This window comes from Heterodontus francisci, chromosome 36 (genome assembly GCF_036365525.1).
Source record: "Heterodontus francisci isolate sHetFra1 chromosome 36, sHetFra1.hap1, whole genome shotgun sequence".
Classification (NCBI taxonomy): Eukaryota; Metazoa; Chordata; class Chondrichthyes; order Heterodontiformes; family Heterodontidae; genus Heterodontus; species Heterodontus francisci.
In genome coordinates, this window is record NC_090406.1 from 10863177 (window position 1) to 11007355 (window position 144179).

At 43.7% G+C, this 144179-nt stretch overlaps 3 protein-coding genes across 7 annotated transcripts; 1 reads left to right on the forward strand and 2 right to left on the reverse strand.

Annotated features, from left to right (window-relative positions):
• Positions 1-2327: 2327 nt before the first annotated feature.
• Positions 2328-23906, reverse strand: hsd11b1la (hydroxysteroid (11-beta) dehydrogenase 1-like a). 2 transcript variants are annotated; one of them, XM_068016160.1, is made up of 8 exons: positions 23812-23906; positions 21391-21796; positions 18486-18616; positions 15523-15634; positions 14827-14918; positions 12541-12634; positions 11114-11279; positions 2328-2982 (listed from the first exon to the last, which is right to left on the reverse strand). In XM_068016160.1, exons 3-8 carry the CDS (start codon positions 18555-18557, stop codon positions 2778-2780), a joined length of 741 nt encoding a protein of 246 aa, XP_067872261.1. In that variant the 5' UTR covers positions 18558-18616; positions 21391-21796; positions 23812-23906; the 3' UTR covers positions 2328-2777. The 2 variants fall into 2 exon arrangements, with proteins under 2 accessions (XP_067872261.1, XP_067872259.1); XM_068016158.1 differs by lacking the exons at positions 21391-21796; positions 23812-23906 and adding an exon at positions 20912-21380.
• Positions 23295-33784, forward strand: micos13 (mitochondrial contact site and cristae organizing system subunit 13). 2 transcript variants are annotated; one of them, XM_068016164.1, is made up of 4 exons: positions 23295-23359; positions 27008-27164; positions 28242-28293; positions 33582-33784. In XM_068016164.1, exons 1-4 carry the CDS (start codon positions 23307-23309, stop codon positions 33686-33688), a joined length of 369 nt encoding a protein of 122 aa, XP_067872265.1. In that variant the 5' UTR covers positions 23295-23306; the 3' UTR covers positions 33689-33784. The 2 variants fall into 2 exon arrangements, with proteins under 2 accessions (XP_067872265.1, XP_067872266.1); XM_068016165.1 differs by lacking the exon at positions 23295-23359 and adding an exon at positions 23487-23590.
• A 15418-nt stretch (positions 33785-49202) lies between these two features.
• On the reverse strand, positions 49203-112474 carry LOC137351585 (spindlin-1-like). 3 transcript variants are annotated; one of them, XM_068016161.1, is made up of 5 exons: positions 112408-112474; positions 74344-74391; positions 59472-59722; positions 56564-56797; positions 49203-51919 (listed from the first exon to the last, which is right to left on the reverse strand). In XM_068016161.1, the coding sequence occupies exons 2-5, from the start codon at positions 74367-74369 to the stop codon at positions 51720-51722; spliced, it is 711 nt and encodes a 236-aa protein (XP_067872262.1). In that variant the 5' UTR covers positions 74370-74391; positions 112408-112474; the 3' UTR covers positions 49203-51719. The 3 variants fall into 3 exon arrangements, with proteins under 3 accessions (XP_067872262.1, XP_067872263.1, XP_067872264.1); XM_068016162.1 differs by lacking the exon at positions 112408-112474 and adding an exon at positions 90728-90788; XM_068016163.1 differs by lacking the exon at positions 112408-112474 and adding an exon at positions 90713-90736.
• Positions 112475-144179: the final 31705 nt, after the last annotated feature.

A 144179-nucleotide genomic window follows, 5' to 3' on the forward strand; every position in this document is an offset into this window, starting at 1 on the left:
TCTGCAGACACTCTTCTGTGTGGGATGTTCATGCAGCATCGTCAGCAAAGTGGAGTTCCCTGTTGAGGACCTTCCATACTTTGGTCTTCGCTCTAAGACAGGCAAGGTTGAACAATCTGCCATCTGATCTTGTGTGGAGGAAAATTCCTTCTTCTGAAGACTTGAACGCATGTGAGAGCAGCAGTGAGAAGAAGATCCCAAACAGTGTAGGTACGAGAACACAGCCCTGTTTCACGTCACTCAGGATAGGAAAGGGGTCTGATGAGGCACTGATATGCTGAATTGTGCCTTTCATATTGTCATGGAATGAGGTGATGATGCTTAGTAGCTTTGGTGGACATCCGATCATTGCTAGTAGTCTGAAGAGACCACGTCTGCTGACAAGGTCAATGGCTTTGGTGAGATCTATGAAAGCAACGTAGAGGGGCATCTGTTGTTCACGGCATTTCTCCTGTAGCTGGCGAAGGGAGAACAGCATGTCAATGGTGAGTCTCTCTGCTCGAAAGCCACACTGTGCCTCAGGATAGACATGCTCAGCCAGCTTCTGGAGTCTGTTTAAAATGACTCGAGCGAAGACTTTCCCCACTATGCTGAGCAGGGAGATTCCACGGTAGTTGTTGCAGTCACCGCGGTCACACTTGTTCTTATAGAGAGTGATGATATTGGCATCGCGCATGTCCTGTGGTTCTGCTCCCTCATCCCAGCACAGACAAAGCAGTTGATGGAGTGCTGAGAGTATAGCAGGCTTGGCACTCTTGATTATTTCAGGATTAACGCTTGAGTATATCCTCGGCAGGAACCTCGGAACAACTCTCAAAGGCAGCATCCTGAGTCCGGAGGCTCAGTGATCAACCGTGACAAGAGATTGAACACCTCTGTGTTGATGGGTAGTATCTTGTACAAGAAGTGAGACTTGTACTTATTTGGTGTCTAAATAAAACTGTTGTACTATGTTTGTATTCTGGTGTCTGGTGTCTGGGAGTTTGACATAATTGGAAAAGGGGCCAATCTTCGCATCCCGAGTTAAATTAAGCACAACAAAATTATCTACGTCTGTCATAATTTTGTACACCTCTATTAAATCTCATCCTCTTCTCAACCAACATCATGTTCTCAGACCCAGTGGGCACTGAGGCCAGAGTTAGCACCATTGAATTCTCTACCTTGCTCTCTTGTTGGCCTCTCTGTCCTCGGCCTCCTACAGTGTTTTGTTTCAACATAAGCTCAAGGAACAGCACCTCATCTTTCAATTTGGCATTTTATAGCCTTCCTGACTCAACAATGAGTCCAATAATTTCAGACCATAACCCATTTTTGTTTCTAGTTTCTTTGGAGGTTTTGCTTTTAACTCATTTTTCTCTTGTTTCGGCTTTCAGACGGCAGCTGTTCATCAATCTGCCATTCACTCCTCCTCTAGACACATCTTTTGTTTCTTTACTTGTCCCATTGCCACTCCCAACCCTTTGGTCATTTAATCTCTCTTGCTCTTCACCCTGTCACAGACCTTCCCTTTTGTCCTTCCCACCCTCCTCCCTTTCACTTGTTTAAAACCTATTACATTTCTAACTATTCCCAGTTCTGATGAAAGGTCACTGACCTGAAATGTTAACTCTGTTTTTCTCTCTCCACAGATGCTGCCAGACCTGCTGAGCATTTCCAGCACTTTCAGTAATTATTAGCAACCCTAATGCCACCCAAGCTTAGATTAGCTAATGCAGAAGAGAATGGGAATTAATATTGGGATCCTCCTGATTTGTATGACTCAGCTATTCACTGCCTTAACCAGCTAAACTACCAAGGGAGTCAGCTACATCTTGTGTTTAAATGAATATTTCTTTAGTTTATGAGGACCAGGGCTGATTTATTATAGAACAGAACCACAGAATTTTGCATAAAATAGGGTGAAACTTCACCTTTTTGTTGGGCAGGTGCAGGTATCGAGATTTCCAAAAGCCTGTGAAAATTAGACTGGATGATTACCAGGAACAATAAGAGGTAATAAACTACAAGTCAATGATGTTTTTGGTGAAATCACACTTTTAGTCTGTGTGAAAGGTCTGTATGAATAATAATGACCAACTTCAGCTTCATTTGCAGTCCAACCCTGGCATTAATCCATCATTACAGCTGGTATTTCAACCAAGTGACATTCAGGAGTCCTCTTGGGTTCCTCCATTTGTTGCTGCCTGCAGTGATTTAACAATCACACAGCAAGCACACCGAGGCACACAGTGGGACCACAGGAGTCCATCAGGAGCACGTAGCGCAAGATAACTTGTATCCCCATCCCCAGGCAGATAGGTGCAGTAAACAGTAGGCAAAAGAGATCAGACGTAAAGTTAATTTTATAGAATTTTTCAACACAGGAGACAACATTCGACCCTGTGTACGTGTATTGGCTCTAGAGAAGACCGACCGACCCACTTAGGCGCTTTCCCCCACACGCCTGTCTCTTAAAGTGTATCTTTTTTTTCCAGATATTTTCCCATTTCTCCTTAAGGACTAATTTGGATTCTGCTTCAGTCTCTGGTGGGACATTCCAAGTCCTAACAACCACTCTGCATTTAAAAAAATCTACAAATCATCCCCTTTGTGATTCAAACAATGGGAAAAGTAATTCAAACTACTGAAAAGATGATTCGAACTTATTTGCTCACATGGCGAGTAATTGCCAATGTGGACTGGTTGGGTAAGAAGACCTGTTTCTGTGTTGTGACTCCTGTCTAATTCTATGTAGTAGATTTTGCATCATCCCAGAAACATGCAACTGCTAGAGATTAGTCTTTGAGTTCTTTGCTTTTCTCCTGGAAGGAACTGCGAATCATCTTGTCCCTCGTTTCAGCAAACCAGTCCCGGGTGCTCACAAGTATAGCTGTCCACCATGGGTAATAGATTTCTTGGGCTCTCACAGCTCCTCCTTTGATGATGGCCAGTGCAGATTCAGAGGCTGGGTAAGCGGCAATTGTTCCAATATCCACTGCTCTAAATGCACACGTAGAAGGAAATAACCAATGCAAAATGAATTATGTTAAAATTATTAGGCAAATAAATATTTAGTAACATTAAGGCAATTGGCATCAGGTTCTCTTGCTGGATTATTAACCTGTGCAAAATTGTCTTTTAAATAATGAAAGAACTAGATTATTTTCTCATTGACAAATTATTTCAATTAGATAGTTTGGGCAGGTCCAGCGTCATGTTTATAAGCTAAGTAAGGGTCGAGTAAGCTGAAAATGCTGGAAATATGCAACAGGTCAGGCAGCATTGGGAGACAGAAACAGGTTTAATGTTTCAGGTCAATGAAACACCACCAACGCACAGTGACAGCAGTGTGTACCATCTACAAGATGCACTGCAGCAACACACCAAGGCTCCTTCGACAGCATCTTCCAAACCCACGACCTCTACCAACTAGAAGGACAAGGGCAGCAAATGCATGGGAACACCACCACCTGCAAGTTCCCCTCCAAGTCACACACCATCCTGACTTGGAACTATATCGCCGTTCCTTCACTGTTGCTGGGTCAAATCCTGGAACTCCCTTCCTAATCTACACCCACATGGATTGCAGCGGTTCAAGAAGGCAGCTGACCACCACCTTCTCAAGGGCAATTAGGGATGGGCAATAAATGCTGGCCTGGCCAGCTGCTGGGATCTGCTGAGTGTTCCCTCTCTCTGCAACTGTCAGAGAGAGACAGAAAGGGGAACACAGAGAGAGGGGGGACAGAGAGGGAGTGACCAAGATCACTCCTGACAGAATGACATCTATCCAGAATACTCCGCATTACTACAAGTGTGCAGGCAAACATTGACTATTTGTGCAAGCAAAAAAATGCCAGGTATCTCACTAAATCAGTGTCCAACATAGTGACCAGAAAGTAAATTAGTCTTCGCGAAAATGCACCTTTGTTGTTGTTTTGATTAATAGCAAGATATATTTTTAATGCCTTTATCTTTCTGAAATTATCTCACCGGCCCCCCCATAAGACCAAAATTGTAATATGGCCCCCCCACCACACGAAAAGGTTGGACAACCCTGGTCTATCTCATGATGCTTGAGGTAACACAACTCTATAGGACAGGCTAGATGGACCAGTTCCTCTTTTCCTGTCCGATATTTTCATATGTTTGTACATATAAATCCACTATGGCTGCAAAGGCAAAAAAATCATTTATAATCGTGCAAATAATGTGAGAACAAAGATTCTGGGGAGGGAGGAATATTAAAACAAAGAAATAAAAAAAATGACTCATGGGCTGGAATTTTAAAACAGTTCAGGGTCCGCACTGGAGGTGGGTGAGCGCGTAATTTGGTGCCATCGGCCTCTGTGGCGGGAAATCCGCCCCCGAGCCTTTTTTAATGAGGACGGCTTGGGGGTGGATCGGTTCCCCGCTGGGAGGCGGTGGGCAGCCAATGGAGACCAATTATCATTAATTACGGGGCCTATTAAGTCCCCTTTCCCACGCTGACTGAAATTTCTGGAATTGCCAGTCAGTGATGCAGGCAGCCCATGTTGTTCAGGCCAATATGGTGGACTCAGGGCAGGGGGTTGCCAACAAGGGACCCAACTCCCCCAGACCTATAATGGCCGCTGGGCCACATCCCCGGGGAGGGCTGTTCTTCCAGGATCCTGGCCAGGCAGCTGTGTCTTTTTAAAACATCAAAATAAACTTACCTTCGCTTATCCCTCACGGTCTCGTCTTCAGAACGACAGCTCCTACTTCGGCTGGTTGGGCTGCCAATCACTGAGTGCTGGAGGGCCTCCCATTGGCCCTCCAGTGTTGGGAGCCCACCCACCATCCCTGATTGGACAGCGAGCTCGCTCCCTGGCTGTAGGTTTGAAAATCTTCGTGGGCATGCCTAAAGCACGGCCTCCAGTGCACCAGCGCAGCCTTTGGTCGTCTGAGGAAAAGAGTGTTTGACGACAAAAACCTCAAACCTGGCACCAAGCTCATGGTCTACAGGGCCGCAGTGTTACCTGCCCTCCTGTATGCATCGGAAACATGGAGACTGTACAGCAGACATCTCAAAGCCCTGGTGAGATATCACCAGTGGTGCCTCCATTAGATCCTGCAAATTCAGTGGCAGGACAGACGCTCCAATATCAGTGTCCTCTGTCAGGCCAACACCCCCAGTATCGAGACACTGGTCATGGCTAGTCAGTTATGCTGGGCAGGCCACATCGTCCGCAGGCCTGACACAAGACTCCCAAAACAAGCTTTTTACTCCAAGCTCCGTCACGGTAAGAGGCGACCAGGAGGGCAGAGGAAACACTACAAGGATGTCCTTAAAGCCTCCCTGAAAAAATGTGACATCTCCACTGATTCGTGGGAACCTCTTACCCGAGACCACCCAAAATGGAGAAGAAGCATCTGCAAAGGTGCCAGCCAGTGTGAACAACGTCGACCTGCCCAGGCAGCGACCAAGTGCAAACAGCAGAAAGAGCAATCGGAAATTCGAGCATCACATTCACTTGCCTCACCAAACACCTCCTGCCCCAGCTGTGGAAGAGTGTGTGGATCCAGAATTGGACTATTCAGTCACCTAAGGACTCACAACCCTGGAGTGGAAGAAAGTCATCCTCGTTCCCGAGGGACTGCCTAAGAAGAAGAATGTGGTGTCGGGACCCGGAACATAGAACAGTACAGCACAGTACAGGCCCTTCGGCTCACGATCTTGTGCCGAACCTTTAACCTACTCTAAGATCAAACTAACTACCTACCCTTCATTCTACTATCATCCATGGACCTATCCAAGAATCACTTAAATGCCCCTAATTTATCTGCTTCTACTACCACCGCTGGCAGCGCATTCCACGCACCCACCACTCTCTGTGTAAAGAACCTACCTCTGACATCTCCCCGAAACCTTCCTCCAATCACCTTAAAATTATGCCCCCTGGTGATAGCCCTTTCCACCTTGGGAAAAAGTCTCTGACTATCCACTCTATCTATGCCTCTCATCATCTTGTACCCCTCTATCAAGTCACCTCTCATCCTTCTTCGCTCCAATGAGAAAAGCCCTAGCTCCCTCAATCTTTCTTCGTAGGACATGCCCTCCAGTCCATGCAGCATCCTGGTAAATCTCCTCTGCACCCTCTCTAAAGCTTCCACATCCTTCCTATAATGAGACGACCAGAACTGAACACAATATTCCAAGTGTGGTCGAACCAGGGCCTTATAGAGCTGCAGCATAACCTCGCGGCTCTTAAACTCAATCCCCCTGTTAATGAAAGCCAACACACCAAACACCTTCTTAACAACCCTATCAACTTGGGTGGCAACTTTGAGCGATCTATGGACATGGACTCCAAGATCCCTCTGTTCCTCCACACTACCAAGAATCCTGTCTTTAAGCCTGTATTCCGCATTCAAATTCGACCTTCCAAAATGAATCACTTCACACTTTTCCAGGTTGAACTCCATCTGCCACTTCTCAGCCCAGCTCTGCATCCTGTCAATGTCCCGTTGCAACCTACAACAGCCTTCCACAGTATCCACAACTCCAGCAACCTTCGTGTCATCAGCAAACTTGCTAACCCAGCCTTCCACTTCCTCATCCAAGTCATTTATAAAAATCACAAAGAGCAGAGGTCCCAGAACAGATCCTTGTGGAACACCACTGGTCACCGAGCTCCATGCTGAATACTTTCCATCTACTACCACCCTCTGACTTCTATGGGCCAGATAATTTTGTATCCAGACGGCCAACTTTCCCTGAATCCCATGCCTCCTTACTTTCTGAATGAGCCTACCATGGGGAACCTTATCAAACGCCTTGCTAAAATCCATATACACCACATCCACTGCTCTTCCTTCATCAATGTGTTTTGTCACATCTTCAAAGAATTCAATAAGGCTTGTGAGGCATGACCTGCCCCTCACAAAGCCATGCTGACTGTCTCTAATCAAACCATGCTTTTCCAAATAATCATAAATCCTGTCTCTCAGAATCCTCTCCAATAATTTGCCCACTACCGACATAAGACTGACTGGTCTATAATTCCCAGGGTTATCCCTACTCCCTTTCTTGAACAAGGGAACAACATTTGCCACCCTCCAATCATCCAGTACTACAGTGGACAGTGAAGACGCAAAGATCATCGCCAAAGGCGCAGCAATCTCTTCCCTCGCTTCCCGTAATATCCTTGGGTATATCCCATCTGGCCCCGGGGACTTATCTGTCCTCATATCATTCAAAATTTCCAGCACATCCTCCCTCTTAACCTCAACCTGTTCGAGCATATCAGCCTGTTCCACGCTGTCCTCACAAACGACCAGGTCCCTCTCACTAGTGAATACTGAAGCAAAGTATTCATTTAGGACCTCCCCTACCTCCTCCGACTCCAGGCACAAGTTCCCTCCACTATCCCTGATCGGCCCTACCCTCACTCTGGCCATCCTCTTGTTCCTCACATAAGTGTAGAACGCCTTGGGATTTTCCTTAATCCTACCCGCCAAAACTTTTTCATGTCCCCTTCTAGCTCTCCTAAGTCCATTCTTCAGTTCCTTCCTGGCTACCTTGTAACCCTCTAGAGCCCTGTCTGATCCTTGCTTCCTCAACCTTAAGTAAGCTTCCTTCTTCCTCTTGACTAGCTGTTCCACATCTCTTGTCATCCAAGGTTCCTTCACCCTACCATCCCTTCCCTGCCTCATCGGGACAAACCTATCCAGCAGTCGCAGCAAGTGCTCCCTAAACAACCTCCACATATCTGTCGTGCATTTCCCTGAGAACATCTGTTCCCAATTTATGCTCCCCAGTTCCTGCCTAATAGCTTTGTAATTCCCCCTCCCCCAATTAAATATTTTCCCATCCCGTCTGCTCCTGTCCCTCTCCATGACTACAGTAAAGGTCAGGGAGTTGTGATCACTATCACCGAAATGCTCTCCCACCGAGAGATCTGCCACCTGGCCTGGTTCGTTGCCAAGCACCAAATCCAACATAGCCTCCCCTCTAGTCGGCCTATCTACATATTGAGTCAGGAAACCTTCCTGGACACACCTGACAAAATCTGCTCCATCCAAACTATTTGCACTAAGGAGGTTCCAATCGATATTAGGGAAGTTGAAGTCACCCATGACAACAATCCTGTTACTTCTGCACCTTTCCAAAATCTGCCTCCCAATCTGTTCCTCCATGTCTCTGTTGCTATTGGGGGGTCTATAGAAAACTCCCAAGAAAGTGACTGCTCCTTTCCTGTTTCTGACTTCCACCCATAATGACTCAGTAGACAAACCCTCCTTGACGACCTCCCTTTCTGCAGCTGTGATACTATCCCTGATTAACAATGCCACTCCCCCACCTCTTTTACCTCCCTCCCTATTCCTTTTGAAACATCTAAACCCCGGAACATCCAACATCCATCCCTGCCCCTGTGATATCCAAGTCTCCGTAATGGCCACAACATGGTAGCTCCAAGTACTGATCCATGCCCTAAGTTCATCACCCTTATGCCTGACACTTCTTGCGTTAAAATAGACACACTTCAACCCATCATACTGGCTGCAACTTTGCCTTGTCAACTGTCTAACCTTCCTCACAGACTCTCTGCACTCGGTATCTGCCTGTTCAACAGCTACCCCATCCACTGATCCGTAGCTCCGGTTCCCATCCCCCTGCCAAACTAGTTTAAACCCTCCCGAACCAGCCCTCTTTACTGGTTCCCGACCCTTGATTGAAAATCCAGCCCCTTATCTTAAGCAAATACCACAAACTCATTGTGGAGGCAGGACAGTAAAAAAAAAATCAAATAACAAGGCATTTCAGGAGGAATTAAAAAAAGATTAATTGCATCTTCAGCACATTCATTCAGTGGCAGGAAAACAGTTGTGCAAATATTAGGATCAATTCTACAAGGTAAAATCTTTGAAGTGAAACTTTGTTGGAGGGGAGTGTGTGTTGGATCACAGTGTTGAGTGACATTATCTGTGACCTGCACTTCCGGCAGCAAATCTTCACCAGGAAGCTCTATGGGGTATAAATAACATGTGCGATATTGTCACTTCATGTAATTCATGTGGAAGGGAAGTGGTTTTACAGTTAACACTTGGTTCATGTCATCTCTTGCCTGGTTTCGATTGCCTGTGTGAGTTGCAGAGGAATTTTCCAGAGTATTTTTTTCCTTATTGATCCTGTGTTTTTTGTCTCTCCCAGGTGATTACATGGCTGTAGAGTAGAAAGTGTCTAGTTATGATGATCCAACCATCATCAATGTGGGGCAGGCTTGATGGACCAACTGCTCTGTCATTTTCACATGTACTATTAATATTCCTGCTTGTCAACTCAACATTGACAATGGGGGCCAGTTTCTCCAGGTCTTGCATTCACCAAGTGTTTGACCATTACTCCTAGATTGCTCTCACTAGGTTTAGCATGCCAATCAAGGCAACTTGGAGCCACTGGTGAAAGCTGCGTGAGTCGTCAGGTCCAACTGCTACTAAAACCACCTCTTTAGGACAAAGATAAGGGAGAATTTCTTCACTCAGAGGGTGGTGAATCGTTGTAATTCTCTAGCCCAGAGGGCCGTGGAGGCTCAGTCATTGAGTATATTCAAGACAGAGATCGATAGATTTCTAGATATTAAATGGCGTTGAGGTAGAAGATCAGCATTTATTTAGAGATACAGCGCTGAAACAGGCCCTTCGGCCCACCGAGTCTGTGCCGACCATCAACCACCCATTTTATACTAATCCTACATTAACCCCATATTCCCTACCACCTCCCCACAATTCTCCAACCACCTACCTACACTAGGGGCAATTTACAAGTCAACCTGCAAGTCTTTGGCTGTGGGAGGAAACCAGAGCACACAGCGGAAACCCACGCGGTCACAGGGAGAACTTGCAAACTCCACGCAGGCAGTACCCAGAATCGAACCTGGGTCACTGGAGCTGTGAGGCTGCAGTGCTCGTCACTGCGCCACTGCGCCACATGATCTAGTTGAATGACGGAGCAGGCTCAAGGGGTCGAATGGCCTACTCCCGCTCCTGCTCCTATTTCCTATGTTCCGGGTTACTTATTACTGTAAGGAGCGGTTGAGGCAAATGGCATAGATACATTCAAGGGGAAGCTAAATAAACACATGAGGGAGAAAGGAATAGAAGGTTAAGCTGATGGGGTTAGATGAAGAGGGATGGGAGTAGCTTGTGTGCAGCATGGTGTTTATTGTGCAGAAGAAGTGCTGATTTTCGGGATTACCCCGTACAATACATTGCTTCAGTATCATTGATATATTGTAGCATTAGGAAAGTCATCAACACATTGAGACTGCTCCAGAACTGTGCTAAACACTGAAAATTAACTCCAGGTCTTAGACTACCTATAGGCAATGGGCTACGTTGAAAGGGTTTCTCACTTTGGGGTATAACCCAAATAATTACCACTCCTGAAAGGTAAAGTTCAAAATGAGGATTAGATGGACGAAAACCCAGAAATTACAATATTAGTGTTAGTAATTTGCGGTTCAACGCCACATTGTGTGAACAATTCTGGTCTGGAAATTATAAGAAGTATATCAAAGCAATGGAGAAAAAGATTTATGAAAATGATACCAGACTGAGAGGTTATGCCTATCAGGAAGGATTGAACAGGATAGGGCTTTTTTCTCTAGAAAAGAAAAGACTAAGGAGTGACCTGAGAGAAGTCTTGAAGATTCTGAAAGTTTTTGTTAGGGTAGATATAAAGAAGATATTTCCTCTTACAGGCGACACCAGAACTAGGAGGCATAAATATAAGATATAAAATGTATTAAATACAATAGGTAATTCAGGAGAAACTCCTTTGCCCAGAAAGTGGTTAGAATATGTCATAGAGTTATACAGCACAGAAACAGGCCCTTTGGCCAATGTGGAACTCGCTACCACAGGGAGCAGTTGAGGCAAAAAATATAGATGCATTGAGGGGAAATAGATAAATACATGAGGGAGAAAGGATATGTTGATAGGACTAGATGAAGAGGGGTGGGAGGATGGTTGAGTAGAGCATAAACACTAGCAGGGACAAGTTGGGCCGAGTGGCCTATTTCTGTGCTGTAAAACTTTGTAATTTGTGATACATTCTGTACCGAATTGAGCAACTTTGCTTTGTGTGCCTTTTCACACCCAATAGACCTACTTGATTTTCTCCATGGTTGATTCGGTGTCAATCATTCCAATAATGCACAGTGTGACTGATACATCCCTCCCCTGCATTGTGAGCTCATGACGCAGAGAGCTGAAGAACCCATCCAGAGCAAACTTTGAAGCTGAGTATGAAGCTGCATATGGGATGGCAATCTTACCTGTTAGGTGAAAATAAAATGTTAATTTGGTTACATATTCCAATTTTCAGTCACCCTGTGGGGTCATGGCAACTTGGCTGCCTGCTGTCCTCCAGCCAAGCTGCCATGTTTTACATGTTAATCTAGATTTTTTTTATTTGTTCATGGGAGTTGCTGGCTAGGCCATCATTTATTGCCCTTGAACTGAGTGGCTTGCTAGGCCATTTCAGAGTCAACCATATTGCTGTGGATCTGGAGTCACATTTTAGGCCAGACCAGCAGATTTCCTTCTCTAAAGGACATTAGTGAACCAGATGAGTTTTTACAACAATTGACGATGGCTTCACCATTAGACTAGCTTTTTAATTCCCAGATTAATTGAATTCAAATTTCACCATGTGCTATGGTGGGATTTGAACCCATGACCCCAGAGCAGTAGCCTAGGTCTCTGGATTACTAGTTCAGTGACATTACCACTGCACCACTGCCTCCCCCATTACATAGGATAGCTAGCACAGAAACATGCCATTCTCCTCCCATCTTTCCTCATCTAAACCTATCATCATAACCCTCTATTCCCTTCTCCCTCATATGCTTGTCTAGCTTCCCTTTAAATGCATCAATACCATTTGTTTCAAACACTCCCTGTGGTAGCCAGTTCCACATTCTCACCACGCTTTGGGTAAAGAAGTTTCTTCTGAATTCCCTATTGGATTTCTTGGTGACCTCTTATATTGATGGTTTCTAGTTATGCCCTTCCCCACAAGTGGAAACATTATCTCTGTACCCATGCTGTCAAAACCTTTCATAATTTTAAAGACCTCTATTAGATCACCCCTCAGCCTTCTACTTTTCAAGAAAAAAAGGAGACCCAGCTTGTATTATATTATATTATGATATTCGATGATGTACTGGCTAGTTATTTGGCCATGGAATGAGGGTGGGGTGGCAGTAGGCATCAAAGCTGTGCTTGATCCTTGCCATATAGCCACTCACATGCACTTTCCACCAACAGCGATCAAGAGTAGGAACCCTGGTCAATGGCTTCCCTTCTCCCTAGTACAATGGCAGTGAGGTCTATTGTCGCCCTTCACCGTTACTGAGATTAACTAACTCAGTGCACTGTGGGAATAAACCCAAGAGCTTTCTGACTTCATTCAACACCCCACTAGGAATTGGCAGGCCGGATAAGCAAGAGAGCTTCAGGTGAAGAGGGAACAAGCACTGGGAAGATAAAGCAATGCAGGCAGCCATGGGAACAGAATTCCAGCCAAAATCTTACCACAAAGGGAGGAGACGACAACAATTGATCCATTGCTTTTGATTAAAGCGGGGAGTGCAGCAGCTGTCAGCTGGACATAGCTGAGGAAGTTCACCTGAAATGTTTTAGAAAGAATAATGTGTTCAGAAGAAAGATTTATGCAATATAATAAAAGCAAAATACTGCGGATGCTGGAAATCTGAAACAAAAACAAGAAATGCTGGAATCACTCAGCAGGTCTGGCAGCATCTGTGGAAAGAGAAGCAGAGTTAACGTTTCGGGTCAGTGACCCTTCTTCAAGATTTATGCAATACAGATCAGAAAACATAAATTCTTGCGACACTGTAAAAATGTGCCATTAACCAATTGATCTTTTTTAGGTGGCACACAGTGCTTCAAAAATTAAAATGCACTTTTTTTATGATGGAACTCATAGTTCAGGACAATGATAATGGTGTCAGCTCTAGCTCTAGCTCAGTAGGTAGCCCTGTTGCCTTTTTCCATCAGAAATCTTTGGGTTCAAGTCTCACTCCAGGGATTTGAGCACATAATTCATGCTGACACTCCAGCCTGTAATACTGAGGGAGTGCTGCACTGTTGGAGATGCTGTCTTTCATATGAGACATTAAATTGAGGTCCCTCCCTGCCCTCCCAGGTGGATGTAAAGAATTCCATGGCACTATTCGAAGAGTTCTCCCCAGTGTGCTGGCCAATATTTGTCCCTCAACCAACACCTAAGAAACAGATTCTCTGGTCATTACCATATTGCTGTTAGTGGGATCTTGCTGTGCACTCTGCACCCTCCCTGTGCTGAATTCAGAACTCATTACAACGTCTTTTCTTGATTTGGCTGCCGTGTTTCCTACATTACAACAGTGACTATGCTACAAAAGTACTTCATTAGCTGTAAAGTGCTTTGGGACAACCTGAGGTCATGAATGGTGCTATATAAATGCAAGTTCTTTCTTTCTCTGTACCACTCAAGCAAGGTAGCACCCAATTTACTTTCAAAACTCCCTAAATGTCATAAAGGAGTCATTGCCAATCACAGTGGTATTGATAATACTGCTCTGAGGACACCTGAGGCCCACCATTTATTAACTGGTGGCCTTTGGAAAACCTGCTGCATCGTGTATCACCAAGTTTCCATTCATGACCTACCCAACCTTAGGATGCTGTCAGAATTGGACTGCACGCTTTCATCTCCTTTCCTGGCTTTCAGTGACAGAAGATAAGGGAATATTGCTAGAAACTTGGGCTACTTCAGAATCCATTGCACAAAGGCTGTATAAAAGTGATAGGACCAGATTCCATCAAGGTGTAAGCTCCTGCAGTTTTCCTGAATTTTTATTTATTATTCGTTCGTGGGATGTGGGCGTCGCTGGCTAAGTCAGCATTTATTGCCCATCCCTAATTGCCCTTGAGAAGGTGGTGGTGAACTTCTTTCTTGAACTGCTGTAGTCCTTGGGGTATAGGTACACCCACAGTGCTGTTAGGAAGGGAGATCCAGGATTTTGACTCAGCGACAGTGAAGGAACGGCGATATAGTTCCAAGTCAGGATGGTGTGTGACTTGGAGGGGAACTTGTAGGTGGTGGTATTCCAATGGATCTGCTGCCCTTGTCCTTCTAGATGGTAGATGTTGTGGGTTTGGAAGGTTCTGTCGAAGGAGCCTTGGTGAGTTGCTGCAGTGCATCTTGTAGATGGTACACACTGCTGCCACTGTGTGTCGGTGGTGGAGGGAGTGAATGTTGAACGTGGTGTATGGGGTGCCAATCAAGCAGGCTGCTTTGTCCTGGATGCTGTTGAGCTTCTTGAGTGTTGTTGGAGCTGCACCCATCCAGACAAGTGGGGAGTATTCCATTACACTTCTGACTTGCGCCTTGTAGATGGTGGACAAGCAGGTGAGTTACTCGCTGCAGAATTCCCAGCCTCTGACCTGTTCTTGTAGGCACAGTATTTATGTGGCTGGTCCAGTTCAGTTTCTGGTCAATGGTCACCCCCAGGATGTTGATAGTGGGCGATTCAGGATGGTAATGCCATTGAACATCAAGGGGAGATGGTTAGATTCTATCTTGTTTGAGATGGTCATTGCCCAGCACCTGTGTGGCGCGAATGTTACTCAGTTGGTACTCAAGCAAGGCACTGCTTGGGGTTGCAGTACTTGAGGAAATGTAATTGAGGAATACTGGTCTATCAGATGCTGTATCTTTGCCACGCTCAATTTTGCATGATGTTGCTTTTTGCATTTCAGCCAAAACACATTTACAGAAAAAAAAAGTTATTTTTAACTGAACTTAAAGCTTACTTGCATCAGCCAACTGGTGTACTCAGCATTTCTACTCCACATCTGGAAAGGATCGTATCCAATGTGATTCAAAACTAAATAGTCCAAAGAACCTGGGAGAAACATAGAACGAGTAAAAAAACACAGCCCATTCTGCCATGGTCATTGTCCCACTGAACTATCTCCTCCTAAGCCCCAAACACATTTACACACACTTACTCGCCCCTTGCTGAATTCAAAGCTCATTGTAACATATTCCAGTGTAAGTCACGCTGATAATAAATTCTACCCTCAAATATTAACTGTAGCCCTGGACGTGATTTTACAGTTTGCATGGCCATTACACATTACTGGAAATCCTAGTGACAATGCTAGAAATGTATTTTAAAATCAAGATATCAAGAAATGTTTTACCAGCAGTGTAAGGAATTTAGACACGAAGAAACATAGAATGATACAGCACAGAAGGAGGCCATTTGGTCCATCGTACCTATGCTAGCTCTTTGAAAGAACTATCCAATTAGTCTCCCCTTGCTCTTTCTCAGTAGCCCTGCGATTTTTTTTTAACTTTCAAGTTTTTATCCAATTCCTTTTGAAAGTTACTAATGAGTCTGCCTCCGCCACCCTTTCTGGCAGTGCCTATCCAGATTGTAACAATGTCTCCTCATCTGCTCCTCCCCCCCAGCCCTTTTTCTGATTGAAGTGTAAATCATTTACCCAGCTTCTCCAGGGCAAACTGCACAACCAGCTCTGGATTCTTTGGAACTGCCATGTCCGCAGGAAATGAAAAGACTTTCTTTGCACCCAGTTCCACACACTTCTCCTCAACCTTTCAAAATAAAAGTGTAATATGGTTAATATTTAAAACAATGAAGAGCTGGCAAGCAACGGAGCCAAAACAAACCATGAAAGTCCCAGACTTTACTGAATGAGCTAGTCCCAATCACAGCCACAGGTAGAGGACCACTATTGACCTCAGCACTACGGGGCTAGGTAAGGAGCAGGGTGGGTGTGGGGGGAAATCAGCTATAGTTCCTGCTCTTAATCACAGTCAAGAGAGTAGTTCTAGAAGATAAGTGGGTGTGGGTTTCGAGTGAAGACATGATCAAGGTTTACTGTGATGCCCCACATGGTTCAATTATTCCATGCTCATAGTCTCGGATTAGACATGAAGCTTGCACAAAATACCAGGGGCATGGTGGGGGTTGGGGGGGTGGTGCAACCAGTCTCTATGGAACTTCCAGAATAATTCAGGGCCTGCAGAAGAGATTATATAAAAAATTGGAGGGGGAGAAAAGAGAAACAAATAGGATAGAATTCAATATATTGTGAGACCCTGTTCAACTCTAAGGAGTAGATTTGTACTCTGTGGGATAGTGTAGATTGGGTGATAGTAAGTCGGAAGCCAATTTTACATTTCTGCTTAATTCTATTTTCTTTGACGTCAACGGAAAGAAAATTGGGGAGGGATGTAAATATTTGGTAAGGACATTAAGGGTTATGAAACCTAGGTGGGTAAATAGAGTTAAGGTGCAGATCAGCCCTGATCTAATTGATTGATAGAACTGACTCGAGGGGCTGAATGGCCTACTCCTGTTCTTATGTACTTAGTTGTGTGAATGATAAGTGATACGGATGTAGTTTCTCTACACAGTTTACTGTCACCTTTCAATGCTCAAAAGCCCAAGATATGCCCACCCACCCACCCCTACAACTGTCTTGACACAGAGATAGCACGGTAATGTTATCAGGAGGAGAGGCTAATCCAGCATTCCAGAGAACAATTGATCGGGAATATGGTATTATATATATATTATATGGGATTAATATAGGATTGGTATAAATGGGTGGTTGATGGTCAGCACAGACTCGGTGGGCCGAAGGGCCTGTTTTAGTGCTGTATCTCTCTATGACTCTATGACTATCCGATTCCAAGATGAGCTTCTGATCACATACCTGCTATATCACCAAGACCCCCCACTTCCACCTTCATAATATCACCTGACTCCGCCCCTGCCTCAACTCAACTGCTGCCGAAACCCTCAACCATACCTTTATTACCTCTAGACTCGATTATTCCAATGCTCTCCTGACTGGCCTCCCATATTCCACTCTCCACAAACTTGAACTCTTCCAAAACTCTGCTTCCCACGTCCTAACTTGCACCAATTCCCATTCACTCGTGCTCATTGACTACATAAATTCCCGGTCTGGCAGTGCCTCAATATTAAAATTCTCTTCCTTGTTTTCAAATCCCTCCAAGGCTCTGCACTATTTAAATTCTGGCCCCTAGTGTATCCCCAATTTTAATAGATCCACCATTGGTGACCTTGCCTTCAGCTGTCTAGGCCCTGAACTTTGGAGTTTCCTCCCTAAACCTATCCCCCTTCACCTCCCTCTCCTGCTTTAAGGCACCCCTTAAAAACTAGGTCGTTGACCAAGTTTTTGGTCAGCTCTCCTAATGTTTCCTTATAAGGCTTTGTGCCAAACTTTCTTTGATAACACTCATGTGAAATGCCTTGGGACGTTTTACTATGTTAAAGGTGCTATATAAATGTAAGCTGCTTTTGTTATTTCCTGGGTGTAAGAATAGATCTTTTATCTCATTGTTGTTCATGGGTCCTTGTTGTGCACAAATTGGTTGCTTTCTATATTTCCCTACTTCATAACAAAGTATTTCTATGGCTATGAAGTGCTCTGAGCTGTCCTGAGATCGTGAAATGCGCTACATAATTTTTAAAATTTATATTGCATCTTTCACGATCACTGGACGTCTCAAAGCGCTTTATAGCCAATGAAGTACTTTTTGAAGTGTAGTCACTGTGGTAATGTAGGAAATGCAGCAGCCTGTATGTGCACAGCAAGCTCCCACAACAGCAATGCGATAATGGCCAGATAATCTGTTTTTGTGGGATGTTGATTGAGGGACAAATATTGGCCAGGACACCAGGGATAACTCCCCTGTTCCATTTCAAAATAGTGTCGGGGATTTTTTGCATCCACCTGAGCAAGGAGGTGGGGCTTGAGTTCAACATCTCATCCAAAAGAATGCACCTCTGCCAGTGCAGCACTCGCTCAGTACTGCACTGAAGTGTCAGGCTTGTTTGCTTAATTGCAAATTTTGGTCTCTTTACCCAAGGAAGGATAGATGTGCCTCAAAGGGGCTGCGACAAGGTTTCACTGGATTGATTCCTGGGATGAGAGGATGGTCCTAGGAGAAGACATTGAGTTGAATGTGTCTATATTCTCTGGAGTTTAGAAGGATGAGACATGATCACATTGAAACGTATAAAATTCTTAGAGGGATTGACAAGGTAGATGCTGAAAGGCTGTTTCCCCCTGGCTGGAGAGTCTGGAACTCGGGGTCATAGCCTCAGGATAAGGGGTCAGCCATTGAGGACTGAGTGGAGGAGAAATTTCTTCACTCAGAGGGTTGAGAGTCTTTGAAATTCTCTACCCCAGGGAGCTGTGGATGCTCAGTCGTTGAGTATATTCAAGACAGAGATCAATAGATTTTTGGTCTCTCAGGGAATCAAGGGATATGGGGAGTGGACAGGAAATGGAGTTGAGGCAGGGATCAGCCATGATCTTATTGAATGGTGGAGCAGGCTGGAGGGATTGTATGGCTGCTCTGCTCTGATTTCTTATGTTCTTATTCACTTTAGTCTTATCTTTCTTACTTGTTTCAGCTGAGCTTCATTCCGTGCAGTTATTACAAGTTCAGCACCGAACCTGGCATAGTGATACGCCATCTGCTCACCTATTCCTTTACTAGCACCAGTCAGTAGGACATGGGAACCAGACAGTAACTCTGTTCAAAAATAAAATAGTTCACAAAACATGTAGGGTTATTTTTATTTTCGACTTCAGTTGAGGAAACAACAAAGTTGCACGTTCTGCTCTCAGCGTATAGGATTACAACTCAGGGAGCGTTTACAAGGTTAGGGACAAAAGTGTATGCACAATCAGTATGAGATCATTGAGCCAAAAGCTGTATTCTAACTGAGTGATTAGATAATGAAGATAGCAAGGCTTGTTTTGAACAATAGCTCCAAATGCCCCTTGCCCACTGACACGTACGCACAGACATTCGCTGTGTATAAACTCCACTGACAAGTGACCGTTTCTTTCCCTCCTGCCCATTTCCTCCCCCCTTGTCATTTGCATATAATTACTGAGAAGGTACAGTATGGAAAGAGGCCAGTAGGCCTAACTAGCTCATGCTAGAAATTATGCTCCACTCAAGCCTCTCCCATCCTTCCTCTTCTAACCCTACTAGCATACTCCCTTCTCCCTCCTCTGCTTCTCTAGCCTCCACTTAAATGCATCTATACTATTTACCTCGACCACTCCCTGTGGTAGCGAGTTCCATATTCTTACTACTCTCTGGGTAAATAAGTTTCTTTGCCATTTGTGGGATCATGCTGTGCACCAATTGGTTGCCGTGTTTCCTACATTACAACAGTAAGTTGCATTAATATAGTGCCTTTAATGTGGTAAAATGCCCCAAGGCACTTCAGAGGAGCAATAATGAAACAAAAATTGATACTGAGCCACACAAAGAGATATTAAGACAGATGACCAAAACTTAGGTTTTAACAACAAGGGTGGCACAGTGGCGCAGTGGTTAGCACCGCAGCCTCATAGCTCCAGGGACCCGGGTTTGATTCTGGGTACTGCCTGTGCGGAGTTTGCAAGTTCTCCCTGTGACCGTGTGGGTTTCTGCCGGGTGCTCCGGTTTCCTCCCACTGCCAAAGACTTGCAGGTTGTTAGGTAAATTGGCCATTGTAAATTGCCCCTAGTGTAGGTAGGTGGTAGGGAATATGGGGCCCCTGTAGGGTTAGTATAAATGGGTGGTTGTTGGTCGGCACAGACTCAGTGGGCTGATGGACTTGTTTCAGTGCTGTATCTCTAAATAAAATAAGCAGTGACTCCAATTTAAAAGTAATTCATTGGCTTTAAAGTGCTTTGGGGCATCCTAAGGTTATGCACGGTGCTATATAAATGCAAGTCTTCCCTGACTAGATAAGCGAATTGGAGGCATGTTAGTGATGGTTGAAGGACATGGTGAATGTTGTAGTGGAAAACTTCTTTTTACATTAGTAAGTCATAAGGTCAGTGCAGAAGAATACAGAATCAAAGAAAGCTTGTGGTTCTCAGATTCACACGATGGAACAGCAATTAAATGTGACAGGAAAAGAATGTTGGATAAAATTAACAAAAATAAGGGAGGTACATGCCTCTCACTAGCTCAATGGAAAAGGAGCTTTTTAAACAGGGGGCTGAATTATCCCAGCCCTTTGGAGACAGGTTGGGAGGCAGGAGGGCTGGTAATATGACGGGGAAGGCATTGGAAGGGGAGCCAGATGTCTTCCCGTTGCCATGACATATTGCCAGCGGCTGGAACCTCAGCGGCACATCCGCCCACCAGGCAGCCAATTGAGGCAATAAATTTCCCAATTAAGGGCCACCTCCCAACCCTGCTGGCATTTTACCAGCGTCGGGAGGAGCCGCTGCCACGTGGGGACCATCAGGTAAACCCCGGTGGCCTCCCAGTGGATTCCTGGAGGGTGTCCTCCTTGATTGGTGCTTCATGGGCCACAGAGGGGTCCCCTGGTGGCATTGGCTGCCCCTTCGCCCAAGATCTTTTTTATTAATTAAAGGATTTTATTTATTTGTTGAATTTAAATTCCACCAGCTGCCATGGTGGGGTTTGAATCCGTGTCCCCAGGGCAGAGCCTGGGCCTCTGGATTACTATCTCAGTGATATTACCACTTTGCCACCATTTCCAAAAACAAAATATGACACCGAGCCAAATGCGGAGATATTGGGGCAGATGATCAAAAGCTTGGTCAAAGAGCTAGGTTTTATGATGTGTCTTAAAGGAGGAAAGTGAGGTAGAGAGTAGGAGAGGTTTAGGCAGGGAATTCCACAGCTTAGGGCCTTGGCAGCTAAAGCACAGCCAGCAATGGCAGAGCAATTAAAATCAGGGAAGCTCAAAGCAACCAGATAGAAGTAAATCTCATTATGGACTTCAAAATAATTTTCCTAAAGAGAAGCTCAAATTGTAAAATAAGTTGCATGAAGAATCTTAAAAGCCCTTACCAGAATCAAAAGTATCTCTCCAGAATATTGCCAAAAGTCCAGCAGAAATTGTTAAAATAAGAATGAAAGACTTTAGGAACCCTGCCATTTCTGCGTCATCAAATTCTACTTAAAAATTCTGAACAAGAGACTTTTATTTTGTACTCATTCATAGGATGTGGCCGTACTTGATAATGTCAGCATTCATTGGCTATGCCTAATTGCCCTTGAGAAGACTGTAAAGATTAACTGTCTACTTTGATATCGGAATTGCAGCATTCCAAGACTAAAGGTAGATGTGTCTGTGGGTCATGTCTGTGAAAACGAGCATTTCCGCAGGTCCAAGAGTTGAGTTAAAATAGCTTTTTGATGAGCGTGGGATGCATTGTGCAAGCAGGCCTAAGGCAAGGGTGTTGATTGTATATCAATTGTTTTTCAAAATATGCAGGTGAAGGGCATTAATTGGGGTTTCACTGCAGCACATATAAAGAGACACTTACTGAAACTGTGGGGTGGTTGAGTTAGGAAGTGTATGCTTGTAATGTTTCACTCTGTAAATAAGTATTGGACTGAGTAAAGATTGGCTCCAGTACTATCCTTCACCAACTGGCTTTCTGGAATATCACAAAGGATGTCTTCTCAGATAAAGGAACTGATGTAACTCATCAATGTCTTCGATGGTCTGGAAGATCTTAATCAGGACACTTGTATTCATAGTAATAAAATGAGCCAAAAAATTTGTGAGGGCAATATAACTATAGAGCTTAAGAGGACCATCTAACCATGGTAACAGAATGATTAAGAAGATTAAGAAGAGTTAAGTGAGTTTGACTGGCTTCATTTTGTTATTCTGTCACTTTTACGCCTCTTTGATGCACGGTGATTTAGTGGTAGTATGCATGGAATCTGTTGATCAAAAGTAGAATTAGTTTAAGATTTGTGAGTGAAACACTGTATGATGTACTCTTACTGAATTGTGGCATGTGGTGTACTGGCACTCATACTGGAATTGATGCCCAGTGCCAACACTTCCCCAAGTTCAGGCAACATACTGCGCCAACACTTCCCTGAGTTCAACAACACACCAACACTTCCCTGAGTTCAACACACAGTGCCAACACTCCACAGAGTGGCCTTGATGATTCTGCTGGTGCCAAGGTCAGCACTGAAAATTGACCAGATTGTAGATGCAGCTGAACCTGTCAGCCAATCACATATTTTGAGGGGATCCAGACATGCTGGTGTAAGAAGGCCAATGCTGCGTGGGAATTATTTGTTGTCTCACCAAACACTGCAAGATTTTGATTATGCATGGAATCTGTTCCACTCTTCAACATCAGAGTGTTGTCCTGCACCTCATCGAGAGCTGGTTACTGCCATTGTAAAGGCTTTATGATGATTCTCACAGGATTTTGTAACTTGCATATTCAGAGTATATTGTACTCTTTGAAATGTCAAGCAATTGTCAAGAAACTAAAAGTGAACTTAGCAACAGTCTTGTGCCTATCTGCATGCGAAGGACCAACACAGCACCTACTGCCCTGGTTTATAGCAGCAGCTGAATGAAGCAGCTATGAGAAATGGCCAGTCTATCATGCTAGGCCCCACTCCATTGAAGACTGCATGGCAATAATCTGGAGCAGCCGTTGTAAAGCTGGAATGATACAATGCACACTATCAGCAGCATCTCTGAAAACCTCCATGAAACGGATAAACAGGACAGCACTGCCACCCTCCATACAAGCCCACCCCCCCCCAATGCATGCTGGGGGAGTGAGGACTTCACATACAGTGACCTCTCATCTCATACTCACTGTGAAAATCCTCTACTCCTGGCCAACCCAGCAATTGATTTGTGGGTCTCATCAAATGGGGAACATAGAAACAATAGGAGGTCATTTAGCCCCTCAAGCATGTACACCATTCAATGAGGTCTTGGCTGATCTGCGACCTGACTCCATATACCCGACTTTGCCTCATATCTCTTAACGCCTTTGGTTAACAAAAATCTATCAATCTCAGAATTAAAATGAACAATTGGCCTAGCATCAAATGCCGATTGTGGAAGAGACTTCCAAATTTCTACCACTCTTTGCGCACGTGGTGGGGATGCCATATTTATATGAAAACGAGACCGGTAGTGCCAAAATGATGGGTGCTCCAAAACCCAATTTTGCAACCAGACAATATGGATTGTGGGCTTGTTCATTGATTGGCGGATATGATAAGTGGCAGACCCCAAGGATACGTAATGGGGCTCATCTTTTCACCATATTTATTAACAACCCGGATGAAAGATGGAAATTGAAGAGAGGCGTGCTTTTATATAACGCCTGGCACAAACCTCTCTGTTGGTCAAAGGAGGGGGGGTGGGAGAGAGACAGACTGGCGCATGCGCACATGACCCGTGCGACAAATGGTTGCCAGTATTAAAGATGGCGGCGTCCGCAGCAAGCTGAAGGACGGAAGGTTCGACCTTTACCGCGGTTTGGGTTCAGGGGAATAGATATTATAGGTGTTAATCTGGCGCGGTGGGTGCTGATGAAATGAAACAGATCCTCCTTTTTTTCGTTTTGAAATGAAATGCGATCGCGTCGCTTTTTGAGTGACGTAGGCGCGGGAGGTGAAAGGTCGTGGGGGTGAAGGGTCGCCGGTGCTGCAGCTGTCGCTCATGGCGTTCCGGTTGTTTGCGGTGGTGAAGTAAGTGGCGGAGCCGGAGCGGGAGGGCAGGCCAGGTGGCGGGGGCCTGGGTGCCGGGTGTTTTAGCTCCAGCCTCTCTCCCCAGGTCAGCGCTACCTTGGGCCTCAGGCTGTCCATAGCAACAAGTGCGGGGCCTAGTAGAGCCTTTCCCTCTTCCCCCGTGTTAAACATCATCGACACCGGGGGCGATTTTTCAACCACAATCTGCTTATTATTTTCACCTCTGTCAGAAGGTTGTGGGTTCGAGTCTCGCTGCAGAGACTTGAGCACAAAAAGAAAAGCAAGGCTGACCCTCCCAATGCAGGGCTAAGGGAGTGCTGCACTGTCAGAGGTGCCGTCTTTCAGATCAGGTGTTAGACCAAGACCCTGTCTGCGCCCTCAAGTGGATGTAAAAGATCCCACGGTCACTATTTCATAGAGAGCAGGGGAGTTATCCCCAGTGTCCTGGCCAATATTTATCTCTCAATCAACATAGTTTAAAAACAGATTATTTGGTTATCACTTTTCTGTTTGCAGGAGCTTGCTGTGTGCAAATTGGCTGCTGCTTTTTCTACTTTACAACACCTCAAAAATTACATGGTGGCTGTGAAGTGCTTTGGGATGCTCTGAGGCTGTGAAAGGTGTTGTATAAGTGCAAGTTGTTTTCTCTCTATGTACATTTCATGTTCTCAGGCAGTGAGCATTGATATTCCTATGTAAACATATTTAGAATGGATGTATCCTGTGCCTTGTGAAGTCCTGTGTGCCCATTATACCTGTTATGACTGACCTTCATTAGCTCCTCCCACAAGGTGTCATATTTAAATTTCTTATCCATGACCTTAAGTCTGCTTCTGGCCTTGTCCATTTTTAATCTAACTTAGAGCTATACTACCATCTGGGACTTTCTCTGTCTCCAATTCTGACCTTGCATATCTCTCCTCCTTCCTATCTCCAACTTTCACTCTACCCTTGGTGGCCATGCCTTTAGTTATGTAAGTGCTACTCTAAGATTCTTTCCCTTTCATCTCCATCAACCTCTCCTACGAAAAACTTGTCACGTCTGATCTCTCCCGCATTAGTTCAGTGCCTGTTTTCCTTGCACCCCTCTGAAGCGCCTTGGGATGTTTTTTTTTATGTTGAAGATCCTATATAAATGCAAGTTGTTGTAGATTATGTTGTGGTTCTTGCTGGATATGTGAGATTTGTGCATTGGGAGCTGGGAGGGTGCAAGCATCCCTCTAGTAGAGCCTGACTCCCCGACCTGGACCCGACGACATGTCAGATTTGGGTCAGGTCGCTCTTCCGGGTCCGGCATTCGAGCTTGGGTCAGGTCGGACACGCTCTATCACCGCCTCCGGTACATGGCTCCAATGTTAATGTACTTTTTGGACTTGAAAGATTGGTTCGTTACAGTTTTTTTAAGCTTGTGCATATAAGTGAAAAACGGAAGCTAGGTTAACTGATGGTTGGGTTGGGCGCGGGAAAAAATGAAAGGATTTGGGTTGGGCTCGGGTCGGATGTGGTTTGGTCTGGCTCGGGTCGGGTTTCATTTGCAGACCCGAGCTGGCCTTTACCCTCTAGTACTAGCGTGGAAGTATCGGGACTGGAATTTAAGATTGAACAGCAGGACAGGTGACGATCTCCATTTAGAGACAAAAAAGAAATACGCAGCAGGCCAGTTAATATCTGAGAAAGACAGGTTAATATTTTGGATAGAGACCTGAATCTGCTGAAGGGTTAAAACAACCTCCGGAGGAGTCAGCTTGATTTGACTGGCATTGCTAAGTCAGAAGACTGGGTTCAAATCTCATTCTGTAACTTGAGCTGATGATCTGAGATCTCCATTCTATGCAGTGTCAAGGGTGTTCAACGTTGTTATCCCTCAGCTGAGGCATTAAACTGAGGCTCTTTAACAGCCTTGTCAGGTGGATGTAAAATATCGCACCAACAGTGTTCACATGAGAGCAGGGGAGTTCTCTCAGTAGCCTGGCCATCCAACACCAGGACAAAAAGACATTAACTGGTTAATTTATTCCTCTGTTTGTAGGATTCTGTATTCATCTTGGCTGCGGTACCTGCCTATGTTGACAGCAAGTGCACTTCAAAAGTTATTGAGTTAAGGCAGACACCAGAACATAAGTTGACAGCATCACACTGCTTGTTAATGGGTGGCAAGCCTGCAAGCTTGATTAAACAGTAATACAAGCTAGCTATCTGTCTTTGTACAGGAAGGTGCTGACAAGTGCACTCCATGTAATGTAAGCTGTGGCTCAGTGGTTAGTGCTTTTGCCTCTGAGTCTCTCAATTTTGGTACGAGTCCCACTCCAGAGACTTGAGTACATAAATCTAGGCTGACTCTCTATGGGAGTGCTGCACTGTCGCGAGTGCTTTTTTTTGAATGGGATGATAAACCAAGCCCCGTCTGCTCTTTCAGGTGGATGTAAAAGATTCCTAAGTCGAGCTGGGGAGTTCTTCCCTGTGTCCTGTCCAATATTTATCCCTTAGCCAACATCTAAAACATCATCTTTGCGATGTCCTGAGGTCATGAAAAGCGCTATACAAATGCAAGTTCTTTCTTAAAGCCTCATACAGGTCAGGCCTGGGGCTCCAAGGCCTTTCAAATTAGCTTCTCCAAGGTTAGGGAGTTTTCAGATAGTATAAATCGAAGTGTTTGTCAGCTTTCAGCAGGCTTGTCAAGTGTTCATTGGGATGGAACGTTCCCCTCAATACGTCTGTAATTTGGACATTCGTATAATTTAATGGCTGCGACTTTCCTGTGGGGCAAAAAAAAAGGGTTCTGAAATGAATTCAACCTTATTTTGTGCTTAACCATCTAACCTGGTGTACAAGTAATGTTATTTCAGATGTGTTGCATCAATATTAATGTTGCCATATACCAGTTGTCAATGTTAATTTCTGTCAAGTTTAAGAAAGGAAAAAAAGTTGCGTTTATATAACGAGTCTCTCAGAAACAACCTGGAGAATGTATTACAATGTGCGGTCACTGTTATGTGATTGCTATTAGGTACACAGCAAGATCGCACCAGCAATGCTGAGCTCAGTGACCAGTTAATCTGCTTTTTGGACATGCTGGTTGGGGCTGGAATGTTGCCTCAATGATTGTCTGCTGGTTAAATGGGAGTTTTGTTCATGTGAAGCAGAACAGGTCCCTGGAATCTGAATTAGAGGAAGACTGATCTAAAAGTAGCACAAGAATGATGTTTTTTGTTCATGTTGCTTATTATACCAGTACACTAAGCCTGTGACAACACTCCAAATACAAGTCCTACACTTGTACTTGGGAGTACAAGAATGTCCATGATTGCTGGACTTGGACACAGCATTTTATGTTCTGACTGTTCTTAGATTTTTCTTGAAAAACCCTTCACTGTCATTTCATCATTTTTTCTCTTTCGTAATGGTTTTGTTTTCAAGGTTCTTTACAAGGTTCGGGATAGTTGGAGGCACTATGTACATCGTTTATGACCAGGACTTATTGGGAAATGGTAAACAAAGTTGTGAGATATTGAAGAAGGTATCAACCGTTGTGCCAGTTGCTGTGGAGCAGTGGTCAAAGTATATAGGAGTGGAGGTACAGTACATAATTGGAGCAAATTAATTTCTGCTTTATTCCTCATCTTCTCCTTTCCTGAAGACACTGGCTCCAGCTGGGGTGGGGCTCAATTGACATCAGCAGCCCTCTGTTCCATTGGAAAAGAAGCCTTTCTTCTTGTGTGAAATTGGAATGAAGGTAGTGGGGACATTGGAGGGCAGTTTAGCTGAGTGGGAAGTCTTTACCTTAACTCCGCATGTGTACGTGCTTTTTCAGCAAGAGTCACTGGATCGTATTTGGGAGTGATTGGGGGGGGGGGAAGAATTCAGGCTAGTTTTGTTTTCGCTCTGCCATCTCTTCCTAGTTTTGGTGGTGGGGGGCAGGGGATGTGCGGAGACATGGAGGCCATGGTTCTTAGTCCAGCTGTTATATCTGACAGCTGCCCTGGCTGAGATCAGATCGTGTAGCGTAAACCAGGGATTGAATTTGGGACTTTCTAGTGTACCTGAATCTGTGCTGCACTTGGTAGAGAGAGGGGACAATGGTGGAACTGCTTTGTGTGTGCGTGCGTGTACTCAGCCTGTGACCAATGTTTCCTAAGCACTAGTATTAACTGGAGAATGAGTTATTCAAAGCAAGTATCTGCAGTCTAAAGCCACAATTAAGTTGAGGTCTTGGTTCTGTGAAAGGGAAGAAAACCTGCTGTTCTTACCTAGTATGGCCTATATATGACTCCAGTCCCATGTCACTATGGTCAACACTGAACAGCCATATGATATGACCTAGCAAGCCAACCAGTCGTATCACCACCACCTTGAGAGCAATTAGGGATAGGCAATAAATGTCGACCTTGCCAGTGACGCTCACACATCCCTAGACTTTTTTTTTAAATGTCCAATACAATGCTGAACATATCTATTTTTTTACATACAGAAATTTGAGGTGTTAGCATCTATATCGATATACACTCCTTCATCGCTCGCTGTTTAATGTGAGTTAGATTAAGCTGACTGAGGGCACTGTATAGCAAGTACTGGGCACTTTGAAAGGATTTTCTGCAAAAAAAAAACTGTAAATTGAACACTGGTGTCTAACAGTTTTATGTTCCCTTTACAGCTACCAGATATTCCCAAGCTGGATGTGCCCTTAACGGAATTCTGGAATACAGGTAAAGAAGTGACATGTCCATAAATAAACTTAATTAAAGGTTTGTACAGCTTCACTAGTGACAGCCTTTATGTATCATCTCATTGAACTGGTTATTCAGGTGTGAACCTAGAGTTTGAGTGACAGAAGGTAATTGGACTGTAAAGAGGCAATGGGCCTCTGATCCTGTATGCACTCGAGAGTTGCTGGATATTGAGCAGTAGCTGGAATCGTGGTTCTTTTTCCCTCTTAATTGTTAACACTGCAAATTGTGAAGGGAGCTAATTGGTCTCCTGGTACTTGCTAATGACTCAGCTAAGAACAGGAACTTGTAATATTGTTCTTCATAGGTAGAACCTCACAATCTGCCACTTGACATTACGTTGCATTGCTTGTAAGTGCACTGTGATATAGAGCAGCAGTCAATTTAATTTTGTATTTAAAGCTGTGGCATTAGGAAAATTGACACAAAATTTCTTTTTTTCTTTTGGGCCTCCTTATCTCGAGAGACAATGGATACGCGCCTGGAGGTGGTCAGTGGTTTGTGAAGCAGCACCTGGAGTGGCTATAAAGGCCAATTCTAGAGTGACAGGCTCTTCCACAGGTGCTGCAGAGAAATTTGTTTGTCGGGGCTGTTACACAGTTGGCTCTCCCCTTGCGCCTCTGTCTTTTTTCCTGCCAACTACTAAGTCTCTTTGACTTGCCACATTTTAGCCCTGTCTTTATGGCTGCCCGCCAGCTCTGGCGAACGCTGGCAACTGACTCCCATGACTTGTGATCAATGTCACAGGATTTCATGTCGCGTTTGCAGACGTCTTTAAAGCGGAGACATGGACGGCCGGTGGGTCTGATACCAGTGGCGAGCTTGCTGTACAATGTGTCTTTGGGGATCCTGCCATCTTCCATGCGGCTCACCTGGCCAAGCCATCTCAAGCGCCGCTGACTCAGTAGTGTGTATAAGCTGGGGATGTTTGCCGCCTCGAGGACTTCTGTGTTGGAGATACGGTCCTGCCACCTGATGCCAAGTATTCTCCGGAGGCAGCGAAGATGGAATGAATTGAGACGTCGCTCTTGGCTGACATATGTTGTCCAGGCCTCACTGCCATAGAGCAAGGTACTGAGGACACAGGCCTGATACACTCGGACTTTTGTGTTCCGTGTCAGTGCGCCATTTTCCCACACTCTCTTGGCCAGTCTGGACATAGCAGTGGAAGCCTTTCCCACGCGCTTGTTGATTTCTGCATCTAGAGACAGGTTACTGGTGATAGTTGAGCCTAGGTAGGTGAACTCTTGAACCACTTCCAGAGCGTGGTCGCCAATATTGATGGATGGAGCATTTCTGACGTCCTGCCCCATGATGTTCGTTTTCTTGAGGCTGATGGTTAGGTCAAATTCATTGCAGGCAGCCGCAAACCTGTCGATGAGACTCTGCAGGCACTCTTCAGTGTGAGATGTTAAAGCAGCATAGTCAGCAAAGAGGAGTTCCCTGATGAGGACTTTCCGTACTTTGGACTTCGCTCTTAGACGGGCAAGGTTGAACAACCTGCCCCCTGATCTCGTGTGGAGGAAAATTCCTTCTTCAGAGGACATGAACGCATGTGAAAGCAGCAGGGAGAAGAAAATCCCAAAAAGTGTGGGTGCGAGAACACAACCCTGTTTCACGCCACTCAGGATAGGAAAGGGCTCTGATGAGGAGCCACCATGTTGAATTGTGCCTTTCATATTGTCATGGAATGAGGTGATGATACTTAGTAGCTTTGGTGGGCATCCAATCTTTTCTAGTAGTCTGAAGAGACCACATCTGCTGACTAGGTCAAAGGCTTTGGTGAGATCAATGAAAGCAATGTAGAGGGGCATCTGTTGTTCACGGCATTTCTCCTGTATCTGACGAAGGGAGAACAGCATGTCAACGGTTGATCTCTCTGCACGAAAGCCACACTGTGCCTCAGGGTAGACGCGCTCGGCCAGCTTCTGGAGCCTGTTCAGAGCGACTCGAGTAAAGACTTTCCCCACTATGCTGAGCAGGGAGATTCCACGGTAGTTGTTGCAGTCACCGCGGTCACCTTTGTTTTTATGGAGGGTGATGATATTGGCATCGCGCATGTCCTGAGGTACTGCTCCCTCGTCCCAGCACAGGAATAGCAGTTCATGTAGTGCTGAGAGTATAGCAGGCTTGGCACTCTTGATTATTTCAGGGGTAACGCTGTCCTTCGCTTTTGATAGCTCTTAATAATGCAGTTTTTAAACAACACAGCTTGAAGATATTTTTGCACACAAATTTATTTTTAAGATTTTCTGTTTGGATGTAAAAGCATCGGCAGATACACTGTTTTAAGGGTAAGTTGAGAAAGTCCCAGCTTTCATCCATCGCCTATGTTGAGATAGAAGGGGAGTGAGCATTGACCTCAGCAACTCTGGTTAGGAAGGGGGAAAATCAAACTGGTTTCTCACCTTTTGTCTGCCATTCAGCAACTCCTCCTGGAAAGCTTCTGGGAGGACATCATGGGTATGAAGTGCTTCGCATTTGAATAGCCTGTTGATAAAGTAAGGCTTACACATGAACAGTGGATTCTCGGGTGCGATACTGCAGAGCTGCCACTCCCTGCAAACCTTCGCCTCAGCAACATCCAGTGTCAAAAGAGGAATTCAAATATTGTGTGGAAATGTAAGCAGAATTTCTTTTTTGAGATTTTCCACTAAAACTTAGTAAACTGATTTACAGCTTAGAAACAGGCCATTTGGTCCAACTCATTCATGCTGGTGTTTATGCTCCACAGGAGCCTCCTCCAGTTCTACTTGGTCTCATTCTATCATCATAATCCTTCAATTCCTTTCTCCCTCGTGTTTATCTAGCTTTCCCTTAAATGCATCTGTTTGTCACAATAACGACTTGCATTAATATAGTACCTTCAACATTATAAAACATCCCAAACAAAAACAAGAAATGCTGGATTCACTCAGCAGGTCTGGCAGCATCTGTGGAAAGAGAAGCAGAGTTAACGTTTCGGGTCAGTGACCCTTCTTCGGAACCCAAAACATCCCAAGCTGATTCACAGGAGCGTCATCAGTCAAATTTTGACACAGGAGACACTAGGAGAGTTGGGCAAAAGCTTGGTCTAAGAGGCAGGCCACAAGGAACATCCCAAAGAAGGACATAGAGATGAAGAGGTCAAGGAGGCAATTTCAGGGCCCAGACAGCAAGAGACACACTTGCCAGTGGTGGAGCGATTGAAAAAATTTGGGATGCACAAGAGGCTGAAATTGGAGTAGCGCAGAGATCTTGCAAGGCTGGAGGGGGCCTTCGGGATGGGGAGGGTAGATGACACAACAGATCAATTGAAATGGTGCTACATAAACTGACAATGTTACTGGAACATGAAGTGACTATTGATACAGATTCTATTCTGTCATTTAAAACAGAATTGGATAGTTGCTTGAAAAAGGAAGACTACAACCATATACAGGGAGAGGCCAGGTATGTGTAATTAGAATAAATGGCTCCAGTTGAAGAGCCAGCACAAACACTGGGCTGAATAGTCTCTTATGAATGCTGGACTTTGTAACATGATTATGTTTTTAAAAGTTTAAGATGGAGTCTGGAAGGTCAGATGACCTCACAGCCACTCTGCTAAAGGACAAGACAGAAGTCTTGGTTACCAGGACAACAGAGAATGCAGATCAAATACTTTTTTTGAAAAAACACTGCAGGGGTAACACCTGAAGAATAATGGGTTTCGCTCTCCAGACTTTTGAATTGTAAACGAGGAGTCAGTGATTCTGAAGATGCAAATGTACCAAACAGCTGTTAACACCTGGGAACAATGGAAGGCCCAGGTGGCTCTGTGAAACCAGACTTCTGGACTTTGCGTATTGGGAAAGGGGCAACAACCTATTGATTTGAGTCCAGATAAATTGAACAGATGTTCTGAAGGCAGACAGGCTGTAAGAAGGGAATCCAGTGGTTGCCTTGGAGTAGGCTGCAAAGAAGATGACCAGTGGTGGCAGCCTTGAGAGGGGACACCTGCTCTCGGAAACCTGAGACAGTGAAAGGCTGCAAAGACTTGAACATGTTTTGAAAGTTGAAGCTTGCAGAGAAGTAAAAGACGAGCAAGATCACCAGGAATTGCCTTATTCACGGATGTCCAGGTCGCAAGTGCTCAGAGAAGTGAGCGAAGTGGACATTTGATTTTTGAAAAGGTCTGGAAGATCCAACCCATTGCAACTGGGAGGAGTTTGGGACTTTTAACTGCAACGATTTCACTATCAAAGAGGACTGTGTAACATGTAACATGAGGTTTCCAAGTATTTTAATAAAGAAAACACCTTTTTTCTTTATAATTTGGGGTAATAGGTACTTAAAGATCTATTTTGTTAATTTAACAGGGATTTCTTTTAGTTTAGTGACAATAAAAGTCTTAAAATGTGAAACCTTCTCGTGCAATTTTTTAATAAAGTAAACCTTAAATTAAAATTAAACCTTGTCGTGCAGTTCTTTAAATTGGTCTGGGGATTCGCACCTCGTGTCTCACTGAGGTGGTAACAGTCTCTTGTGCTGTAAATTCTACGATTTTTGTGTGACTGGAGAACGAGTCTCAGTTTGAAATACTGATCCAGGGAATGGAATTCATACACATTCTCAATTTGCTACATGGCTATAATGAATCATTTAGCCACTGTGAGGTTAAAGATCTTGCAGGGGGTGAAAGAGAGTTCTGAAGATTTGCATCATGCTTAATTTGTAAAAAGAACTGCAAATATAAATATGAAATACAAACAAGATGCTAGAAATGTGCAGCAGGTCTGTATATATCTGAAAGAGGAAGGACTCTTTAACATCTTGGCTACAGATACTTCATCAGAATTCCTGACATTCTCGCCCTAGACGTGAAGATTGGCCAACTTGGTTAGGTGCTGGAGTAGTACTTGCCATGGAACTCTATGTTGGCAGAAACCAGTTCCGTACTGAGACAAAGGCCTTATGAATGTGTGTGTAATGCTGTTCCTGTCTTAGGATGTCTGCACATGTTCAGGTATGGCAGCATCTGTGGAGAGAGAGACAGTTAACATTTCAGGTCATTAGAAAGGTCACAGACCTGAAATGTTAACTCTTTTTCTCTCTCCACAGCTGCTGCCGGACCTGCTGAGTATTTCCAATAAATTCTGTTTTAATTTGATTTCCAGCATCTACAGTATTTTGCTTTTGTGTCTCTACATGTTGGTAACAAGTGTGCAGAAGTGGGTAGACTGAACACTTCACTGAGAGAATATCCAAAAAGACTTGACCCAGCTTTTGTTTAAATTGTTTTGCAGGAGTTGAAGCAACCACAGGTTTCTTGTCGGCTGCACCTACAAAATACAATGAATACACTCAGAAGGGCTGGCAGTACATCAAGAGTATGGCTAACAGAGCAGAGTGAAAAGCTCCATCTTATCATAAAACTTTTTGTTCATGACCACAGACTGTAACAAAATGTAAATACTTATATGATGGTAATAAAGTTTATGTGAACTTGCACGTGACCAATTTTTGGTTCTCTGTTGAGCACCACACAGTCACAAAAGGATTTGAGTTGATGTCAAATTAGTGAAAGTTATTTAATGCTTATTTCTAAACCCTGGTTAGTGTGATTTCTGCAGTTGATAATTTGGAAGAAAATAGTGCCCCAGTCTATCTGGTAGCGTCATGGATCTCACTACTGCCAGTTCTGGCTCCCAAATATTAAAGGACGAACCTCCCAACTGTACTGCCCCAGAAGTGGATAAGAGATGTGGCTGGAGACTGCATATGTGGTCCTCCATGGAAAGGTGGTGTGGGATAAAGTCACATTTTAACTAATGTAGACTCTCAAGTAAGTGGAAGTGACTAGAGTTTCTATGGTGGTTTCTATCAGTTCCAATACATCTATGAATACTTTGAAATGTGCTTCATAGCTCAGTGGGTAAATAGTATGGCTCTAATGGTGCCCACCATACAATATTGATGGGCCCAGGCTATGCTGAGTTAGCTGTTACTGGTGTCAGTGCCTCTGAAATTGTAATGCTTTGGTGGGGAGTGGGCAGGGTGGGAAATCAGAGTTTCTGAGAGTGGGGCGGGGATTCAGAGTTGCTGCAGGGACAGGGGTGATCAGCAGTTGCTGATCATTAGCCAGAGACCCTCACTGAGAAGTGTTTGTGTGAATATGGGCCCAGGATAGGATTAAGGGTGACTGAGGCTCTTGCTCCACTGGTTGAATAACCTATTGACGCTCTCCATTGGGGGTCACAGTAACAACCGCACAGTACTGGGGTGGGTGGGTGTTGGCGGTGGTGGCTATCCTATGCTGTAGCATAGCACTCCACGCAGAGTGAATTCCTTCAGGAAAAGGAGAAAGAAACAGGATGAGCATGATTTTGGGGGTGGCTGGGTATCAATGAAACTAGCTGTGATGGTAAGTGCTTTCAATTTTTGGTTTTTATGCCAAAAACCGGGAGAAAATTAGAAGCAAAGAATCCAAAAAGTCACTAAATTGATGAAAATCCAATTTAATTTTGAACATTTCTGAACCCACGCAAACAAGCCAGAGCTGAACAAGATACAGTTAAGCTAAACAATGGCCAATTTCTTAAAATAGGTCAAACACAGCACTTTTCTGGGTATCATTGTTAGTTCCAAAACTAATATACAAGTTTGGATGATCATGAGACATAATGTCGAGCTATTTCAGCACTAAAATAGATTGACTAAAATAGATTGACTTTATTTGGGTGGACTGTATTGACTGCTAAACAACATTTAAAATAGCACATTACCACCATGAAGCACAAGTAAAGTCTTCCACTGAAATAGCTGATGCTAAAATAAACATTTTTAGTATATTTTATGAACATATTGCAATCACTGCATGCAGTATATCCATTTCATAAATAAATCAAGGCATTTTGATGTTGCAGCTGCATCTCAACTTGCGACTTTGGTTAAGAAAGCAAAAGGAGATTACATTTTACTGATTCAGGACCCTCCAAAAATACTGGGAATTTATGTGAAAATCGTCTTTTCCAAAAGTAATTTTTAAGTTTTTTTTTGTCAGCTGTGGCTCAGTGGGTAGCACTCTCACCTGTGCCTCAGAAGGATGTGATTTCAAGTCCCATTCCAGGATTTGAGCACAAAAATCGAGGCTGAGACTCCAGTGGAGTATTTAGGAAATGCTGCACTGTTGGAAGTGACATCTTTCAGATTAGATGTTAAACCGAAGCCTGTCTGCTCTTTCAGGTGGACGTAAAAGATCCCAAGGCACTATTTTGAAGAGCAGGGGAGTTATCCCTCAATCAACATCACGAAAACAAATTATCTGGTCATTATCACGTTGTTCGTGGGAGCTTGCTGTGTGCAAATTGGCTGTCGCATTTCCGACATTACAGCAGTGACTATTCTTTAAAAGTACTTCATTGGTGGTAAAGTGCTTTAGGATATTGGGCGCCTGTGAATTATGCAATATAATTACAAATCTTCTTTAAAAAATTTAATGGTCCCTATTGAGTTATAGTTTAACGTCAAATTTTGGAATGATTGTTGTATTTAGAAACTTATAGTAGCCTCTGCTTTGATGCAGTGGTAGCTTTAATGCCTCTTGAATCAGAATGTTGTGGGTACAAGCTCCATTCTAGGGCTTGAGCACATAATCAGCACTGACTTCGAACAAAGCGATTGTATATGTGCAGCTTTAAAATACAAGTTATTTTAAGCATCATGTGACATGACTGCAGGTTATGTGCAGGGAAACTGCAGGAAGGTGGCAGATTTGGCTTTTCTACATGTGGCCCCCCCGATTTACAGGTGTTCTATGCAGTATAAATGTGATAGTTTCAGAAGCCTTTAGTTGCTTTTTTAGAATGTATTAACCACATTCTAACCTGGTCTGAACAGAAACAGACATCAAAGCAGCCAGTTATTGCTGTGATGGGATCATTAGGAGCTCTGTTATCAGGTCATAGATAAACATACATTCACACAAAAGTATTTTTACCATTGACTGAAATTACACAGAAACAGTGTCCCAAAGCATTTTACATCAAGTGGTTTACTTTTGAAGTGTAGCCATTTGGAATCTGCAGCAGCCAATGTTCATACACCAGGGTCGCACAGTGAATCTGTTTAAGAGTCAGAGTCATTATGGTACAGAGGAGGCCATTTAGCCCATCGAGCTCAGGTCAGCTTTCTGTAGTGCAATCCAGCCAGTCCCATTCCCTGCTCTATCCCCGTTGCCCTGCAAGTTTATTTCCCTTAATTGTCCATCCAATTTCCTTTTGAAATCATTGATCGTCTCCGCTTCCACCACTTTCATAGGCAGCGAGTTCCAGGTCATTACCACTTGCTGATTTAAAAAAGTTCTTCCTTACATCCCCCTTCATTTCTTGCACAAAATCTGTGTCCCCTACTCCTACCATCGGTTAATGGGAACAGCTTTCCTTTGTCTACTTTATCTAAATCTGTCATAATCTTGCACATCTCTATCAGATCTCCCCTCAACCTCCTTTACTCCAAGGAGAACACCCCCAGCTTCTCCATCCTAATCTTGTAGCTAAGTTCCCTCATCCCTGAAACCATTCTCATAAATCTCCTCTGGACCCTCTCAAGAACCTTCAAATCCTTCCAGGATAACCAGGACTGGACACAATACTCTAGTGGTGGCCTAACCAGAGCTTTGTAAAGGTTCAGCATAACTTCCCTGCTTTTGTACTCAATACCTATAATTACAAAGCCCAAGATCCCATATGCTTTGCTAATTATTCTCTCAATAAGTCCTGCCACCTTTCAAGATCTATATATATAAACCCCAGGTTCCTCTGTGCCAGCACACCCTTTAGAACTATGCCGTTAAGCATACATTGCCTCTCTCTATCCCTTCTGCCAAAATGCATCACCTCTCACTTCTGTGTATTAAATTTCATCTGCCACTTGTCTGCCCATTCTGCTAGCCTATCCATGTGCTGTTGCAGTCGATTGGTATCATCCTCACTGTTTGCCACACCTCCAAGTTTGGTATCATGGGCAAATTTTGACATTTTACTCCGCATTCCAATACCCAAGTCATTTATATTTATATATATCAACAATAGAAAAAGTGGTCCTAGCACTGACCCTTGGGGAACACCACTGTCTACCATCCTCCAGTCTGAAAAATAACCATTTACCACAACTCAGTGTTTTCTGTCCTTAAACCAGTTTTTTAAAATCCAAACTGTCACTGACCCACCGATTCCATGAGCTTCAATTTTGTTAACCAGCCTTTATTTGGTACTTTGTCAAATGCTTTCTTAAAATCCATATAGACAGCACCCATTGCATTCCTTTCATCAACCTTCTCTGTTACTTTATCAAAAAATTAGATTAGCCAAACATGATCTGCCTTTTACAAATTTGTGCAGCCTCTCAATCAAACCTCTCCAAGTGCTTGTTAATTTTTTCCTTGATTATTGTTTTGAAAACTTTACCCACCACTAATGTTAAACTGACTGACCTGTAGTTACTAGGAATATACTTACACCCTTTCTCAAACAAGGGTGTCGCATTTGGTACTCTCCAATCCTCTGGCACCTCCCTCGGATCTAGGGAAGATTGGAAGATTATGGCAAGCCCTTCCGCTATCTCCGTCCCCTTTTCCCTTAGCAACCTGGGATGCAAGCCATCCAGACCAGGTGACTTATCCACGCTAAGCATAGCCAGCCTCTCCAGTATATCCTACCTATCAATTTTCACCCCATCCATTACCTCTACCATCTCCTTCCACTGTTATTTTGTCAGCATCCCCTTCCGTAGTAAACACTGATACAAAGTATTCATTAAGTATTCTAGCCTCTTCCTGTGACTCAGCATGTTATCACCCTCTTTGTCTCTAATAGGATCCACCCCACCTCTTAGCACCCACTTACTATTTACATGCCAGTGGAAGATGTTTGGGTTCCCTTTTGTCATTTACTGCCATTCTATTTTCATTTTCTCGCTTTGCCAGTCTTATTTCCCCCTTCACTTCCTGTCCCAACTTATTGTACTTGGCTTGGTTCTCGCTTGAAGAATTCACCTGACATGCATCTCTGCACCCTCTTTTTTGGTCCATTATATTTGCTATCTCCCTCGTCATCCAAAGAGCCCTGGATCTGGTTCCCCTGCCTTTCCCTCTTGTTGGAATGTACGTGGCCTATACCTGAAACATCTCTTCCTTAAAGATCACCCAAGTTCCATTACAGTTTTTCCTGTCAATCTGGTTCCATTTTACGCTGGCTAGATCCCCTCTCCATCCCATTGAAGTTAGCCTTCTTCCAATTTAAAAGTTGCACTTTAGATTGTTCCTTGCTCTTTTCCATTACTAATGTAAATCTTATGATACGATGATCACACTTACCCAAGTTTTCTCCCACAGATGCTGGGCCCAGCGCCAGATCCAGCAATGCTTCCTTTGCAGCATTTTCTGTATGGATTTCAGATTTCCAGCATCCACAGTATCTTGCTTTTCTCTTTGTTGAGGAAAGAATATTGACCAACAACTACAACTTGCATTTATATAGCACCTTTAAAGTAGCAAAACATCCCAAGTCACTGCTGAGAGCATTAATGAACAAAATTTGACCAAGACCGAGAGAGCACTCCATGCTCTCCTTCATACAGCGCTATGGAATCTTGGGACCCGAGTGGGCAGATAAGGCCATATTCCATATTTTGTTTTATAATGCCCCTGTGAAGTGCCTTGGAATGTTAAAGGCATGGTAGAAACACAGTTGTTGTTGAACATCTCATCTGAAAGATAGCCCCTCTGATGTAGTGAAGGCCTATGAATGCACTGGGTGGGGTGGGGTAAGAAAATAAGTTTTATGCATTTTTCCTATCAGCAATTGTTTTATTTGTGAAAAAAATCCCTTTCCTTTCTTGAAATAATTTCTGTCCCCTTCTTTCAGTTGTGGTTTAGTTCCATGGGTGCTGGCTGATCCCTGATAGCTCGTGCAGGTGACCATTCTTCTAGCATGAATCTAAACGGAGAGAAGCTTCAATCTTTTAAAGCATTGACCGGGCCGGGTGAGGTAGGATCACAGCCCAGCCTCTCTCTCTTTTAACTTGATGTCCACACTTACCAGCATGGGGGGGTCACCAGATAGCAAGCAATGATCTGCCCCATAATACCTCTACCTGTCAGGGCTGCTACCCAGGGAAAACCAACAGCTCTATCAGGCTCTGTTCCAGAATTGGCACTGCATTTACCAACTAACAACGTGCATTTATGTAGCACCTTCAACATAGTAAAATGTCCCAAGGCGCTTCATAGGACTGTAATCAGACACAAAATGACATCAGAAGTGACTGAATGCTTGGTCAAAGTTGTAGGTTTTGAAGAGCATCGAATGTTGGTTTTTATCTAAAGGTGTCCTGAATACAAAGGAGAGAGGGGTCGGGGAAAGTTATGTTACAATTACATAAAGTGATGATTAAACTCCACCTGGAATATCACATTAGTTCTGGACACCACACCTCAGGAAGGAAATACTGGTCTTGGAGGGGGTGCAGTACGGATTCACCAGAAGGATACGAGGCTAAAAGGGATAAATTATGCGGACAAACTCCATAGACTAAACTTGCATTCCTTGGTGTACAGAAGATCAAGGGATGATCTAATGGAAAACAAAAACAAAATACTGTAGATGCTGGAAATCTGAAATAACAGAAAACACTGGAAATACTCAGCAGGTCTGACAGCATCTGTGCAGAGACACAGAGTGTTAACGTTTCAGGTTGATGACCCTTCATCAGATCGAATGGAGGCGTTTAAGATGAGAGAGAGCAACTATTTTATCTGCTGGGGGGTGGGGGGGGCAGTCCAGAACAAGGGGGGAATCACCTTCAAATTAGAGCCATTCACAGGTGATGGTAGGAAATACTTATTTGCAGAAAGGGAAGTGGGAATCTGCAGCCCTTTCTGTCAAGAAGCCATTGTTGCAGGGGAATCAACTAAAAATTTCAAAACTGAGTGATAGATTTTTGTTAGGCAAGGGTATGAAGGGATAGGGAGCCTAGGTGGGTAAATGGAGTGAAGATAGAGATGAGCCATGATCTAATTTGTAGAATAGGCTTGAGGAACAGACTGGTCTCCCTATCACGGCAAGCATTGCAGCTGAATCTCGTACGTTCTTCACCCAGCATTCACACCCAGTATATGCATACTTTGCACCAAGAACCACTGGATTGTGTGCAGGAATGGGAACTTAGGGGAAGACAGTGGCATAATGGTAATGTCGCTTAACTAGTAATCCAGAGGCCCATGCAAATGCCCTGAGGACACTGGTTCAAATCCCACCATGGCAGCTGGTGGAATTTAAATTCAATAAATACAGTCAATGAATAAAAAAAAAATATCTGGAATTGAAAGCTAGTCTCAGTTTCACGGCACTATTACTATCATCGATTGTCGTAAAAACCCATCTGGTTCACTAATGCCCTTTAGGGAAGGAACTCTGCCGTCCTTACCCGGTCTGGCCTACACGTGGATCCAGACCCACGAGGTTGACTCTTAACTGCCCTTTGAAATGCACTCGCAAACCACTCAGTTGTCAAGAGAAATTAACGATGGGAAACAAATGCTGGCCTTGCAAACGATACCCACATCCCATGAAAGAATGAAAATAACTTACCCTCCTCCCTCACTCTGAAGCACTGATGCCAAGTGTCATGTCCCTAACACTGCCCTAAAATCAGCAAACTCAGCATAGACTGCAAGCAAAACTTGGCATCTTCCTCGTAAGTCCAGCACTGGTTATTGGGTTTATCCACTTGATGTGTCAGAGAAACCAAACACGAGTATTTTTAGAAAGAGCCAGACAAATTTATATAGCACCTTTCACGACCACAGCATGTGTCAAAGTGCTTTACAGCCAATGAACTACTATTTTGAAGTGTAGTCACTGTTGTTGGAAATGCAGGAGCCTATTTGCACCCAGTAAGGTCTCACAAACAGCAATGCATTAATAACCAGATAATCAGTTTTTTGTGATGTTGATTGAGGGATAAATATTGGACACCAGGGAGAAATACCCTGGTCTTCTTCAAAATAGTGCCGTGGGATCTTTTACGTCCCCCTGGCAGGGCAAACAGGGCCTTGGTTTAATGCCTCCTCTGAAAGATGGCACCTCTGACAGTGTAGCACTCCCTCAGTACCACGCTGGGAGTGTCAGCTTCGATTTTTGTGAAGTCCTGGCATGGAACAACCTTGCGGCTCAGAGGTTGGAGCGCTACTGACTGAGCCACAGCTGACACATTTAGTTTTAAATCCACCAATTGGACAAAGTCACGGAGATTTCCAAATGAACCCCTACATCATAGCTTCCCTAGAAGTCCTGATGGTGAAGTGCTTGCAGCAGGAAGAAGCACCACTGGTGAGAACTAGGGAGAGAAATGGAGTACATCACAATTTTAAGAATAAATTTCAGTCCACAACCTCAATAATACGGACTTTTATTTTTTTTTGTGTTTCTCCATGGAAATGACTGCAGCACATCACAACTGGAAAAAAATAACCAGACATTTGTTTTTGTTTAAAATGCGGCTATTTTTTCCCCCCGGTTTTAAAATGCTGCCACTTCAAAGCGGCATTTGTGCAGGTATTGACGTAGTTGCTCTGAAAGCTGTCGAGATTCCTCCTGCTGAGAAACAAATCAGTTCTAACACTGAATAGTTAAATGTTAAACATAGCAATTATTTACAGAATGGGTTTCCTGCCACAGAGGCAACAGGTGCAGGCAGAGAGAGGAGTGAAATGTTCTCCTGTTCTGATGTAGTTGAAGGTTGAAACTTCCCTCACCCTCCCAACCTTTTAATGATGCATTTAGTCTTTTAATGAACCCCACCCCTTCCCAAAGATATTGATTTTTGCTGGGGTACAATTCCATTGGCATTCCGAGCCAAAACAGCCATTTTTTCAATTGTGAACCCAGGCAGTGGTGTATGACAAGTTGCTTGACATCCAACTCAATCCTGTCCTCACCTGACATCCACATTTTCCAACGATTCTTTTTTTCCCCCTCCCCTCTCCCTAACCTGGAGGGTGCATCTGAACTGCCACCCCATTTAACACTCAACCAGGAATCGAACCTGGAACCTTTTGCTCAGTGCACTGCACACCATCTTGAATTCTAAGCAGTGGAATATCTCCTCTGTGGTGTTGCTCACAGTGAGATAGTGACACTGAACAGAGTGGAACTACAAAGTTACCTTGAGGCCAGAGCTTGCACTGCAGTGTCACCAAGACCTGTTTACTAAAGGAAATCCCAGTATAATTAATTAGAAAGACATGTTCAATGTTAAGTGTTGACCAAAAGTGTGACTAAAAATCATGGCAACAGGTAAATTAATCTTACTGACAACAGCAAAGGTCATGGGGCCACTAAGTTCATGGCTAATGAATAAATCATGATTACATTTTTATTACATGTGGTTCAGGGATAATTACTGGTGTTTTGGAGATGATACTCTGCAATTCCATTCATTTTCTGTGAAAACCTTATGTAGAACTGAAAATATCAGAATGTTATTTAAAATTGTAATGGCCGGATCTACTTCCCATACCCAAAGCAAAATGATGAAAACCAATTATATATAAACAATTTGAGGTGGAATTTTGACAGACATTGGGCGGGTGGGGGAAACCAACAGAACCAGAGTTTGTTCAACAGTTCCAGATAGAATTAACTAAACCACTCTGGAACGAGCTCAAGCCTTCCACAACACTGAGAATAAAGGAGAACATCCTTAACAATGAGAACAAATACAATACAAATAATATTCAGAGTAATAAATCTGTAACATTTACAATGCTTTTAGTAAATCTGCCTTCACAGTCAGCCAATAACTCGTTAACTATTGCAACATTTACACTTGTTCCCAGAAACTTGCCTGTAAATATCTCAATGATGACCTATCCTTTTAATTGGGAATGCACAGCCAGAGGCCAGTTAGCTCCAGACATACACTCCTTTTCCCCATTCACATGGGAGAGAAGTGGTGGCAGTCCAATACTTTTAGCAAGGACACAACTGTACTGTTAATCCTGCAAATAGACCATGCCTAATGCTCACTGTGACCATAAAGCACACTGCCATTTTAAGCTGAAGAGTGGTAAAACTGTCCTTCCTCTCCAACATGCAGGGCAAGAGCTAAATATGGTTTTAATTTTTCTTTTTAAAACTCTTCAAAATTGACAGGGGTGGGAAGAAAATGGTTAAACACACAGGCTTCCTGCTGCTACAGTGTGTGGGGTGAGGAGGAAATTGCCTTTCAACAGTGGCGAGGGCTCTATAAAAGGGAAACCCGAGGAGGCCACAACTTCGAATCATGATCTAAAATCTGGTAACAGAAACTTCTTCAAAGCGTGGCTTGTCTGAGCTTTGAGCTGAGACTTTTAATGCAGCAGCACCATGTAACCATAGCAATGATCAATTTTGTTTGGGATCGATTTAGTTTTTTAAAAAAAATGTCAAACAAACTCTCTTGCACTCAAAACTAAAAATATTTATCACACAATTTACTGAAGATGACCACAGGCAGACCTTTTTACCTTCCTGATTTGGTTATTTTTCTAAGGTTTCTGGTGCCGCTTGCTCCATCTAAGAGGATGCCTCACGCTGTCCTGGTCTGCAGCAGGCCCAGGGTTCATGTGAATTTGAATCTTCCTACCCTGTTTCCCCACCATGGATGAGCACAAGATTCACCTCACTACCTCCAACAGGATGAGATCAGGAACCCATGTCTTTGCACTTCATGGCAGTACACTGTATTAATCAGCCTCAGTGCATTGCTTAAAAATCATCCCAACATCCCTTTCTCTGCTTATTACTCATTAAAGAGAAGGCAGTGGGGAAGTGAAATACAGTCTTTTGTTCCTCTTTCACTCTGTAAATCTTCCCACCCACCAGTTCAATGGATTTGCAATAATTTTGGGTTTGCATTCTTTCAGAAAGTCTGATTTCTTTTCCAGGTTGGCAAAATATTTATCTGCCTTTTATATATTTACCTCGTTCCCTCGCCCAGGACACAGACAATTCCAACCAGATAGTGCATTTCCAACTGTCGGGAGGTGGGAGGCGGGGGTGGGAGAGCAAAACTAGAGACCATTAGTATAAGAGGGTTAACCAGGAAATCAAACAGGGAATTTAGAAGAGACTTTTCTATCCACCAAGTGGTGAGAATGTGGAACTCACTACCACAGTGGTTCAAGCAAATAGTATAGATGCAATTAAGGAGAGGCGAGATAAGTACATCAGGGAGAAGGGAATAGAGAATTATGGTGACAGTTAGATGAGGAAAGAAGGGAGGAGGCTCGAATGAAGCATAAATGGCAACATGAACAGGTTGGGCTGAATGGCCTGTTTCTGTGCTGTGTATCCTGTATAATCTGATGTAAACTTGATGGGCCAATTGAGAACAGAGCACGACGTTTAAGGACTTGAGCTTGCGACCTTGACCTGCAGATGTAACAGGTTAACTTGGCAGCAGATTTGAAACATCGAATCAATATAAGCGACTACTGGATTTTGATTACATATCGTATCAGATAACCAACTGCTGCATGATTTTTGCATTCCAAACAGTTTGTGTAAATGATTTCACTATCAACTGATTAGTTGAAGGAAGGCCAGGTATATTTTTCCCATTGCAGTGAAAAAGCCGAGCAGACAGTGACGCAAACCCCTCTGTAGTTACTGGCTACAGAATTAGACACATAGGCAGTTTTCAACTTAATTGATTGTCATGGTTATACAAAGCTCCCCTGTGTTCACTTTGAGTACTGGGAAACAAAGCAGCTATATTGGATAACCCCTAGTCACAAGAAATCTCTGTAACCTCTAAAATCCTTTGACTCTCCAAGATCTCCGCACTCCTAAAATTTTGGTCCCTTGTGCATCCCCCAATTTCCTTTGCTCCACCATCAATGGCCATGCCTACAGCTGCAAAAGTCCTAAGCATGGAAAAAAACTGCAACCAATTAAGATCATCTCAAATGATCTCCACTAATGCAAGAAGCTTCAGGAATTCAACTAGTACCAACGTCAGACCTTCTGGTTTCAGGACAAAGGTTTTGAAGATGTAGAGTCAAGCAAAACCCAAAGGCATGCAGTATTTTTACATTGTGAGATATGAACAAGACATGCCATGTTCCTGAAGCAAGGGTCTTGTGTAACTAAATATAAATCTGCCAATATGTGCTACAGTAAGTAGACTGTGTTTTGATCTTTGCAAGAACTGGGCTTCAGGAACCCAACTGTATAATGGATTATAAAGGCAGCCAGACTGGCTGGTGGTTTGGGATCTGTTTCAGTGACTCAGAAGCTTCAGGCCATGACAAACCCTGTATTTATTACAAGTCGAAGAGACTTAGCAGTTGGCAGGAAAAAAGACAGAAGCGCAAGGGGAGAGCCAACTGTGTAACAGCCCCGACAAACAATTTTTTTTTCTGCAGCACCTGTGGAAGAGTCTGTCACTCTAGAATTGGCCTTGATAGCACTCCAGGCGCTGCTCCACAAACCACCTCCAGGCCTCTCGAGACAAGGAGGCCAAAGAGAGATGCAGGAAATGCCAGTAAACAAAAAATGAGTAAAGTGATGGTCTATTAGAAATGGTGATGATTGTTCGGGAACTAAGGTGTTGTCCTTGAAAGATCAAATTGGAAGGTCTCCAATGTCCAACCTTGAGATGCTTAAACCTGCCTCAATGGTTCACCATTCTCAAAACTATCCTGCCTTTTCTCATATTGATGGATCTGCTGTGCCTTTACAACACTTCTTAATCAAATAAGAAAGTTTGGATCAAATGTTTTCCTTTCCCCTGCACCACAATCATCACTGTGCAAACAATTTGAAGCCTATTCCATCACTTTCCTAAACCTCTCTGCCCTCCAAGTGATACTGATGAGATGATCTTCGTGATGATGATGTTCGTTGAGGGATAGATATTGGCTCAGGCCACTGGGGAGAACTCCCCTGCTCTTCTTGAAATAGTACCATGGGATCTTTTGCGCCCATCTAAGAGGGTAGACGGGCCCTTGGTTTAATTTCAAATCGTTGAGAGCTCCTCCAACAGTGCAGCACTCCCTCAGTACTGCACTGGGAGTGTCAGCCTAGATTTTTGTGCTCAAGCCCCTGTAGTGGGACCTGAACCCACAACCTTCTGCCTCAGAGGCAAGAGTGTTACCCACTGAGCCACAGCTGACACATCAATCGCATAGTGTGGGGCTGGATTCACATGTAGGCCAAATCAAGTAAATGTAACAGATTCACCACACTTCAATGACCTGGGTACACTTTGATCTGTCTCCCATCCTCTACAACCCACGGTTACTCAGTAAATTAATATAAGACTAAGAGTTAATTTTTAAAAATTCCACTTCAAAATTTCTATAAAGGAACCAGACAGCTTGGATTCCCAGGAGCCTTTTGATAGCTCCCTGAATTCCCATTATAGGGCTGTCCAGGACCATATTTTAACTAAGCTGACAGATGGTCTGACCGATCAATTAATCTATTTGGAAAAGAAACTAGCGTTGTCAATGTTAGCATGCAGCTGCTTAAACAGGCAGAAAAAAAGTTTCTGAACTCGTTTCACATCTATTGTGAAGGTCCAGTGTAGTTTTCATGAAAGTTAATTTTGCATGCCAAAATAAGCCAGTTTTACAAACCATTTGAAAATGGCATTCAAGCTACATGGTAGGACCATCAGAACTCAAGGTAACATGGAGTTTAGTGACATTTTAGAAGGGCACACACAGCAAGCTAACCTGTTGCAGTAGCAGCGTGGAAGATTGACAGCCATAGCAGAGTGTTGACTTAATGGTTAGGCACATGATCAGCAGTGCTATAACCATATAACAATAAAAAGCTTTCATTATTATAAAATCTGGCCTACAAGTTCCTCGGACATATTTATTGTTTTGTTTAAAACCATTTACACACTTACCGTGTGACTTATGCATTTAAGTGATTTATTTTCAGATTTTTTAAAAACCAAGTATCTAACATACTAGTGTAAATGGGATGTAATTAAGTGGATGGTTATCGTCTTGGGTGCTAAGTGTCAAGTATCATTTGAGCCACACAAGTGTCAAACACTGACCATCTCTAAACAAAATCTAGCTACCGCACCTTGATACTCAATGGAATTGCCATTGCAGAGTTCCCTGCCATCAACATACTCGGCATCACCATTGATCAGAAACTCAACTAGGGCAAGTATATAAATGCCAAGGCTACTGCAGCAGATCAGAAGCTGGTATTCTGCAGTAAGTAGCTCATCTCCCAATTCCTGAAAGCTTCTTCCATCACCTACCAAGATGCAAGCCAAGAATGTGATTGAATGCTCTTTTCTCTGGATGGTTGCAACTGTAACAGATTAAGCTCGACACCATGCAGGACAAAACAGTTCTATTTGATTGGCAGCTCATCCACTAGCCTAAAGATGCACCACCAGTGTCCTGTGGCTGCAGTGACACTATACATGATGCACTGCAGGAACTAGCCAAGGCTTCTTCAGCAGCATCCAGCAAATCCATTACTTCCAACACCCAGAAGGTCAGGGCAGCAAAGGAACACCATCACCTCCAAATCACACACCATCCTGACTTAGAAATATATCACCGTTTCTTCATCGTCACTGGGTCAAAATTCTGGAACTCCCTATCAGCATTGAGGAAGCACCTTCACCAATCCAACTACAGTGGTTCAAGGGAAACCAGGGAATGGACAATAAATGCATGCTTGCCAGCGACACCCAAATCCTGAGTATGAAATTTAAAAAGAGATTCTTCACTCGTGACCTTTTAGGGTTCAGATGGAAAAAAAATTGACAAATATATATTTCCCAATTTTATCATTTGGGGCCACGTATGCCACAGAGAAAGCGTTCAACACTCACAAGCTACTTCAAACTTTCGTGTATGCATTTGACTACAATGAAATGGGCAAACGTGGTGGCTCCAATCCTGACCACTCCTCCGACGTCTTTCCGAAAGGAAAACCCTTTCAATAACAGACTCAATGACTCACAGATGCGGGAAATATGTTCTGATGCATGGTCACAGACCTGAAACGCTAACTCTCCACAGTTGCTGCCTGACCTGCTGAGCATTTTATGGTTTTTATTCAGGTTTCCAGCATCTGCACTATTTTGCTTTTGTTTTGAAGTTAAAGCAGATTGAAAGAGCAAGCTTGGAGAAAATGAATGCACGCTTGAGATCTCCAATGCTGTAATCCCCAAAATCAAGCCAAATAATCTCGTGGCCCAAAACAAGGTTTTATAATAGCTACTGTATGTGTAATAAACAGGTCAACATAGGTTGAATTGTATCTGCCATTCTGGCTGCCACACCCTTAACTAGAATGTAAGTATAATGAACAGAATAACTCTCTCCCCTCAAGATTTAGGGTGGCACAGTGGTTAGCACCACAGCCTCACAGCTCCAGGGATCGGGTTCAATTCTGGGCACTGCCTGTGCGGAGTTTGCAAGTTCTCCCTGTGACTGCGTGGGTTTTCGCCGGGTGCTTCGGTTTCCTCCCACAGCCAAAGACTTGCAGGTGATAGGTAAATTGGCCATTGTAAATTGCCCTAGTGTAGGTAGGTGGTAGGGAATATGGGATTACTGTAGGGTTAGTATAAATGGGTGGTTGTTGGTCGGCATAGACTGGGTGGGCCGAAGGGCCTGTTTCAGCGCTGTTTCTCTAAATAAAATAAAATAATCAGCAAAAATAGTTAATACGGAGTAGTGTAGAATTAGTTGAACTCTGTTCAAAAGCATGCAGAGGCTTTTTAAGTTACTCATTTAGACAGCAATCATTATGTAGTGATGAATACAGCACCATAAAATAACGCCCCTTCCCAGCTCTAGCAGCAAAGTAAAGAGCAAAATAAACCTCAGTTTACATACATAAATCAATAATGAAGTATATTTATTTTGTACGTGATGCATATTTTATAACTATGTACACATATCTTGAAAGCATTTTGGCATCTATGCCATTAGCACACAGCTCAACAAAGCCGCCAAGTTTAAAGAGTAGCCCAAAAAACTATGCTTGACGTCACCAATACAGTGCACTAGTACTGTTTAACTATCAACTCGCCACTGTACCCCAAGTGCTAGTTAATGACCGACAGTGCAAAAAAAAAATGGAAGGGATGGGGAAACCTGGGGTTGGGGAGGAAACAACGATCTGACAGCAGAGAAGTGACTTTCCCCCAACCTTTTAGAGGGAGATCTCACACTGGTGCACATAATAGATTTCCATCTTTTCTTCACTCAAGTGTCGAAACCCTATTCTAGATTTTCTCATGTATTATTTTAAGGCTGGCGTAAGCCATTTAAAATGCTGATCAGAGAAGTATGGGCCTTGATGCCCCAAATTACTTGCACCATCAAGATGTTGCAGATTCTTTTTTCTCCTACGGGCTCTAACATTTGCTCTTCTCTGTCAGGTGATTTAATCTGACTGGAGTAAGCTAAAGGCCATGCCATCTCTTCCAAGTCTATAGATGACAAACACCATTGCATTTCCTTCTCAACTGCTAACCCTAAGCTGATATCATACTGTACAACTAACAAAACCAGCTATCTTCCAAAACTGCAGCAGGAATTAGAAATATCTACGAGTTTCCTGTCTCTATGCGCTCTTAGCATTGTGTAATCTGGGTGGCATTCCTAGAGTGGTAGAAACTACTACGGTGATGCGCTTTAAAAAAAAGGTTATAAATCAACAGGGAAGTGAAAAATAATTCTTGTAAAAATGAACATATAACAAACTATTTTCCACAGCAGTGTGGAGATTTTGCCCACACCAAGCAGTTATTACCAGGCTTCTACAATATACTGGTAGCAACATGAAAAATCACACCTAAAATCAATATCCTTTAATAACCCTCCTTGTGCAATGTTCTTAATTCATTACCTCAAATTCTTTTCAGCATTAGCCCTGCCATTGACAGAATCTGTAAGCATCAGCACTTTCCCCTCAGTTCAGATAAACACAAGGGCAAAAAGAACTTCACTGTTTGGTTGTTCTTTATAGTTCAAGAGGACATGGTATGAACATTTCAAAGCATCTGCCATTATGCTTCACTAAAATCTGAATGAGTCCACCATAGAAATATAAGTGGGGGAGGGGTGGGGGTGGTGAAATGTGGGGGTTGTATCTGGGTTGATGCCAGTACCAGTAGTTATTACAGGTCCTGATGGGCTAGGACATGGAGAGGTCCCTCTCAGTTCTCCATGAGAACCCTTATGCTGGGCCTTCCTCCCTCTCTGTATTATTAGTTACACTCAAGACATAAATGATAAAACATGGGAGAGCTCACCTCCCACAACTAAGCACACAACTGGGACAGAAAAATGGACCAGTTTTGCTTTGAAAGGAATAAGGCCATCAAGTTCAAAATTCTACTTAGTTATTTGCCTTTACTCTTGTAAAACAAAGCAGAAGACACAAAATAAAGACAGATTAATATCTGACGAGTTTTGCAGAAGTTGCACAACAAAAGAAACAATATTCTTTCTGTTAGCCTGAGTATGGTAGCTATGACACAAATGTATACACACACACAGTAGACTTTCTCTATATGTGGTCTATGGGAGCCATAGAAAAAGTGCGTCATAACAAATGGATGCTTTACACGTTATCTCTATCATTAGGGAGCCACTGATGGTGTGCATCATGCTAGAGGTCATGGCAAATCAGAAAATATTGTCATAAAACAGTTACCATATAATTTGTTTTTTTTTTAAAAAAAGGATATCTTACACAATTCCTTTCCCAAGAGTTTTGCCTTATGGCTTCTTTAAATTTGCTAATTTGCCATAATTTTGATCTTGGGTAAAACCAAACGTAAATCCTTTCAATAATTCAGGATCTTTTCTACCAACTTTTAAAATAGGATTCTGCTGTCTAATTGGTCAATCTTTTCCATGTACCAACCCCCCAACAAGTTTGCACTACTTTCAACAAGAAGGGGCCTTCCCATACTCAGCCACTGGGAGTCTGCTTGCCACAGCCCAAAGTGACCGTAGTCACACTTACCCACTTTTGAGGTAAGGCTCTCCATGATTGGGAGGCTTTCCAGCTAAAAGGTATCACTGGAAACCGACAAACCACACAGGTCAATTCAGGTGTCTTATAGTGCTCGGAGCACAGAACTCCGCAGCAAAGGACCTTTCCTTTGGTCTCACAGTCAGCGTTATAACCATGAAAGCTGTAATGATCGCTATGGTAGGCACGACGAACACCATGCTGTGCCAACTGCCAGGGGATATCAAAAGGGAGACACATAAATTTCACCTTTCAAAATCTCAAACACATGGAGGGCTAACATAAAGAACAGAAGTCTCTTCAGTGGTCTGCTCACAGTTCACAGTAAAATCTCTTAGTGAAGGCAAGGACAAGCGTTGCATGCAGCTAGGAAGTTTTGACCAAGTCATACACATAAATGTGAAAATCGTCATCAAACTTGATGAAATAGACGGATGGTTTAGCCTGCACTTGGTGGATCACCAATCCCGTTCTCTTTGTGCTGTCCTCTGTGACATACTCCACCTGTTTTCCCACAAGACTTTCAATCACTTCACCAGGCTCAGTTGGCAAAACTTGCTTGTTCTCTGTCACAAGAAAATGTACAATTAGAATTTCATCCAATGAAATGTAATGAGTTATGTTTTTATAGAGTCATAAAGCATAGAAACAGGCCCTTCGGCCCACCGCGTCCATGCCGACCATAATGCCTATCTATACTAATCCCACCTGCCTGCATTAATTCCATATCCCTCTATGCCTTGCTCATTCAAGTACCTGTCCAGATGCCTCTTAAATGTTGCTACTGTTCCTGCCTCCACAACCTCCTCAGGCAGCTCATTCCATATACCCACTATCCTTTGTGTGAAAAATTTACCCCTTTGATCCCCTTTAAAACTCCTCCCTCTTACCTTAAATCTATGCCCTCTAGTTTTAGTCACCCCTACCATGGGAAACAGGCTCTGGCTATCTACCCTATCTATGCCTCTCATAATTTTATATACCTCTATCATGTCTCCTCTCAGCCTTCTTCGCTCCAGGGAAAACAGACCCAGCCTATCCAATCTCTCTTTATAACTCAAGCCCTCCAAACCAGGCAACATCCTTGTGAATCTTTTCTGCACCCTCTCTAGCTTAATCACATCTTTCCTGTAGTGCGGCGACCAGAACTGCACACAGTACTCCAAATGCAGCCTAACCAACATTATGTACAACTGTAACATGACATCCCAACTCTCATACTCAATGCCTCGGCCGATGAAAGCAAGCATGCCATACGCCTTCTTCACCACCCTGTCTACCTGTGTTGCCACTTTCAGGGAACTATGTACTTGCACCCCAAGGTCACTCTGCTCAACAACACTCCCCAGGACCCTGCCATTCACTGTGTATGTCCTGCCCTGGTTTAACTTCCAAAAATGCATCACTTCGCACTTGTCTGCGTTAAATTCCATTTGCCAATCCCTTGCCCACTTTCCCAGTTAATCTATTATCCTGTTGTAACCTTAGACAACCTTCTTCACTGTCCACTATACCACCAATTTTGGTGTCATCTGCAAACTTACTAATCATGCCCCCTACATTCACATCCAAGTCATTAATAATTTTAAAAAGGGTGTCAACAGAAATATTAACAGTTCTTGTAATTATTGGTTAGTTACCATCTTTAGTTACAGTACGTTCAAGTTAACGACATAATTAAAACATAAGAAAAGGCCTGTTTTCTGAGTTCGTCCCTCTAGTGCTCACCCAGCCTTCCATCTGAATGTATTCTGTAAGTATTGTGACTCTAGTACCCTAAATGGTTGATTGTTCCAAACATTTGTCATCCTTTACTCAAATTATTTTGTTTTTCTACATGGTTTTAAATTAACTTTTCTTAATTCATATCTCTAGCATCTTGCCCTATTTGCTTGATGATCCATTTAATACTGAGTTCATCATCTCTGTACCATTTAATAATGTGTATAGCTGTATGTAGTTTCTCCTTAACCAATGAATGCAAACATTCCAAGTAAAAAAAAATGAAATCTTCCTGAGTAAATGGTCCATGTCATAGAGTCAGAGTTATACAGCACAGAAACAGGCCCTTCGGCCCACTGTGTCCGCGCTGGCCATCAAGCCTATTTATTCTAATCCCATTTTCCAGCACTTGGCCCGTAGTCTTGTATGCTATGGCATTTCAAGCGTTCATCTAAATACTTCCTAAATGTTGTGAAGGTTCCTGCCTCTATCACCCCTTCAGGCAGTGTGTTCCAGATTCCAATCATTCTCTGGGTAGCATCTTTTTTCCTCAAATCCCCTCTAAACCTCCTGCCACTTACCTTAAATCTATGCCCCCTGATTATTGACACCGCCGCTAAGGGAAAAAGTTTCTTCCTATCAACATTATCAATGCCCCTCATAATTTTGTATACCTCAATCAGGTCCCCCCGCAGCCTTCTCTGCTCTAAGGAAAACATCCCTAGGTTTACAGGTGAGTAAATACAGACTATTACGTCTGGCAACATTTACTGGAATAAAAAGCTGATAGCATCACAGTTCAAACCACTGCATACAAAAGTGCAAGATTCAGTCTTGGTTCAGAGGTGCCATGGTGTCCATGATGTCTACTAGAGGTTAAAAAAAATAGAAAAACAACTTGCTAAACATACAATTAAACCAGGTTCCACAAATGGAGTATAGCAATACCATGGTTGATATAAGGTATTAATGTTGTATGCATTGTTCTAAATGATGAAATGTACTACAAACATATTTGCGCCTTCACCAAGAGCTTCGTAACATCACCCGTCTCTGCTCCAGCTCAAAGGCTGCTGAAACCCTCATCCTTGCCTCTGTCTATTCCAATGCTCTCCTGGACGGCCTTTCATTCTCCACCTTCAATAAAACTTCAGCTCATCCAAAGCGCTGTTACCTGTTTCTTAAGCCACATCAAGTCCTGCTCACCCAGCTAAACTACCTCAGTTCACGGTCCCCTGAATGCTTCAAATTTAGAATTATCTGCGTGTTTAAATCCCTTGGTGGTTTCACACCTCCCCATCTCTGTAACCTCTTCTGGTCATACAACCTTCTGTGTTCCACCAACTCTAGCCTCTTGTGCATCCAGCTTTAATAGATTAAATTTACTTTCTCCTCCAGTGGTTTAAGGTCATCCACCATCACTTTCGCAGAGCATCTAAGGACGAACAATAATGGTGGCCTTGACAATGTTTCTCACATGTGGATAATTTTAAGAAAAGACTGTCATGTAAATTTTGTGGGAATTTCTTCAATTAATTATTTCCTCACTGCGGTGCTGCTCAAGGAAGGTCACCTGATATCATGCACCAGGCTGTTTGATGACCGAAGGGATTATAACCGAGTTTGACTCTGACTGCTACTCCAAGACGCTTGCAGTCGTGGATTACTAGATCACAATACAGAGTAGAATCGCTGGCTGCCTTTTTCTTCTCTAACCAAGGGGTGCAGTGACCAGTTGAGATCAGCTAATGCAACACAGACTGTGGATGCAGCTTGGAATTGTTTGGGTCTCTGTGGTTTAGAGGCATAGAACTCATCGCTGAACCATCAACGGACCGATTTTAACATGCCTTCCACCTTAAAACTATTTCAATTTGTAGATTTTTTTTTTTTAAAAAGGAAGACCCATTAATGTGAAGGATTCTTCTCAGGGAGAATTCCCCAGGAGAGATCCTGGATGTGGTGACAAGTCATGAGTTGAAGATGATGCTTCCAGAAGCTCTGCAGAACATTTTTATGGCAGTAGAGGGCGCTGTGGATGGTGACATCGCACCCTAGCAAGGATGAGGCCTACAGGCTCCTTGTCAACACGATGATCAGGTCGGCTGCAAAGCTAACCTTCTCCATCAGCTGTGCTTGCCCAAACTGGCACAGTATACACCATTATGGCTCTCCATTATCAAAGGCCGCACTAGTGGCGTCAACAGCTTCCTCCTCCGTCGTGGAATGTCACGGGTTAAACACGCATGTCCGCACAGAGGCAGGCACATCTACATTTGGCGGCACGCTTTCTGGCCTGCCATGAGCCCCCCATGGGAGATCCTGTGCCTCAGGAGTAAGGTCTGCCAGCAGCTTAACAGCACAGTCTGCAGGGCCCAGTTCTTCAGTGGCTGTGCTGTGCTCGCAGCTGGTGTGATCATTATCACCATTTGCCTTCTTGGATATGCCGATTCAGCTGCAGGGTAACTGGCACAACCAGAATCATCTGTGGAAAACAAAAAAAAAAAGAGATATTGGAATTTGGACAGTGCATAAACTTCAAATGTTTTTGACACTAACAGTTTCAGAATACAAGAGTCACCAATTAGTCTGTTTTACAGCAAGCACTACGAGCATGGGACATTATAACTTTAGCCTCAACAAAAACTTTACTGCAGGCTGTAGGACATGCATTTTATAGAAGACTTTGCAGATATTGTTTTATCTATGATTTAAACAAAAAAAAATTCTGAGTGACTTACCAAAACTGAGAGCAGAGTCGGGCGAGAAGATGCTTCTAAACGTGCATCAGTTCTGCAAATGATTATACATTCTTATAAAATGGGTTTTCCTCATGAATCTGTGACTTCCTTCCGTTTCATTAATGTTGAGCAAGTTTCGCAATTGTAAAATGCTTGAGCTCATTGATTCTTTTCCAGCAGTCTCTTCTGGGTATTGGAAGCTGTAAGGTCCTCTCTCCACCTCAAAAAATGGTGACTCATGCCTTCTGATAGCTTTCGGTGATAGATGAAGCACTTTACACCTAAAGGACACCATTCTTTGGGGGTTCCCCTTTAACCACTTCAAACTCTGAAAGGTATGGCCTGCCATGTATTTTGTAGCTCCCTGTTTTCCTCTAACAGTGTGCTGTCACCTCATCTTCTCAAATCGATCACATCAATTCTGCTCATGAGAGGGTAAATCTGACCATTCCAGCTAATATTTAATTGGATGACTTAGCTTACCATGGTCAGTAAATTACGACTCAGTGAAGCAAGCAGTAATCACCACAAACCTAAATATGCCTCTTAAGCCCAAGAACAGGACATAGTTGAAACTAAAGGTCACTGACCTGAAACATTAATTCTGTTTCTCTCTCCACAGATGCTGCCTGACTGGTGAGTATTTCCAGCATTTTTATTTGTGGTCGAAACTAAACTGGTGTACTGAGTAAACATTCACCTAGCTTTGAGTATACAATTCCACAAATAAAACACAGCATTAAGTACCTGAATCTGGCAGGATACGGAGATCTCCCTCTTTGTAATCCTCCAGTAGCTGGTACATATATAGAACAGGGTCCTTTTCATACGTGATATAATACCAAGTAGTCATGACAGGCGCACGGGCCAATACCATCCCTCGCCATTCATTCTTCGATCCGTCATCCTTCTCAAACATGTGTTCAACTGCTTTTCCCACGATTAGCTCTGCCAGATCACCATCCATTATTTTTGTTCGACCTGTTGGAAAGCAGGAATCACAAATCAATGCAGTTGTAGAACAGTGCAGCACAGAAGGCCTTTCGGACCACTGAGTCTGTGCCACTCGTTCGAAGAGCAATCCAGTTATTCCACTCCCCTGCTCTTTTCCCATATCCTCGCAACTTTTTTCTACTTCAAGTATTTATCTAATTCCCTTTTGAATCTGAATCTGCTTCCACCACCCCATCAGGCAATGCATTCTAAATCCTAACCACTGGTTGCGTAAAAAAGTTTTTCACGTCGCCACTGGTTCTTTGGCCAAGCACCTTAAATCTGTGCCATCTGGTTATCAACCCTTCATCCATTAGAAACAGTTTGCTATAGTTGTGAAACTGAGTGTAATAATGTAGATTTGCCGAGCTACTCCCATTCCTGAGGATGTTATCTTTCTTGGGATGCAGTTTTATAGGTGCTGGCAGCCCACTGGAACCAGGTGTGAGCGGCCACGTGTAAGCTGGACAACGAGTGTTAAGAGGCTATTTGTGTGGAACATCACAGCTGAGCACAATTGTGTCCTCATTGGATGCCCACACATACGTTTTCTGAGATACTGACTTGCTGCTTTTGAACCCAACTGCAAATAACAAATGTACACAACTGCCTTTGTCCTTTGTCTTATATATTTCAAAGCAGAGAATGGGTATATCTATTGCTCATATCTAGGCTGTTTAGTGAATTTCTGCTTTGTTAAGGCAATGGCAAACAAAGACTAGGAGGAATATGCCATACAGAGCCAATTTCAGATATAAACTACATACTGCAGGAGCTGGGAGAAGTCGAGTATCGTTACAGACAACCAGAAAGATGTTGAAATGTTGCCCTTATTTAGAAAAATTACAATAAGTTCTGTAACCTAGTAAATTCTGTTGTGCTTGCATCCGATTCAGTTTATAGCCTGAACCAAATGGTCTGCCACGTTATTTGTCCATCTATCACAGGGATCCAAACGTTATGAAGCATCTCATATTTGCATTAGCAAGGTAATGGATTTATAGCGTATGCCAGGCATACTAACTCCTGCCCATAAGAACACTGGAAGCATAGGCTGGCCTGTGGAAACTGTCCTTAGTGTTAACCAGAGAAGGTTTCTGGAGAGTGCTCAAAGGGGGTTCCTAGGTGTGCATCAATATTTGTAGCAGTGATGTCCACCTAAAGAAGTGTTTGAAAATCACTGATTTCTAATACTGCTTTGCCAGGACGGTTAAAAATCTGTTCTCACTCTCACACACACTGCACTTAATGGGTCCATGAGTAAATGCAGCATCTGGCATGATACTATCACTGCACTGTGACAAGTTAACTACTCTTAGCCAGGTTAGCAGTGGTGGCACTGCTAGCATTAGCTTTAATCCAGATTCCAGTTCTGATTATGACTCAGTGATCACCGCTGGAAGGTGCACGTGTGTGGATTTTGAAGACGACAGGATAGGGCTCGTCACCGGCACAGACGAGTTGGGCCGAATGGCCTGTTTCAGTGCTGCAGGCTGTATGTCACTTGATGTGCCCAACCCTCCAATACAGTTGAAGCTCACTGCATAAGCTCACATGAACAGACTGGCTATCTGAGAGGTACTGCAGGACTACCGGTGCCCAAAATATCACACCACAAACTGGATCATGGTCCTCCAAAGGGAGAGGAAGGGCAGAAAGGTGGAGAAAACTTTTAGCAGGAAAAAAAATACAAAAACAAAACAATGTTGACTGAACACTCCATCAGCTAAATCCTATTTAGTTTCAGTCTCTAAAACTCAAGACTGTAATGACTCACATAAACTGTATAATTACTAAAAGCACAAAATGGAAGATACCAATAGGTAATTCAATCTTATTTAACACATAATGGAACATAGGTACTGTATAAAATGTCAACTGTAACTCACGCAATGGTGATGTTTCATTGTACACCCCACCCCTCTCCAGGGGTGGAAGCTAGATCCAGCAACAGATAGATGTACCAGATCTTAAATTAAACTAACTCTTGGAACATACAGATGGGACTTGTAAATTTCAGTTAAGAATGTCCACAGTCAAGAATGTTTACACTACATGATTGCAAATCTTAAAGTAAAGCAGAGAAGGCTTGGAGCAGTTATTAATCTGATAACAGTGGTCAACAGTGATCTTTTATATTTAGCCAATGTTGCAAACACACTATGCATATGAACCCAGAGTAGAAGTATAACGGAGATCACCACACTCCTGGTGGCATCTAAAAAGCGGCATCAGGGACTCTCTAACAATAGAGAGCATTGACCAAAATCTGTGTAAACTCACTTTGGATTTGGAGCACAGCTCTTTGCAGTTTCCTCCACTTCTCTCCCCTCCTTTAAGATGCTCCTTAAAACTGACCTCTTTGACCAAGCTTTGGTCACCTGTCCTATCATCGCCTTATGTGGCTCGGTGTCATTTCATTTGATAACGCTCCTGTGACGTGCCACGGGATGTTTTACTAATTAAAGGAGCTACATAAATACAAGTTGTTGTTGTTGCTGCTGCTGCTGTAGACTACAGGAAGATTTAATCTGATTTTACAAATCTCCTGAACATACATGGGTACCAGACCGTTGAAGCTGTTTTGGGCTTAATTACACATGTGCACATGCAAAGTAAAAGTACACAAGAACAAACTGTAGGCCAGCAATGAATTACTTACCAGTTTTATCAGGTAGAATTTCAAGTCCCGAGACCCTCTCATCTTTGAAAAGTTCGATCCCGTACACACAGTCAAATTCGTCATACTTGACCAAGAAGAGCGAAGGGTTAACTGGCAGCTGGTCCAGCACTGTGCCCTTCCACTGGGTCACCACTCCGGTCTTCTCCCTCCATCCGTGCTGCACTTTACTGCCAACAATACTGCGCTGTTTATAGGCAACCGGGTCACTCGAATCTGCTTTGGTACGCTTCCTTGGAGTTAAAACAGAGCAATAATAATCAAAATTGATCGGTTTGGTTTCATCACACCTTCCTGAGTAGACAACCAAGTGCATTTGGACAATCACCCAATGCCAATTACTGTATTATCAGAGACACAGTTCTCAAACATAAAGGACCCAAACTCCATATAGTTGGCAGCATTGCCAACCCAAATTTTTTTCTGAGTTTTGCAGTCTACACTGAATTCACATCACAAACAGGCCATCTATTCTCCACACGAGCCTCCTCCCACCTTACTTCATCTCACACTATCAACATATCCTGCTATTCTTTTCTCCCTCAGGTACTCATCTAGCTTCCCCTTAAATGCATCTATGCCATTCATCTCAACAACTGCTTGTGGTGATGAGTTCTACATTCTAATCATTCTGAGTAAACAAGTTTCTCCTGAATTTCTTATTGGATTTATTAGCGACTATCTTATATTTATGTTTATGGTCCCTAGTTTTGGACTCCTCCAAAGTGGAAACATCTTCTCTAAATCTACCCAATTGAACCCCTTTGTAATGTTAAAGACCTCTATCAGATTACCTCTCAGTTTCTCTTTATTTTTTTGAAGAGCCCCAGATTATGAAAGTGCCATTGATGTTTAAGCTTATAACCAATATATATGTTGGCATATTAGATACTTCTGTGCCAATTTGAAACACTTAATACTTCAACGTGTACGCACTAATGGATCTCCTGTGTTCAAAGTGTGCACTGGTTGCACAAAGGCTCCTAGGTTAAGTAATCTATATGCCCTAATAGGTGATTTTTGTGCATGCTTATTTTGTCAAGACAATTGCACTGCTTCTCTGAATGTGGGGAGTCTACTGGATGTATGGGCATCAAGTAGTATTGGGAAGAAGCTCACTCAGTGGTGAAGACGTTCCACATTATCAAAGGCGATCAGAGAGCAGGGTGTGGGGGAAGAGCAGAGGGCGGGTGATGGTGAGGGAAGGGGACAGCAGTGGGGGTGAGAATTGGGTGGAGGGGGTGGTGGGGAGAAACATTGTTGGATTTCCAGTTGCAATTGCACAAACAGGGAGTTTGAGCCCTCATCCGCGATGGGGAAGTGTGTGTGGGGAGGGGAGGGGGGGGGGGGGGGAAGGAGAAACAGCCAAGAAGGGTCGTGGGGATAGAAATCAAGAGTAAATCAGTAAATTGAGCAGTTAGCTCAAAAGTCGCAAAGCTGGTGACCTTAGGATCATACAGTGAACTGTATGCTTGGCAACAGAGTGCTGCAAGTTAGGCAACAAGTTTAAAGGGAGGCCAAATTTAAAAACAAGAAGAAGCATGGCACTGAGGGTCAGTGTGCTATTTGACACCAAGCTGGGGTCTGACACAGTTTTGAACAGCCCAGTATTTTCAGTACCAGTACCTGAACATAATGCTGCAGCAGCTTCTCATAGCAATACAGTCAATATTGGTAACTAGAGGGGAGAAAGTGGCTTCTGCCCACAAACCAAGACACTAACATATTCGTCAAACCAAAGGTTAAATACAAGACAGCATTTTTATTTTGCTTTAAAATGGAAAAATATAGGGCGTTGCAACCACAGAGAGAGAGAGAGAGTATTTTGAGTTTACTCAATCCATTACTGGACATAAGCCAGCAAGTAGCTAACACTACAGCAAATAAAAAGTAAACCAACAGTCTTTGGAACTGGCTTCTGTTAGTACTTAGCAACTGTATCCATGGTAGCAGAGTTGCCAGGGCTTATTCACTAGATGCAATACCAACGGATGTTACCATGGGACTCCAATCTCCTAATTACAATTTAACTTTATTCCACATTGTGAAATTTTCCTTGGGTCAGGTTTTGCTTCTAGTTGTCACAGTATCAGCCGAGGCTCAGTTGGTTGCACTCTTGCCTGAGTCAGCAGGTTGTGGATTCAGGTCCCACTCCAGAGGCTTGAAGACCATTAAATATCCAGGCTGACACTCTCAGTGCAGTACTGAGGGAGCACTGCACTGTTGGAGATGCCATATTTTGGAAGAAATGTCTGCCATCTCAGGTGGATGTAAAAGATTCCATGATATTACTTCAGAGGAGTTCTTCCCCACCCCCCTTGGCTAAGAAGAACTTTGGACATTGAGGTCGTGAAAGGCAATCTGTATAACTTAAAGTCTTTCTTACTTCTATAACATTGGTGCTTTGGACATGGAGATTGTTTTTGTACCTATTTCAAGAGAGAGAGAGCTCCGTGCAACACTTGACCTTCAACTTTCCATCAAGGTTAATCATGCTGGAATAAAAACATAAAATGCTGGAAATATTGAGCAGGTCAGGCAACACCTGTAGAGAGAGAAGCAGAGTTAACGTTTCAGGTCAACGACTGTTCTGATGAATGGTCATTGACCTGAAACAGTAACGGTTTCTCTCTCCAGAGATGCTGCCATTACCTGCTGAGTATTTCCAGCATCCACAGCATTTTCTTTTGTGTTAATCATGTTGGGGTCTCTGGTGTGTAATATAAAACCCCACAGTGTAAACATGCAGGGCCAGCTCTGACACACAGGAGAGGCAGCCTTTAAAGCATTGGCGATTTTTTTTGCTCCATTAGCGAACATGCCTTCCGCTCTAGAAACTCCAAAGCTCTGGAACTTCCTCCATAACTCCTCCACCGCTCTCTCCTTAAACCTACCAATTTGACCAAGCTTTTGTACACCTGTCCTACTATATCCTGGTGTCAAATTTTTATTTGTTATCACTCGTGCAGTGTCTTGGGGTGTTTTACTACCGTAAAGGCACTATATAAATGCAAGTTGTTGACGAGGGTGAGTTTACTGAATCACACTTTTGCATGATGGAGGATGGCCAACAGAGTTTAAACACATCTGTAGTCAGCCACCCTCCAGTACTGTAAAAACAGCCCCGTGCCAAACTGTACACAGGTACATTCAAAACCTGTAGAGTTTCCTCCACTCTACTGTGGGGACATTTCGCATTAAACTATCTTAAAAACCAAGCTGCCTCAAAACTCGACTGCAGATTCCTAGCATTATGAAGCTGCACCACAAACCCACCCACGTGTGCCTCAGGCTTCATTTCAGTCTCAGCTTGACAAGAGCTGGAGTCTGAAATTAAATGCAGGAGGAGGAAAACATCAGTAGTATGGAAATGTAAGGGCAACTTGTATATAGCAACTGCTCTAGACAGCACAACAGCTGCAGTGTTAAGAAAGCAAGAAATAATAGAGGAGTCAGAAATTCGGAATGCCAAGGCTGTTAAAGTCATTGATGATTCTGCCTCCTATTCTTCCATTGCTATTACTAATGTGGTTTGCAGCAGGACGCCAGTTAAAAGATGACAAATGGACAGGGACAAAAGGGAAAGAAAGAAACAAGGGGAATGCTACAGGCTGATCCTGTCCTCATCCAATGCTCATGGTCCAAATCCTTTTCAGGAGGGGTCACTGAAATAGTAATCAGGAGCAGGAAACCTGCATTGAAATTTTCCTTCAGGGACACTATGATCAGCTACAGCGTCCGCATGTCACTTGTCTAAAACCCACTAATCAAGCAAAATCCAAGGATTAAACCTGGGACTTCCTGAATTACCCTAGCTACAGCACCATACCAGGCAATCTCAACTAGCCTTAGTGTCCTTGAGTCACAGGCACCCGTGTAATTATACCCCCTGCAGTATATATCCTAGTCAATTATCAATTCTTTTAAAACCTGATTCCATCCCTGCGAAGCGGCTTGAGACATTCTACTACTATATAGATGCAAGCTGTTGTTGTATTGTCAGGACAAGGAAAGAGGATCAAATTTGGGTGCGAGGGAGACTGTGAAGAGGACCGAGCACAAATCAAGCTAGATGAATTGACAGCTAGAGTTGGCAGGGTTTAATGTAGATTTGCCTACTCAAATCCTCCCAAAAGACTTGCGAAATGATCGGAGCAACAAAGCTAAACACCCAAAATGTAATTTAGGCAGGGCTGGAAAACATTCCACCGCAGACTCGCCTGGGGCAAGTTCACAGTTAAGTGTGTAGAGAAACAAAGCCACACGCTGTCCTGTGAGTTAAGGGCTTACTTTAATATACACCCACCATCACCACTCCACCAACCACCCCCCCCCCACCCCCCCCCCCCCCCACCCCGCTCCCAGTTCCTTTCCCTGATGCCATATTACATCCATTCCTTTTGCAGCTATTCCATCCACTGTTAGTGTTGTTAGCCGCCTGTTTTTAACCAAAACAATTACTTTTTTTTCAGTGCATGATCCAGAAAGATCTAGAACAGGGTTGTCCAACATACTGCTCGCAGGCCAGGATCCGGCCCACGGATGGAAACTGTACATGGGCTGTTCCTCGTCCACACCAGGGTCCATGACTGGAGATGAGAAATTTTCCATTGCTTTCTTCTTTCAGATCAGCTTTTTAAAAAAAAGATCGCCATTCACTTTCACAGCTGACAGGTGCTGACACGGGAACAGCAGTTTCCCAACTGCGGGGTTTTCCAGTGGGTTCTGACGGAGAAAGAGGGGGACGGACGACGACCAGAGGGAGAAAGAGGGGGAGGGACGACGACCAGAGGGAGAAAGAGGGGGAGGGACGACGACCAGAGGGAGAAAGAGGGGGAGGGACGACGACCAGAGGGAGAGGGGCGACGACCAGAGGGAGAGGGGCGACGACCAGAGGGAGAAAAAGGGGAAGAACAGAAAGAGAAAGAGGGTGAGAACAGAGAGAAAGAGGGAGAATAGAAAGATGGAGAACACAGAAAGAAAGACAGAACAGAGAAAGAGAGGCGGAGACACAGAGACCAGGAACGACAGAGAAGGGGGACAATAAGAGAGGGCCAGAATACAGGGAGACAGAGACAGACGGGGGAAAGAGAGAGCAATCAAGATCACTCCTGACAGAATGACATCTATCTGGAATACTCCGCATTGCTACATCAAATGTGTCAGCAAACATTGACTTGCGCAAGCAAAACAAATGCCAGGTATATCACTAAATCAGTGTTCAACATAGTGAAGAGAAAGTAGGTCAATAAATTAGTCTTCTCATTTAAAGCTTCTTCACAAAAATGTACATTTGTTGTTGTTTTGATTAATAGTAAGATAAACTTTTAATGCCTTTATCTTTCCAAGATTCTCTCACCGGCCTCCTACGTAAGACAAAAGTTGTAATGTGGCCCCCCCCCCTGCGAAAAGGTTGGACAACCCTGATCTAGAATAAAGTAGAATGTCAAAAGTAAAATACTCCAGAAGATGCAAGTCTGAAATTAAAAACAATCTTGGCTCAGTGAGTCAGAACAATGTGGGCTCCAGTCCTACTCCAAGGATTTGAGCACATCATCCAGTTGACATTTCAATGCAGTACTGAGGGAGTGCTGCACCATAGGGATTGCTGTCTTTCGGATGAGGCTTTAAGCTGAGGCCCTGTATGCCCTCTCAGGTGGATGTAAAAGATCCCAATGGACCACTCAAAGAGGAGCAGTGGAGTTCTCCCTGGTATTCTGGACAATATTTATCCCTCAACCAACATCAATAAAGCAGAATATCTGGTCATTATCTCATTGGTGTTTGTTGAACCTTGCTGTGCAGAAATTGGCTGCTGTGTTTCCTATATTACAAAAGTGACTACAATTTAATTACTCTTCATTGGCTGTTCAGCACTTTGGGAGGTCACAAAAGGCACCATCTAAATGCACTTTTTTTTAAAAAAAAGATACCAGATGTCCAATTTTTGAAACTAGAGATCCAGTTTCTCCATTTCTGCTACTTATGAAAGGGTTATATTTATGTAGCACTTATTTAGTTTAGTTTAGAGATACAGCACTGAAACAGGCCCTTCAGCCCACCGAGTCTGTGCTGACCATCAACCACCCATTTATATACTAATCCTACACTAATCCCATATTCCTACCACATCCCCACCTGTCCTTATATTTCCCTACCACCTACCTATACTAGGAACAATTTATAATGGCCAATTTACCTATCAACCTGCAAGTCTTTGGCATGTGGGAGGAAACCGGAGCACCCGGAGGAAACCCACGCAGACACAGGGAGAACTTGCAAACTCCACACAGGCAGTACCCAGAATTGAACCCGGGCCGCTGGAGCTGTGAGGCTGCGGTGCTAACCACTGCGCCACTGTGCCGCCCTAACTGGCAAAGTTTCTTTTGCATTGATACCCAACTGCAAGTCTCAAAGTACTTCACATATAAGGAGTTACAGTGAAGTGAAGGATTTGTACGTTGACAATAATGGCCATTTTGCATAGGGCAAAACCCATCAGAACTGGAAGATGTCAAAGATGAACAGCTTTAAGCAATAAAATGCTGAAAATACTCAGCAAAGCAGGCAGCAACTTTGCAGAGAGACACACACACACAGTTAATGTTTCAGCGCGACAGTATTTCATCAGGACCGAAAAATGTTAGACATGTAATCAGTTTTAAGCAAGTGCAAAGACAGGGAAAAGCGGGGGGTGGGGAAAGGAAAGAACAGAAGGTTTGCGATAGGGTGGAAGGCAAGAGAGATTAAATGACGAAAAGGATGATGATGCAAGGCAAAAGGAGGTGGTAATGGGATCAGTAAAAAAACAAAACATGTGTCCAGAGTTTTAAATGACAATAGAATCATTACTAGCAGCTGCTGTCTGAAAAAATGGGGGTACAAGTTATGATGTGAATTTAATGAATTCAATATAGAGTCCGTAGGCTATAAAGTGTCTTATCGAAAGACAAGGTGCTTCTTCTCGAGCTTCATGGAACAATATACAAGACCAAGGTCAGAGAGGTCAGACTGGTGCGGAGACCCAGACTAGTGCGCAGACCACTGGGTCCTTGACTTTAAGCAAATACAGAGCCGGGGAAAAGGGTAGACAGGGAAATAAGAGGGAAAGGATCACATGGAAGACAGGACTGATTAAATGACTAAATTGGATGGGACAAGACAAAAGGGCTGATCATGGGACAAATAAAGAAACAAAAGATGGGTCCAGATTTTTTCCCTGCCCTCCCTCCTTTCCCCAGGATAGTACTTGCTCAAAAGCTTTAACATTTTGCATTTCTGAGGAAAGTTCATCAACCTGAAACGTTAACTCTGTTTTCTCTCCACAGATGCTGCCTGACCTGCTGAGTATTTCCAGCATTTTATGGTTTTTATTCAGGTTTCCAGCATCTGCAGTATTTTGCGTTAGTTTTGATGTTAAAGCAGACCGAGAGCGTGAGCTTGGAGAAAATGAATGCAAGCTTGAGATGCTGCATCTCCAATCTCAAAATCAACATTGTACTCCTCAGACAAAAGAACATCTTAGAACAGGTTACAAGGGTGAAATGACATCGAGCAGGCAATAGATGAACTTGGGGGAGCGGGAAGACCAAAATAAGAGTCAAAAAGGAGAGCTTTTAGGAGACTTTTGACAGCAGGGGTGGGGATAGCAAGGCAAGGTCATTTTGACAGTGGTTGCCCTCCAATGGTTTAGTTGAGGAGCAAGCAGTAATCCTGAATCAGATCGTGGTGCAGGAACACCACAGGCTGGAACTTACTTCAATAGACTGGACTGTCAAGACCCAAACAGAGTCCAAGGTCCATACTTCAGGTTTCCTAACTTTTCAGCTGATATTCCTTTGAAGTACAGCGACTTATTTCGGTAAACGCAACAGCCAATTTGTGCGCCAGTATAACAGAAGAACTTCTTCGAAGTGTCGATTCACTCCACATGACACCAAGAAATGGCTCAAGACACTGGATACAGCAAAGGCTATGGGCCTAGATAACATCCCAACAGTAGTACTGAAGACTTGTGCTCAGGAACTAGCCTCTCCCCTAGTCAAGCTCTTCCAAGACAGCTATAACACTGGCATCTCTCCAACAATCTCCACAAAAAGGACAAAATCAATCCAGCCAATTACGGCCCCATCATCAGCGAAGTGATAAAAAGTGTCACCGACAGTGCCATCAAGCGGCTCTTACTCAGCAATAACCTTCTCACAGGTGCTCAGTCTGGGTTCTGCCAGGGCCACTTGGCTCCAGACCTCATTACAGCCTTGATCTAAACATGGACAAAAAAAAAAAGAGTTGAATTCCAGAGACGAGATGGGAGTGACTGCCCTCGACATCAAGGCAGCATTTGACAATGTGGCATCAAGGCGCCCGAGCAATATTGAAGTCAATAGAAATCAGGGGAAAACTCTCCACTGGTTGTCTGAGTAAGTATTTAAAAAGATAAATGGGAAGCGCCAAGAAAGAAGTGCTTGTTTGCTTCTTCCCTGTGGACTGAGTGTGAAACTGGAAACGAAGAAGAAAAACACATAAAGAGCAAAAAGAAAAATGGAGGAACAAGCAAACCACGAGGATTTCAGACAACCTTCCAAATCCGTGACCTCTACCACCTAGAAGGACACGGGCAGCAGGTGCACAGGAACACCACCACCTGCAAGTTCCCAAGTCACCATCATGACTTGGAACTATATCGCTATTTCTTCACTGTTGCTGGGTCAAAATCCTGGAACTCCCTTCCTAACAGCACGGTGGGTGTATCTACATCACACGGACTGCAGCAGTTCAAGGCAGCACCGCACCACCACCTTCTCAAGGGCAATTAGGGACGGTCAATAAATGCTGGCCTTGCCAGTGACCACTCACATCCCATGAACGAATAAAAAAAAAAGAGGAATGAGGAGAAGTAGACCAAAATCTATGTTGTTTATTATTAGAGGACTCATTACTTGTTTAAGACTTACTATGGACATTTTGTAACACGGTTAAATGCAAGGTTAGAAATATTTAGTTATATATTTTGTGGGCGAGACCAAAGCAAGGGGCCATAAATGTAAGATAGTCACTAATAAAACTAACAGGAAATTCAGGATAAACTTCATTTAACCAGACTGTGATCAGAATGTGGAAACGCGCAGGTAGTCGAGCTGAATAGCATAGATACATTTAAGGGAAGCTAGTTAATCACGTGAGGGAGAAAGGAATGGAAGGCTTTGGTGATAAGGTTAGATGAAGAGCCGGATGGGAGGAAGCCCATGCTGGAACACAAACAATGAAATGGATCAGTTGGGCCGAATGGCCTGTTTCTGCACTGTACATTGTATGTTTATAATAAATTCAAATAGGTACCATATGGAACTTCAATCATTCGTAAAGCATAGTGTGCTGTTATCAAAAAAGGCCAGATCAATCCCTGCCAAGCTTCTGTTGCAATATATACACCAGCTCCATCTGAAATTTCACATGAACCTTTAACTGGTGGCGAGCAGATGATGATCTGGTGAATCAAATGTGGCTCAGTGCATGAACGTTCTAGAAGGTTGTCATTGCCTGATTCAGAATGCAGAATTTACAGTATTCACCTTCAATTTAACCTGTAGAGGAAGTGCAACCTCAAATCATCAAATTAAAAAGTAGGAACTGCAGATATAAACTAGTTTTGAACCACAATGTGCAGAGAATGCCTGACGTACAGGGAAGGGGAGGGTGAGACAACTGTAAGTTATCTGATCCACCTGGCTCATTCCCATTAAAGCTTTTTTTTTAAAAAAAACTCGTGTCTCACAAAAAATTCTATTCCATACCGTCCCCGTATCAAATCTGTATCCTCAGCTCCCTGAAGGGTTTCGCGAATTAAACCAATGTGGATCAGGGATGTGCAGACCAGAAGATCCTAGGTTAAATATCTGATTGGTGTTTACTTAGCAGAGCTCAATCTGGGTGGTAGAAGAATGGCAGGGGAGGGAAGGGGACGAGAGAGAGAGAGAGAGAGAGAGAGAGGGGCGCAGGGCGGTCAGGGCACTGGAGGAGGGAGGGGTGGTGAGGGGGCGAGAACGAAGCTGAGAGAATAAAAAGGGGAGGGTGGAAATGAATGAGAATTCCTGTCCCTGATCACTATCCAAGGAACTATCCCTTCCTGGAAGAGACAGAGTTTGCCTCCAATGCCTCTCATGGCAGACAATTCACAATACTCACTCTCTGGGGTCAGCTATGACTTGGGGATAATCTGCAAAGAGAGATCCCAGTGTTCATGGAAAAATAACTTCAGGATAGAAGGGGTTCCTATAAATAAAGTCAGCATCCTCCTCCCTCATCAGGTGGTTTACATTTCCTTTTGACAAAGAGTCATTTTTTAAAAAATAGTCTACCAAGTTATCTTACAAGCTGATGACTCTAAATCAAAGTTTTCACAAAAGGAATTGTCATGGGAAGGTCAATATCTGTGAGCTGTATCCTCTGAGCTGTCAAACCTTTTGGCAAAAATAAAATTAAACTCATTCATGCTTGACATTTCAATTCACCAATGGCCATCCTACATAGAAGCATTTTTGAAGTCATTAATCTCCATCTGTGTTCATTTTCAGGGCATCGTGTTACTTATAAACACAGCATGATTTGGGAGTGTTAGACAGACTTTCAACTCCCGAAGCCAGGTGTTAACAAAAGAAGAAATGTCAAGAATACCATACTGCATCCATAGCTGGAAATCCTTTTGCAACTTCCCCAATATTTTTTGCACTTTTCTCCCAGCCCAATCCCCCCCCTCCCGAAGGTGCCAACTCTTAGTGGGGGATGCAGAGAGAATTGGCAGCCCTTCAAGTCTACTCATCCAAACGACCAATCTTCATGCTGAGCCTGGACAGGGGGCATTGGCAGGCGAGCTGACTGGAGGGGCTCCGCTGCAGACCTCAATTCTGTCCTTCCACTAATGCACTTTCTATTGCTGGACCAATGGAGAACAATCATGAGTGGGAAGTTTGGCTGACTTCTCGAACCCAGGAACATAAATACTAACTAAGGCACTTTCACTTCTGCCCCGGCTCACCACAGACCAAGGATCATGCTGTGACGTTCCCAGCCTGTACAGTTCAGTACCACATTTGGTTGCGTTACTTACCCATTGAGCCACTGGGGAGACCCCTGCACAATTATGCTAACCCTGTACATCATCTATATTACTTAGTTTTTGTTTGTCCAGACTGTTTTGATTGGTCAGTTTAAGAGGCGCATCTGTTGGTGAGTTTATTTGGTGGGCGGCGCCTGATGCATATGGAGCACGTGAAGCACGTGCAACTGCCGGCTGATGGCAACATCAGCGGGGTGGGGAGGCAGTGGAGAACAAAAGCAATGGAAGGTAAGGGTAGTCCAGCAACAAAGTTACCCTTGCTGGAAAGATTGCTTCCGTGAAGGATGGGATGGGACTGGCATGAGTGGGATGGGGATGGCATGGGAGAGGTGGATGACCTGATGGAATTGGTTAAATGTGGCAAAATGACAGGGACAATTATTTGATAGAGTTATTACTGAAAGCTATTTTTTGTGCTAAAAATGAAGACTCACCAGCTTTGAACATATCTGCATTGATTCTATAGATGATAATTTATTTTATTCATTCTTGGGATGTAGGTGTCATTGACTAGGTCAGCATTTATTGCCCATCCCTAATTGCCCTTGAGAAGGTGGTGGTGAACCGCTGCAGTCCATGTGGGGTAGGGACACCCACAGTGCTGTTAGGAAGGGAGTTCCAGGATTTTGGCCCAGAGACAGTGAAGGAACGGCGATATAGTTCCAAGTCAGGATGGTGTGAGACTTGGAGGGGAACTTGCAGATGGTGGTGTTCCCATGCATTTGCTGCCCTTGTCCTTCCAGGTGGTAGAGGTTGCAGGTTTGGAAGGTGCTATCTAAGGAGCCTTGGTGTGTTGCTGCAGTGCATCTTGTAGATGACACACTGCTGCCACTGAGCGTTGGTGGTGCAGGGAGTGAATGTTTGTGGATGGGTGCCAATCAAGCAGGCTGCTTTCTCCTGGACAGTAAATGAACTTCTTGAGTGTTGTTGGAGCTGCGCCCATCCAGGCAAGTGGAGAGTATTCCATCACAATCCTGACTTATGCCTTGCTTTGGATAGTCAGGAGTTACTTGCTACAGGATTCCTAGCCTCTGACCTGTTCTTGTAGCCACGGTATTTATATAGCTACTCCAGTTCAGTTTCTGGTCAATGGTAACCCTCAGGATGTTGATAGTGGGGGTTTCAGCGAACATATTGCCATTGAATGTCAAGGGGAGATGGTTAGATTCTCTCTTGTTGGAGATGGTCATTGCCTAGCACATGTGTGGCGCGAATGTTACTTGCCACTTACTGGTCCAAGCCTGGATATTGTCCAGGTTTTGCTGCATTTCTACACGGACTGCTTCAGTATCTGAGGAGTCGCGAATGGTGCTGAACATTGTGCAATCATCAGCGAACATCCCCACTCTGACCTTATGATTGAAGAAAGGTCATTGATGAAGCAGCTGAAGATGGTTGGGCCTAGGACACTACCCTGAGGAACTCCTGCAGTGATGTCCTGGAGCTGAGATGATTGACCTCAAACAACCACAACCATCTTCCTTTGCGCTAGGTACGACTCCAACCAGCGGAGAGTTTTCCCCGATTCCCACTGACTCCAGTTTTGCTAGGACTCCTTGTTGCCATACTCGGTCAAATGCTGCCTTGATGTCAAGTGCAGTCACTCTCACCTCACCTCTGGAGTTCAGCTCTTTTGTCCATGTGTGAACCAAGGCTGTAATGAGGTCAGGAGCTGAGTGGCCCTGGCAGAACTCAAACTGAGCAGGTTATTGCTAAGCAAGTGCCGCTTGATAGCACTGTTGACGACACCTTTCATCACTTTACTGATGATCGAGAGTAGACAGATGGGGTGGTAATTGGCCGGGTTGGATTTGTACTGCTTTGTGTGTACAAGACATACCTGGGCAATTTTCCACATTGCCAGGTAGATGCCGGTGTTGTAGCTGTACACCTGGAACAGCTTGGCTAGGGACATGGCAAGTTCTGGAGCATAGGACTCCAGTACTATTGCTGAAATGTTGTCAGGGCCCATAGCCTTTGCAGCATCCAGTGCCTTCAGTCGTTTCTTGATATCACGCGGAGTGAATCGGATTGGCTGAAGACTGGCATCTGTGATGCTGGGGACTTCAGGAGGAGGCAGAGATGGATCATCCACTCGGCACTTCTCGCTGAAAATTGTTGCAAATGCTTCAGCCTTATCTTTTGCACTGATGTGCTAGGCTCCCCCATCATTGAGGATGGGGATATTTGTGGAGCCACCTCATCCAGATAGTTGTTTAATTGTCCACCATTCACGAATAGTTGCGGCAGGACTGCACAGCTTCGATCTGATCCGTTGGTTATGGGATCGCTCAGCTCTATCACATGCGGCTTACGCTGTTTGGCAGGCAAGTAGTCCTGGGTTATAGCTTCACCAGGTTGACACCTCATTTTTTGGTATGCCTGGTGCTGCTCCTGGAATGCCCTCCTGCACTCTTCATTGAACCAGGGTTGGTCCCCCAGTTTGATGGTAATGGTAGAGTGGGGGATCTGCCGGGCCATGAGGTTACAGATTATGTTGGAGTACAATTCTGCTGCTGCTGATGGCCTACAGTGCCTCATGGATGCCCAGTTTTGCACTGCTAGATCTGTTTGAAATCTATCCCATTTAGCACGGTGGTAGAGCCACACAGGAAGATGGAGGGTATCCTCCATGTGAAGACGGACTTTGTTTCCACAAAGGACTATGCGGTGGTCACTCCTACCAATACAGTCATGGACAGTATTCTATACCATCTAGAGTTTCTGCACAGTCTAACTCCAAATGGACATGCCACCGCATAAACATAGACTCAAGAAAGGTGCAGTTAATGTTGCTATGAAACCTAAACAAGGACTTTGCCCTGGAACAAGATTGGTAGTTAGGAAGATGTTTTTTTTTAATAATAGATGCTGAAATTATACAAGCAGATTTCAAACAAATCAAGTGTTTATTCCTTGAATAATATTGAGCCCATCCGACGTAATCCTGCCTTTTCAACTCAGTAGAAAACAGTTCCCAGTTAGACTTTTATATTCTATGACTATAAAGAGATCACAAAGCCAAACTCTTGACAAAATTTGTATTTATATTCCAAGGCCTGTTTTTACAGATAGACAGCTGTATGTAGCTTTTTGCAGAGCGAGACGTTTTGATCTGTTAAAGTCTTTAGTGAAAGAATAACTAGAAATCCTATACTTAAAGAAGTACTGTTGCAATAAAGATACTAACTTGACTGCAAATGGCTGTGGGTCTCTGCTAGTTACATAGAATATACAGCACAGAAACAGGCCATTCAGCCCAACTGATCCATACTGGTTTTTATGCTACACACAAACCTCCTCCCACCCTCCTTTATTTCACCCTATCAGTATAACCTTCTATTCCTTTCTCCATCTAGCTTTCCAATAAGTACGTCTATGCTATCTATCTCCTTAGTAGGTTGTCATGTCTTGCCTGTAAAGTTCAACATCCTGCAACCACTTCAATAGTGTTTCCTTTTGCAGTATGCTGTGCACAACACCCATGGCATACCCATGCCCATTGGCATGGCATGTGTGGAGGACACAAATTCCACACCTCTGTGCCCTGGTCCCAAAATTCCCACAGATCCTAAACATAACCGACCTCTATTGGGACCCATGGTAACTTTTCAAGAAAAACCAGGGACATCACTAGTGGGCCCTAGGTCTCGGGTTGAGCTGCCTCGGCAACTGAATCAACACCACACAACAAAAAATGGCACTGAGTTGCATTCTCTTCCCATGGTTCCCATTTACCTATGAGGCTTCTTTCTCTTCAACATGTTCACATGAATTCCAGTAACTCTGCAAGAGATTAGATAAGAAAACATTAGATTACTTTAAAGCACAAATTCTAGTCTTCCACAGCCCTCAAAGTCAGAACAAGCTGCAACAGCTGTGTTTACTAGTTCAGATGGCTGAGATTGATCTTAGGCTTGGTTTTTCACTTCTCACCAATAATTGGTCTAACAGCCAATGATTCAAGTCGCTAGTCTACACTTTGGAATGGAAAAAATATGTGAAATAAGGCACAGAGATAACAGGGTGGGGTGGGGGGTTCATTTTAAAAACAGTATAGAAGCTCAAAGATAAAAGTTCTTTTGTTCAAGTGATGGAAAATTTGGAACAGATTGCTCAGATCTGACCAATCCAAATTTAGTATTGCAATAAACTCTAGCTATGACTCAGAGAACAGTAAAAGTAATAGACAGCTCCAGAATTCTCTGCTCCCAGTCAAAAAAAACAAAATTCTGGTTGCCTGCACTTCCTGTTCGATATTAAATCCATGCAACAATTTAAACTTGTGCAGTTTTAAAAAAAAACACTAGAGCCAAATAAAACAGTAATAGTATACGTGAACTCACAGTGGAATTTCCATGGTTTGTGCTCAGTTACTCGCCTTCTGCTTATCCACCAAAACTTTTGCCAGGCAAAGCCTTGTGTGAGCCGACATCTTGTTACGTAGCCCAGTATCCCCAGTTTGTTCATCTGTGGCATAAATCAACCTTGCAGTCCAAGGATGATTAGATCCAATTAAGATATTTATATCCTACTAACGTTAATCTCCCACGTCTAAGGTATTGTTTTATCAAATAGGCAAGAGCAAAATTTAGGACTCTATTCAACAATTCCCACTGTCGCTCCAAAACAGTGGATAATGGAAGTGCTACTGTATTTGTGGATGAGTAGAGAAATTGGTCAAAGATACCACACAGGAAAATTTAAACTTTGCATGTCCTGTACTCATTTCATCTATATCAGAATAAAAAAATAATCCATATATAATGAGTTATTTGGGCTACACTAATCTAGCAGATAATAAACTGCTTCAATAAAGAATCTCAGCATAAGTCCTGCCCTTTAGCTCCAGCTTTTAACAGTACATCTTTAAAGTACAAAAACAGTTGCGTCAAAATATTAACCCATCTCTATTCTTCCGATGCAAACAAGACAGCTGTGCATTCACAACAGTTTGTTTTTTTATTTTTTATTCTGATTTCCAACATTTGTAGTTTTCTTATCACCGGTGCACAGCGGCTGCAGCGTGTACCATCTCTAAGAGGCACTGCAACAACTCACTCAGGTGTCTGACAGCACCTCTCAAACCCATGAACTTCAGCACTGAGAATTCCAAGGGCAGCAAGTGTATGGGAACACAACAACATCCAAGTCACGCACCATCCTGACTTGTGCATATATTTGCTGTTCCTTCATCACTGGGTCAAAATCCTGGAACTTCCTAGCTAACAGCATTGTAACAGTACCTTTACCACATGGATTGCAGCTGTTCAAGAAGAAAGTCCATCACCACCTTGTTATGGCAACTAGGAATGGGGAATAAATGCTGACCTTGCTAGAGACACCCATATCCAGGAGAATAAATGAAAGAAAATATTGTAGGCTACGAACACTTTGACTTGTCTCTTAAGGCGAAGGAGGGGGTCTCCTTTGAGCATTACTGGGCTGAAACTATTTTCAGTACACTTATACCATTTGAGTATTGGCTTGTGCACAAAACATGCTCATCCTTCACGTCGTGTCAAAACTGTATCTCTGTGGGTACCATAGGTATATACAAAGGATACCACCACAAGCCACATAGCTATTATAGCTATTGATATATTAAAAATCTTACATCTGCGTGCACCTCCAGATACTAATTTACAATGGAAAAAAAGTATATCCACATTTATAATGGAAACTGTTTATGTAAACACGCCACACTGCAGTAATACTCTACCAGTACAGGTGCAAGTCTAATTACTGGATGACAAGTTTGTAGAGGCATTTTCATTATTAATTTTAGTAAGTCACATTTATAATGGAAAAATACAAAAGCAAGGACGCATTGCACAACTTTAAAATGAGGACTGAATTAAATCTACACAGTGTTCAATTCTCACCTTTGCTCTTTAACTCTCCCCAATGTGGACATCTATTATTAAATTTCTAACCCCACTCTTAATTCCATGATTATACCTTTTCCCTCCATTCCCAATATTTTTAAAAATCCTTTTCTACATTCCCCTTTTTAGAAAAAAAAAGTAGCGAGTTGGAAATGTTCTGCTTGAAAATGTGGTGAAACAGATTCAATCAAAGCTTCCAGAAGGGACTCAGACAAATACTTGAAAAGGAAAAATTTGTAGTGCGATGGGAAAAGAGTAGGGGGAATGGGACTAATTGGATAACTCTTTTAAAGAGCCAATCCAGGCATGATGGGCCAAATAGCCTCATTCTGTGCCTTGTGATTCTATGATATCAAAAAACACTTCCCCACAAACCACACTGTCTCAACCAAGACAACATCTGATCCACTTCCTTCCAAAAAGCCTCCCAGGTGTCGAGTTACTAGTTTATGGGTAAGAAAAACAAAAATGAGATGTGTCCTACCAAACTTCAGGTGTCAAAGGCAAAATATTTCAGAAAGCGAAAAGCCAGCCACTTCTCTGACCTTAAGATCTGCTTCAAGATAACAAACTAGTGACTGACCACAGGAAGGCACAGCAGATAGGTGAGAGGACCTTGAAAGGATCACATTAAGATACACTCATCTATACCAGAGCAAACGGGAAAACAAAAAGAGACAGACTTGCAATAATATAGGACTTTTCACAATCGCAGGATGTCCCAAAATGATTAATAGCCGACAGGGTTCTTTTTGAAGTGTAGTCACTGTTGTAAAGTAGGAAGCATGTCAGCCAATCTAGTGCACAAATAACAATGTGATAATGACCAGATAGGCTGTTTCAGGATCAGCCATGGTTCAGTTGGTGACACTCTTGCCTCTGAGTCAAAGGTTGTGGGTTCAAGATCCACTAGAGACTTAAGCACACAAAAAAAACAAGGCTGATACTCCAGGGCAGTACTGTACTGTTGGAGTTGCCATCTTTTGGATGAGTCGTTAAACAGAGACCCTGTTTGCTCTCTTGGGTAGACGCAAAAGATGCCATGGCAGTATTCCGAAGAGCAGCAGTGGTGTTATTCCCGGTGTCCCTCAATAAACAACACTAAAAACAAACGATCTGGTCATTAGCACATTGCTGTTTGTTGGAGCTTGCTGTGTGCAAATCAGCTGCCGTGTTCCTTACATTACAACAATGACTACACTACAACAGTGCTTTGGGACATCCTGAGATTGTGAAAGGCACTGCATGAATGCAAGTCTTTCTTCTTCCTTTCTTTCCAATGTTGGTTGAGGGATTGATATTTGCCAGGACCCAACACAGCAAAACGCTGGGTTACGCTGTATAGTACTCCTATTCTTAGAAAACAGAATATACTCTAACTTTGAACGATCAATACCACGAAAGATTTGCTGGCAATATTCAAGTCAATGTTTCCATTAGTCTTGGCTAAATCTCAAGATACTCAAATAGTACAAACCTTGCCATTCAGATTATTGACCAGTGAGGATACAGCACTTGGAGCAGAACCTCCAAATCCACAATATTCAAACAGGAAAAACCAGTGCAGCAAGAAAGATCCACAGTGGGCTGGATACGCCTGCAGGGTGTAAGCTTGGACAGTTCAGCAACAACCACTCCCTCAAATACAGCTCCTAGGATGGAAAAAGTAGTACAGGACTGTTCTGACTGAAAATGATAGCTGGGATTAAGTTAAACACTTTAAATTTGCAGCTTATTTGGCTATTTGGATGGGACTGCTCTCACCTGGGTTCCATTCTTATCTATCTTGGCCCCCTCCTCTTTCTTGTCTACATGCTGCCCCTCAGCGACATAATCCAAAAGTATGGTGCCATTTTTTTTTTACATGTATGCTCACGACACTCAGCACTACCTCACCACCACGTCTCTCGACTCCTTCCCTGCTGCTAAATTATCAGATGGCTTATCCAACATTCCATACTGGATGAGCAGAAATTTCCTCCAATATTGGGAAAACTGAAGCCATTGTTTGATCCCTGTTCCAAACTCTATTCCTAGCTACTGACTCCGTTCCTCTCCCTGGCAACAGCCTGAGATTAAGCCAGTCTGTTCGCAAACATGGTGTCACACATGACCCCAGATGAGCTTCCGTTCTCATATTCCCATCACTGAGACTGCCTATTTCCACCTCCGTAACATTGCCCGACTTCGCCCCCCTTAGCTCATCTGCTGATGAAACTCTCAGTCATGCCTTCGTTAACTCTAGACTTGACTATTCCAACGCACTCCAGGCTGGTCTCCCAAATTCTACCTTCTGTAAACTTGGCCATCCAAAACTGCCCGTGTCTTACCTCGCAACAAGTCTCGTTCCCCCATCACCCCTATGCTCGGTTACCTACATTGGCTCCCAGCCAAGCAATGAATCGATTTTAAAATTCTCATCCTGGCTTTCAAATTCTTCCGTGGCCTTGCCCCTCCCGATCTCTGTCGTCTCCTCCAGCCTCACAATCCTCCAATATATCTGTGCTCCTCTAATTCAGGCCTTTTGAGCATCCCCAATTTTAATCACTCCACCATTGGTGGCCACGCCTTCGGCTGCCTAGGCCCCAAGCTCTGGAATACCCTCCCTACACCTCTCCACCTCACTTTCCTCCTCTGAGACACTCCTTAAAACCTACCTTTTGACCAAGCTTTAGATCATCTGATCTAATATCTCCTTTTGTGGCTCGGTGTCATACTTTGTTTTATGATGCTCCTGTAAAGTGCCTTGGGATCTTTTATTATGTTAAAAGGTACTATATAAATACAAGTTGTTGTTGTTGCTGCTCTGGTTTCAAACTGCCCTGCTATATTGTCCCCCTAGCAACATGGTCTTCATAAAAAAAAACTCATTTGAAACAGAGATCTGTTTCGGCACTTTCACAGCTTCTATGATTCCATTCTGAGTCTTAATAATGTCACTGTCAATCACAGTCCATGCATCATCGTTGGACATCTTTGATGCACAGGTCAGAGTGCCACCAAATTCATGATACCAAATTAACTTTACATCGAAAGTGAGCCAGGCTTAGTGAATATGGCAGCAGCTCAATGACTATCGCAAAGTAGCTCACTGCTGTTTCCAGGGCAAGACAAGATAAACGCATAAGCTGTGTGTGTTCCAATTTTCATCACTCCACCATTGGCAGCCATGCTTTCAGCCAGCTAGACACAAAGCTCTGGAATTGTCTCTCGTCACTGTCCTGTGTTTTTTTTTCTCTCCTCGGAGAGATTGCGCTGTGCCTTTAAGACTGTAAAAGATCAATACACCTCTCAGGCAGAAAGTTCCAGAGGCTCAGTGAGCCAGGGTGCTTTCGGGTTGAAAAACAACAGCCATAGAGAGAGAACATGAGATTGAATGTTGCAGTTTTGACTTTGAAAATTAGCTGGCAAAACAAAAATGATTTAAAGGAGTCAGTTGAGACAGACTGTTCCAGCAATTGAAGGAAGGAGAGCTCTCAGACAATTTAAACTGAATTTTCTCCCTCAAAATTTTACAAAGTTTCAAGCAGAATTAATTCCATAAAAAAATAAGAAAAAGCTTTTTCCTTCACAACAAATTGATATCTGCTGTGTTCATCGCTGGAAAAAAAAATGTAATACTACAACAGCCAAAATGTTGAACCCCTATCTTTGAAGGACTCTTCTTTTCATCGGACCTTGGAAGATTGCAAGTGAACTTTGACTGTGTTGTATTGGAAGACCATTCACCAGGAACGTAATCTGCAAAGACTATTTTGTTTTCTATTTTTTCAGTCAGCTAATTTAAAACCTAGTATATGCATGCGAATATGGGAATTAGATTTTTTTTAAAAAAAGTTATAAGGTCTTTAGATATTAGTTTATCTTAGTGATGTTTAAGATATTAGTCTTTTTAATAAATAGTTAATTTGTTAATATCTAAAGTACCTGGTTTGGTTCGCTTCAGACGGGGGTTACTAGATTGTTCAATTTGGCTGCTTTTTCCAATTTGGAAAGCTTAAAGAAATATGCTGTGACCTGTAGAGCAACAGGACTGAACTGACAGTGCATTGCTCCCATCGCAATCAGTATCATATTTTGATTGGGGGCTCTGTCCTGAGCGGTCATAACACTCTCTAAACCTCTCCCTCCTCCTTTGAGATGTGCCTTTAAACCTACCAAGCTTTTGGTTACCTGACCTAATATTTTCTCAGTCAAATTTTGTTTGAAAATGCTCCTGTGAAGCGCCTTGGGATGTTAAAGATGTTATAGAAATGCAACTTGTTACTTTTGTAATGACACCTGGCAACAATGAGAAATCACAAAGCCCAAAGCACTGCCGTTGGCACACTGTGGTGCCATGCCACAAATTCCAAATTTGGCCTCATCCTACTGTTTCTCCTTTTCTCCAAGAAACAAGACCAATAGACCCAATCCAGCTCCTATTACGGCTCAGTTGCCAAGTGCAACACTGTTACAAACGAGGCGGGAGGAGTGCACTATCTTTTCATGTTCCATTTCTCCACAGGTCACAACATACATTTAAATGTTTACTTAGTTACCGATACGGTCAATCACAGACTATTCTTTAACCCAGAATAAAATACACCAACCAGGTTTCTTTTAATAAACAACAAAATTATCAATTTACTATAAAGCAAGACTTATCCAGTGACAAAGCAAAGCATTAATACACAGATTGAAATATGAAAGTTCCCTTTTTACTTTGGCCATACACACACCCCGGTTAACCAAAAAATTACCAGACGAGAGAGATTTTCTCTTCAGTGTTCTGTTACGAAAAAAGACAAGGAATACTTTGGCCAAATACTTGCTAATTCTTGAAAAAAAAGATATGGAAAGATGCCAGTTGTCCCATTTTGGTTTGCGTCCCAAATACGCATAGACAGCTGTCACTGGGATCTTCCTAGATGATGTCTTTTCAGGCAACGTTGAGGATCAGTTTGGCAGGATTTCCAGGAGAAACAGGGCAACAGGGGTTTCTGGAAGGCCTTTTAGGGGGAAGGAAGCATCAATTTCTCTATTTCTTACACACGCTTCTAAGAGCTTCTCAAAGAGATGTAAGAGGGTTCTAGTGACTGCTCTCTCGCCTGGTTTTCCCCAACTCCGTTCAAAGCAAAACCAAAAGCAATATCCCAACATTCAAGCCTCCTGACCCCTATAAATGGTGACCTGTCACTTCTCTGTAAACATCTTCTCCAAGTCAAAAAGCCCCTGCTGGGTATTTATCTGAAGACAGGTGACTCTCAGTAAGTGTTGTTTACAAACCAACTCCAAAAGATCTCTGATGACCTCTTTTAATGACCCCAGAGAAAAAAAACATCCATGGAATCCTTTTCAGTTTTCCCAAATAAAACAATGTCCATAATTCTAAAATACATAAGTCCTCAAAATAAATACTTAACAAAAAATATACACTTGAGTGGTGAACTAAGCCAAGCAGAGTAGGCAGATCCCACGTTTGATTGCAAATTAGCCAATCTCAGCTAGGCTGTAAGGAGGAGCAGTGGAACTGGTCTCAATTCTCCTGAGCATCAGAAGTGGAGCAAATAGTCATTATACACAGTTGCCATTTATAGGTACAGGAAAGGCCATTCAGCCCAACGAGCCTGCCCCGCCATTCAATGAGATCATAGTTGCTCTGTATCCTAATTCCATCCACCTGCCTTAGCTCCATATCCCTAAATAACTTTGGTTAGTATGAATGATTTTAAGGTTATGTCCCCTTGTCCTCTCCATGTCTGATCTGCTGTGTGGCCAGTTTGTGAAGAGCCACTGTGATGGTTAAAAATACGTTGCTGACACTGTTGAGGTTCACACGAGGAGTAGCCACTGGGATCCGGAATTGGGAGTGCAGCAGAATTTGTGGAAGTGTAACTCGGCATGAGACGTAGCCACTGTATTCAGGAAAGGAGGGGGAAGCTTCAAGAGCAATATCAGAAAGCACTTCTTCACAGAAAAGTGTAGTGGAAATGCTCACCCACCCACCGCCACCCCGCCCCCCTCCTCCCCACCCCCCCCCCCCCACCCCACCCCACCCCTCCTCCTCAAAAAACTGTTGAGGCCGGTGCTGAATCACAAATTTAAAACTAAGACTTATAGATTTTTGTTAGGCAAGGGCATCAGGGCTTGAGGATCCAAGGCAGATAGATGGAGTTAAGATAAAGATCAGCCATAATCTAACTGGATGGTAGACAGGCTCCGTGCCTACTCTTGTTCCTATGAAATGGGAAAGGAATTTCTATCAGTGTAAAAGGTCTATACCTTTCCAAACCCCTCCGGAATGAGGAACTTAAGAGAGGAGATTGTTCAATGCACAATCTATCGTAGTTTGCTGATCTCTACTGGGGCGATAAGAACATAAGCAGCATTTCTGGGCTTTGGAGGGATGCCAAGGAGGGGTGGAGGGGGCGGTGAGGAGGAAGAAGGGAAGAGAAAAGCCAAAAGTTAGAACTTAGTCATTATACAGTAACTGCTGCTGGAAATGTTCATGTGGCTGACAGAATAATACAGGAGACCATGCAGTCCATTGTGCCTGTACTAACTCTTTGAAAGAGCTATTTGTTAGTCACATGCCCCTGCTTTACACCCATAACTTACCATTTCAAGTATATACCCTATTCCTGTTTGACTTTTACTACTGAATCTATTTTTTCAGGCAGTGCATTCCAGATCAAAACAACTCATTGTGTGAACAAAAAATTTTTGTTTCCCTTCTGCCAGTTTGGAAAATTATCTTAAATCTGTGCTCTGATTACCAACCTTCCAGTCAGTTGAAACAGGTTCTCTTTATTTACCCTATCAAAACCCTTCATAATGTTGATATCGGTGAGACAATAATTAGGCTCTGCTGTAATGCCCTCCACAGTTGAATAGGTACCTGATATTCATCGTTCAGGCTGACATGTGATTAACGACCACTTGGGCAAGGTAGCAGAGGGCAGTTGGCAGCTATGGAACTTATATTTGTATAGCATCTTTAACGTAATAAGATGCCCCAAGGTGCTTCACAGAAGTGTTATAAAGCAAAGTTAGATAGCGAGCACATAAGATGTTACTAGGCCAGATGGCCAAAAGCTTGGTCAAAGAGGTAGGTTTTAAGGAGCGTTTTAGAGGAGGAGAGAGAAGTAGAGAAGCGGAGAGGATTTAGGGAGGGAATTCCAGAGCTTAGGACCTAGAGCAACCATAGCAAGCGTCACATCCTCAGGAGACAAAGGTGGAGAAAACCGGAGCGGTGCTTTTTTTATATATCTATAAGATGATCTTACCCATTTCAAAGTGGTAAGGGCTGAATTGTTGGTAAAGTGGAGCCTGCTTACTGGATCCAATGACTTGGGCGTCATGTAATAGTAAAATCAAATAATTTTAATAATATGTAAACTTACATGACTGAGAAACAGCCACTTGCACGTCCACTGGACTGCAATACCCAGAGTCTTGTTCAGGACCCATTCCAACATTTTTGTCAACTATCCTATCCAAAACTTGTACTGAACCTTTGTTAGACCAGACAGTTCTGGTCTCCATATTATAAAAAGGGCACAGAGGCACTGGAGAAGGTTCCAGAAAAAATTACAAGGATGGTACCAGAACTGAGCAGTTATACTTATTGGGAAAGGCGGAATAGGCTGGGGCTCATTTCTTGAGAAGAGAAGGCTGAGTGGTGACCTAATTGAAGTCTTTAAACTAGGAAGGGGTTTGATAGGGTGATGTCGAAAAAAAACTTCACTTTGGGGGCGGGGGTAATAAAACCAGGGGCCATAAATATAAAATAGTCGCTAATAAATCCAATAAGGAATTCAGGAGAAACATCTTTACCCAGAGTGATTAGAATGTGGAACTCATTGGATTCGCTGGACAACAGTAATTGAGAGCAGCCAAGACTCACTTAAGGGGGAAAGCAAGATAAGTACAAGGAAGTAAGGAGTAGAAGGATATCCTGATAGGGTAGGATGAAGAGGGGTGGGAAGAGATTCATGTGCAGCATAAACACCAGCATAGACCAGTTGAGCCAAAAAGGCTTTTTCTGTGCTACAAATTCTACGTAAAACTCAATTTTATATTTGCTGAACCAGAGGTTGAAATAGCTGCTTTTGACTGATCCAACAGACTCAGTATTTAATACATTAACAGGTAGAGTTTATTTTAAGTATGAAGGAGCTGTTACTTGTTCTAAATTAAACTTGCAGTCTCCTCAGTTCCTCAATACCTTCTCATCACTTTACATTTTCAAACAAATAGCAGAAACGTAGTTCAAAGCAGTTCCTTTTCTTTTTAAATCCTCTGGTCAATCCATGCTAATTTCCCCTTTGCTGCTGTAGATGAGGATAATATTTAACCCAGCATCCAACCACTTAGTAAGTAAGCTGACAACCGAATTGTTGGTGCAGCTAAGCAGACCCAACCTGGTCAACCCCCTTGGACCAATAAACTCTTCCCTGCTATCCACCCAAGTGTATCCAGTACAAGTTCAGATTTTCCTGCGCAGATGACCGTGAACCCACACACTCCATAACTCAGTTGGTAGCACTCTCACCGCTGAATCAGAAGGTTGTGGGTTCAAGTCTCAATCCAGAGACTTGAGCACAAAAATATAGGCTGACGCTTCAGTGCAGTGCCAATGGAGCACTGCACTGTCGAAGGTGCTGTCTTTCCAAGGAGACATTAAATGGAGGCAGGTGGGCATAAAAGATCCCAGGGCACTACTGCACAGAGCAGGGGGGTTATCCTCGGTGCCCTGGCCAATATTTATCCCTCAACCAGCATCACTTAAAAAAAACCCAGATTATCCTTGTCATTATCACATTACTGCTTGTGAAAGTTTACTGTGTGCAAATTGGCTGTTGCGTTTCCTACATTACAACATGACTACACTGGTCATGAAGCGCTTTGGGAAGTCATTAAAGCCTCTATATAAATACAAGTCTTTCTTTCTCTTCATCTAATTGTTGTGTCGTGCATCTGATGTTCCACAACTGCCCTCCAGTGTTTCACTCAAGTGCTCACATTCTTTGCATATGCCAAATCAGTGCACATTATATGACTACAAATGCCATGACAGGCAAGCCCAATCTCACCCAAAGCTAGAACACGGTTTCAGTAAGTATTACTGGCTATTGACTAATACCAGATACCACCACCACCACCCCAACCCCTCCCACGTCAGTCCAAGGACACTGTGGCCAACTGAAACACCTCTTATCACTACTCCAGTTGACATTTAATAACTCAGCACAGCCTTCAAACTGCACTTTCTCTGCTCTCAAGTTCCTCATTATGGAGGGGGGAAGTAAACATTTACACTTAAAGTAAATACCACCTGAGTTTTGCCCAGCCCCTTCTGAGATGTATATACCTAATACGGATCTGGTACTCAAGTTACTTTTCCACGCTACCAGAATACAATCTTGCTCATTGACAGAAGTGGTGGCAAAAGTCTTGCCAATTGCAATTCTGCTTTCCCTTTGCCAAGAATGGTAAAGATGGATTGGAAGCCAAGTTCCTAGTCTTTTCCTATTTCAGCGAAGATGAACTAACAACTTGAATCTACAGAAAAATCATATTTAGAAGAATGTTACAATGTACATAAAGGAGAGGACAATGCTTATACAGCACAGGCCAGTTGGCCCAAATGGTCTGTGCTAGTGTTTATCCTCCACATGAGTATCCTATCACCCTTCTACTTCCCAAAGGAAGAGATCACTGGGTGGGGATCCTAGAGCTAGAGGTACAAAGAGCAGAGAATTAGTAATTTAAAATTTGGCCCCTGATCATGGAACACAGATCACTGGGGGATGAGCATTAATCCCGAGTCGACGGGGGAAATGTGGTGAGTTATTGGTGGGTTGGAAGGTAGGATACAGCCTGTTGCAATTCCTTCAGTTTTGATTACCAACAAAGGTTGATATCAGTTCATAAATCTCATTGGTTAAGGAGACAGACTGTCGGTCCTGTCCTTCCAGATGCTCCGTTGACCTTGTCATGATATTATCAGCTCCCATTTCGAGCAACTTACAGGGCAAAAACTTATCCAGCTGAAAGGGCGAGAAAAAGTCTGACAGGGCATGCTGCAAGATGCCACACTCCAACAAAATCTGCACCATTAAGTTATCGCATCCCATTATCAGCAGGCAGAATTTCTACCCTGCAGAACACAATTACCGTTCCTTTGAGATAAAAGAAAATGGCCAATATGGTTAAAGTGGGCAAATTTGCATTTTTTCCACTGGTGAGCAGAACATTAAGTTTTAGTATAAATCAGATATTCCAACTGCAACAAAAGTTACGCCTGCTCAGGGGGAAATCAGGCCCCACATCTCTTTGAGTGTTAGCAAGCACGCCTATGATACAAGTCAACTGAAACATCTGTACATTGACCTCTCTAAATGTAGCTGCAGTTTACATATCATTTCCTGCTCTTTGTGAAACGTTCTCCCACAGTACATTCTCACCATACACTGTTCTACTCACAAGTTCACAGTAGTAAGTTGCAGAGGTTAACCCTATCACTGACCCACGGCTTGGAGGCTCATGCTCTACTCCAGAACTTAAGCCATGTCATCTTATTTTCTCATAAACTGAGGCGCGTATTCTGGTACGAATTGAAGCTCGGCAGAGAGCTTTGATGTGCCTGGCAACCATCCCAGCCTTAACCAACACCCCCAAAACAAGTTAACTAGTCCATCATCTCAATGCTGTTTGTGGGTTCTTGCTGTGCACAAAATGGTTGTTGCAATTGCCTGCATAACACTAAAGCATATCTGAGCAATGTAATAAGGTGCTACACACCTGCAAGAATTAAAATGAATATTAAGCTCCCCCAAAGGCTCTGTTCATAACTGCACTGTATGGTGGGATGCTGATACATTAAAGACACAAATGGTCCCAATTTCAGTATCAGCCTGGGCTAAATTAAATTAGCTCAGCTCAGGTAGCAGTAAAGGTGCTACAATTGGGCTCAGCACCTCTGGGCTTAGGAGGTTGGGATGTGTGGAATGCCAATAAGCCCCAGGTCGTGATACTGATCACCGGCTAGTGCTTTTCGGCAGGCAGAGCATGTTGGGCGAGACTGGGTTTGGGATCAGCTATGATGCCCCCCCCATAGTTAAGTTCCCTAAGCTGGCACATAGGTGTATTGGAAGTCTGCTGGTGCCTATGACACTGCACCCCAAGCAAGAATCACCAAATCCTGGAGAGGAAGGACAGAAACTGGGGGCCTGTGGACGAGATTCAGAACAAAGGCAAAATGATGTAGATGCTGAAATAAAAACAGCAAAAATGTAGGGAACATTCTGTGAGGAGACAGTGGCATAGTGGTAATGTCACTGAACTAGTAAATCCAGACCAATGCCCTGAGGACATGGGTTCAAATCCCACTACAGCAGCTAGTGGAATTTAAATTCAATTAATTAATAAAAATCTAGAATTGAAAGCTAGTCTCAGTAATAGTGCCATGAAGATTACCATCGATTGTCGTAAAAACCTGTCTGGTTTACTAATGCCCTTTAGGGAAGGAAATCTGCTATCCTTACCTGGTCTGGCCTACATGTGACTTGACTCTTAAATGCCCACTGAAATGGCCTAGCAAGCCACTCAGTTGTCAAGGGCAATTAGAGATGGGCAACAAATACTAGCCTTGCCAACAACGCCAACATCCCATGAAAGAATAAAAAAAGTCTTGGTGTTTCCAGTTCTGATGAAAGGTCATCAATCCAAAATGTTAACTCTGCTTCTCTCTCCACAGAAGTCATCTGACCTAATGAGTGCTTCCGGCATTTTCTGCTCTAACTGAAGAGGTTCTGAAACCTAACTAAAGCAATAGTGCAGCAGCCACTGTTGGGATGTGGGATGTATTCTGTTTGGCAGAGTCAATGTCAAACTGACCTCTGGGTGCTACTGACCCAGATCTATATCAGTCCTTGGTTCCACTCTCCTGCAGGCCTATTAGTGGTCAACTTGACGCACACAGAAGATTGGTCTTCATTTTCCAAACCTGCTTCCAATCGGCACACAGCAGACCAAAGACAACGAGTGATATAAATGACGATTCTTCAGTCAAAGCACCAACCAAGCCTAGGAACAGAAACTAAGCTGGTGCCGTCAATTATGTTCCAAATACACTTACCTGGCTACCAACATTTTAGAACAAAAGCAGAGGATGCTGTAGTTCCACTGCCAAATCAGAAGACTGCACCACTGCCCTGTCCCAGCAAGGCTAGTAAATTTATATTTCCAGTGCTTGAGACTTGAGCACTGGGATTTAGGATTTGATGGTCAGGGTTATTTACAGCACAGAAGGAGGCCATTACGCCCATCAAGTCCATGCTGGCTCTCCATGAAGCTATCCAGTCAGTCCCACTCCCTTGCTCAATCCCCGTAGCCTGCAAGTTTATTTCTTTCAAGTGGCCATCCAATTTCCTTTTCAAGTCATTGATTGTCTCCGCTTCCACCACCCTTGTGGGCAGCAAGTTCCAGGTCATTACCACCTACTGTGTAAAAACATTCTTCCTCATATTCCCCCTGCATCTCTTGCCCAAAACCTGCAATCTGTGTCTTCTAGTCCTTGTACCATTAGTTAATAGGAAGTTTTTACTTGTCTAACTTACCGAAGCCTGTCATGATCTTGTACACCTCTATCAAATCTCCCCTTAATCTCCTTTGTTTTAAGGAAAGCAACCCCAGCTTTTCCAACCTAGCCTTATAATTAAAATCCCCCATCCATGGAACCATTCTGGTAAATCTCCTCTGCACCCTCTCAAGGACCCTCACATCCTTCCCAAAGTGTGGTGACCAGAACTGGACGCAATACTCCAGTTCTGGCCTAACCGAAGCTTTATAAAGCTTCGGCGTAACTTTCCTGCTATTGTACTCTATGTCACTAATAAATCCAATGAGGAATTCAGGAGAAATGTCTTTAGCCTGTGAATGTGGAACTCGTTAGCATAGAGAGTAGTTCAGGCAAATAAAGATGCATTTAAAAGGAGTCTAAATAAATACATGAGGAGAAAGGGACTTAGTAACAAGTTTAGATTAAGTGGGGTGGGAGGAGGCTCGTGTGCAGTATTAGCACCGGTACGGGCCAGTTGAACTGAATGGCCTGTTTCTGTGCTGTAAATTCATAAATTCGCAAAGTCCAACAATCTAATGAGGACAAGAGGTGGGAGACTGTCAGGATATAACCGGAAAAGAACCAAGGCACAAAGACAGAGCTGCAGTATTATGGAGGATAGACCTAGGCGACTCTAGGATATGACCAAGAGACAGCGAGTTGAAAGTCAGGGCACTAAACACTTAATTGAAAATTTAAAAACGGCACAAAGGTATAACAGCAGCCAAGAAGAAGCGGTATAACAGATACTTGTTCAGAATAGGAATACAAAGACGTCTGTGTACTGTTACTTGCCTAGCTTGTTATTCACTAACCAGAACTCAACACACACAGGCTTGTCTGAGCAATTTAAGGAGCTTTTATATTGCAGCAAAGCACAAAGCAGACTCTGGCTGAACAGAGAAAACCTATCTTCCTTCAGCCCTCAACCATTTTTTAAATCTGCCAGCAGTCATCTGCAAGGTCCATTGGATCCAGAAAGAAGAGGGATCTGATGGCAAACTCTAGACCCAAGAACAAGGCTGTGACTGCACAGGTCACAAGGTAATTGTACTACTGTAATAGAATCATACAGTATAGGTGGCCATTTGACCCAACTTGCCTCTGCCAGCTCTTTGAAAGTTATCCAATAGTCCCACTCCCCTGCTCTTTAATAAGCCCTGCAAATTTTTCCTTTTTAAATAGATACCTAATTTGCTTTTGAAAGTCACTGCTGAATCTGTTTGCAACACCTTTTCAGGCATTGCGTTCTAGATCATAACTTGCTGCAGAAAAGAATATTTCAATTCTCCCCCCTAGACATTTATTTCCAATTATCTTAAATCTGTGCCCTCGAGTTACTGACCGTCCCGCTAGTGGAAACAGGTTCTCCCCATCAACCCGAACAATCCTTGAACACCTATATTGATAGGGTGGTGGATACAGATTTAGTAGCAGCCTTCCAAAGGGAATTGAATAAATACTTGAAGGAGGAAAATTTGCAGATACGGGGCAAGAGTGGGACTAACTAGATTGCTTTTCAAAAGAGCCAGCACAGACTTAACGGGCCGAAAGGCCACCTTCTGTGCTGTATCATTCTATGATTAAACATATTACACACACACACACACACTTAAAAGAGACAAACCACTCGACTGGAAGATGTCCGTGCCAGGACAATTTGTTGCGTCTTCTGTGATATCCAGCTCCTTCGGCAATGAGTAATTTTACAACTAATTTGTTTTTACATTTTCAATGAAGCGTCAAAGGGGGGAGGCCCACAAAACCTACGTCCGTCATCTGCAAGGAGTTAGAAAACAAGCAACACGTGGCAGCACAGCAAGCCCTTTAACCACCATCAGCAAACTAAGCACAAAGGCAAAACCGAAACAACACCAACGTCAACTAACAACGGGAATCAAATCAAAACTGAAAATGCCGGAAAAACTTAGTAGATCAAGCAGCATCTGCGGAGGGAGAAAAGCAGAGTTTCAGGTTGATGATCTTTCGTTCAAACACTTGATGCTGCCTGAACTGATGAGTATTTTCAGCATGATCTGTTTTCATTTCAGATTTCCTGCAGCTGCAGTCTTTTTGTTTTTGAACGAGATACACGAGCTGCATCAAAAACATTCAAACAATTGTTTATGTTGATGTCTAATTTTTATGAACATTAGAACTTTCAAAAGGGAATTGGATAGATACTTTGAAAAGAAGAAATTAGCAGGGCTGTGGGAATGGAGCAGGGGAGTGGGACTAATTAAACGGATCTTTCACAAGGCTGGAACAGGTACAACGGCCCCAATGGTCTCCTTCTATGCCCTACTATTCTAGGATTCTGTATCTCCTGAGGTGTCGCCGGCATTTTGATCTCAAAAGGAACTGGATAGGCCCTTGAAGGAAATAAACTTGCAGGGTAAAGTGGGGGAATGGGACTGACTGGATTGCTCTAGACTGAGCCTACATGGACTCGATGGGCCAAATGGCCTCCTTCTGTGCCATCTCTATCTCCTGTTGAGGCAGCCAAGCACTGAGGTTTGTGAGGAGGGGGTTTTGTGGGAAGCGGGCATCAGATTAGCAGTGATGCAAACCACTGGTAGGTGTTGAGTTACAAAACACCTCTTTGACTTGCCTGCTGGGTTGACTGTACAAATTGAAATGGTGAACTTATGAACAGGAGCTTAGAATTTCCCTCCTGCCACCACTGCATCCTCCCCAAGTCAAGTGTCAGCTGTGGCTCAGTGGGTAGCAGTCTTACCTGAGTCAGGGAGTTGCGAGATCAAATGCCACTCCAGAGACTTGACACTCTGATGCAGTATTGAGGGAGTGCTACACGGTCAGAGGTGTGGTGTCTTTAATCCAGGGAGATTTTACCTCTATTCTGAAACAATGAGTGCGTAGATCCTTCATGCACCGGTTTTGCAGCATGGAGGGAACTCGGCTCAGATTAAAGGAACGCTCATTCACCGCATGCCACCAATCTTAAAGCCTCAGCCCAACTACTGATGATTCCCAGGTTTTCACCATTGCACAAAAGCAACTGCTTACTTTCCTGCATGTCTCCAGCCATCCCCTTGTACCATCCCTCCCATTACTTGATATCTGGAGGCCAAAATTAACATATAACCAACTTGGCCAAATGAAAGTCCTGACAAGGCGGAGCAGCAAATAATCTTCATTGTTGTCACTAAACATTTTCTTTGAGTAATGTGTGTATTGTTATACCTGAAGGCACTGACATGCTGCAGGGCATTTCTATGGGCATTAAGCATCCAATACACAGACAAATATCCTTTACCAAACAAACAAGCGCTAAAAACCTTGTTGCAGTAGTTACAGCATCGTCCGCTGTGCAAGTACTTGCTGGTAACACAACAGGCACCAAAGTACCATGACTACTCACAATACAGCGGCTTTCTGATCAACTTTTAATTCTCAACATGGCTCTATAAATTCATTATGCGTCTGAAAATAGACAATTTCTCTACCAATGGATGTTTTATTTTTATTTTATTTCGAGATACAGCACTGAAACAGGCCCTTCGGCCCACCGAGTCTGTGCCGACCATCAACCACCCATTTGTACTAATCCTACACTAAGCCCATATTCCTACCACATCCCCACCTGTCCCTATATTCCCCTACCACCTACCTATACTAGGGGCAATTTATAATGGCCAATTTACCTACCAACCTGCAAGTCTTTGGCATGTGGGAGGAAACCAGAGCACCCGGGGGAAACCCACGCAGACACAGGGAGAACTTGCAAACTCCACACAGGCAGTACCCAGAATTGAACCCGGGTCGCTGGAGCTGTGAGGCTGCGGTGCTAACCACTGTGCCGCTGTGTGAGCTTGCAGGAAGTCTAGTGTACCCACCTTTAACAAACTGAAGCATTGCATGGTACAAGTTGTCTGCCCCACATCCCTGACTCCTCAGTGGGTAGCACACTTCCCTCGGAGTCAGAAGGTTGTGGGTTCAAGTCCCACTGCAGAGACATGAGAACAAAAATCTAGGCTGATACTCCAGAGCAGTACTAATGGATCTCTGCAACTGTTGAAGGTGCTGTCATTCAATGAGGCCTTAAACAGAGGTTCATTCTGCTGTTCTATGAGCTCAAATGATCCCATGACCAATATGTATCCCTCAACCAATATCAGGAAGAATAAAACAGGTTATCTGGTCACTACCTCACGGTTCTTTGTGGGAGCTTTTTGTGTGCAAATTGGCTGCCATGTTTCCTTCATTTCAAAAAATACTTAATGGTTGTAAAGCACTTTGGGACATTCTGAAGTCATGAAAGGAGTTACAGAAATACAAATTCTTTCTTTGCTCCTGCACATATCTTGTTGGAAATTGTACTTTTATCTCAACTAGCATTCATTACATTTGTCGCAAATCCCATCACAACCTGCTTCTGGCAGGTCAGTAGCAGCTCGTGATTATGGCTAATCAAATTCCTTTGACTGGATGCTTTCAAAAAATGTGATTCCTATTATAGCTACCCAGGACCACTACACTGGAAGCCTGATGGAACTACGAATATATTGGATAGTGTGCATCATGTAGGTAACGAGAAAGAGCAAGGAAGCTCAGCTGAGTTGGGCTTGGCACAGAGAAAAAAGAAAGCATTTGTATAGCGCCTGCATTTCACGACCTCAGGATATTGCAAAGCGCTTTACAACCAATTAAGTGCTTTTCAAAGTGAGAAATCACTGATGGAAATGTGACATCAATTTGCATGCAGCAAACTTACACAAGTAGAAATGTGATAATAAGCTGTTTTTAGCCGCACTGGTTGCGGGATAAATACTGGCCAGAACATCTTGGAGAACTCCCCTGCTCTTCTTCAAAATACTGCCATTGGATCTTTTACATTCAGCCAAGAGGCCAGATGGGGCTTCGGTTTAATGTCTCATTCAAAAGACAGCACCTCCGACAACGTGGCATTCCCTCAGAACTGAACTAGAGTTGTTGCTCATTTCCCTGGAATAGGAATTGAACCCACAACCTTCTGACTCAGGTGAGAGTACTACCCACGGAGCCACAGGTGAAGGTTAATACCTATGGCCATCATAGAGGAAAGCACTTAGGCTTAGATAGATGAGTTTAGAAAAGGCAGCTCACAAGCAGTTTTTGGAGCCATGAGTAACACTGCTTGCTGTTAGCTGTGGCTCTGTCGGTGGCACTATCTCATCAGGGTCAGAAGATTGTGGGTCAAAGCCCCATTCCAGTGACAGCAGCACATATTCTAGTCTTGACACATCAGTGCAGCAATGAGGGAGTGCCATGTTACATTTGTTCAGCCACAACCCTCTCAGCTGGATGTAAAAGATCCTACAACACTACCCCAAGAAAAATAGGGGATTTCTCCTAGTATCCCAGCTAATATTTACCTCAAAACAACTATCGCTTTTTAAAAAAAAAACATAGTATCGGGTTATTTATCTTACTGCTGTCTGTGGGACCTTGTGTCCAAACTGGGCTGCTCTTTTTCATGAAATACAACAGTATTGTACTCTTCCAAAGTACTGAATTGTCTGCGAGGAACTTTGGGATCTCTTGCAGATGTGAAAGGTGCAATATAAATACACGTTCTTGCTCAATTGTAGGGAGCATTTTGTTCAATTGATTTTCTTGATGTGATTGGTCTGTGGCTGAATGTGACCAATGTCATCACAGGCCACCAGCATTGCTTTCAGACCCTATAATCCTACAATCTCAGAACCCGAGAGGCAGAGTCCAGAGTAGGTGAGGATGAATCTGAGCCAGGAGCAAGTTGAGTGCATCCCCAGTCTTACATCTAAATAATGACTCATGCACAAAACAAATCCACCTCCTTCTATCTCTCCCTCCCCCAACCTCCAGTCTAGTGACCAAACCTCCAGTCTTCTGCAGTATATACAGCTTAATCAGAATCATACAGCACTGAAGAAGGCCTTATGACCCACATAATCTGTGCCAGCTCTTTTGAACAGTTATTCTGAATCTTCTTTCAGCACCATTTTAAGCAATGCATTCTAGATCATAATTCAATTAATCAAAAAAAAATTCTAATCTCCGCACTGGCTTTTTTGCCAATTATCTTAAAATCTGTGTCCTCTGGTTACTGACCACCCCTGCTAGTGGAACAGATTCTCATCTCCTCTATCAAGAGGCCTCATAAATAGGACATAAATCTGCCCTTAACCTGCTTTGCTCTAAGCAGAATAATCCATATATATGTATGCAAATATAAAAAAAACAAAAAAAAAGAAATTAGCTAGAAAAAAATCATTAGGTAGACAGAAATGAAAAAAGATAGATTGAAATATCATACTAGTTTTCAAAAACTTCAGAACCTCCTTGTTTAATGACAATCTGAATCACTTGTTGCGCTGACATGAGTGCAATAATCAGAAGAGCACATATGCAGGTGGCTCTAATAACCTTCCCCAGAGTCGGCAGTTGCACCTGATGGCAATGTAAACAGAAATTGTGCTGTCACTGGTGGCACCCACAAAAGCCAGAGAAGTTATCAGGCGCCCCTTGGTCTGTAACCCCATCCTCCGTTGTTGAAAGGCAAACGCATGCCTGCGCGCGCGCACACACACACTGCTTTTTTCCACACGTCACAAGCACGCATCAAGTGTGATTTCCTGAGCAAATGACAAACTGGCAACATACAGAGTGGCAGTATTAGTTAAGGCCACACCCCTTGGGGGAAACTACCTTCCTGCCACTCGCATTAAAACAAATACACCTGATTTCAATTCCGCTCCCTCAAAGCTACGTGGCTCAATAACTCCTCTCACTCACTTCCACAGACTTTAATCCGGACACACCGATTATAAATACTCAAAAGAGACAAATCGATATTACAGTTAACGATAAAATGTTGAAAGCTAGAAAGGTTGTCAAGGTAGGGATTTGGAATGACACTAGGTTAGAATCCAACCAAGACATGTCAATCAGGTCTCCTGCAAGTGCCAACTGAAATGAATCTGAAGTAATCTCAATCTTAACGCTCAAAGACATGAGTCTACAGCACAAAACCACCTTTACAGTAGCCACAAATTCCAGTTACACAAGTAGTATTTAACACAGCTTGTGAAAAGCCTACCCCACATATCAGTCAGTGACACATGTAGTGCCATGGCCCTTTTTCGAAGTTTGTGCTGTGATTCCCCTGCAAATAGCAACACACTCCTAGAGGCTCTGCAACACTGATGGGTGTCCCTTCCCAATTCAAAGCAGTATCATCTACCCAAATGTAAAGTGCTAGCATTGGAAAAGAAATACTTTATTAATACAGTAAACCAATCAGAAAGGCCGAGAGGGGGGTTTTGACGACTGGGCAACTCTCAACCTCCATAAATTTGCCCAGGCATGCGCCATGGAGAGGTCACTCCATAGTTGCCTCACAGCGACTAAAACACCACTGACCACCTCCAGGCGCGTATCCATTGTCTCTCGAGATAAGGAGGCCCAAAAGAAAAAAGAAAGAAAAGAAACCAATAAATACAGAAATCCCCCTAGGATATTCTCACAGACTGCCCGGGTTCCATTGACCTTAGTTGCAAAACAGATGACTGCACAATATGGAACTGAGCCAGGTTCTATGATTGAACTTCTGTCTGTATTCAGTTAGCTGAGTTGGGGTTGGCTGGCATTAGCAATGCTACCATCAGCCTCAGTGCTTTTTGGATAGAAACTGCACAAGAATTGCAATACAGCATGACACAAGTGTGACGTTGGGAAGTCCCAACTGCATTAAAAAAAAACATTCCATTTCACTATGCTAACATCTTTCCCCTTAATGAACACAAAATTCTCGTCTCTCTCCCCATCTCAGTGGCACAAATGGTGATACCCACCATTGTATGCAAAGTTACCGGATGAATTCACCTCCCCACGTGCCCCACCCGACTCAGCAAACAAAGTAAAGGCTCAGTCAAGTATTCATTAAAGGCCACTTCCAACTCTGCAATAGTTATCTCCAACATTAAAATTTAGGTAAATTTGTTAAAGCAAATATTATCTTCAACTTATCCAACCCCTGAATCTGCACCTGGCACTACAATGCCCAAACCCTGGAGAAACACACAACCACAGCAGCATAAAATAAATCAATGACTTGGAAAGGTCACTTGGTCCATCAAGTACCCCACTTACCATCCAACCACATTTTCAAACTCCCCATAAGTTTTTAGCCTGGATCTTTACTTAACTCGCCGGCGGGAACTGGGTGGGTTTCAGGCCAGATGCCCGTTGTGCACCCCATCAGATTGAACACTCCATTGAAGGTGAGTTGAGATTAAAATTGGGACTTATGTCTCTACAACCCCTGTTCGGCAGATGATCCTCTTTTTTGAGTAATGAATTCTTCCTGATATCTGTTTTAAATGTACTTTTCACTAGTTCAAATTTATTTATCCTCTCGCATTACTTTCCTGGCTTACTCCAAACTAATAAATTTCTCAGCCTTTGGCCAGATTCCCAATTGCCTATGCAAGAAAATGGAAAAAAAGAAACTTACTGCATTCCTCACTGTTGTCACTGGCTGTATTGATACCAAATGTATTAAACAGTGTTGCACTCAAGCCAATAAACCTTAATGCTGTGGCAACACAGTTCTTTTGCACTACATATCTCAACCGGTTTCCTCCAGTGACAGACCAGCCACCACCATGCTTCAATCCTTTCTCATGCAGACATGATCCAATTTCACCATTCGAAGGAAATATAAAAATTACATGTTTCAGCTGTGGCTCAGCACTCCCACCTCAGACAGAGGTTTTGAGGTTCAACCCCCACCCTACCTCTCACCACCCCCAATCCAGAGACTTGAGCCCCATAATCCTGGCTGGCACTCCAGTGCAGTACTGTATGAGTGGTGCACTGTCAGAGGTGCTGTCTTTTGGATGAGATGCCCTCTCAGGTGGACATGACATTATCTGAGGAAGAGCAGGGAAGTTCTCCCCCGTGCCCTGGCCAATATTTATTTCTTCAGAGAAAAGATTATCTGGATTATCACATTGGATTGTGGAACCTAGTGCAGATTGGCTGCTGCTTTTCCTACATTAAAACAGTGGTTATACTTCAAAATCATATTAACTGTAAGCACTTTGGGATGTCCTGAAGACGTGAAAGACACTACATAAATGCAAGTCTCTCATTTCTCTTCCATTATATTAAATAACAGTCGGCAGCATGTCACTGAATATGGCACAAGACTGATGCAAGGCTACTTAGAGACTAGTCTTGAGGGTTTTATTTAAAAAAGATGGCAAGATGATTTATGTTGGCACATTTATGTCCCAAAAGAGCTGAAAGTGAGAGAGAGAGAGAAATGGTGTAAATTGGACAAAGATGGACTTCTCTAGGGACTGGCACTGGTCCAGCTGGCATCCTACCTTTGTGTCCTTTGATTTGGCTCTGACAATTACAGAACATAGATTTGGATGGAAATAATTAGGAGAAATCAATCCTTTAAAAAGGTTGACATGAAATGATTTTACACCAGTGATTCACAGTACTGACAAGAGGTAGATTAAGGTCATTGTAACATATGAGAAGTAATTGAAAAAGACTCACATTTATATAGATCCATATCATATGCTTCAGGAAGATCCCAATGTGTTAACTACAATGAAGTACCTTTTGAACTGCAGTTCCCGCTGATACACAAGCAAACACCACAGTCAATCTGATCACAGCATGATCTCACGAACCAGCAATTCGACCGCATAACCAATTAATTTGTGCTTGAGGGAGGAATACTGGTCAAGCCACCAACAGAACTCCCCTATTTTTCTCTGAACAGCGCCATGGTTTCTTTTAATGTCCACCTGAACCACAGTAAGAGGCAGGGTTATCTCTGGTTAACATTCCACCCAAAGGATGACCCCTCAAACCACATAGCACTTCTATGTACTGCTTTCGGCTAACAGCCTCAACTCGCCAAGTCCCGAGTTAGGGTTTGAACCAACTGTCTTCCGATTCAGAGGCAAAGTGTGCCATCAATTGAGTCATGCTGATGCGGGTATAAGAACTCACCCACTCTTCTTCGAATCGTGCCATGGTACCTTTTACGACTGCCTAAGGGGGCAGGAGGGGCCTTAGTTTAACATCTCATAGTTAAAGAAAAGCCGATATAGTGTAACAAAAGCCAGATGATGTTCTGCTCACCTTTTCAGTTCAGTCATGAATCAGCCCAATCTTTTAACTGACATACTTTACTGTGTCTTCTCAATGGCGTAAGAGTCAGTTTCTTTCCTGACAAGTCTAGCCATACAGGATTCAATTATCTCCTTTACCATCTATTTTCCTCTGATCTGTTCAGTGTGATTATCAAGATTACTGCAGTTTATGATCATACTTGACAACTTGGAAAACTAACGAAAGTAGACAGTTCAATCAGCCAGTCCAAATAGGCTTGTAATATGTAATTACACTGAAACTACAGCGGCGATGGGCTTGTCAGACCATTAAGTTGGATGTACACCAACAATTCATCACTTAGAATGTTATGGCAAAATTTGCAGGGGTTCATCCTCGCTTCCTCTGGAGAAGTTGTGGTCTTCCGTGGATATACTGGTCCTTTATAATGGCCATTTGCACTATGTACTGGCCCTCTGTATCGGTACAGTGAATACGTGATTTTTTGTATTCATTCATGGGATGTGGGTGTCGCAGACTAGACCAGCATTTATTGCCCATCCCCAATTTCCCTTGAGGTGGCGATGGTGAACCGCCTTCTTGAACCGCTACAGTCCATCTTGTGTAAGTACACCCACGGTGCTGTTAGGAAGGGAGTTCCAGGATTTTGACCCAGCGACAGTGAAGGAATGGCGATACAGTTCCAGGTCAGGATGGTGTGCAGCTTGGAGGGGAACTTGTAGGTGGTGGTGTTCCCATGCATCTCCTGCCTTTGTCCTTCTAGGTGGTAGAGGACGCGGGTTTGCAAGGTGCTATCTAAAGAGCCTTGGTGCGTTGCTGCAGTGCATCGTGTAAACAGTACACAGTGCTGCCACTGTGCGTCAGTGGTGGAGGGAGTGGATGGGGTGCCAATCAAGCAGGCTGCTTTATCCTGGATGGTGTCGTGCTTCTTGAGTGTTGTTGAAGCTGCACCCATCCAGGCAAGTGGAGAGTATTCCATCACACTCCTGACTTGTGCCTTGTAGATGGTGGACAGGCACTGGGGAGTCAGGAGGGGAGTTACTCGCCGTAGGATTCCTAGCCTCTCATCTGCTCTTGTAGCCACTGTATTTACATAGCTACTCAAGTTCAGTTTCTGATCAATGTTGAACTAACTTGGAGTTTTTTGAGGAGGTTAACCGAGAAAGTTGATGAGGGCAATGCTGTTGATATGATGTACATGGACTTTCAAAAGGCATTTGATACATTGCCACACAACAGACTTGCGAGCAAACTTGTAGCTCATGGAATAAAAGGGACGGTAGCAACATGGATACGAAATTGACTGAGTGACACGAAACAAAGTAGTGGTTAATGGGTGTCTTTCGGGCTGGTGGAAGGTTTGTAGTGGAGTTGCCCAGGGATCAGTGTTGGGACCCTTGCTTTTCCTGATATATATTAATGACCTAGACCTTGGTGTACAGGGCACAATTTCAAAGTTTGCAGATGATATGAAACTTGGAAGCATTGTGAAATGTGAGGAGGATAGTGTAGAACTTCAAAAGGACACAGACAAGTTGGTGGAATGGGCAGACAGGTGGCAGATGAAGTTCAATGCAGAAAAATGTGAAGTGATTCATTTTGGTAGGAAGAACATGGAGAGACAATATAAAATAAAGGGTACAATTCTAAAGGGGGTGCAGGAGCAGAGGGACCTAGGTGTATACGTGCATAAGTCATTAAAGGTGGCAGGAGGCAGGACAGGTTGAGAAAGCAGTTAATAAAGCAGACAGTGTCTTGGGCTTTATTAATAGAGGTATAGAGTACAAGAGCAAGAAAGTAATGTTGAACTTGTATAAGACACTAGCTCGGCCTCAACTGGAGTATTGCATCCAATTCTGGATGCTGCATTTGAGGAAAGACGTGAGGGCAATGGAGAGAGTACAGAAGAGATTCACGAGAATGGCTCCAGGGATGAGGAATTTCCGTTATGAAGATAGATTGGACGAGAAGTTAGGACTGTTTTCCTTGAGGAGAAGGCTGAGGGGTGATTTGATAGAGGTATTCAAAATCATGGGGGGTCTGGACAGAGTGGATAGAGAGAAACTGTTCCCACTCATGACAGGATCGAGAACGAGAGGGCACAGATTTAAAGTATTTGCTAAGAGAAACAAAAGTGACATGAAGAAAAACTTTTACACACAGCGAGTAGTTAGGGTCTGGAATGCACTGCCTGAGAAAGTGCTGGAGGCAGGTTCAATTGAAGCAGTTGAAGAGAGTTATATGAAAAGGAATAATGTGCAGGGTTATGGGGAGAAGGCAGGGGAATAGGACTGAGGGAATTAGAGAGCCACTGCAGACATGATGGGCCGAATGGCCTCCTTCTGCGCTGTAACAATTCTGTGATAACGCCCAGGATATTGACAGTGGGGATTCAGCGATCGTAATGCCACTGAATGTCAAGGGGAGATGGTTAGATTCTCTCTTGTTGGAGATGGTCATTGCCTGGCACGAATGTTACTTGCCACTTATCAGTCCAAGCCTGGATATTGTCCGGGTCTTGCTGCATTTCTACACGGACTGTTTTAGTATCTGGGGAGTCACGAATGGTGAACATTGTGCAATCATCAGTGAACATCCCCACTCTGACCTTACGATTGAAGGAAGGTCATTGATGAAGCAGCTGAAGATGGTTGGGCCTAGGACACTACCCTGAGGAACTCCTGCAGTAATGTCCTGCAGCTGAGATGATTGCCCTCCAACCATCACAACCATCTTCCTTTGCTCTAGATACGACTCCAACAAGCGCAGAGTTTTCTCCCTGATTCCCACTGACTCCAGTTTTGCGAAGGCTCCTTGATGCCATACTCAGTCAAATGCTGCCTTGATGTCAAGTGCAGTCACTCACACCTCACCTCCATTTCAGCTCTTTTGTCCATGTTTGAACCAAGGCTGTAATGAGGTCAGGAGCTGAGTGGCCTTGGCGGAACCCAAACTGAGCGTCACTGAGCATGTTATTGCTTAGCAAGTGCCACTTGATAGCACTGTTGATGACACCTTCCATCACTTGACTGATGATCGAGAGTAGACTGATGGGGCGATAATTGGCCGGGTTGGAATTGTCCTGCTCTTTGTGTACAAGACAAACCTGGGCAATTTTTCACACTTCCGGGTAGATGCCAGTATTGTAGCTGTACTGGAACAGCTTGGCTAGGGGTGCGGCAAATTCTGGAGCACAGGTCTTCAGTACTATTGCCGGAATGTTCTCAGGGCCCATAGCCTTTGCAGTATCCAGTGCCTTCAGTTGTTTTTTGATATCAGATGGAGTGAAACGAATTGGCTGAAGACTGGCATCTGTGATGCTGGGGACTTCAGGAGGAGGCAGAGATCGTTCATCTACGCAGTACTTCTGGCTGAAGATTGTTGAAAATGCTTCAGCCTTGACTTTTGCACTGATGTGCTGGGCTCCCCCATCATTGAGGATGTGATATTTGTGAAGCCACCTTCTCCAGTTAGCTGTGTAATTGCCCACCACCATTCATGATTGGATGCAGCAGGACTGCAGAGCTTAGATCTGATCCGTTGGTTATGGGATTGCTTAGCTCTATCGCATGCCGCTTATGCTGTTTGGCACGCAAGTAGTCCTGGGTTGTAGCTTCACCAGGTTGACACCTCATTTTTAGGTATGCCTAGTGCTGCGCCTTGCATGCTCTCCTGCACTCTTCATCGAACCAGGGTTGATCCCCCAGCTTGATGGTAATGGTAGAGTGGGGGATATGCCAGACCATGAGGTTACAGACTGTGGTTGAATACAATTATGCTGCTGTTGATGCCCACAGCACCTCATGGATGCCCAGTTTTGAGTTGCTATAACTGTTCGAAATCTAACCCATTTAGCACGGTGATAGTGCCACACAACACGATGGAGGGTATCCTCAATGTAAAAACGGGGCGTTGTCTCCACAAGGACTGTGCGGTGGTCACTTCTATCAATACTGTCATGGACAGATGCATCTGCGGCAGGAATATTGATGGGGATGTGGTCAAATATATTTTTTCCTCTTGTTGGTTCCCTCATCACCTGCCGCAGACCTGTATGGCAGCTATGTCCTATAGCACTCGGCCAGCTTGGTCAGTAGGGGTGCTACCAAGCCACTCTTGGTGATGGACATTGAAGTCCCCCACCCAGAGTACATTCTGCACCTTTGCCACCCTCAGTGCTTCCTCCAAGTGGTGTTCAACATGGAGGAGTACTGATCCATTAACTGAGGGGCGGAGGTAGGTGGTAATCAGCAGGAGGTTTCCTTGTCCCTGTTTGACCCGATGCCGTGAGACTTCATGGGGTCCGGAGTTGATGTTGAGGACTCCCAGGCAATTCCTTCCAGACTGTATACCACTGTGCCACCACTTTTGCTGGGTCTGTCCTGCCGAAGGGACAGGACATAACCGGGGATGGTGATGGCAGTGTCTGGGACATTGTCTGTATGGTTATGATTCAATGAGTATGACTATGTCAGGCTATTGCTTGACGAGTCTGAGGGACAGCTCTCCCAACTTTGGCACAAGCCCCCAGATGTTCGTAAGGAGGACTTTCCAGGGTCGACAGGCTGGGTTTGCCATTGTCGTTTCCAGTGCCTAGATCGATGCCGGGTGGTCCATCCGGCTACATTCCTAATTTACTTTGAGGCAGTTAGATACAACTGAGTGGCTTGCTAGGTCATTTGAGAGGGCATTTAAGAGTCAATCACAGTGCTGTGGGTCGGATTTCCTTTCCTAAAGGACATTCGTGAACCAGATAGGTTTTTACGACAATCGACAATGGTTTCATAACCATCATTACACTAGCTTTTAATTCCAGATTTATTAATTAAATTCAAATTCCACCTTCTGCCGTGGTGGGATTCGAATCCATGTCCCCAGAGCAATACCCTGGGTCTCTGGGCTACTAGTCCAGCAACAATACCACTACGCCACCACCTCCCTCAGTCCTCCGTATTGACGCAACAAATGTGTACTGGCCCACTGTATTGCTAAATCTAATTGTTAAATTGTTTTATAATAGTTACACTATTGTGACAATGACAGGGACACACTTCCTTCTCTTTTCATCCCTCTTCCCAAACAGGCATCCTCCTCTGTCCTTCAGCTGCCAGGCCCAATTCTTTGGAACTCCATCCTTCATCTCCATCTCTCTCTGTCCACCTTGAAAAACCTACTAAAAATCCATCTACTCATCCAAACCTTTGGACTAGTCTCTCCTTTATTTCTCTGCGTCAGTTCCGTCTAGCTGTGAAGCAGCTTGATATCCAATTAGGGGAAATAAACACCCAGAATGTGGCTGCATGTAAACTTTCAAATCCACCAGTGTCATCTCACTATGATTCCAGCACTCAAACATTCTACTCTTTATCAAATCAGCCAGGTAAAACTCATTAAAGTTTAAAGATTTTGCTCGTGAATTGTAGATTTTAACTTTTTTTTTAAATCGAAGATAAGCCCTGGTTACAAAGTACTCCATTCTTACTGTAGTTGTAGATGGCTTGCTATTACTGTACAATGACCTTTCTGAAGGATGTGGTTTGCTGAGTAGCCTGCTTATACATTGCTATATGCTACACGCTGTCCTCAAGCCACAGTGCCTGCAGGCTGCAAGTAAACATATAATTACAGCTGGTTCAAAAAATACGCATTTTACAATGTTCAAGAAATGTGGGTTTTTTTCCCCTCTGCCTGTATTCATGTAAAACATAGGGTTGTTTGGTGAAAAACATTCTTGCTGAAGTAAAATTACGTGTTATAAAGCAAAATGTAGAAAAATCTCTCTGCTTGTAAAAATTATAATTTCCTGTTGCCCTGGTGATGTGTCCTTATCAGCTTTTGACTCAGCGCTGTCTGTACTTTAAACTCAGAATACAAAGTCTATGATTTTTCCAGTTACTGTCATGTTATGTGGACAGTAAATTGGGTTCCTACAGTGACCTGGCAACATTTTTACCTCAACCAACATCACTAAAACAGATTTTCTGGTCATTATCACATTGCTGTTCATGCAGCCTTGCTGTACACAAACTGGTATTACAACAGAGACTACACTTCACAAATACTTCATTGGCTCTAGAGCACTTTGGGACATCCTGAGGTCATGAAAGGCACTATATAAATGCAAGTTCTTTCTTTACCCAGATTTATTTCTTAAGGACAATCCCTGTACAGATCATGCATTTGGTAAACTGAAAAACAATAGTTGCCGAGTATACAATATAGTTATTAGACTTGATTCTGGGGAGGTCACTCCAACAGCTTAAGAAAGTTAAAATCAGCTAGCAGCTAAGCCATGTAGACCATGAAGTTCCCAGATTCAATTCCCAATTGGTCCCAAATTAAATTAGATTCTTCCAATTACCTCGATTAGGGTGGGAAAAACTGGCTCAGGGTCCTGAACAGGTGACCCTCACCAGAGGTCTGGGTGGGCAGAAGACAGACTCAGACTTGGCTGAGATGCCCCTCCCATTGTCAAATAACCAGCTAACACACTATCAACAGCCACTCATGAAATATAGACATTCGGGATGGGTCCTGGACGACGACTGGTATTTTATTTTTATTTAGAGATACAGCACTGAAACAGGCCCTTCGGCCCACCGAGTCTGTGCCGACCAACAACCACCCATTATACTAACCCTGCACTAATCCCATATTCCCTACCACCTACCTACACTAGTTAATGGAACTTAATGAAGAGGAAAATTGGCAGTAAAAGGAGGAAGGACAAAAAAGACTTTACTGTGAGCGGAAAATCAACAGAATTGTACTGAAACCAAAAAAGCACACACAAAAAGCAATGCGCTTCCTCTATAATGTGTAATAAGAATGTCAGTACTAGCAAAGTCCAAATCACATAATGATCCAATAGCAATTCATCCAAATCACTTTATTTTATCATGGAGACATGCAGTCAGCCAAACTTCAGACAGACAATGCACAAAAACATAACTGAAGCTACCCTCTGGTCGCAATGTGTGCAGAATACATACAGTATCACAGCAGACTGAACTGGTGAGCCGGCAGCTCATGTTATCTGGATACAGTGACATGTTGCTGTCATTTGTAAGGTACAGTAGCATAGAGGTTATGTTACTGGAAGAGTACTCCAGAGGCCTGGACTAATAATCCAAAGAACAGAGTTCAAATCCTACCACAGTCGTTTGAGAATGAATTCGGTTTAAATAAAATCTGGAAGTAAAAATCTTGTCTCAGTGAAAGTGATGATGAAAATGTCAGGTTTTCATAAAAACCCAACTGGTTTACTAATAACCTTTAGAGAAGGAATGCTGTAGTCCTTACTGGACCTATATAACTGTCAAACTTGGCTCAGTGGTAGGATCCTCAACAGAGTCAGAAGGTCACTGATTTGTACCTCACTCCAGAGTCTTAAGCACATAATCTAGGCTGATACTCCAGTGCAGCACTGAGGGAGTGCTACATTGTCAGAGATGGCATCTTTCAGATGAGACATTAAACAGAGGCAACCCCAACGTCTGCCCCCTCGAGTCGACGTAAAAGATCCTACAGCAGCATTATTTTTTAAAAAAGGGGAGTTCTCTGCGGCACCGTGGCCAATATTTGATCCCTCAACCAATATCACTAAAATAGGTTATCTGGTCATTGTCTCATTGCTGTGTTACGGATCTTGTTCTGCACAAATGACTGCCACATTATTTCAGTGACTACAATTCTAACATACATCATTGGCTTTAAAGCAAGCCAATTAACTGCATCAAACCACTAAAAAGAATTGCTAGCAACATTGAGAAAACCTTCACTCGGACTGTGATGGTTCAAGGCAGCAGCTTATCACCACCTTCTCAAGAGCTACTAGGGATGGGCAATAAATGACAGCTTTGCCAGCAAAATCCACATGCAGAGAATTTTTTTTTTTATTTCCAAAATATACTTTATTCATAAAAATCTGTGAAAATTACATTCCCAGTTTAAAACAGCATCAAGTCAAAAAATACAAACAGTGCAAAGGTGATCAGTTTCCTTCAATACAATCATGAGTTGCCTCACATTTCATTGTCATGCCATATACATTTTTACATTTACAGCACACAAAATTTTCCCGATACAGTTCGAGGGGTTTCCCATGGATCCAGCCCCTCAGTTCAGCTTGGTGGGGGAACCTTATACTGTGGTCTTTCCTCATTGAGCCTTTGCTGCGTCTGCCCCAAGCTTTACTGTGTCCCTCAGCACGTAGTCCTGGACCTTGGAATGTGCCAGTCTGCAACATTCGGCGGTGGACAACTCTTTGCACTGGAAGACCAGCAAGTTTCGGGCAGACCAAAGGGCGTCTTTCACCGAATTGATAGTCCTCCAGCAGCAGTTGATGTTTGTCTCGGTGTGCGTCCCTGGGAACAGCCCATAGAGCACAGACTCCTGTGTTACAGAGCTGCTTGGGATGAACCTCGACAAAAACCACTGCATCTCTTTCCACACCTGCTTTGCAAAGACACATTCCAGGAGTAGGTGGGCAACCGTCTCTTCCCCACCACAGCCACCGCGGGGGCATTGTGCGGAGGCGGCGAGACTTAGGGCGTGCAGGAAGGATCTGACGGGGAGGGCCCTTCTCACCACCAGCCAAGCTACATCTTGGTGCTTGTTTGAAAGTTCTGGTGAGGAGGCATTCCGCCAAATGACTTTGACGGTCTGCTCGGGGAACCATCCGACAGGATCCACCGTCTCCTTTTCCCGTAGGGCCTTGAGGACATTCCGTGCAGACCACCGCCTCATGGATCGGTGGTCAAAGGTGTTTTCCCGCAGAAACTGCTCCACGAAGGATAGGTGGTACCGCACGGTCCAACTGCACGGAGCGTTCCGCGGCAATGTGACCAGGCCCATCCTTCGCAACACCGGGGACAGATAGAACCTCAGCACGTACTGACACTTGGAGTTTGCGTACTGGAGGTCTACACACAGCTTGATGCAGCCGCACACGAAGGTGGTCATCAGGATGAGGGCCACGTTGGGTACCTTTTTCCTGCCCTTATCCAGAGATTTGAACATCGTGTCCCTCTGGACCCGGTCCATTTTAGATCCCCAGATGAAGTGGAAATGGCAGAGAATGAGTTAAAAAAAATTCCAGTCTCTGGCTTAAACGACCCACACATTTCCCTCAATGTGACACACTCCAGTTTATGCACTACACTTCAATGTTAGCCTGTCTGCTTCCCTCTACACTCTAGCTTATAGGCTCTTCTGTGGCATATCATTCTGCACACTGCCTTCTGCAAATTCCAGCTCGAGACTCCCTATACGCTACTCTCTTTGACACTCTCTACTCGCCGTTTGATGCATTCCACTTGCATACTCCCTTCTAATCCAACGATGACACATAAATCAGCAAGTTATTCAAAATATTCTGTGGGTCAACAGCAATTTAAGTCCAGGCCATTCACTAATGAAAATGCTTACCAACAGTTCACATCAGGCCCTCAATTTGTCAAATCAAGACATGCCATTACTCAACTACACTAAACACAGACTTCCATCCACGCACCACAGCGTCATACATAATCAGCAAATGGCTTTACAGAAATATAGCTGCAAAATTTACAAAGTTTCGCATATAAACCAAAGTTGGAAAGTCTCCATCCAGTTACTAGTGGACAAGGCCGACAGCATAAAGCTGTCCCTAACTCAGCACAAGTTAGAGATCTTACTCAAAGCTACTGTTGCACAGTGATGCATTTAAGGGGAAGCTAGATAAGTACATGAAGAAACAAATAAAAGGATATGATGATAGAGTGGGATAAAATAAGGTAGGAGAAGACTCGTGTGGAGAACATAAACACCAGCTTGGAACACTTGGGCCGAATGGCCTGTTTCTGTGCTGTACATTCTACCTAATTTTATGAGATGGAGAACATCACATTGATGCAGTCTGAGACTGGGACTGAGGCAAAAAACAATTATTCCATTCCCCAGCAAATATTATCCCTTGTGCTGAGCACCATATACTCAACTATTATATTTCTATTGGTTCCCCTCATTTCCAGCTGGGCTCACTGCACAATCATTAGCAGTAACCCTGGTTGATCCCTACCAACCCCCACCCTTTCCCTAGTCCAGGGGTGCTGCAGCCAAAGTTATGGTAACCTGGGACCCTGAAAGACTCAGTTTCCTACTGGGTGGCATATTTACCAATCAAGCCATTGGGGAGCAACAAAAAAAATGACATGCTTGACCTTTCAACCAAATTTCAGAATTACATAAAAGCTTGTATTTATGTGCTGCCTTTCACAACCTTAAGGCATCCCAAAATACTTCACAGCCAATCAAGTACCTTTTTAAAGGTGCAATCACTGTTGTAATGTAGGCAAGTATGGCCTGTCCTGCTGAGTATTTCCAGCACTTTGTTTTTATTTCAGATTTCCAGCATCTGCAGTATTTTGCTTTTATTATACAAGCATGGTATTCAATGAGAAGGAAGAACATGTGAGAGACGACAAGATAATTTAATTTAGTAGTGTTAGTTGAGGGATAAATGTTGGCCAAGAAATCAAGTGAATTTCTTTGCTTTTTATTTGATTAATGCCTTGGAGATTCTTTACACCCACCTGAGAAGGCCTTGGTTTAACATCTCATCCAAAAGGCAGTACCTCTGACAATGCAGCACCTCCGCAGTACTGCACTGAGCTATCAGCCGAGATTATGTGCTCAAGTCACTACTTGAACCCATGGCCCCCTAATGCAGCGTAAGGCTAATGGGGAGATGGTGGCATAGTGGCAATGTCATTAAATTAGTAATCTAGAGGCCCAGGCTATTACCTTAGGAACACAGGTTCAAATCCCACCACGGTAGCTGGTCAAATTTAAATTCAACAAATTGTGAAAAAAAAATCTGGTTCACAAATGTCCTTTAAGGAAAGCTGCTGTCCTTACCTGGTTTGGCCTACATGTGACTCTGAGCCAAAATAATGTGGATGACTCTTAACTGCCCTCTGAAATGGCCTAGCAAGCGACTCTGTCAAGGTCAATTAGAGATGGGGTGCCCATATTCCATGAAAGAATAAGAGAGAGAGAAACAGAATTCACGTTTCAGGTCTGTGACCTTTCATCTTCTGATGACGAACTCTGTTTCTTTCTCTCCACAGATGGTGCCAGACCTGCTGAGTATTTCCAGAACTTTGTTTTTATTTCAGATTTCCAACATCCACAGTATTTTGCTTTTATTATATGAGAGATTGCCCTCAGCCTGCTGCAGTGTTCCAAGGAACAGTGCCTTATCTTCCGATTAGGCACTCGAGAGCCTTCAATGAGTTCAACCATTTCAGACTATGAATCCCATTTTGCTTGTTTTTTTTTTCAACCATGTGCCAGTCTTAAAACTTGTTTTTCATGTTTTTGCTTTCAGACATTCATTATTCCACAATTAGCATTCTCTCTGGACTACTGCTTCGCCTTTTATTCCATGACATCTTTGTCATTTGGCCTCTCCTGCCCTATCACAAGATATTTTCTTTTGTTCTTCTTCCTTCCCCTCTTTCACTTGCTCAAAACCTATTACATTTCTAACTTTTGCCAGTTTTGATGAAAGGTCAACAACCTGAAATGTTCATTCTGTTCCTCTCTCCACAGATGCTGCCAAACCTGAGTATTTCCAGCACTTTGTTTTTATTTCAGATCTCCAGCATGCACAGCATTTTGCGTTTAAAAATATTGAATAATTCATTTTGCAATCCACCAAATGGATGTCAAATTATCAGGAATAGACTGCATACTGCTACATCCCAATAGTAACTCATATTGGATTAATTTCTAATGCTGCATCACAGGCATATGCAATAAAAGGTATTCAAAGATAAAATAAACTTCCAATCTCTCTGGGCAAAAGTATTACTATTTAACTTTGTCATTTCTCAGTCCTATTATGTCTGAGGGCAAACGGTCCAATACAGTGCAGGCCTGCAACGTGTGAACCTGATGCTAATCTATTTGACATGCACCACTCAGCGTCACCGTCACCATGGTGAAATGGAACCAAGGATTCCACCAGAGATTACTTTTTTCTACCCCAACAACGCCCGGGAAAAATGTTGCAAAACAAAAACTGCGACTAATTCACAAAGTATAAACAGGGCAAAATGAGACACATGCACGATTTTAACACCTTTTATATAAAATGCCTCCTTGTGTGAAAACAACACCAACTTTTGGTTGCAGATGTCTCAACCTTTTGTTGCAAAAAGACTGCACTTGAAGCCAACTACAAAATAGCCCAATTTTGATGATGCAACTCATTGCAAAAGTCATTTATACCATGCATTAAAGGATCACCCCCCCCCCCACCACCCCCCCACCACCAAATACATAGAGCATGTACACCCTCCCACCAACCCCCTCACAAAATGAAGCATATAAATCCAATGACAGGGCAGGAGGAGGACAAACAACCTTCCAACATCAGACAAGCAAGAAGAGAAAGGAGCGGCAGTGTGGCTTGTGAACATGAGTCAGGGAGGACTGGCAGAGAGAGACATGGGTTTGGCCAGACTTCCATTACACGACGCATTTCCTCAAGCAATAATACAGCCTTTACAGGAAAGAAAGGGGGGAGGATGCAGTTATACGACTTAATTTTGAAGAAAAACACATAGAAAACAAGGGGGCCAGACGCATCAAAATCACGTGGGGAGAGGAAAAAGAGAGAAGACTGCATCAGAGACGTCCGCAAATACACGCTGGCACTAGATAGCAACACTGTGTCGCGGGGGAAGGGAAGCGAACAAGATACTATTTACAGTTCGATATAATGTTTCTTTTTCCTTCAGCTTTTCCCTCTCCGCGTTCCAACACAAACGAAAATTGATACCGAAAAGAGCAACAATGTTTCCCCAACGTTCCAGTCCTCAGGAGCCACCAGAATCGCTTTAATTTTAATGGAAATTCTTCAGATTTTTTGTTCTCCTCTCTAATAATACACTCGGGAAGGAGCAACCCGAGAGAGAGAGTCAAAAAAAATGACATGAAGGAAGCAGCCACAAAGGCCAGACATTTTGAAGCTTCCTCCACAAAAAATGATTTTTATTTCTTAACATCAATAGAGATAGCATTTCCCCCGCCCCATCGATAGAATTGTCTTCGTGCATTAAAAACCGCGCAAAAATGAGAACGCGTGAAATGGAAGGGAGAGGATTGCAATCCTTTTACCTGCAGTTTCTGACGCTGCCTCACGCATTCATTTTTGCTCCAGCACAAAAACCACCCAGAACCCCAGGGGCTCGCGGGGATGGGGGCGAGTGCGCAGGCGCAGCCGGCGCACGGCATGCTGGGAATTGTAGTTCCCTCCCCTCTGGAGATGAGGAACGTCAGTGATTTTTGGGGACTTGGGAGAAGCTGAAATCTCCTCATAACAGAGATAAAAATTTGATAGAGGTATTCAAAATCATGCAGGATTTTGTTCTTATGTCTTGTCCTATGTGACTGCGACAAAGGTAAACTTTCCCTCCTCGTCCTTCTTGACCTGTTGCCTATGACACGGTTGACCACGCCATCCTCCTCCAATGCCATTGCACTGTCATCCAGCTGGGTGGGACTGCTCTCACCTGGTTCCATTCTTATCTAGCTTGAGAATCACCTGCAATGACTTCTCTTCCTGCTCCTGCTCCGTTACCCCTGATGTCCCCCAAGGATCTATTATTGGACCCTTCCCATTTCTCCTCTACTTGCTGCCCTTCAATGACATCATCTGAAAGTACAGTGTTAGTTTTCACATGAATGCTGACGCCACCCAGCTCTACCCCACCACCACCTCTCTCAAGTCCTTCAGACTGTTCATTTGACATCCAGTACAGGATGAGCAAAAATTTCCTCCAATTAAATATTGGCAAGACTAAAGCCATCACTCTCCCTGCCAACAGTCTGAGATTAAGCCAGTCTGTTCACAACCTTGGTGTCACATTTGACCCCGAGATGAGTTTCCGACCTCATATTCGTGCCATCACTAAGAACGCCTATTTCCACCTTCATAATATCGCCCGACTTTGCCCCTGCCTCAGCTCATCTGCTGCTGAAACTGTCACTTATACCTTTTTTACCTCTAGACTTGACTGTTCCAACGCACTCCTGGCTGGTCTCCCACATTCTACCCTCTGTAAACTTGAGGTCATCCAAAACTTTGCTACTTGTGTCTTAACCCACACCAAGTCCCATTCACTTCTCACTCCTGTGCTCACTGACCTACATTAGGTCCCGGGAAAGCGACGCCTTGATTTTAAAATTCTCATTCTCGTTGTCAAATCCCTCCATGGCCTCGCCCCTCCCTATCTCTGTAATCTCCTCCAGCCCCACAAACCTCAGGTATCTGCACTCCTCCAATTCTGGCCTCTTGTGCATCCCTAATTTTAATCGCTCCACTATTGACCGCGCCTTCAGTTGTCTAGGTCCCAAGCTCTGAAATACCCTCCCTACACCTCTCCACCTCACTTTCCCCCTGTAAGACACTGCTTAAAACCTACCTGTTTGACCAAGTTTTTGGTCATCTGACCTTAATATCTCCTCATGTGACTCAGTGTTATATTTTGTTTTATAATCCTCCTGCGAAGCACCTTGGGACGTTTTATTACATTAAGGAGCTATATAAATATAAATTGTTATTAAATGGTGAAAAAAACTTGGATTTATATAGCATCTTTCACAACCTCAGGACATCCCAAAGCACTTTGCAGCAATAATGTTTTTGAAGTGTAGTCACTGTTGTAATCTGGGGAAATGTGGCAGCCAATTTGCACACAGCAAACTCCCGCAAACAGCAATGTGATAATGACCAGATAATCCATTTTTGTGCTGTTGATTGAGGGATAAATATTGGCCAGGGAGAACCCCACTGCTGTTCTTTGAATAGCACCTAAGATCTTTTACAATAACCGGAGAGGGCAGTCAGAGCCTTAGATTAATGCCCCATCCAAATGATGGTATTGCCAACAATGCAGCACTCCCCCCTGCACCGCACTGGGAGTTTCAGTCTAGATTATGCATTCAAGTTGCTGGAGCAGGACTTGACCCACAGAAGTGAAGGGCAATCAAACAAGGCCTACTAATTTTGAAGTTAATCACAATAATTTATATTTACATAGACTTACATAGAACATATAGCATACAAACAAGAAAATGGACCAGAGGAAGGAGATGAAGAAACATTTTTTTTTGCACAGAGAGTTGTTATGATCTGGAATGTACACCCTGTATATTTATATAAAAGTACAATACTACGGATGCTGGAAATCTGAAATAAAAACAGAAAGTGCTGGAAATACTCAACAGGTCTGGCAGCATCTGTGGCGAGAGCAACAGAGTTACTGTTTCAGGTCTGTGACCTTTCATCAGAATTGGCAAAGGTTAGAAATATAATAGGCTTTGAGCAAGTGAAAGGGGGAGGGGAGGAAGAAGAACAAAAATGAAGTTCTGTGATAGGGCAGAGGCCAGGAGAGGCAGTGGTGTACTGGTAATGTCACTGGACTAGTCGAATCCCACCACGACAGATGGTGAAATTTGAATTCAATTAATAAATCTGGAATTAAAATCTAGTTTACTGGTGACCATGAAACCATTGTCAATTGCTGTAAAAACCCATCTGGTTCGCTAGTGTCCTTGAAGGAAGGAAATCTGCCATCTTTAACCAGTCTGGCCTACAAGTGACTCCAGACCCACAGCAATGTGGTTGACTCTTAAAAATGCCCTCTGAAATGGCTGAGCAAGCCACTCAGTTCCAGGGCAATTAGGGATGGCCTTGCCAGCGACACTCACAACCCATAAACAGATTATCTGCTCATTTATTTCATTGCTGTTTGCCTTGATATGTACAAATTGACTGCTGTGTTTCACTTTGTAATAAAAATGCTTCAAAAGTACCTAGTTGTCTATGAATCACTTTGGGAAGTGAAAGTGCAAATGAGCAGCAAGTGTCCCATGACATTTTTTTTTGATCAGTAACGGTCTCCCTTCCTTCCTTCCTTCTGTTCCAAATCCTTAAAGCACCACTGAGGGGTTCCTTCCAAAGTCTTTATACTTGGCTACACCTCGGGCACTCGGTATCTGTATTTTGCACTTTAACAATTACTAATTCTCTAAAGCAGTCACATTTTTGCATTTTTAATCTCTTTTCTTTGAAAGGATTTGGGAATGAATTATATTTAAGTGCTTTTTTTTTAAGTGATTTTGTATAAGTTTTAAAAACTCTGATGAAAGTTAGATTTATTACGAGACCAGGCATTGAAAGCGAGCATTTAAGCTTGATGAGTCAGTTTTGTGGAATGCCAAAGCTCACAATCTAATTCAAACTGAGACAATGGTGCTTGATTGAGTCATGCCAGGATGTCCCCAATTCATTTTGAGAATAGCAGGAGATGGTTTTTCTGGACCCACACCCCAGTGAGAAGGAGAGATAGGCATGTTTATTAAAATAAATCTAGGTGAATCACTGAATGAAGAAGTCAGACGGATTGTCCTGCCAGTTGCGGGGGGGTACAGTTAAAAAGGTGAAGAGATGCACAGGTAGTCAGTCAGGTTTAAAACAGCCCTCTTCAAGGTGCATTTCTGGGCCTAGAGCTGGAAGCTGAAATGCAGGAATCGGATTTTGCAGGTAGAAGTTACCTAGAAAGAAAGGCAAAGCTAAAAATAAGTAAGTCAGTCGACAAAAAGGACAAGGAGAATGGTTTATTTGCTCTTCTAATTTCTCAGGAAGAGAAGTGAATATTGAGTGATGTAAGTGAGGTTTTCTTACAACTGCTGTCTTTGAAATAAAGCGACTTAACGCTTCATATCAGGCGTTGTCTATGCTTTTCAGTCTACCTACTGAAAAACTGGAGAATCGCATGTAAGGACACAGGCGAAATATATAATGTCTAGTTCAGATTACAAAGGATTATGTTACAGCATTCACCCCAACGAGTCCAAGCTTTACTCGAGCCTCCACCTGTTCTTCATTATCTAACTTGACCAGCATAACCCTCTATTCCCTTCTCCTTCATATTTTTATCTAGCCTTCCCTTAGATGCATCTATACTAATCACCTCAACCACTCCCAGTGATAGTGAGTTCCACGTTCCTCACCACTCTTTGGGTTAAGAAGTTTCTTCTGAATTCCCTAGTGACTATTGTTGTATGATTGCCTTTAAGATCTCAGTATGCTAATAAGCTAAGTACCAGGACATAATCATGTGACTACAAGCCAGAGTCACTCTTTTAACACCCAGGTGAAGGTTCTGTAAATAGTTTGCTCTGTACTGTATATAATAGTTTAGCTGTAATAAACTTGTTTGAGAGCTTCAACCAACTGGACTCTACGCATCTCATTTATGTTGCATCAGACAACATAAAGACCTCATTACATGGTGGCAGCTGTGGTAAAAAGACAAAGGCTAAGTTTGGAAATGCAGGTAAAACAGCTTTGAAAATGACCCTTCCGACAGCTAAAAGAGAGAAAGTTCCACAGAAATATTGGCCCAAACAATGGACAGAAGAAAGAACATACCTCCGGCTGTAGAAGACAGAGAACCGAACAACAGGCTGCAAGTAAATCAGGTGAGCCACGGTGCCGACGGACGAGAGGTACTTTTTTTTTAAAAACAAGCTTTGAAGCGCTTAAAAGATTGATCTTTTTCTAAAGACTCCATGAAAAAAAAAATGGGGAAAACCTGACTCTTCTCCCAGGGAAGGACAGCATTACCCCTGAAATAATCAAGAGTGCCAAGCCTGCTATACTCTCAGCACTACATGAACTGCTATGCCTGTGCTGGGACGAGGGAGCAGTACCCCAGGACATGCGCGATGCCAATATCATCACCCTCTATAAAAACAAAGGTGACCGCGGTGACTGGAACAACTACCGTGGAATCTCCCTGCTCAGCATAGTGGGGAAAGTCTTTGCTCGAGTCGCTCTGAACAGGCTCCAGAAGCTGGCCGAGCGCGTCTACCCTGAGGCACAGTGTGGCTTTCGTGCAGAGAGATCGACAGTTGACATGCTGTTCTCCCTTCGTCAGATACAGGAGAAATGCCGTGAACAACAGATGCCCCTCTACATTGCTTTCATTGATCTCACCAAAGCCTTTGACCTCGTCAGCAGACGTGGTCTCTTCAGACTACTAGAAAAGATCGGATGCCCACCAAAGCTACTAAGTATCATCACCTCATTCCATGACAATATGAAAGGCACAATTCAACATGGTGGCTCCTCATCAGAGCCCTTTCCTATCCTGAGTGGCGTGAAACAGGGCTGTGTTCTCACACCCACACTTTTTGGGATTTTCTTCTCCCTGCTGCTTTCACATGCGTTCAAGTCCTCTGAAGAAGGAATTTTCCTCCACACAAGATCAGGGGGCAGGTTGTTCAACCTTGCCCGTCTAAGAGCGAAGTCCAAAGTACAGAAAGTCCTCATCAGAGAACTCCTCTTTGCTGACGATGCTGCATTAACATCTCACACTGAAGAGTGCCTGCAGAGTCTCATCGACAGGTTTGCGGCTGCCTGCAATGAATTTGGCCTAACCATCAGCCTCAAGAAAACGAACATCATGGGGCAGGACGTCAGAAATGCTCCATCCATCAATATTGGCGACCACGCTCTGGAAGTGGTTCAAGAGATCACCTACCTAGGCTCAACTATCACCAGTAACCTGTCTCTAGATGCAGAAATCAACAAGCGCATGGGAAAGGCTTCCACTGCTATGTCCAGACTGGCCAAGAGAGTGTGGGAAAATGGCGCACTGACACGGAACACAAAAGTCCGAGTGTATCAGGCCTGTGTCCTCAGTACCTTGCTCTATGGCAGCGAGGCCTGGACAACGTATGTCAGCCAAGAGCGACGTCTCAATTCATTCCATCTTCGCTGCCTCCGGAGAATACTTGGCATCAGGTGGCAGGACCATATCTCCAACACAGAAGTCCTCGAGGCGGCCAACATCCCCAGCTTGTACACACTACTGAGTCAGCGGCGCTTGAGATGGCTTGGCCATGTGAGCCGCATGGAAGATGGCAGGATCCCCAAAGACACATTGTACAGCGAGCTTGCCACTGGTATCAGACCCACCGGCCGTCCATGTCTCCGCTTTAAAGACGTCTGCAAACGCGACATGAAATCCTGTGACATTGATCACAAGTCGTGGGAGTCAGTTGCCAACGTTCGCCAGAGCTGGCGGGCAGCCATAAAGACGGGGCTAAAATGTGGCGAGTCGAAGAGACTTAGTAATTGGCAGGAAAAAAGACAGAGGCGCAAGGGGAGAGCCAACTGTGCAACAGCCCCGACAAACAAATTTCTCTGCAGCACCTGTGGAAGAGCCTGTCACTCTAGAATTGGCCTTTATAGCCACTCCAGGCGCTGCTTCACAAACCACTGACCACCTCCAGGCGCGTATCCATTGTCTGTCGAGATAAGGAGGACAAAGAAGAAGATCGAGGCCAGCGCCATTACAGGAGGCGTCCGATTGCAATAAGCACGGAAAAACCCCGATCACTGCAGAGTCCCCATTCACGCAGCCACAGTTTAAAAAAACATTAAACCACTCGAGCATGAACAACATAAACAAACTCTAGAAAAAAAGCAATTGAACAGCTGTGTAAAGTGCTGAAAGCAAGATAAACATAGAGCACTGCCAAACACCTGCTCCTCTCAATCCAAGCAGCTAAATAACAGAGAGTTTCTTAAAGGGGAAACAGTGCCAAGTCATAGAACAAGTCTTAAAGCAAGTTTCAAGCAAAATAACAGCAGGAGGATGGATACTAAATTTCCCAGCATGAACTGGAAGGCCATTGATATCCTATTTGAGTTCAAACCTTTCAAAGAATGTAGTTATGCTTTACTGACCAAATGGATTGTGGAACCAGAGAAGCCAGCTCTAAAAATACTAATAGCAGTTGGAAATGGCAGGTTACACAGAATCAATATCTCTGGCTTATCTGAAGAGGACCAGAAAAGTACCATGAAGATATGGAGAGTGCTAGGAGATCAGCTCCGATTACGAGTCAATTTTAGAATTCACCATCTGGAATTGATGTCCTACAGGCAACAGCCACAGGAAGCAATAATGCCGTAGCAAGGGCAACTAATGTGATTTTTCTGAAACTGAGCTGTCAGAGCGACTAATGGAGCTGGTGATTGTCTCAACGCCCATTGAAGTCTGTTTCAGAAAAACCTCTTGGGGAAAAAGAAAGGTCAAGCATTGATGCGCTGCTAGAAGATGGCAGGAAATATGAAGCCATTGTAGCTGGACAATAGCACCTGCAAGCATAGGTGCAGCCAACAGTGTCAGCACAAAACCAGGTCGAAAAGAGCAAGCAAGCTGTGTGGTAAGTGGGGTTTGTCCCACTCACTGCCAAGTCATCCTACATTACAAGACCTGTGCAAGGTGCATGGTGCAAAAGGACACTGGGCTCACCTACCCAAGAAATATGGCTCCAAAGATGCAGCCATAAGTCACAGTAGGACACAAACAAACAGATAACAGGCGCAGCAACAGAGCAACAGCAGCAAGGAAAGCGCCAGAGACCTGCATAAATGCAAGCTGATATATGAGATCCACAGTGAAACAGACTTGAGACAAGACTCAGAGGAGTGATCCTCAGCCAGAAGACAAGCAAGTGTTTCACATTGTGAACCTGACGCATCATACTGATAAAGTCAAACAACTGGAAGCTTTCACTACCATTAACATCATGTGCACAAAGAAAGCTGGCAAATGTACGCTCAGGGTTACGATTGACACCAGCGCTAGTGCAAATATCCTACCAATCCGAAACCTGAAGGATACGTACCGGAGGCATTGGAAATCAATGATACAACCGACAACTGCCAAGTTATCTGCATATAATGGGTCACCCATCCCTTGCAGTGGCACTCTAACAATGGAATGCAGCCATGGCAAGTCGGCATGGAAACCACAAATATTTTGCCCGGTAGACACGAGTGGACCAGCAGTGGCAGGACTACCAGTGTGTAAGGACCTTAACATCATAAGCATTCACGAGGTCACCAAGGTATCCATTACAACAGAAGAGAACAATGGTATCCACATTAAGTTGCTCCAGGATGTCAGTGATTCAGATTTAGAGAATATCAGCCCCTTCCCAGAAATGCCACATCAAGAGAATGAAGGTCCAAAATCAGATGGTGAAGTGTCTCTTCGCACTCCAGTTACTCAGAAGAAGAGATTGACGTTGTCACTACTCAGAAGCAAAGGCTGGCAGTGGGGAGCATTTCCAAGGGGAAATCTCTAAGGACCAGAACCCACTCGCAGACTCTGGGGCCAGCATCAAACGGTGCAGTCTGGATACCCAGCAACAGCACAACTATGCCGCGCCTTCACTTCTGCTCTCTAAATAACCACCAGCACCACAACGAGGCCAAGTCTTCCTCCCCCAACAAATCTTCAGCCTTGAGCCCAAGAATTTCAGTCACGGAGGGTGAGGAGAGGTGAAGGACACGCATTGTCCTGAGGAGGGAGAGGAGGGAAAAGTTAAAGCGTTGTCTATTGGTTCTTCGAGATGAGGTGCTGGAACTTTCCAAGAACGACAATGCCTCAGAAGTAGTCATCTTGAGAAAGACGTATATAAATATCTGTATATACAGAGTATATTAGCAGGCTGAAGGCAGAGCAACAGAAACTGAATGCAGAGAGGGAGAAACTTTAAAAAAAACAGCAACAGAAGAGATGCAAATTCTCCGAGCAAGAGTTATCAAACCATCGAAATGATTCATGGACTCCTAAGCTTCTGCACATGTAAATTTCATAATCTCTATCCATGTGTAAATAATTTTTATTGTTATCCAATGTTATGTTTTTACTTGCAGCATACAAGACTTATCTTTGGAAAAAAAGGGATGTTATACGATTGCCTTTAAGAGTGATGTCCCTTTAAGATGTCAGTATGCTAATGAGCTAAGTACCAGGATATCATCGTGTGACTATGAGCCAGAGTCACTCTGCAACTTTAATGAGCTGCCACCATATAATGAGTTATTTTATGTTGTCTAATGCAACGTAAATGAGATGCTTGGAGTCCAGTTGGTTGAAGATCTCAAACAGGTTTATTTACAGCTAACCTATTATATACAGTGCAGAGCTAAGTATTTACAGGACCTGTCTCTAGGTGTTACAGTTACAGAGTGACTCTGGCTCTGAGTCACATGACTGTGTCCTGGTACTTAGCTTATTATCATACTAAGATCTTAAAGGGACATCATTCTTAAGGCAATCATACAACAGTAACAGCCAGATGAAGGTTCTGTAAATAGTTAGCTCTGTACTGTACATAATAGTTTAGCTGTAATAAACCTGTTTGAGATCTTCAATCAATTAGACTCCACACATTTCATTTATGTTGCATCAGACAACATAAAGAACTCATTATAATTATCTTATGATGACTTTTAGTTTAGCTTTTCCCCACAAGTGGAAACTTACTCTTTGTGTCTACTCTATCAAAGCCATTCAGAGTTTTAAGGACCTCTATGTTAGAATCATAAAATGGTTACAGTGCAAAAGGAGGCCATTCAGCCCATTGTGTCCATACCGGCTCTCTGCAAGAGCAACTTAACTAGCCCCACTCTCTTGCCCTTTCACCATAGCCCTCCAAACTTTTTTTTTCCAGGTTCTTATTAAATTCCTTTTTGAAAGACACAATTGAATCTTCCTCCTAAAGCCTGGCTACCTGACCCTAACCCAACTAGACCCGACTACAGGTGTCAGGTTCGGGTTGAAATTCCGAGTCCAGCATTCGGGCTCGGGTCGGGTCGGGCTGGACAGTGCTGCTTCCAGGAAGTCACGGAATCAGGCTTGCCCATGATTCCACACAACTCCATCTGCAGGAATAGCCTGATGCCGGAACGGATAAAGGATATTCGGGTCAAGTCGGACGCGAAAAACAATTTAAGGACTCGGGCTTGGGTCGGGTTCGGGTTGGCTGTGGTTGGGTTGGGCCAGGGTTGGGTTTTAATTTTATATCCGAGCCAGGCTTTACATCCTCCACCGCACTTTCAGGTAATGCATTCCAGATCCTAAACACTTCCTCTGTAAAAATGTTTTTCCTTATGTTACCATTTGTTCTTTTGCCAATCACCTTAAATCTGTCTTCTGGTTCTCGTCCCTTCTGCCATTGGGAACCATTTCTCTGACTGATCTGTCTCGACCCCTCATGACTTTGAACAGCTCTATCAAATCTCTGCTCAATCTTCTCTTCTCTAAAGAGAACAACCGCAGCTTCTCCAAATTATCCACATAACTGAAATTCCTCATCCTTGGAACCATTCTCGTAAATCTTTTCTGCACCGTCTCTAATGCTTTTGCATTCTTCCTAAAGTGTGGTGCCCAGTATTGGACACAATACTCCAGTTGAGGCCATACCAGTGTTTTATAAAGGTTCATAATAACTTCCTGGCTTTTGTACTCTTTGCCTCTATTTATAACGCCCAGGATCCCATATGTCTTTGAAGCCACTTTCTCAACCTGCCCTGCTACCTTCAACGATTTGTGCATATATACCCCCAGGGCTCTCTGTTCCTGTACCTCCTTTAGAATTGTGACATTTATTTTATATTGCCTCTCCTCATTCTTCCTACCATAATGTATCACTTCACACTTCTCTGCATTATATTGCATATGCATATGCCCACCCATACTACCAGGCTGTCTGTCCTTGAAGTGTATCAGTATCCTCCTCCCAGTTCAAAATACTTCCAAGTTTTGAGCCATCTGCAATGTTTGAAACTGTGCCCTGTACGCCCAAGTCTAGGTCATTAATATATATCAAGAAAACCAGTGATCCTAGTACCAAACCTTCGGGAACCCTACAATATACCTTCCTCCAGTCTGAAAAACAACCGTTCACCACTACTCTGTTTCCTGTCACTCTGCCAACTTCGTATCCATGCAGCCACTGTCCCTTTTTATTCCATGGCTTCAGTTTTGTTGGCAAGCCTGTTATGTGGCAATTTATCAAACACCTTTTGGAAGTTTGTGTAGACCACATCAACCGCATTACCCTCATTGAGTTGATGAAGTAACAGATGGTCAATCAAGTTGGTTAAACATGATTTGTTTTATCAAAGACTGTCTAATGAGTTCCACTCCCTTGATCTTTCCCATAGCCCTGTAAACATTTCCCTTTCAAGTAGTTATGCAATTCCCTTTTGAAAAGTTACTATTGAATTTGCTTCCACCACCCTTTCAAGCAGCACATTCCAGATCTTAAGAACTCGTGTAATTTTTTTTCCTTATGTCACATCTGATTCACTTGCCAAGTACCTTAAATCTGTGTCCTTTGGTTACTTACCTTTCTTTCAGACAGATATTGTTTTTCCTTACTTACTCTGTCAAAACCCTTCATGATTTTTAACGCATCTATCAAATCTCCCCTTAACCTTCTCTGATCTATGTAGAACACAGCTTCTCCAGTCCCTCCACATAATTGAAGTCCCTCATCTCTGTTACCATTCTGGGAAATCTCCTTTGCACTCTCTCCAAGTCCTTAACATCCTTCCTAAAGTGTTGTGCCCAGAATTGGCCACAATATTCCTAACCAGGTTTTTATAAGGGTTTGGGATAACTTCTTTGCTTTTGTACTCTATGCTTCTATTTATAAAGCCAAGAATCATGTATGCCTTCTTAAGAGCCTTCTCAACTTGTCTTTCCACTGTCAAATACTTGTGTACAAACACAGCCAGGTCTCTCTATTCCTGCACATACTTTAAAATTGTACCATTTAGTTTATATTGCCTCGCCTCATTCTTCCTACCAAAATGAATCACTTCATACTGCTCTGTGTTAAATTTAATCTTCCATGTGTCTGCCCATTTCACCAGTCTATGCCTCCTTACCTTTAACTACAGGTGGAATTTTATGCTGTCCCCCACAGCGGGTTTGGAGGCAGGGAGAGCATAAAATCAAGTGGGACGGTGGCGGAGGGGTAGGTGGTGGTGGCGGGGTTGGGGGTGGGGGGATTGCTGCCACCATCCCGCCTGCACCGAAATTTAGTCTGGGGTGGGAAGGCCTGTGAACAGTTTTCCCTCCCCACTGCCAAGTGAGGCCCTTCAATGGTAATTAACCCCCAATTAAGGTTCTCTTCCCTCTGTAGCCGCAATTACCTGTGGGGAACACCACTGTATACCTCCCTTCAATCAGCAATATAATCATTCACCACTACTGTTTTTCTGCCCCTTTAATCCCATGGGCTTCAATTTTGCAACAAGTTTATAATGTGTCACTTTATCGAACAACTTTTGAAAGTATATACAATATCGATACACACAATGGGCTGAGTTTTACACCGCCCCAGCAGGTCGGATGGTGGCGTGGGGGTGGCGTAAAATTGAGGGGGTGGCTCCGGGAGACCTTCCCGCCCCGCTCCCGCCTCCGGCCTATGGCCCTATGGTGGTCGGGCGGGGCGGGGGAGGGTGGAACGACTCGCCCGCCCGAGACCAATCACCCGCCTCCACGGGTATTTTATGCGTGGCAAGTGGGCGTGCTGAGGACATGAAAGGCCGCCCAGCGATAGCTGCTGGCCTTTCCGCACGCCAGGGAGGGGCACAGGGTGCCCGATTGAGGGCCAACCTCACCTACCAACCCATCCCGGGACCCAAGACGCATCCCCCTCCCCCCAAACGACTACTCTCGCCTGACCAGCACGACCGCTGCCCCCCATCAAGGCAACCCCAACATACCTTTAGTCCCGGCTCCATGGCATCCTCCTCGGTCAGCTGGGCTGCAGTCTCAGTAGTAGCCACCGCTCCCGATGGCACTGCTGGGACTAAGAGCAGCCGGCCCGCTGATTGGCCGGCAGATCATTGGGGCTAGACCTCCTCCCTCAAGCAGGTGGAAGTCCCACCACAGGACAATTAAAGCCCGGAGACCTGTAAAATGTGGGTCGGATCTCCGGGCTAGGCAGAAGCGGGTTCACCACCGGCTTTTATGTCAGTGGCGAAGTCCCATCCTCCTATGGTAAAATCCAGGCCAATTTCAACCAAAACATCCTGATCACACATCTCCACTTGTGTTTTGTAGGTGGTGGAGGGGCTTTGTGCAATTTGCAGGTGATCCACTCACAACCTGCTGCAGTAGCTACAGCAATTATGTGGTTTGTGTATTAGTTTTGGATTAATGTGACACCTGCACATTATGCAGTGAGGGAAGATAATGCTGTCAGTTTTCTCATAATGGCGTCACTTCTTTTGAGCAACATTTTGCAAGCCCATCATCTTTGAATGGAATCTCAATGCTAAGCACTCTCCCCATTATCCAAACTTCTGTTATCTACAATTCCAGCATCAAGACTTAAATTCTCTTGTTAGCCATACTGTTGACTACAAAAATTTCTGTGCAACTAGTAGTGTAAGATTGCATAAATTAGATACAATCAGCATTTTAACTAATTTTTCACAGGTCCTGTCTTCTTGATCCAATAGATTTGGTAGTTCAACATCTGGAAGAATGTTGCTCTCATATTTAACTTTAGATTAGGAGGGCACTGAGAATCAAGGCTTCCAGTCTGTGTAACCAGAAAGAACAAAGGCTTTGGGTCAGGGTGACCAGGTAAAATAATAGCTTTATGTTCAGGTGACCTGCTGGAGTCAGGGTTTCAGGTGCAGTTAGGAATATAGGAACATAGGAACAGGAGGAGTCATTTAGTTCCTTAAGGATGTACCACCATTCAATGAGATCATGGCTGATCTGTGACCGAACTCCATATACCCACCTTTGCCCCATATCCCTGTAGGTGATTTTACCTCCTTAAGTTTGGAGACCGAGAATTACAATTGACACAATCTCACACTAAATCCAACATCTTTAATGAGAATTTTAAACAAAATAGTTTCAATTAAATCATACAGTTACCCCCTCAGTGGTCAATCTGAGATGACTGCACGTCACGTCGGAGTGAACATTTGACCGAGACCTTCCTGCTTGGTTCCCTGTGACTCTTCCCGTTGATATGTATCTATTGTCTTCTTTCTGCAGCACTGCCTGTTGATACATATCCACCTCACCTCACCTCCTGAGTGGGCCTTTTCAGTGGTTTATTTACAGAATATAGATTTTTGAAAAAGTCATGCATAATCTCGTCTGCATGTGATTGGTTAGTCGGATGCAAGAACGGCTGTTGGTCAGTTAGCATATTTCCAATTGGTCTTCCATTGGCTAAGCCATAAGAGGACTTCTTCCTGTCCTGCTGTGATTAACTGTTTTATTTCAGTGTAAATTGTCCTATTCAGTTCAACAATCTCACTGCCATTAAAAAGTATTGATATAATCAGCAGGTATTGCACCCATTCGATTTCCAAATAACAAACACTGCTCTGAACTTGTAGTTACTCATTAACCCTTTCCTTACATCCCTTAATAGCTTTGGTTAACAAAAATCTACCAATCTCAGATTTAAAATTTACAATTGATCCAGCATCAATTGCCAGTTGAGGAAGAAAGTTCCAAACTTCTACCACTTTTTGTGTGTAGAAGTGTTTCCTAATTTCACTCCCAAAAGGTCTGTTTCTAATTTTCTGACTATACCCTCAGTCCTAAAAACCCTAACTGGCATAAATAGTTTCTATCTACCATATTTTTTCCCCTTAACATCTTGAAAATATTATCAAATCACCCCTTAATATTCCAAATTCCAGGGAATACAACCCGTGTAATCCCTCTCGTAACTTAACCCTCGGAGTCCAGGCATCATTCTGGTAAATCTACACTGCATTTGATCCAAGGTCAGTATATCCTTCCTAAGATACGGTGCCTGGACCTGCTCACAGTATTCCAGTTGTGATCTAAATACGGCTTTGTGTAGCTGAAGCATGACTTCTACCCCCTTGTATTCTAACCAACAGCAGAAGGCTTCAGGTCCAACTAACCAGGAGGAGTCATGCTGTTAGCATTTTTTTATATCATAAACGGAAATACATGTGGTGGCACATTCTGGGACCTTCATTAGGAAATCTAAATATAACAAGCAGAAGCCAGAAGTTCAGTGTCAAACTACGCAAAGGGGCCAACATAAAATAATTAATGGAAAGGAAGGCGGCCAGCATGAAACATATAATGAATGAAAAAAGTGACAGACATAAATTAATGTAGCTAGAAGAGAGCGGTGTGAAATATTTGTGGTTATGTTCCATTATATTTAATATAATTATTCAATCACTTGGTTTGTTTAACGACATAGAGTGCTGATTGTGGAAGAGGTGAGTTGAGTGGACTTCTTTTGGGCCTCCTTATCTCGAGAGACAATGGATACGCGCCTGGAGGTGGTCAGTGGTTTGTGAAGCAGCGCCTGGAGTGGCTATAAAGGCCAATTCTGGAGTGACAGGCTCTTCCACAGGTGCTGCAGAGAAATTTGTTTGTTGGGGCTGTTGCACAGTTGGCTCTCCCCTTGCGCCTCTGTCTTTTTTCCTGCCAACTACTAAGTCTCTTCGACTCGCCACAATTTAGCCCTGTCTTTATGGCTGCCCGCCAGCTCTGGCGAATGCTGGCAACTGACTCCCACGACTTGTGATCAATGTCACACGATTTCATGTCGCGTTTGCAGACGTCTTTATAACGGAGACATGGACGGCCGGTGGGTCTGATACCAGTGGCGAGCTCGCTGTACAATGTGTCTTTGGGGATCCTGCCATCTTCCATGCGGCTCACATGGCCAAGCCATCTCAAGCGCCGCTGACTCAGTAGTGTGTATAAGCTGGGGATGTTGGCCGCTTCAAGGACTTCTGTGTTGGAGATATAGTCCTGCCACCTGATGCCAAGTATTCTCCGAAGGCAGCGAAGATGGAATGAATTGAGACGTCGCTCTTGGCTGGCATACGTTGTCCAGGCCTCGCTGCCGTAGAGCAAGGTACTGAGGACACAGGCCTGATACACTCGGACTTTTGTGTTCCGTGTCAGTGCGCCATTTTCCCACACTCTCTTGGCCAGTCTGAACATAGCAGTGGACTGTCTTATCTAATAATATGCTGAAATGTTATCAATATATATATATATGATATTTAATTTAATTACATCAAGGGAAGATTGAGTGATAATTTATTGATCAATTAAAATAGAGATCTCAGCCAAATCACTCAAGATATCTTTTTTTCAGCCAGCTGCCTACAAGTATAGAAAAATATTGCAAATAAGCATAGAGATTAAGCATCAATTGCCATTTGAGGAAGAAAGTTCCAAACTTCTACCACTCTTTTTGTGCAGCAGTTTTTCCTAATTTCACTCCTGAAAGGTCTGTCTCTAATTTTTTGACTATACCCTTTGTCCTAGAAACCCTAACTGGCATAAATAGTTTCTCTCTATCTACCATATTTGTTCCCCTTAATATCTTGAAAATATTGATCAATTCACCCCTTAACATTCTAAATTCCAGGGAATACAACCCGTGTAATCCCTCTCGTAACTTAACCCTCGGAGTCCAGGCATCATTCTGATAAATCTGCACTCCATTCGATCCAAGGTCAATATAGAGATTAAAAATGATATATTACACAATGGCATAATTAGATTAAATTAAATAAACCTATGTAATTATCATTTGTGCTTTGAGTACATTCACATGCACAAGACTTAAAATTGGACAAGAAGGGATACATTTTCCCATTGCATAAACTTAATTGAGGAAAATTCATGAGCTAATCATGTGCAATTATGTGTTCTTTGCTCCCACATAATGAGGTTTACCTTTAATCACTGACCCCTGTTCATTGGGAATGTGCGATTGGAAAATTTACCGTAAAAAGTTTGTTCCCAGTCTGCATCTAATCAACATTTAAGCACCAGATATACTTCGAAGGTTATGAGTTCAGACCAGCACCAGGACATGAGATAGAAAGAGAGATGAGGTCCTGCAACAAGAATTTAGGCAGCTAGGTAGCAGATTAAAAAGCAGGACCTCAAGGGTTGTAATCTCTGGAGTACTCCCAGTGCTACGTGCTAGTGAGTATAGGAATAGGAGGATAGAGCAGATGAATGCATGGCTGAAGAGATGGGGCAGGAGGGAGGGCTTTAGTTTCCTGGATCACTGGGTCTGTTTCTGGCAAAGGTGGGACCTGTACAAGTTGGATGGGTTTCACCTGAACCAGAACGGGTCCAACATCCTTGCCTGGAGGTTTGCTAGTGCTGTTGGGGTAAACTAATTAGGCAGGGAATAGGATACAGAGTGGAGGTACAGTAGGGGGTGATGCTCAGTCAAATAAAGAAGAGAAACTGAATCAGGCTGGAAGGCAGAGCAAATATAGACCTGTTAAGGCACAAGTGAAAAATGTAAGGCTGGATTATATCTATTTTAATACAAGGAGTCTTACTAGTAAGACAGATGAATTGAGGACAGTGATTAGCACATGGGATTATGATATTGTTGCTATCACAGAGACATGGTTGAGGGAGGGGCAGGACTGGCAGCTCAATATTCTAGGGTATAGAATCTTCAGGCGTGACAGGGGAGGGGATAAAAGAGGAGGTGGTATTGCACTGTTGATCAAAGAGTCAATTACTGCAGTAAGGAGGGATGATATCTTAGAAGGTTCTTCAAATGAGGCAATATGGGTACAACGTAAAAACAAAAAGGGGCAATCACTTGGCTGGGAGTGTACAATAGGCCTCCAAACAGTCAGGGAGAGATAGAGGAGCAGATATGTAGGCAAATCTCAGAGAGGTGTAAAATAATAGGGTAATAATCGTAGAGGATTTCAACTCACCTAACATCAACTGGGATAGTCTTAGTGTAAAAGGCTTAAAGGGGGCGGAATTCTTAAAATGCATACAGGAGAGCTTTTTGAGCCAGTACGTAGAAAGTCCTATAAAAGAAGGGGCAATACTGGACCTAATCCTAGGGAATGAAGCTGGACAAGTGGTAGAAGTGTCAGTGGGGGAACATTTCGGGGATAGTGACCATAATTTTGTAAGATTTAAGGTAGTTATGGATAAGGCCAAAGACAGCCCGGAAATAAAGGTACTGAATTGGGGGAAGGCCGATTTCAATATGATAAAACAGGATCTGGCCAAAGTGGACTGGGAGCAGCTACTTGTATGAAAGTCTACATCAGACTAGCGGGAGTCATTCAAAGAGGAAATAGTGACGGTTGAGAACCAACATGTATCCGTTAAGATGAAGGGTAGGACCAACAAGTCCAGGGAACTCTGGATGTCAAGGGATAGAGAGGATTGGATCAGGAAAAAAAAGGAGGCTTATGGCAGATTTGGAGCACTGAAAACAGCGGAGGCACTAGAGGAGTATAGAAAGTGTAGGGGGGTACTAAAAAAAGTAATTAGGAGAGAGAAGAGGGGACATGAAAAAACACTAGCGGGCAAGATAAGGGAAAATCCAAAGGCATTTTGTAAGTATATTAAGGGCAAGAGGATAAACAGGGAAAGAGTGGGGCCCATCAGGGACCAAAGTGGCAATCTGTCTGTGGAGCCGGAGGACATAGGTGAGGTTTTAAATGATTACTTTGCATCTGTGTTCACTATGGAGAAGGATGATATAGGTGTAGAAATCATGGAGGGGGATTGTGATATACTTGAACATATTAGCATTGAAAGGGAGGATGTATTAGCTGTTTTGGTGGGCTTAAAAGTGGATAAATCCCCAGGCTCAGATGCGATGTATCCCAGGCTATTATGTGAAGCAAGGGAGGAGATAGCAGGTGCTCTGACACAAATTTTCAAATCCTCTCTGGCCACAGGAGAGGTACCAGAGGAGTGGAGGACTGCGAATGTGGTGCCATTATTCAAGAAGGGTAGCAGGGATAAACCAGGTAATTATAGGCCGGTGAATCTAACATCAGTGGTTGGGAAAGAATTGGAAAAAATTCTGAGGGACAGGATTAACCCCCACTTGGAGAGGCAGGGATTAATCAGGGTTAGTCAGCATGGCTTTGTCAGGGGGAGATGGTGTCTAACTAACTTGATTGAATTTTTCGAGGTGGTGACTAGATGTGTAGATGAGGGTAAAGCAGTTGATGTAGTCTACATGGACTTCAGTAAGGCTTTGACACGTTACTGCATGGGAGATTGGTTAAGAAGGTAAGAGCCTATGGGATCCAGGGCAATTTGGCAAATTGGATCCAAAATTGGCTTAGTGGCAGGAGGCAGAGGGTGATGGTCGAGGGTTGTTTTTGTGAGTGGAAGCCTGTGACCAGTGGTGTATCGCAGGGATCGGTGCTGGGACCCCTTGCTGTTTGTAATGTACATTAATGATTTAGACGTTAATATAGGAGGCATGATAAGTAAGTTCGCAGGTGACATGAAAATTGGTGGTGTCGTAAATAGTGAGGAGGAAAGTCTTAGATTACAGGACGATATAGATGGGCTGGTAAGATGGGCGGAGCAGTGGCAAATGGAATTTAATCCTGAGAAGTGTGAGGTGATGCATTTTGGGAGGACTAACAAAGCAAGGGAATAGACAATGGATGGTAGGACCCTAGGAAGTACAGAGGGTCATGGGGACCTTGGTGTACTTGTCCATAGATCATTGAAGGCAGCAGCACAGGTAGATAAGGTGTTTAGGAAGGCATATGGGATACTTGCCTTTATCAGCCAAGGCATAGAATATAAGAGCAGGGAACTTATGATGGAGCTATGTAAAACGCTGGTTAGGCCACAGCTGGAGTACTGTGTACAGTTCTGGGCACCACACCATGGGAAGGATGTGATTGCACTGGAGAGGGTGCAGAGGAGATTCACCATGATGTTGCCTGGGCTGGAGCATTTCAGCTACGAAGAGAGACTGAGAAGGCTGTTTTCCTTAGAGCAGAGAAGGCTGAGGGGGGACATGATTGAGGTGTACAAAATTATGAGGGGCATTGATAGGTTAGATAGGAAAAAACCTTTTCCCTTAGCGGAGGGGTTACTAACCAGGGGGCATAGATTTAAGGTAAGGGGCTGGAGGTTTAGAGGGGATTTGAGGAAACAAATTTTCACCCAGAGGGTGGTTGTAATGTGGAACGCACTGTCTGAAGAGGTGGTAGAGGCAGGAACCCTCACAACATTTAAGAAGTATTTAGATGAGCATTTGAAATGCCATAGCATACAAGGTTACAGGCCAAGTGCTGGAAAATGGGATTAGAATAGTTAGGTGCTTGTTAGAATTCAGCAAAGGAGTACCAAGGGATTGATTAAGAAGGGGAAAATAGAGTACGAGAGCAAGCCTGCAGGGAACATAAAAACTGACTGTAAAAGTTTCTATAGGTATGTGAAGAGAAAAAGATTGGTGAAGACAAATGTAGGTCCCTTACAGTCAAAAACAGGGAATTTATTATGGGGAATAAAGAAATGGCTGACCAACTAGCTGCATACTTTGATTCTGTCTTCACAAAGGAGGACACAAATATCATACCAGAAATGTTGGGGAACACAGGGCTTAGCGAGGGTGAGGAACTGAAAGAAATCAGTATTAGTAGAGAAATGGTGTTGGAGAAATTGATGGGATTGAAGACCGATAAATCCCCAGGGCCTGATGGTATGCATCCCAGAGTACTTAAGGAAGTGGCCCTAGAAATAGTGGATGCATTGGTGGTCATCTTCCAAGATTCTATAGACTCTGGAACAGTTCCAACAGATTGGAGGGTAGCTAATGTAACCCCACTATTTAAAAAGGGAGGTAGAGAGAAAGCAGGGAATTATAGACCAGTCAGCCTGACGTCGGTAGTGGGAAAAATTCTAGAGTCCATTGTCAAAGATTTTATAGCAGAGCACTGAGAGAACAGTGGTAGAATTGGGCAGAGTCAGCATGGATTTACGAAAGGGAAATCATGCTTGACAAATCTACTAGAATTCTTTGAGGATGTAACTAGTAAAGTTGATGAGGGGGAGCCAGTGGATGTGGTTTATTTGGACTTCCAGAAGGCTTTCGACAAAGTCCCACATAAGAGATTAGCATGTAAAATTAAAGCGCATGGGATTGGAGATGGTGTATTGCGATGGATAGAAAATTGGTTGGCGGACAGGAAACAAAGAGTAGGGATAAATGGGTCTTTTGCTGAATGGCAGGCAGTGACTAGTGGGGCACCGCAGGGATCAGTGCTAGGATCCCAGCTATTCACAATATACATTAATGATTTAGATGAGGGAACTAAATGTATTATTTCCAAATTTGCAGATGACACAAAACTGGGTGGGAGGGTGTGTGGTGAGGAGGATGCAGAGAGGCTTCAGGGTGATTTTGACAAGTTGAGTGAGTGGGCTAATGCATGGCAGATGCAGTATAATGTGGATAAATGTGAGGTTATCCACTTTGGTAGCAAAAACAGGAAGGCAGGTTATTATATGAATGGCTATAAACTGAGAGAGGGGAATATGCAGCGAGACCTGGGTGTTCTGGTACACCAGTCGCTGATGGTAAGCATGCAGGTGCAACAGGCAATAAAAAAAGCAAATGGTATGTTGGCCTTCATAGCGAGAGGATTCGAGTACAGAAGCACGGATGTCTTGCTGCAATTATACAGGACCTTGGTGAGGCTACACCTGGAATATTGTGCGCAGTTTTGGTCTCCTTATCTGAGGAAGGATGTTCTTGCTTTAAAGGGAGTGCAGCGAAGGTTTACCAGACTGATTCCTGGGATGGCAGGACTGACGTATGAGGAGAGATTGAGTCAATTAGGATTATATTCGCTGGAGTTCAGAAGAGTGAGGGGGGATCTCATAGAAACCTATAAAATTCTAACAGGACTTGGCAGGGTAGATGCAGGAAGGATGTTCACGATGGTGGGAGAGTCCAGAACCAGGGGTCATAGTCTAAGGATATAGGGTAAACCTTTCAGGACTGAGATGAGGAGAAATTTCTTCACCCAGAGAGTGGTGAGCCTGTGGAATTCGCTACCACAGAAAGCAGTTGAGGCCAAAACATTGTATGTTTTCAAAAAGGAGTTAGATATAACTCTTGGGTCTAAAGGGATCAAAGGGTATGGGGCAAAGGCCGGAACAGGTTACTGAGTTGGATGATCAGCCGTGATCATAATGAATAGCGGAGCAGGTTCGAAGGGCTGAATGGCCTACTCCTGCTCCTATTGTCTTTGTTTCTATGGCTGGCAAGGACACAATGGGCCGAAAGGCCTGTTTCTGTGCTGTATAACTGTATGACTCTATCTATGCATATATGCCCTCAGTTTCCTCTGTTCCTTCACACTCTTTAGAATTGTGCCATTAAGCATATGTTGCTTCTGCTTATTCCTTCTGCCAAAATGCATCACCTCACACTTGTCAGTATTAAATTCCATTTTCCACCTGTCTGCCCATTTTGCTAGCCTATGTCCTGTTGCAGGTAGTTCATACCGTTCTCACTGTTTGCCACACCTTCAAGTTTGGATTCATTGGCAAATTTTGTGGTTTGTGGTTGTGGATTCAAGTCCCATTTAAATGATTTAAGCGCAAAAGAACCTTGGATGAGCACTGAGGGAGCTTTACACAGTCAGAGATGCTGCCTTTAGGATGCAACGTTAAACTGAGACACTAGGCTGGATTTTACGTTGGGCGGACGAGAGCTGGCCACCAACGTAAAAGCCGGTGGTGAACCCGCTTCCGCCTAGTCTGGGGATCCGTCCGGCATTTTATGGGTCCCCAGGCTTTAATTGTTCCAAGGCAGAACTTCCACCCACTTGAGGGAGAACGCCCCTCCTCATTGAGCTGCCGGCCGAACAGTGGGCCGGCAGCTCTTAGTCCCAGCAGCGCCACAGGGAGTGGTGGCCACTGCTGGGACTGCAGCCCAGCCGAGGACATGGAGCCAGAAGTGCAGGTAAGTTTGAGTTGCCTCGCCGGGGGTAATCAGTCAGGCCCTGGCGAGGCAAGCATGGTCGTTTGGGGGGAAGGGAGGCATCTTGAGACCTGGGGGTCCCCGATTGTCAGGGCCCACCTCCGGGGTGCTGAGAGGCCACCAGCTTCTCCCGGGCAGTCTTTCCCGGCTCCAGGACGCCCGCTTACCACGTGTAAAATCCACGTGGAGGCGGGCGAAGGCCCTCAAGCGGCCGTTAATTAGCAACTTAAGGGCCTCGATTGGCCCGGGGTGGGTGGCTTGTTTTTCGCCCCTTCGTCCGCCTTATGTAAAGTGGAGCGGAGGCGGGAGCGGGTCGGGAAGACCTCCCGGAGTCTCCCGCTTCATTTTACGCCACCCCCCCCGACACCTTCCAGCTCGTTAGGGTGGCGTAAAATTCCGACCACTGTATGTTCTCTCTGGTGGACACAAAGGATCGCATGGCAGTATTTTGAAGAAGAGCAGGGGAGTTATCCCTGGTGTCTTGGACCATATTTATCCATCAATCAACATCACAAAAACAGATTATTTGTCCATTATCACATTGTTGTTCGTGGGAGCATGCTGTGTGCAAATTGGTCGCCACTTTTCCCTAATTACAACAGTGACTACACTTTAAAAGTACTTCATTGGCTGTAAAGTCCTTTGGGACATTCTGAGGCCATGAAAAGGTCCTATAAAAATGCAAGTTATAATGTTTTGGCTGTTGCTGCTTATGACTAGTCTCAGAGGTCATGAACATGTGTATTCCTCGTACAATTCCCTCGTGACTTTCAGAGCATTGAACCAACACATTTTGAACCATTTATATAAATAGGTGATAATTCTTCTTAGATCTCATGGGACAGTTCAACTGTCAACAGATGCAGCTAACTCCTACAAGAATGTTCCAATGTCCTAAATTAGTCGTTGGACCTGTTTTCATTTCCTTCCTTTTTCCCATTCTACCCTTCTGTCTTATTTTTACAATCATTCTCGGGGACTTTATCTTATATTTGCCGCCACTTCTCCCCTCTAAACCTTTCAAACCCCAAGTTTGGGGATATCACCTAACCACTACTTCTTGTTTTCCATCTTAACTCTTTCAGCTTTGCTGATGTCTTGCTTTCTATGTATTGATCCTTGGCCTAGATTTCATTAGGGGTTCTGATGACAGGTCACAGACCTGAAACGTTAACTCTATTTTTCTCTCCACAGATGCTGCCTGACCTACTGAGCATTTCCAGCACTTTCTGTTTTTGTTTCAGATTTCCAGCATACGCAGTATCTTGCTTTTGTATTGGAGCATTGGAGCTTTACCCAGAACCTTCGGAAGAGAATACCCATGTGCTGGTGAAATTTTCCTAAGAAACAATGGGTTCCAATTCCGACGCTGGGATGAAATGCGGTCGAGATCCCGGAATGCCGGCGGCAGGACCCCAAGGGAGATTTTCAAGGAGGCGGGCAATTAAGAGGCTGCCACTGGCAGCCCCAACCAATTAAGGATGGTGGATGGGCTGCTCAGCCAGGAGGACCAATCAGAGTGCCTGAGGCTCTGGGCTTCTGGCAGCCCCACCAGGAGAAGTGGGCGCTGCTGATGTGGGTAGGGGGACAAGAGGGCATCTCAAGATGGAGGCGCACTCTGAAGACTTTAGAAAGTTTGAAAATAAAATGCGACCACAGCTGCCAGGTCAGCATTGTGGAGGGGGAGCCCCCTCCACAGGATGGCCTGCGGTCGCCGCTGTGGCCCTCTTGCAATTGCGGCTGCGGGGTGGAAATTAAACGAGGCATCACTGGCCCCCTGCTCTGCTGCCGGGAGGCTGGTTCCACCCATCCGACGGGCATCGGCCTTATCGGGGGGACCCGTTTGCAGTCTGGAAAGTTCCTGATGGTGTGTGAAGAGCACCCTCAATAGGCACTTTCATTGGTCTAATTGGCTGCTCTAATTGATAGCGCGAATTTGCTGCCATGCCCACCTCTGGTCCCACCGCCTTCTCTGAATTAAAATTCAGTTCAATGGTTCAAATTCTTTTGCTTTAATGTTCTCTGTTATTTTTGCTAGAATGACGTCAGTTAGCATCGATTGAAAAGTTAACTCTGTTTTTCTCTCTCCACAGGTGCTGCCTGACCTACTGAGTATTTCCAGTTTTATATCATGCTAACATCTGTGAAAGTATCCTTAAGGCAGAACAATTTTACATTTAGTAATAAGCAGGGAACAATGTTTGCAGTTTATTTACAACGGATTAGGGAAGGTTGACGTATCTATGCATTTAGCCCGGTATGTGTTTATCAATATTATTAGAAGATTGTGTCTGTGTGCTGTCGTGCTATGAGGGGAACTCCTTTAACAAAACAGATAGCAAGAACTAGAAGCCCCTTGATTGAAACAGTATTTTAGTGTTTAATTGTGGCCTTAGAATGAAGGCAGACAGGCTCAAACTAGGAAAGGCAATTTTGGGATAATGTCACAAAGATTTTCTTCACCTATGCTCTGGATTTCTAGAGAGTAGTGGAATCAAAAAACCTGCAATCAGTTAAGAAGCAGCCTGGATACTGTGTTGGGGTTTACTGGGTGGGGTATTGGAGGATTTTTCTCTATGGATATGTAAGATGGGGATGAATGGTCTTCCACACAGTGATGCAGAATAGTACCATTCGACCCATCGTGACTGTTACTGTTTGTTTCGTTTAGCTTGACAGCATGATGGATATCAGTGCTGAAAACAGAAGAATGTTTGGGATGTTTGCATTGAGTGTCAGGGCTGGGTACTGCTGTCAGAAACAGCATGGTTGAATGTCAGATAAAGCTCTCTCTACTCTGCCCAAATAAGAGAGGGTTTTCTCCCACTCATTAGTCACAGCTTTGCTCAGAGAAACCCTGGAAAATATGACGTATACTTGAGATATATACGATTTTATGGAAACATTTACGCTTTATATCTGGCCCTTTAGGCTTTATGGTACACATTTGTGTGCAAAGACAAAATGTTTGGATACTTCATAGAAAATATACTGAAAGAAAGAACGTGAATTTTTATAGCTCCTTTCATGACCTCAGAATATCCCAAAGCACTTCACAGCCAATAAAGTACTTTTGAAGTGTAGTCACTGTTGTAATATATGAGACGCAGAAGCCAATTCGTGTACAGCAAGCTCTGACAAATAGCAATGTGACAATGACCAGATAGCCTGCCTTTTAGTGACACTGATTGTGGGATAAATATTGCCTGGACACTGGGTGTAACTCCTTGCTCTTCTTTGAAATAGTGCCAGGGGATCATTTACATCAACCTAAGAGGGCAGGTGGGGACTTGATTTAACACCTTTTTCGAAAGATGGCACCTCTGACGGTGCAGCACTCCGTCAATACTGCACCGAGAGTGCCAGCCTAGATTTTATGCTCAAGTTGCTGGACTGGTGGTGAGAGTGCAACCAACTGAGTCAAGGCTGATGCTATATGAGTGATATTAATGGGTAATGAAAAGACTAATGGGGCTGACTATCCTTATCATTATCTGCAAATGGCCCAGTGGATGACTCAAAAGCCACTTGTATAATCCACACACTTTTGAACAAGACTGTCAGCCTCAGGTGCAAATCCTTATTGATTGATAAAGTATCCTTGAAGCACAAGGTACCACAGACCAGTTGAGGACATAGGATCATAGATACAGCACAGAACGAGGATATTCGTCCCATCGTGTCTGTAGCAGCTCTTTGAAAGAGTTATCCAATTCATTCCACTCCCCTGCTCCTTCTCTATAGCTCAGCGATTTTTTTCCTTTTCAAGAATTTTTCAAATTTCTTTTTAAAAAATTATTATTGAATCTGCTTCCACCATCCTTTCAGTCAGTGCATTCCAGATCATAACAGCTATTTGTGTAATATTTTTTCCTCATGTCGTTTCTGGTTCTTTGGCCAATTGCCAATCATTTAAGTCCTCTTGAGCCAGGATTGGGATATGGGATCTGGGCCACTGCAGCTCAGTAGCATGGAGACATCTGGTTGCCTCCAAATGTGCAGTTTTAAAAATAAATCATGTCTCATTTTCATTTTCAATTGTATTCATTCATTCTATTTGGTAAAGTGATGAATTAAGAGTAAAAATTCACCAACCTGATTCGAGAGCTGCCTTCATATCTTGGGGAAGGTGACATCACCATCACTATGCAGCTCTGTGTTTTGTAAACTGGCTCACAAAACTAAAATATGTTTTTCATCTATCAACAGACCAGCTATTTACTGTTATTGAAAGGGTTTGTTGAATCCACAGTTACAGAAGACTAGTTGGCTACAATGATGCCATCCTATCCCAGAATGCCTTGTACAAAAGGGGTAAGCAATTGCTACTAACTGATAATGGAGGCGACAGAAAGCCTTCACGAGTTGGATTTCTGAATCCCACCATATTTGCCAGAATGACTGCTTCTAAATAAATTTGACTTCTTCGCAACTCTCCTGAAGGTGCTGACTCATGTTAAGATACAGTTCCTTCGTCGTTCTTTAAATGTGGACCCAGGCAATGAGTTTCGGGTGGCTATTTGTGAGCTTGTCAAATTTGTGGAGAGTGGCAGAGGGATTTAGATCCGTTCAGTTGAAAAAGCAGACAAAATGTAATAATTTTGAAAAGGGAAAACATTGCAGGGCTAGGGAGAAAGAGGAGGGGGAGTGGGACTAATTGGATAGCTCTTTCAAAGAGCCAGCACAGTCATGATGGGCTGAATGGCCCTCTTCTGTGCTGTATGATTCCGATATTTGTCCATGAATGGTGCACTGCAGTTGAATCTGATGCCGTCCATTGTTCACACAGGGGTCATTGGACAGTAGTCAGGCAAGGGTCCTGGGAAATTTGCCTCCTCCTGGCCACAGGTATGCCTTGGCCAATTATGATGTCCCTACGGCTGCTGCAGTAGGTTTAAGTCTGTTTAGCACAGACTGTCAACCAAATCTGGTCTGTATTGACTCTGGTCCATATCAGGCAGTGCTCTGACCAACTGAGATGTTAGGGGAGCCCAAACCGACGTCTTAAATTTAATAATAAAAGAAAGGGTAGCATTGCAATCCAAACAAATTGCAATGAATTGAAATTTTAATGAATGGTTTATACTGAGTTAACTGATGCTAACTGGGGTGAGAATATTGGGGGCGGAATTGGCCTCAGTGTCTTCGGCTGAGGAGGTGGGAAAAGAATCCCACCCCCTTTACTCTCCAGCAACTCTTACCTGAAATTAAAACAGAAAATGCTGGAAATACTCAGCAGGTGGGGCAGCATCTGTAGAGAGAGAAACAGAGTTAATGTTTCCGTTTGATGACCTTTCGTCAGAATTCCTACCTGGAACTGCATTTGTGCAGAAATCAGATGAGGACAGGATCAGACTTGGCTGCGAAGTCCTTCGTAGCCAAATAGCCTGCTGACACTCACTGTGTGGCTCACCTGTTGAAAAATGGCTCCCCGTTGAAGAAGAAGACTTGCATTTATATGGCACCTTTCACCACCTCAGGACATCCCAAAGTGCTGTACAGTCAATGAAGTGCTTTTATTTTGAACTGTAGTCACTGTTGTGACCTTGTTGGTTGCTTAACCAGAAGTCCAATTCCATTACCTCATCGCTTCTCCCTCTTGTCATGTCATTCATTATCCAGCAGATGGCAGAAACAGAACAGAATTCCAAGCTAAAATGAATAAATAAGATTCAGATAAGGACAGAATGTAAGCATTTACATAGCACCGTATTACATCTGTAGGATGTCCCAAATGATTTCACAATCAACGGATTACTTGTGTTATGCACGAAAATGTCACAGCTGATTTATGCAAAGCAGGATCCCAAGCAAAATACCAGCAAAATAGAGAAGAGACTCTTCGAGCAGTGCTTGGCATGACGAAACGTGGAAGCACCACTGCAACAAATACAAAAACTTTTACTTATATAGTGCCTTTAACAAAACAAAACTACCCAAATCACTTCACAGAAGCGTAATCAGATAAAATTTGATACCGGGCCACATAAAGAGATGTTAGGACTGGTGGCCAAAGCTTGTTCAATGAAGTAGGTTTTAAGAATCGGCTTACAGGAGGAGAGAGCAGCGGAGAAGTTTGGGGAGGGCTTCCGATGGCAAAGCTGCCAATGGTGGAGCAAGGAAGTCAGGAATGGATAAGAGGGCAGAATTGGAGGAGCATGGATATTGTGGGGGGTTGTAGGAGTTGAGTAGGTTACAGAGATAGGGATGGGCAAGGTCAGGGGGGAGGGAGGGGGTAGGAGGGAGGGGGACTACATTATCTCCTCGGTCTGGCAACTCCTCGATTTTCAAGTTCCCAATTGATGTGTTCAAATCTCCTCCCTGACCTTGCCCATCCCTATCTCTGCAACCTACTCAACTCCTAAAACCCCCCACGATATCTATGCTCCTCCAATTCTGCCCTCTTATCCATTCCCTCCTCCCTTCCCGCTCCTCCCTCCTCCTCCCTCCCCCTCCCTCCTCCCTCTCCCTGATGAGTGAACAGGACTTGATGCAAGTTAAGATATAGCCAGCACATTGCAGTATGATTCAATAAATGGGGTTTGGAATAAATAGTCAGTCAGTGATACAACCACATAAGGTCAATATGTGGCTTTTAGTAGCTGAGTCTCAGGAGTTATTATTGCAGAGACAATTTCCTTAAATGCCCCCCACCCATGGTCCTCCTCCAGTTTTTCTCCTCTTTTCCCGAAAGAAGTGACTCTTCCTGGGCTGCAATTCCAGGGCTGCTGGCAGTCCTTCAAGTCTCAGCAGATTACTTGGCCATGGGTGGCATTGCAGCTGCAACCAGTCGACTCCTCTCATCTGCCATCACATAAATGTGCATTCCAGCAGGGGGCACTGCATTGCAATCAGGAGCAGCAAACATGGCTGATTTTCCCCTTCCTGTGTCCCGGAGCTTTAGGGTCAAAGGCCAGTTACAGTCCTGGTTGAAACCATCCAACTCCCAGCCAGTATCTGTCTGTCAATCAACATCACTAAAACAGAAATATAGATTATTGTCATGTTGCTGTTTGTGGGAGCTTGCTGTGCGCAACTGCCTGACGTGTTCACTACATTACAACAGTGACTATACATCAAAAAGTTGGCTGTAAAGCATTTCTGGATGTCCTGACATCAACAACTACAGATATTTATATATCACATTTAACCTAATAAAATGCCCAAGGCACTTCACAGGAGCATTATAAAGCACAATTTAACACTGAGCCACATAAGGAGATATTTGGGCAAAAGCTTAGATTTTAAGGAGTGGCTTAAAGGCGGTAAGAGAGGTGGAGAGGTTTAGGGAGGGAATTCCAGAGCTCAGGGCCCAGGCAGCTGAAGGCATGGTCGCCAATGGTGGAGCAATGGAAATCAGGGATGCTCAAGAGACCAGAATTAGATATCTCAAAGCATTGTGGGGTTGGATAAAATTACAGAGATAGGGAGAAGCGAGGCCATGGAGGGATTTGTAAACAAGGATGAGAATTTTAAAATTGAGGCACTGTTTAACCGGGACCCAGTGTACGTCAGCAAGCACAGGGGTGATGGGTGAATGGGACTTGGTATGAGTAAAGACAAGGGCAGCATTTTTGGATGACCTCAAGTTTACAGGGGGTAGAATGTGGGAGGCTGGCCAGGAGTGCATTGGAATAGAACATTAGAACATTACAGCGCAGTACAGGCCCTTCGGCCCTCGATGTTGCGCCGACCTGTGAAACCATCTGACCTACACTATTCCATTTTCATCCATATGTCTATCCAATGACCACTTAAATGCCCTTAATGTTGGCGAGTCTACTACTGTTGCAGGCAGGGCGTTCCACGCCCCTACTACTCTCTGAGTAAAGAAACTACCTCTAACATCTGTCCTATATCTATCACCCCTCAACTTAAAGCTATGTCCCCTCGTGTTTGCCATCACCATCCGAGGAAAAAGACTCTCACTATCCACCCTATCTAACCCTCTGATTATCTATGTGTCTCTATTAAGTCACCTCTCCTCCTCCTTCTCTCCAACGAAAACAACCTCAAGTCCCTCAGCCTTTCCTCATAAGACCTTCCCTCCCTACCAGGCAACATCCTAGTAAATCTCCTCTGCACCCTTTCCAAAGCTTCCACATCCTTCCTATAATGCGGTGACCAGAACTGCACGCAATACTCCAGGTACGGCCTCACCAGAGTTTTGTACAGCTGCAGCATGACCTCGTGGCTCCGAAACTCGATCCCCCTACTAATAAAAGCGAACACACCATATGCCTTCTTAACAGTTAATAGTCAAGTCTAGAGGTAACAAAGGCATGGATGAGGGTTTCAGCAGCAGATGAGCTGAGGCAGGGATGGTGTCAGATGATGATATGGAGGGGGAAGTATTGAAAAATATTTCTTTCTTTCCAACTCAAGATAGGCCAGGCATTGGTCCTGGGACCATCAGTTCTCTGAGGCTCCAAGATACGGCCCATTAATAAGTATTAATTCCACAATGGAGCAATTCAGAGGTAATCCCATACATCAGGGGTGAAGCTTGAACAGATCGTGATTGCTTTTGACAGATCCATAGGTAGGTGTGTTGTGTTTGTTAAGCCATTGAGGATAGGAAGCAGTCAGTTTCAATGCTGGATCATGCTGGGACTGTTGATCTCAGCTAGGATGTCAGTGAGAGCTTTATAACTGAAGGAACCAAAGCTGGGCAAGGCCGGGAAAAATCAGCCACTGAGTTCCTGCTCCGTATCGTCATTCTGAACCCCTGCTTAAAAAATACCAGCCTGTGGAAATCGGGTGTGGCCACGATTAGTGCAACAACCTCATGGTAGGGTGGAAGGTGAGGTCCAAGGGAACCCTGTCACGGTTCTGGGAGGAAGGTGAAGGCGTGAGGGCAGAAGTGCGGGAAATGGGCCGGACGCGGTTGAAGGCCCTGCCAACCACAGTGGGGGGGACTCCTCGGTTGAGGAAAAAGGAAGACATATCAGAGGTGCTGTTGTGGACATATCAGAGCAGATGCGTCGGAGATGGAGAAACTGGGAGAATGGAATGGAATGGAGTTCTTACAGGAGGCAGGGTGTGAAGAAGTGTAGTCGAGGTAGCTGTGGGCTTGTAATGAATTTTAGTGGACAGCCTATCCCCAAATGGGGACAGACAAGTCGAGGAAGGGAAGGGAAGTGTCGGAGGTGGACCATGTAAAGCTGAGAGAAGGGTGGAAATTGGAAGCAAAGTTGATAAAGTTTTCCAGTTCG

Bases quoted from the DNA above. Each gene is read 5' to 3' on its own strand.
- hsd11b1la (XM_068016158.1), bottom strand. From the start codon at position 20,999: ATGGCAGGGTTCCTAAAGTCTTTCATTCTTATTTTAACAATTTCTGCT. The intron at 15,635-18,485 runs GTAAGAAAGATA...TTATTTTGAAAG, and splicing joins ATGAAGCTCAGCTGAAACAA to GTTGAGGAGAAGTGTGTGGA. The intron at 12,635-14,826 runs GTAAGCTTTAAG...AAAACATTTCAG, and splicing joins ACACCAGTTGGCTGATGCAA to GTGAACTTCCTCAGCTATGT.
- micos13 (XM_068016164.1), top strand. From the start codon at position 23,307: ATGGTTGCCAGTATTAAAGATGGCGGCGTCCGCAGCAAGCTGAAGGAC. The intron at 27,165-28,241 runs GTACAGTACATA...TTCCCTTTACAG, and splicing joins CAAAGTATATAGGAGTGGAG to CTACCAGATATTCCCAAGCT. The intron at 28,294-33,581 runs GTAAAGAAGTGA...ATTGTTTTGCAG, and splicing joins AACGGAATTCTGGAATACAG to GAGTTGAAGCAACCACAGGT.
- LOC137351585 (XM_068016161.1), bottom strand. From the start codon at position 74,369: ATGTTGAAGAGAAAGAAGCCTCATAG. The intron at 59,723-74,343 runs GTAAATGGGAAC...TTTAACTCCAAG, and splicing joins AAGAGAAAGAAGCCTCATAG to GAAGCGTACCAAAGCAGATT. The intron at 51,920-56,563 runs GTACTTAATGCT...TTCTTGTGACAG, and splicing joins CCGTATCCTGCCAGATTCAG to AGAACAAGCAAGTTTTGCCA.